The 142,180-nt window shown below is 45.5% G+C and overlaps 46 non-coding genes and 6 pseudogenes across 46 annotated transcripts; all 52 read right to left on the reverse strand.

Moving 5' to 3' along the window:
* Positions 1-648: 648 nt before the first annotated feature.
* Positions 649-839, reverse strand: LOC130337857 (U2 spliceosomal RNA). Its single transcript, XR_008878667.1, has one exon. It is a non-coding gene; the product is annotated as a U2 spliceosomal RNA (small nuclear RNA).
* Positions 840-2,926: 2,087 nt separating this feature from the next.
* On the reverse strand, positions 2,927-3,117 carry LOC130337858 (U2 spliceosomal RNA). Its single transcript, XR_008878668.1, has one exon. It is a non-coding gene; the product is annotated as a U2 spliceosomal RNA (small nuclear RNA).
* A 2,080-nt stretch (positions 3,118-5,197) lies between these two features.
* On the reverse strand, positions 5,198-5,388 carry LOC130337822 (U2 spliceosomal RNA). The gene has a single exon (XR_008878646.1). It is a non-coding gene; the product is annotated as a U2 spliceosomal RNA (small nuclear RNA).
* Positions 5,389-7,476: 2,088 nt separating this feature from the next.
* Positions 7,477-7,667, reverse strand: LOC130337859 (U2 spliceosomal RNA). Its single transcript, XR_008878669.1, has one exon. It is a non-coding gene; the product is annotated as a U2 spliceosomal RNA (small nuclear RNA).
* Positions 7,668-9,746: 2,079 nt separating this feature from the next.
* Positions 9,747-9,937, reverse strand: LOC130337823 (U2 spliceosomal RNA). The gene has a single exon (XR_008878647.1). It is a non-coding gene; the product is annotated as a U2 spliceosomal RNA (small nuclear RNA).
* Positions 9,938-12,025: 2,088 nt separating this feature from the next.
* LOC130337860 (U2 spliceosomal RNA) lies at positions 12,026-12,216 on the reverse strand. Its single transcript, XR_008878670.1, has one exon. It is a non-coding gene; the product is annotated as a U2 spliceosomal RNA (small nuclear RNA).
* A 2,086-nt stretch (positions 12,217-14,302) lies between these two features.
* On the reverse strand, positions 14,303-14,493 carry LOC130337862 (U2 spliceosomal RNA). Its single transcript, XR_008878672.1, has one exon. It is a non-coding gene; the product is annotated as a U2 spliceosomal RNA (small nuclear RNA).
* Positions 14,494-16,577: 2,084 nt separating this feature from the next.
* LOC130337816 (U2 spliceosomal RNA) lies at positions 16,578-16,768 on the reverse strand. Its single transcript, XR_008878641.1, has one exon. It is a non-coding gene; the product is annotated as a U2 spliceosomal RNA (small nuclear RNA).
* A 2,078-nt stretch (positions 16,769-18,846) lies between these two features.
* Positions 18,847-19,037, reverse strand: LOC130337863 (U2 spliceosomal RNA). The gene has a single exon (XR_008878673.1). It is a non-coding gene; the product is annotated as a U2 spliceosomal RNA (small nuclear RNA).
* A 2,076-nt stretch (positions 19,038-21,113) lies between these two features.
* LOC130337865 (U2 spliceosomal RNA) lies at positions 21,114-21,304 on the reverse strand. Its single transcript, XR_008878674.1, has one exon. It is a non-coding gene; the product is annotated as a U2 spliceosomal RNA (small nuclear RNA).
* Positions 21,305-23,379: 2,075 nt separating this feature from the next.
* On the reverse strand, positions 23,380-23,562 carry LOC130337836 (U2 spliceosomal RNA). Its single transcript, XR_008878657.1, has one exon. It is a non-coding gene; the product is annotated as a U2 spliceosomal RNA (small nuclear RNA).
* A 5,980-nt stretch (positions 23,563-29,542) lies between these two features.
* LOC130337840 (U2 spliceosomal RNA) lies at positions 29,543-29,732 on the reverse strand. The gene has a single exon (XR_008878661.1). It is a non-coding gene; the product is annotated as a U2 spliceosomal RNA (small nuclear RNA).
* A 696-nt stretch (positions 29,733-30,428) lies between these two features.
* On the reverse strand, positions 30,429-30,588 carry LOC130337848 (U2 spliceosomal RNA; annotated as a pseudogene).
* A 2,088-nt stretch (positions 30,589-32,676) lies between these two features.
* Positions 32,677-32,868, reverse strand: LOC130337826 (U2 spliceosomal RNA). The gene has a single exon (XR_008878650.1). It is a non-coding gene; the product is annotated as a U2 spliceosomal RNA (small nuclear RNA).
* A 2,095-nt stretch (positions 32,869-34,963) lies between these two features.
* LOC130337866 (U2 spliceosomal RNA) lies at positions 34,964-35,154 on the reverse strand. Its single transcript, XR_008878675.1, has one exon. It is a non-coding gene; the product is annotated as a U2 spliceosomal RNA (small nuclear RNA).
* A 2,074-nt stretch (positions 35,155-37,228) lies between these two features.
* LOC130337867 (U2 spliceosomal RNA) lies at positions 37,229-37,419 on the reverse strand. The gene has a single exon (XR_008878676.1). It is a non-coding gene; the product is annotated as a U2 spliceosomal RNA (small nuclear RNA).
* A 2,046-nt stretch (positions 37,420-39,465) lies between these two features.
* On the reverse strand, positions 39,466-39,656 carry LOC130337868 (U2 spliceosomal RNA). Its single transcript, XR_008878677.1, has one exon. It is a non-coding gene; the product is annotated as a U2 spliceosomal RNA (small nuclear RNA).
* A 2,090-nt stretch (positions 39,657-41,746) lies between these two features.
* On the reverse strand, positions 41,747-41,937 carry LOC130337869 (U2 spliceosomal RNA). Its single transcript, XR_008878678.1, has one exon. It is a non-coding gene; the product is annotated as a U2 spliceosomal RNA (small nuclear RNA).
* Positions 41,938-44,026: 2,089 nt separating this feature from the next.
* Positions 44,027-44,217, reverse strand: LOC130337819 (U2 spliceosomal RNA). Its single transcript, XR_008878644.1, has one exon. It is a non-coding gene; the product is annotated as a U2 spliceosomal RNA (small nuclear RNA).
* A 2,074-nt stretch (positions 44,218-46,291) lies between these two features.
* Positions 46,292-46,482, reverse strand: LOC130337870 (U2 spliceosomal RNA). Its single transcript, XR_008878679.1, has one exon. It is a non-coding gene; the product is annotated as a U2 spliceosomal RNA (small nuclear RNA).
* Positions 46,483-48,563: 2,081 nt separating this feature from the next.
* Positions 48,564-48,754, reverse strand: LOC130337828 (U2 spliceosomal RNA). Its single transcript, XR_008878652.1, has one exon. It is a non-coding gene; the product is annotated as a U2 spliceosomal RNA (small nuclear RNA).
* A 2,087-nt stretch (positions 48,755-50,841) lies between these two features.
* LOC130337821 (U2 spliceosomal RNA) lies at positions 50,842-51,032 on the reverse strand. Its single transcript, XR_008878645.1, has one exon. It is a non-coding gene; the product is annotated as a U2 spliceosomal RNA (small nuclear RNA).
* Positions 51,033-53,109: 2,077 nt separating this feature from the next.
* On the reverse strand, positions 53,110-53,300 carry LOC130337871 (U2 spliceosomal RNA). The gene has a single exon (XR_008878680.1). It is a non-coding gene; the product is annotated as a U2 spliceosomal RNA (small nuclear RNA).
* A 2,083-nt stretch (positions 53,301-55,383) lies between these two features.
* On the reverse strand, positions 55,384-55,574 carry LOC130337825 (U2 spliceosomal RNA). Its single transcript, XR_008878649.1, has one exon. It is a non-coding gene; the product is annotated as a U2 spliceosomal RNA (small nuclear RNA).
* A 2,080-nt stretch (positions 55,575-57,654) lies between these two features.
* LOC130337872 (U2 spliceosomal RNA) lies at positions 57,655-57,845 on the reverse strand. Its single transcript, XR_008878681.1, has one exon. It is a non-coding gene; the product is annotated as a U2 spliceosomal RNA (small nuclear RNA).
* A 2,094-nt stretch (positions 57,846-59,939) lies between these two features.
* Positions 59,940-60,130, reverse strand: LOC130337829 (U2 spliceosomal RNA). Its single transcript, XR_008878653.1, has one exon. It is a non-coding gene; the product is annotated as a U2 spliceosomal RNA (small nuclear RNA).
* Positions 60,131-62,210: 2,080 nt separating this feature from the next.
* LOC130337874 (U2 spliceosomal RNA) lies at positions 62,211-62,401 on the reverse strand. Its single transcript, XR_008878683.1, has one exon. It is a non-coding gene; the product is annotated as a U2 spliceosomal RNA (small nuclear RNA).
* A 2,088-nt stretch (positions 62,402-64,489) lies between these two features.
* On the reverse strand, positions 64,490-64,680 carry LOC130337876 (U2 spliceosomal RNA). The gene has a single exon (XR_008878684.1). It is a non-coding gene; the product is annotated as a U2 spliceosomal RNA (small nuclear RNA).
* A 2,089-nt stretch (positions 64,681-66,769) lies between these two features.
* Positions 66,770-66,960, reverse strand: LOC130337877 (U2 spliceosomal RNA). Its single transcript, XR_008878685.1, has one exon. It is a non-coding gene; the product is annotated as a U2 spliceosomal RNA (small nuclear RNA).
* A 2,084-nt stretch (positions 66,961-69,044) lies between these two features.
* LOC130337878 (U2 spliceosomal RNA) lies at positions 69,045-69,235 on the reverse strand. The gene has a single exon (XR_008878686.1). It is a non-coding gene; the product is annotated as a U2 spliceosomal RNA (small nuclear RNA).
* Positions 69,236-71,317: 2,082 nt separating this feature from the next.
* Positions 71,318-71,508, reverse strand: LOC130337879 (U2 spliceosomal RNA). The gene has a single exon (XR_008878687.1). It is a non-coding gene; the product is annotated as a U2 spliceosomal RNA (small nuclear RNA).
* Positions 71,509-73,594: 2,086 nt separating this feature from the next.
* On the reverse strand, positions 73,595-73,785 carry LOC130337880 (U2 spliceosomal RNA). The gene has a single exon (XR_008878688.1). It is a non-coding gene; the product is annotated as a U2 spliceosomal RNA (small nuclear RNA).
* A 2,085-nt stretch (positions 73,786-75,870) lies between these two features.
* LOC130337881 (U2 spliceosomal RNA) lies at positions 75,871-76,061 on the reverse strand. The gene has a single exon (XR_008878689.1). It is a non-coding gene; the product is annotated as a U2 spliceosomal RNA (small nuclear RNA).
* Positions 76,062-78,146: 2,085 nt separating this feature from the next.
* LOC130337882 (U2 spliceosomal RNA) lies at positions 78,147-78,337 on the reverse strand. Its single transcript, XR_008878690.1, has one exon. It is a non-coding gene; the product is annotated as a U2 spliceosomal RNA (small nuclear RNA).
* A 2,100-nt stretch (positions 78,338-80,437) lies between these two features.
* On the reverse strand, positions 80,438-80,628 carry LOC130337818 (U2 spliceosomal RNA). The gene has a single exon (XR_008878643.1). It is a non-coding gene; the product is annotated as a U2 spliceosomal RNA (small nuclear RNA).
* Positions 80,629-82,714: 2,086 nt separating this feature from the next.
* On the reverse strand, positions 82,715-82,905 carry LOC130337883 (U2 spliceosomal RNA). The gene has a single exon (XR_008878691.1). It is a non-coding gene; the product is annotated as a U2 spliceosomal RNA (small nuclear RNA).
* A 2,092-nt stretch (positions 82,906-84,997) lies between these two features.
* Positions 84,998-85,188, reverse strand: LOC130337884 (U2 spliceosomal RNA). Its single transcript, XR_008878692.1, has one exon. It is a non-coding gene; the product is annotated as a U2 spliceosomal RNA (small nuclear RNA).
* A 2,092-nt stretch (positions 85,189-87,280) lies between these two features.
* LOC130337887 (U2 spliceosomal RNA) lies at positions 87,281-87,471 on the reverse strand. The gene has a single exon (XR_008878694.1). It is a non-coding gene; the product is annotated as a U2 spliceosomal RNA (small nuclear RNA).
* Positions 87,472-89,565: 2,094 nt separating this feature from the next.
* LOC130337888 (U2 spliceosomal RNA) lies at positions 89,566-89,756 on the reverse strand. Its single transcript, XR_008878695.1, has one exon. It is a non-coding gene; the product is annotated as a U2 spliceosomal RNA (small nuclear RNA).
* A 2,106-nt stretch (positions 89,757-91,862) lies between these two features.
* Positions 91,863-92,064, reverse strand: LOC130337844 (U2 spliceosomal RNA; annotated as a pseudogene).
* A 7,184-nt stretch (positions 92,065-99,248) lies between these two features.
* On the reverse strand, positions 99,249-99,439 carry LOC130337889 (U2 spliceosomal RNA). The gene has a single exon (XR_008878696.1). It is a non-coding gene; the product is annotated as a U2 spliceosomal RNA (small nuclear RNA).
* A 2,079-nt stretch (positions 99,440-101,518) lies between these two features.
* On the reverse strand, positions 101,519-101,709 carry LOC130337890 (U2 spliceosomal RNA). Its single transcript, XR_008878697.1, has one exon. It is a non-coding gene; the product is annotated as a U2 spliceosomal RNA (small nuclear RNA).
* Positions 101,710-103,792: 2,083 nt separating this feature from the next.
* LOC130337891 (U2 spliceosomal RNA) lies at positions 103,793-103,983 on the reverse strand. Its single transcript, XR_008878698.1, has one exon. It is a non-coding gene; the product is annotated as a U2 spliceosomal RNA (small nuclear RNA).
* A 2,089-nt stretch (positions 103,984-106,072) lies between these two features.
* On the reverse strand, positions 106,073-106,263 carry LOC130337892 (U2 spliceosomal RNA). The gene has a single exon (XR_008878699.1). It is a non-coding gene; the product is annotated as a U2 spliceosomal RNA (small nuclear RNA).
* A 2,083-nt stretch (positions 106,264-108,346) lies between these two features.
* On the reverse strand, positions 108,347-108,527 carry LOC130337845 (U2 spliceosomal RNA; annotated as a pseudogene).
* A 6,900-nt stretch (positions 108,528-115,427) lies between these two features.
* On the reverse strand, positions 115,428-115,618 carry LOC130337893 (U2 spliceosomal RNA). Its single transcript, XR_008878700.1, has one exon. It is a non-coding gene; the product is annotated as a U2 spliceosomal RNA (small nuclear RNA).
* A 2,084-nt stretch (positions 115,619-117,702) lies between these two features.
* On the reverse strand, positions 117,703-117,899 carry LOC130337843 (U2 spliceosomal RNA). Its single transcript, XR_008878663.1, has one exon. It is a non-coding gene; the product is annotated as a U2 spliceosomal RNA (small nuclear RNA).
* Positions 117,900-118,593: 694 nt separating this feature from the next.
* Positions 118,594-118,753, reverse strand: LOC130337847 (U2 spliceosomal RNA; annotated as a pseudogene).
* Positions 118,754-120,842: 2,089 nt separating this feature from the next.
* Positions 120,843-121,023, reverse strand: LOC130337846 (U2 spliceosomal RNA; annotated as a pseudogene).
* Positions 121,024-127,932: 6,909 nt separating this feature from the next.
* LOC130337894 (U2 spliceosomal RNA) lies at positions 127,933-128,123 on the reverse strand. Its single transcript, XR_008878701.1, has one exon. It is a non-coding gene; the product is annotated as a U2 spliceosomal RNA (small nuclear RNA).
* Positions 128,124-130,208: 2,085 nt separating this feature from the next.
* LOC130337841 (U2 spliceosomal RNA) lies at positions 130,209-130,393 on the reverse strand. Its single transcript, XR_008878662.1, has one exon. It is a non-coding gene; the product is annotated as a U2 spliceosomal RNA (small nuclear RNA).
* Positions 130,394-139,157: 8,764 nt separating this feature from the next.
* On the reverse strand, positions 139,158-139,333 carry LOC130337830 (U2 spliceosomal RNA; annotated as a pseudogene).
* Between the last annotated feature and the right edge of the window lie 2,847 nt (positions 139,334-142,180).

Consider the following 142,180-nt stretch of genomic DNA (forward strand, 5'->3'; position numbering starts at 1 on the left):
CCTAACCCTCTGTACTTTGGTCTATATTGATGCGGGACATAGACAGCCAGCTGATGACCAATCCATTAGTGCAATGGATGGCTGGAAGCATTTGTCTTTGCCTTTGCAATACCACAGAAGCAATGCATGGTCAATGTACAGCAATGACACACCTGTGTGAACAGCCAGGAGACCCCCCCCCCCCCATGTTATGTTACATAGTTACATAGTTAGTACGGTCGAAAAAAGACATATGTCCATCAAGTTCAACCAGGGAATTAAGGGGTAGGGGTGTGGCGCGATATTGGGGAAGGGATGAGATTTTATATTTCTTCATAAGCATTAATCTTATTTTGTCAATTAGGAACATTCAGCACCCACCCGCTATCAAGGCAGCTGCCTATCATGTCATGCCCTACCTGCACAGGTGTGCTGGCTACTCAAATGATCCAATTAAGGAGGCCATTTAGTCAGCAGCAGCAGAAGTCCTGTGCCTGGACGCTCCAACAGCGGCCAGACACAAGCAGAAGCAGAAGCAGCAGAAGCAGCAGCAGCACCACCTTTTGTTTTTTGGCTGCAGCAGCAGCAAGGCCCACAGGGCTGGCTAGCTGGCTAGCCAGCAAGCAGGTAGCAATGAAAGTAGGAATCTTTCTTTTTAACCCTGTAAGGGGGTGGTGCACTGTACCCGAAGATACTGCCATATCGGGTCAATGCATAGGGCGACGGAAGCAAGCTTCGAAATCGGCCCCCGTTCTCAAAAATCCATTTAATATATGGTCCCCAGATAGGGGACGTATCAGATATTAAACTGATAAGAACAGATACTACACTTGATCTTAGCCAAAAGGCCGAGAAGCGATAACCGTGAAAGGGGCGGGCCCAACAAGGTGCCCTTCATGGGCACTATCACTGCTTGCTGTCAGGGAGGCTGCCAGACAATTTTCCATGCACACTCTGGGCTGGGGGGCAGTCAACCACCAGTACACACAGCAGAACCTAAACCCATACCATTATTGCTAAGCAGCAAGACAGGGGCCCATTGCACTCCCACGGGGCCTTTTTAAATGCAATCCATAACCCGGATTTGCCAGGAACCCTTCTTACTCCTCCTACTTGCATGTGACACTGGGCTTAGGATCTGCATAGGAAACACACACACAAGCACACACCTACCTTTGTTGCCTGCAGATGCCTCCTTGGCTGTCCCCAAACGGTATCAAACCAACACCCACGGGAAGCTGTAAGCATAGAGGACATGCCTGCACCCCATTGGACTTACCTGTGTGGGTTAAACCCGGGTTATTTGACAACCTATGGCGGTGATGGTTCTGCTCAGGCAGAGCAGTGCTGATGCTCCTCATAAAGCTGTCGCTGCTGTGAAGGTTCTAGGTGACATCACAAATCCCTATGGTTACATACACAACAAAGCTGGGTTGTTGTTGTTTACACTCTGCAAGGCCTGTGGAAGTGAGTGACATCATAGCACTGTAGTTCTGAGGGTTCTAGATGGATGCAACAATCTCCTGTTGCTTCTATGAAGGCCATAATAGACGACATCACCAAACAGCTCCATAGTCACATACACAGCAAAGGAGAGATGTTGTTTACACCTAGTGATGTCAGTGGTATTGAGTGACATCACAGCACAGTGCTAAGGCTCCTGGGCCTGGACACAGCAGCGGCTGCAATATCTCAACGGAGAATACGTTTATATATATGTGTGTGTGTGCGCGTATATATATATATATATATATATATATATATATATATATATTTCTCCGCCGAAATCACTTTTAAACCCATTTCCACCTTTTTTTCCCTTCTCTTCCTCTTACTTTTTTTTCACGTTTTTTTACGTTTTTCTCCTTTTCGCCTCTTTTCTGGGCGTATTATTCTTCTTTTTCTTCTTTTTTTTCGTCTAATGCATACCCCATCAGTGCAGCAATGCTTATTCAATACCGCCAGCAGATGGAGACACTGGGGGATAATTTTCTAAGGATTTATACTGATTTTTCCTGTCTGAATTTGTCGCACAGAAAGTTGCAGGCCAAATATGTGTGACATTTCTGCGACTTTAGCTTCTAGAGCATTTTTACAACATTATACATAGGTGCTGAATACATAAAAAGCGACTGTTCAGCGACAGACAAGTCGCATCGGCTGAAAGTAGGCCAGAATGTCAGTCCATGTTGGAGCAGGTTTAGATACAGTCTAAAGTATAGATCTCAAAGTCTGTGCACAGAATTTAGCAAGGGCCTCGCACCTTCTGATGCATCAGGTAGGTGCACAATAGCATAGCCTAACCCTCTGTACTTTGGTCTATATTGATGCGGGACATAGACAGCCAGCTGATGACCAATCCATTAGTGCAATGGATGGCTGGAAGCATTTGTCTTTGCCTTTGCAATACCACAGAAGCAATGCATGGTCAATGTACAGCAATGACACACCTGTGTGAACAGCCAGGAGACCCCCCCCCCCCCCATGTTATGTTACATAGTTACATAGTTAGTACGGTCGAAAAAAGACATATGTCCATCAAGTTCAACCAGGGAATTAAGGGGTAGGGGTGTGGCGCGATATTGTGGAAGGGATGAGATTTTATATTTCTTCATAAGCATTAATCTTATTTTGTCAATTAGGAACATTCAGCACCCACCCGCTATCAAGGCAGCTGCCTATCATGTCATGCCCTACCTGCACAGGTGTGCTGGCTACTCAAATGATCCAATTAAGGAGGCCATTTAGTCAGCAGCAGCAGAAGTCCTGTGCCTGGACGCTCCAACAGCGGCCAGACACAAGCAGAAGCAGAAGCAGCAGAAGCAGCAGCAGCACCACCTTTTGTTTTTTGGCTGCAGCAGCAGCAAGGCCCACAGGGCTGGCTAGCTGGCTAGCCAGCAAGCAGGTAGCAATGAAAGTAGGAATCTTTCTTTTTAACCCTGTAAGGGGGTGGTGCACTGTACCCGAAGATACTGCCATATCGGGTCAATGCATAGGGCGACGGAAGCAAGCTTCGAAATCGGCCCCCGTTCTCAAAAATCCATTTAATATATGGTCCCCAGATAGGGGACGTATCAGATATTAAACTGATAAGAACAGATACTACACTTGATCTTAGCCAAAAGGCCGAGAAGCGATAACCGTGAAAGGGGCGGGCCCAACAAGGTGCCCTTCATGGGCACTATCACTGCTTGCTGTCAGGGAGGCTGCCAGACAATTTTCCATGCACACTCTGGGCTGGGGGGCAGTCAACCACCAGTACACACAGCAGAACCTAAACCCATACCATTATTGCTAAGCAGCAAGACAGGGGCCCATTGCACTCCCACGGGGCCTTTTTAAATGCAATCCATAACCCGGATTTGCCAGGAACCCTTCTTACTCCTCCTACTTGCATGTGACACTGGGCTTAGGATCTGCATAGGAAACACACACACAAGCACACACCTACCTTTGTTGCCTGCAGATGCCTCCTTGGCTGTCCCCAAACGGTATCAAACCAACACCCACGGGAAGCTGTAAGCATAGAGGACATGCCTGCACCCCATTGGACTTACCTGTGTGGGTTAAACCCGGGTTATTTGACAACCTATGGCGGTGATGGTTCTGCTCAGGCAGAGCAGTGCTGATGCTCCTCATAAAGCTGTCGCTGCTGTGAAGGTTCTAGGTGACATCACAAATCCCTATGGTTACATACACAACAAAGCTGGGTTGTTGTTGTTTACACTCTGCAAGGCCTGTGGAAGTGAGTGACATCATAGCACTGTAGTTCTGAGGGTTCTAGATGGATGCAACAATCTCCTGTTGCTTCTATGAAGGCCATAATAGACGACATCACCAAACAGCTCCATAGTCACATACACAGCAAAGGAGAGATGTTGTTTACACCTAGTGATGTCAGTGGTATTGAGTGACATCACAGCACAGTGCTAAGGCTCCTGGGCCTGGACACAGCAGCGGCTGCAATATCTCAACGGAGAATACGTTTATATATATGTGTGTGTGTGCGCGTATATATATATATATATATATATATATATATTTCTCCGCCGAAATCACTTTTAAACCCATTTCCACCTTTTTTTCCCTTCTCTTCCTCTTACTTTTTTTTCACGTTTTTTTACGTTTTTCTCCTTTTCGCCTCTTTTCTGGGCGTATTATTCTTCTTTTTCTTCTTTTTTTTCGTCTAATGCATACCCCATCAGTGCAGCAATGCTTATTCAATACCGCCAGCAGATGGAGACACTGGGGGATAATTTTCTAAGGATTTATACTGATTTTTCCTGTCTGAATTTGTCACACAGAAAGTTGCAGGCCAAATATGTGTGACATTTCTGCGACTTTAGCTTCTAGAGCATTTTTACAACATTATACATAGGTGCTGAATACATAAAAAGCGACTGTTCAGCGACAGACAAGTCGCATCGGCTGAAAGTAGGCCAGAATGTCAGTCCATGTTGGAGCAGGTTTAGATACAGTCTAAAGTATAGATCTCAAAGTCTGTGCACAGAATTTAGCAAGGGCCTCGCACCTTCTGATGCATCAGGTAGGTGCACAATAGCATAGCCTAACCCTCTGTACTTTGGTCTATATTGATGCGGGACATAGACAGCCAGCTGATGACCAATCCATTAGTGCAATGGATGGCTGGAAGCATTTGTCTTTGCCTTTGCAATACCACAGAAGCAATGCATGGTCAATGTACAGCAATGACACACCTGTGTGAACAGCCAGGAGACCCCCCCCCCCCCCCCCATGTTATGTTACATAGTTACATAGTTAGTACGGTCGAAAAAAGACATATGTCCATCAAGTTCAACCAGGGAATTAAGGGGTAGGGGTGTGGCGCGATATTGTGGAAGGGATGAGATTTTATATTTCTTCATAAGCATTAATCTTATTTTGTCAATTAGGAACATTCAGCACCCACCCGCTATCAAGGCAGCTGCCTATCATGTCATGCCCTACCTGCACAGGTGTGCTGGCTACTCAAATGATCCAATTAAGGAGGCCATTTAGTCAGCAGCAGCAGAAGTCCTGTGCCTGGACGCTCCAACAGCGGCCAGACACAAGCAGAAGCAGAAGCAGCAGAAGCAGCAGCAGCACCACCTTTTGTTTTTTGGCTGCAGCAGCAGCAAGGCCCACAGGGCTGGCTAGCTGGCTAGCCAGCAAGCAGGTAGCAATGAAAGTAGGAATCTTTCTTTTTAACCCTGTAAGGGGGTGGTGCACTGTACCCGAAGATACTGCCATATCGGGTCAATGCATAGGGCGACGGAAGCAAGCTTCGAAATCGGCCCCCTTTCTCAAAAATCCATTTAATATATGGTTCCCAGATAGGGGACGTATCAGATATTAAACTGATAAGAACAGATACTACACTTGATCTTAGCCAAAAGGCCGAGAAGCGATAACCGTGAAAGGGGCGGGCCCAACAAGGTGCCCTTCATGGGCACTATCACTGCTTGCTGTCAGAAAGGCTGCCAGACAATTTTCCATGCACACTCTGGGCTGGGGGGCAGTCAACCACCAGTACACACAGCAGAACCTAAACCCATACCATTATTGCTAAGCAGCAAGACAGGGGCCCATTGCACTCCCACGGGGCCTTTTTAAATGCAATCCATAACCCGGATTTGCCAGGAACCCTTCTTACTCCTCCTACTTGCATGTGACACTGGGCTTAGGATCTGCATAGGAAACACACACACAAGCACACACCTACCTTTGTTGCCTGCAGATGCCTCCTTGGCTGTCCCCAAACGGTATCAAACCAACACCCACGGGAAGCTGTAAGCATAGAGGACATGCCTGCACCCCATTGGACTTACCTGTGTGGGTTAAACCCGGGTTATTTGACAACCTATGGCGGTGATGGTTCTGCTCAGGCAGAGCAGTGCTGATGCTCCTCATAAAGCTGTCGCTGCTGTGAAGGTTCTAGGTGACATCACAAATCCCTATGGTTACATACACAACAAAGCTGGGTTGTTGTTGTTTACACTCTGCAAGGCCTGTGGAAGTGAGTGACATCATAGCACTGTAGTTCTGAGGGTTCTAGATGGATGCAACAATCTCCTGTTGCTTCTATGAAGGCCATAATAGACGACATCACCAAACAGCTCCATAGTCACATACACAGCAAAGGAGAGATGTTGTTTACACCTAGTGATGTCAGTGGTATTGAGTGACATCACAGCACAGTGCTAAGGCTCCTGGGCCTGGACACAGCAGCGGCTGCAATATCTCAACGGAGAATACGTTTATATATATGTGTGTGTGTGCGCGTATATATATATATATATATATATATATATATATATATATATATTTCTCCGCCGAAATCACTTTTAAACCCATTTCCACCTTTTTTTCCCTTCTCTTCCTCTTACTTTTTTTTCACGTTTTTTTACGTTTTTCTCCTTTTCGCCTCTTTTCTGGGCGTATTATTCTTCTTTTTCTTCTTTTTTTTCGTCTAATGCATACCCCATCAGTGCAGCAATGCTTATTCAATACCGCCAGCAGATGGAGACACTGGGGGATAATTTTCTAAGGATTTATACTGATTTTTCCTGTCTGAATTTGTCGCACAGAAAGTTGCAGGCCAAATATGTGTGACATTTCTGCGACTTTAGCTTCTAGAGCATTTTTACAACATTATACATAGGTGCTGAATACATAAAAAGCGACTGTTCAGCGACAGACAAGTCGCATCGGCTGAAAGTAGGCCAGAATGTCAGTCCATGTTGGAGCAGGTTTAGATACAGTCTAAAGTATAGATCTCAAAGTCTGTGCACAGAATTTAGCAAGGGCCTCGCACCTTCTGATGCATCAGGTAGGTGCACAATAGCATAGCCTAACCCTCTGTACTTTGGTCTATATTGATGCGGGACATAGACAGCCAGCTGATGACCAATCCATTAGTGCAATGGATGGCTGGAAGCATTTGTCTTTGCCTTTGCAATACCACAGAAGCAATGCATGGTCAATGTACAGCAATGACACACCTGTGTGAACAGCCAGGAGACCCCCCCCCCCCCATGTTATGTTACATAGTTACATAGTTAGTACGGTCGAAAAAAGACATATGTCCATCAAGTTCAACCAGGGAATTAAGGGGTAGGGGTGTGGCGCGATATTGTGGAAGGGATGAGATTTTATATTTCTTCATAAGCATTAATCTTATTTTGTCAATTAGGAACATTCAGCACCCACCCGCTATCAAGGCAGCTGCCTATCATGTCATGCCCTACCTGCACAGGTGTGCTGGCTACTCAAATGATCCAATTAAGGAGGCCATTTAGTCAGCAGCAGCAGAAGTCCTGTGCCTGGACGCTCCAACAGCGGCCAGACACAAGCAGAAGCAGAAGCAGCAGAAGCAGCAGCAGCACCACCTTTTGTTTTTTGGCTGCAGCAGCAGCAAGGCCCACAGGGCTGGCTAGCTGGCTAGCCAGCAAGCAGGTAGCAATGAAAGTAGGAATCTTTCTTTTTAACCCTGTAAGGGGGTGGTGCACTGTACCCGAAGATACTGCCATATCGGGTCAATGCATAGGGCGACGGAAGCAAGCTTCGAAATCGGCCCCCGTTCTCAAAAATCCATTTAATATATGGTCCCCAGATAGGGGACGTATCAGATATTAAACTGATAAGAACAGATACTACACTTGATCTTAGCCAAAAGGCCGAGAAGCGATAACCGTGAAAGGGGCGGGCCCAACAAGGTGCCCTTCATGGGCACTATCACTGCTTGCTGTCAGGGAGGCTGCCAGACAATTTTCCATGCACACTCTGGGCTGGGGGGCAGTCAACCACCAGTACACACAGCAGAACCTAAACCCATACCATTATTGCTAAGCAGCAAGACAGGGGCCCATTGCACTCCCACGGGGCCTTTTTAAATGCAATCCATAACCCGGATTTGCCAGGAACCCTTCTTACTCCTCCTACTTGCATGTGACACTGGGCTTAGGATCTGCATAGGAAACACACACACAAGCACACACCTACCTTTGTTGCCTGCAGATGCCTCCTTGGCTGTCCCCAAACGGTATCAAACCAACACCCACGGGAAGCTGTAAGCATAGAGGACATGCCTGCACCCCATTGGACTTACCTGTGTGGGTTAAACCCGGGTTATTTGACAACCTATGGCGGTGATGGTTCTGCTCAGGCAGAGCAGTGCTGATGCTCCTCATAAAGCTGTCGCTGCTGTGAAGGTTCTAGGTGACATCACAAATCCCTATGGTTACATACACAACAAAGCTGGGTTGTTGTTGTTTACACTCTGCAAGGCCTGTGGAAGTGAGTGACATCATAGCACTGTAGTTCTGAGGGTTCTAGATGGATGCAACAATCTCCTGTTGCTTCTATGAAGGCCATAATAGACGACATCACCAAACAGCTCCATAGTCACATACACAGCAAAGGAGAGATGTTGTTTACACCTAGTGATGTCAGTGGTATTGAGTGACATCACAGCACAGTGCTAAGGCTCCTGGGCCTGGACACAGCAGCGGCTGCAATATCTCAACGGAGAATACGTTTATATATATGTGTGTGTGTGCGCGTATATATATATATATATATATATATATATATTTCTCCGCCGAAATCACTTTTAAACCCATTTCCACCTTTTTTTCCCTTCTCTTCCTCTTACTTTTTTTTCACGTTTTTTTACGTTTTTCTCCTTTTCGCCTCTTTTCTGGGCGTATTATTCTTCTTTTTCTTCTTTTTTTTCGTCTAATGCATACCCCATCAGTGCAGCAATGCTTATTCAATACCGCCAGCAGATGGAGACACTGGGGGATAATTTTCTAAGGATTTATACTGATTTTTCCTGTCTGAATTTGTCACACAGAAAGTTGCAGGCCAAATATGTGTGACATTTCTGCGACTTTAGCTTCTAGAGCATTTTTACAACATTATACATAGGTGCTGAATACATAAAAAGCGACTGTTCAGCGACAGACAAGTCGCATCGGCTGAAAGTAGGCCAGAATGTCAGTCCATGTTGGAGCAGGTTTAGATACAGTCTAAAGTATAGATCTCAAAGTCTGTGCACAGAATTTAGCAAGGGCCTCGCACCTTCTGATGCATCAGGTAGGTGCACAATAGCATAGCCTAACCCTCTGTACTTTGGTCTATATTGATGCGGGACATAGACAGCCAGCTGATGACCAATCCATTAGTGCAATGGATGGCTGGAAGCATTTGTCTTTGCCTTTGCAATACCACAGAAGCAATGCATGGTCAATGTACAGCAATGACACACCTGTGTGAACAGCCAGGAGACCCCCCCCCCCCCCCCATGTTATGTTACATAGTTACATAGTTAGTACGGTCGAAAAAAGACATATGTCCATCAAGTTCAACCAGGGAATTAAGGGGTAGGGGTGTGGCGCGATATTGTGGAAGGGATGAGATTTTATATTTCTTCATAAGCATTAATCTTATTTTGTCAATTAGGAACATTCAGCACCCACCCGCTATCAAGGCAGCTGCCTATCATGTCATGCCCTACCTGCACAGGTGTGCTGGCTACTCAAATGATCCAATTAAGGAGGCCATTTAGTCAGCAGCAGCAGAAGTCCTGTGCCTGGACGCTCCAACAGCGGCCAGACACAAGCAGAAGCAGAAGCAGCAGAAGCAGCAGCAGCACCACCTTTTGTTTTTTGGCTGCAGCAGCAGCAAGGCCCACAGGGCTGGCTAGCTGGCTAGCCAGCAAGCAGGTAGCAATGAAAGTAGGAATCTTTCTTTTTAACCCTGTAAGGGGGTGGTGCACTGTACCCGAAGATACTGCCATATCGGGTCAATGCATAGGGCGACGGAAGCAAGCTTCGAAATCGGCCCCCTTTCTCAAAAATCCATTTAATATATGGTTCCCAGATAGGGGACGTATCAGATATTAAACTGATAAGAACAGATACTACACTTGATCTTAGCCAAAAGGCCGAGAAGCGATAACCGTGAAAGGGGCGGGCCCAACAAGGTGCCCTTCATGGGCACTATCACTGCTTGCTGTCAGAAAGGCTGCCAGACAATTTTCCATGCACACTCTGGGCTGGGGGGCAGTCAACCACCAGTACACACAGCAGAACCTAAACCCATACCATTATTGCTAAGCAGCAAGACAGGGGCCCATTGCACTCCCACGGGGCCTTTTTAAATGCAATCCATAACCCGGATTTGCCAGGAACCCTTCTTACTCCTCCTACTTGCATGTGACACTGGGCTTAGGATCTGCATAGGAAACACACACACAAGCACACACCTACCTTTGTTGCCTGCAGATGCCTCCTTGGCTGTCCCCAAACGGTATCAAACCAACACCCACGGGAAGCTGTAAGCATAGAGGACATGCCTGCACCCCATTGGACTTACCTGTGTGGGTTAAACCCGGGTTATTTGACAACCTATGGCGGTGATGGTTCTGCTCAGGCAGAGCAGTGCTGATGCTCCTCATAAAGCTGTCGCTGCTGTGAAGGTTCTAGGTGACATCACAAATCCCTATGGTTACATACACAACAAAGCTGGGTTGTTGTTGTTTACACTCTGCAAGGCCTGTGGAAGTGAGTGACATCATAGCACTGTAGTTCTGAGGGTTCTAGATGGATGCAACAATCTCCTGTTGCTTCTATGAAGGCCATAATAGACGACATCACCAAACAGCTCCATAGTCACATACACAGCAAAGGAGAGATGTTGTTTACACCTAGTGATGTCAGTGGTATTGAGTGACATCACAGCACAGTGCTAAGGCTCCTGGGCCTGGACACAGCAGCGGCTGCAATATCTCAACGGAGAATACGTTTATATATATGTGTGTGTGTGCGCGTATATATATATATATATATATATATATATATATATTTCTCCGCCGAAATCACTTTTAAACCCATTTCCACCTTTTTTTCCCTTCTCTTCCTCTTACTTTTTTTTCACGTTTTTTTACGTTTTTCTCCTTTTCGCCTCTTTTCTGGGCGTATTATTCTTCTTTTTCTTCTTTTTTTTCGTCTAATGCATACCCCATCAGTGCAGCAATGCTTATTCAATACCGCCAGCAGATGGAGACACTGGGGGATAATTTTCTAAGGATTTATACTGATTTTTCCTGTCTGAATTTGTCGCACAGAAAGTTGCAGGCCAAATATGTGTGACATTTCTGCGACTTTAGCTTCTAGAGCATTTTTACAACATTATACATAGGTGCTGAATACATAAAAAGCGACTGTTCAGCGACAGACAAGTCGCATCGGCTGAAAGTAGGCCAGAATGTCAGTCCATGTTGGAGCAGGTTTAGATACAGTCTAAAGTATAGATCTCAAAGTCTGTGCACAGAATTTAGCAAGGGCCTCGCACCTTCTGATGCATCAGGTAGGTGCACAATAGCATAGCCTAACCCTCTGTACTTTGGTCTATATTGATGCGGGACATAGACAGCCAGCTGATGACCAATCCATTAGTGCAATGGATGGCTGGAAGCATTTGTCTTTGCCTTTGCAATACCACAGAAGCAATGCATGGTCAATGTACAGCAATGACACACCTGTGTGAACAGCCAGGAGACCCCCCCCCCCCCCCACCATGTTATGTTACATAGTTACATAGTTAGTACGGTCGAAAAAAGACATATGTCCATCAAGTTCAACCAGGGAATTAAGGGGTAGGGGTGTGGCGCGATATTGGGGAAGGGATGAGATTTTATATTTCTTCATAAGCATTAATCTTATTTTGTCAATTAGGAACATTCAGCACCCACCCGCTATCAAGGCAGCTGCCTATCATGTCATGCCCTACCTGCACAGGTGTGCTGGCTACTCAAATGATCCAATTAAGGAGGCCATTTAGTCAGCAGCAGCAGAAGTCCTGTGCCTGGACGCTCCAACAGCGGCCAGACACAAGCAGAAGCAGAAGCAGCAGAAGCAGCAGCAGCAGCACCACCTTTTGTTTTTTGGCTGCAGCAGCAGCAAGGCCCACAGGGCTGGCTAGCTGGCTAGCCAGCAAGCAGGTAGCAATGAAAGTAGGAATCTTTCTTTTTAACCCTGTAAGGGGGTGGTGCACTGTACCCGAAGATACTGCCATATCGGGTCAATGCATAGGGCGACGGAAGCAAGCTTCGAAATCGGCCCCCGTTCTCAAAAATCCATTTAATATATGGTCCCCAGATAGGGGACGTATCAGATATTAAACTGATAAGAACAGATACTACACTTGATCTTAGCCAAAAGGCCGAGAAGCGATAACCGTGAAAGGGGCGGGCCCAACAAGGTGCCCTTCATGGGCACTATCACTGCTTGCTGTCAGGGAGGCTGCCAGACAATTTTCCATGCACACTCTGGGCTGGGGGGCAGTCAACCACCAGTACACACAGCAGAACCTAAACCCATACCATTATTGCTAAGCAGCAAGACAGGGGCCCATTGCACTCCCACGGGGCCTTTTTAAATGCAATCCATAACCCGGATTTGCCAGGAACCCTTCTTACTCCTCCTACTTGCATGTGACACTGGGCTTAGGATCTGCATAGGAAACACACACACAAGCACACACCTACCTTTGTTGCCTGCAGATGCCTCCTTGGCTGTCCCCAAACGGTATCAAACCAACACCCACGGGAAGCTGTAAGCATAGAGGACATGCCTGCACCCCATTGGACTTACCTGTGTGGGTTAAACCCGGGTTATTTGACAACCTATGGCGGTGATGGTTCTGCTCAGGCAGAGCAGTGCTGATGCTCCTCATAAAGCTGTCGCTGCTGTGAAGGTTCTAGGTGACATCACAAATCCCTATGGTTACATACACAACAAAGCTGGGTTGTTGTTGTTTACACTCTGCAAGGCCTGTGGAAGTGAGTGACATCATAGCACTGTAGTTCTGAGGGTTCTAGATGGATGCAACAATCTCCTGTTGCTTCTATGAAGGCCATAATAGACGACATCACCAAACAGCTCCATAGTCACATACACAGCAAAGGAGAGATGTTGTTTACACCTAGTGATGTCAGTGGTATTGAGTGACATCACAGCACAGTGCTAAGGCTCCTGGGCCTGGACACAGCAGCGGCTGCAATATCTCAACGGAGAATATGTTTATATATATGTGTGTGTGTGCGCGTATATATATATATATATATATATATATATATATATATATATATATATTTCTCCGCCGAAATCACTTTTAAACCCATTTCCACCTTTTTTTCCCTTCTCTTCCTCTTACTTTTTTTTCACGTTTTTTTACGTTTTTCTCCTTTTCGCCTCTTTTCTGGGCGTATTATTCTTCTTTTTCTTCTTTTTTTTCGTCTAATGCATACCCCATCAGTGCAGCAATGCTTATTCAATACCGCCAGCAGATGGAGACACTGGGGGATAATTTTCTAAGGATTTATACTGATTTTTCCTGTCTGAATTTGTCGCACAGAAAGTTGCAGGCCAAATATGTGTGACATTTCTGCGACTTTAGCTTCTAGAGCATATTTACAACATTATACATAGGTGCTGAATACATAAAAAGCGACTGTTCAGCGACAGACAAGTCGCATCGGCTGAAAGTAGGCCAGAATGTCAGTCCATGTTGGAGCAGGTTTAGATACAGTCTAAAGTATAGATCTCAAAGTCTGTGCACAGAATTTAGCAAGGGCCTCGCACCTTCTGATGCATCAGGTAGGTGCACAATAGCATAGCCTAACCCTCTGTACTTTGGTCTATATTGATGCGGGACATAGACAGCCAGCTGATGACCAATCCATTAGTGCAATGGATGGCTGGAAGCATTTGTCTTTGCCTTTGCAATACCACAGAAGCAATGCATGGTCAATGTACAGCAATGACACACCTGTGTGAACAGCCAGGAGACCCCCCCCCCCCCCCATGTTATGTTACATAGTTACATAGTTAGTACGGTCGAAAAAAGACATATGTCCATCAAGTTCAACCAGGGAATTAAGGGGTAGGGGTGTGGCGCGATATTGGGGAAGGGATGAGATTTTATATTTCTTCATAAGCATTAATCTTATTTTGTCAATTAGGAACATTCAGCACCCACCCGCTATCAAGGCAGCTGCCTATCATGTCATGCCCTACCTGCACAGGTGTGCTGGCTACTCAAATGATCCAATTAAGGAGGCCATTTAGTCAGCAGCAGCAGAAGTCCTGTGCCTGGACGCTCCAACAGCGGCCAGACACAAGCAGAAGCAGAAGCAGCAGAAGCAGCAGCAGCACCACCTTTTGTTTTTTGGCTGCAGCAGCAGCAAGGCCCACAGGGCTGGCTAGCTAGCAAGCAGGTAGCAATGAAAGTAGGAATCTTTCTTTTTAACCCTGTAAGGGGGTGGTGCACTGTACCCGAAGATACTGCCATATCGGGTCAATGCATAGGGCGACGGAAGCAAGCTTCGAAATCGGCCCCCGTTCTCAAAAATCCATTTAATATATGGTCCCCAGATAGGGGACGTATCAGATATTAAACTGATAAGAACAGATACTACACTTGATCTTAGCCAAAAGGCCGAGAAGCGATAACCGTGAAAGGGGCGGGCCCAACAAGGTGCCCTTCATGGGCACTATCACTGCTTGCTGTCAGGGAGGCTGCCAGACAATTTTCCATGCACACTCTGGGCTGGGGGGCAGTCAACCACCAGTACACACAGCAGAACCTAAACCCATACCATTATTGCTAAGCAGCAAGACAGGGGCCCATTGCACTCCCACGGGGCCTTTTTAAATGCAATCCATAACCCGGATTTGCCAGGAACCCTTCTTACTCCTCCTACTTGCATGTGACACTGGGCTTAGGATCTGCATAGGAAACACACACACAAGCACACACCTACCTTTGTTGCCTGCAGATGCCTCCTTGGCTGTCCCCAAACGGTATCAAACCAACACCCACGGGAAGCTGTAAGCATAGAGGACATGCCTGCACCCCATTGGACTTACCTGTGTGGGTTAAACCCGGGTTATTTGACAACCTATGGCGGTGATGGTTCTGCTCAGGCAGAGCAGTGCTGATGCTCCTCATAAAGCTGTCGCTGCTGTGAAGGTTCTAGGTGACATCACAAATCCCTATGGTTACATACACAACAAAGCTGGGTTGTTGTTGTTTACACTCTGCAAGGCCTGTGGAAGTGAGTGACATCATAGCACTGTAGTTCTGAGGGTTCTAGATGGATGCAACAATCTCCTGTTGCTTCTATGAAGGCCATAATAGACGACATCACCAAACAGCTCCATAGTCACATACACAGCAAAGGAGAGATGTTGTTTACACCTAGTGATGTCAGTGGTATTGAGTGACATCACAGCACAGTGCTAAGGCTCCTGGGCCTGGACACAGCAGCGGCTGCAATATCTCAACGGAGAATATGTTTATATATATGTGTGTGTGTGCGCGTATATATATATATATATATATATATATATATATATTTCTCCGCCGAAATCACTTTTAAACCCATTTCCACCTTTTTTTCCCTTCTCTTCCTCTTACTTTTTTTTCACGTTTTTTTACGTTTTTCTCCTTTTCGCCTCTTTTCTGGGCGTATTATTCTTCTTTTTCTTCTTTTTTTTCGTCTAATGCATACCCCATCAGTGCAGCAATGCTTATTCAATACCGCCAGCAGATGGAGACACTGGGGGATAATTTTCTAAGGATTTATACTGATTTTTCCTGTCTGAATTTGTCGCACAGAAAGTTGCAGGCCAAATATGTGTGACATTTCTGCGACTTTAGCTTCTAGAGCATATTTACAACATTATACATAGGTGCTGAATACATAAAAAGCGACTGTTCAGCGACAGACAAGTCGCATCGGCTGAAAGTAGGCCAGAATGTCAGTCCATGTTGGAGCAGGTTTAGATACAGTCTAAAGTATAGATCTCAAAGTCTGTGCACAGAATTTAGCAAGGGCCTCGCACCTTCTGATGCATCAGGTAGGTGCACAATAGCATAGCCTAACCCTCTGTACTTTGGTCTATATTGATGCGGGACATAGACAGCCAGCTGATGACCAATCCATTAGTGCAATGGATGGCTGGAAGCATTTGTCTTTGCCTTTGCAATACCACAGAAGCAATGCATGGTCAATGTACAGCAATGACACACCTGTGTGAACAGCCAGGAGACCCCCCCCCCCCCCATGTTATGTTACATAGTTACATAGTTAGTACGGTCGAAAAAAGACATATGTCCATCAAGTTCAACCAGGGAATTAAGGGGTAGGGGTGTGGCGCGATATTGGGGAAGGGATGAGATTTTATATTTCTTCATAAGCATTAATCTTATTTTGTCAATTAGGAACATTCAGCACCCACCCGCTATCAAGGCAGCTGCCTATCATGTCATGCCCTACCTGCACAGGTGTGCTGGCTACTCAAATGATCCAATTAAGGAGGCCATTTAGTCAGCAGCAGCAGAAGTCCTGTGCCTGGACGCTCCAACAGCGGCCAGACACAAGCAGAAGCAGAAGCAGCAGAAGCAGCAGCAGCAGCACCACCTTTTGTTTTTTGGCTGCAGCAGCAGCAAGGCCCACAGGGCTGGCTAGCTGGCTAGCCAGCAAGCAGGTAGCAATGAAAGTAGGAATCTTTCTTTTTAACCCTGTAAGGGGGTGGTGCACTGTACCCGAAGATACTGCCATATCGGGTCAATGCATAGGGCGACGGAAGCAAGCTTCGAAATCGGCCCCCGTTCTCAAAAATCCATTTAATATATGGTCCCCAGATAGGGGACCTATCAGATATTAAACTGATAAGAACAGATACTACACTTGATCTTAGCCAAAAGGCCGAGAAGCGATAACCGTGAAAGGGGCGGGCCCAACAAGGTGCCCTTCATGGGCACTATCACTGCTTGCTGTCAGGGAGGCTGCCAGACAATTTTCCATGCACACTCTGGGCTGGGGGGCAGTCAACCACCAGTACACACAGCAGAACCTAAACCCATACCATTATTGCTAAGCAGCAAGACAGGGGCCCATTGCACTCCCACGGGGCCTTTTTAAATGCAATCCATAACCCGGATTTGCCAGGAACCCTTCTTACTCCTCCTACTTGCATGTGACACTGGGCTTAGGATCTGCATAGGAAACACACACACAAGCACACACCTACCTTTGTTGCCTGCAGATGCCTCCTTGGCTGTCCCCAAACGGTATCAAACCAACACCCACGGGAAGCTGTAAGCATAGAGGACATGCCTGCACCCCATTGGACTTACCTGTGTGGGTTAAACCCGGGTTATTTGACAACCTATGGCGGTGATGGTTCTGCTCAGGCAGAGCAGTGCTGATGCTCCTCATAAAGCTGTCGCTGCTGTGAAGGTTCTAGGTGACATCACAAATCCCTATGGTTACATACACAACAAAGCTGGGTTGTTGTTGTTTACACTCTGCAAGGCCTGTGGAAGTGAGTGACATCATAGCACTGTAGTTCTGAGGGTTCTAGATGGATGCAACAATCTCCTGTTGCTTCTATGAAGGCCATAATAGACGACATCACCAAACAGCTCCATAGTCACATACACAGCAAAGGAGAGATGTTGTTTACACCTAGTGATGTCAGTGGTATTGAGTGACATCACAGCACAGTGCTAAGGCTCCTGGGCCTGGACACAGCAGCGGCTGCAATATCTCAACGGAGAATACGTTTATATATATGTGTGTGTGTGCGCGTATATATATATATATATATATATATATATATATATATATTTCTCCGCCGAAATCACTTTTAAACCCATTTCCACCTTTTTTTCCCTTCTCTTCCTCTTACTTTTTTTTCACGTTTTTTTACGTTTTTCTCCTTTTCGCCTCTTTTCTGGGCGTATTATTCTTCTTTTTCTTCTTTTTTTTCGTCTAATGCATACCCCATCAGTGCAGCAATGCTTATTCAATACCGCCAGCAGATGGAGACACTGGGGGATAATTTTCTAAGGATTTATACTGATTTTTCCTGTCTGAATTTGTCGCACAGAAAGTTGCAGGCCAAATATGTGTGACATTTCTGCGACTTTAGCTTCTAGAGCATTTTTACAACATTATACATAGGTGCTGAATACATAAAAAGCGACTGTTCAGCGACAGACAAGTCGCATCGGCTGAAAGTAGGCCAGAATGTCAGTCCATGTTGGAGCAGGTTTAGATACAGTCTAAAGTATAGATCTCAAAGTCTGTGCACAGAATTTAGCAAGGGCCTCGCACCTTCTGATGCATCAGGTAGGTGCACAATAGCATAGCCTAACCCTCTGTACTTTGGTCTATATTGATGCGGGACATAGACAGCCAGCTGATGACCAATCCATTAGTGCAATGGATGGCTGGAAGCATTTGTCTTTGCCTTTGCAATACCACAGAAGCAATGCATGGTCAATGTACAGCAATGACACACCTGTGTGAACAGCCAGGAGACCCCCCCCCCCCCATGTTATGTTACATAGTTACATAGTTAGTACGGTCGAAAAAAGACATATGTCCATCAAGTTCAACCAGGGAATTAAGGGGTAGGGGTGTGGCACGATATTGGGGAAGGGATGAGATTTTATATTTCTTCATAAGCATTAATCTTATTTTGTCAATTAGGAACATTCAGCACCCACCCGCTATCAAGGCAGCTGCCTATCATGTCATGCCCTACCTGCACAGGTGTGCTGGCTACTCAAATGATCCAATTAAGGAGGCCATTTAGTCAGCAGCAGCAGAAGTCCTGTGCCTGGACGCTCCAACAGCGGCCAGACACAAGCAGAAGCAGCAGAAGCAGCAGCAGCACCACCTTTTGTTTTTTGGCTGCAGCAGCAGCAAGGCCCACAGGGCTGGCTAGCTGGCTAGCCAGCAAGCAGGTAGCAATGAAAGTAGGAATCTTTCTTTTTAACCCTGTAAGGGGGTGGTGCACTGTACCCGAAGATACTGCCATATCGGGTCAATGCATAGGGCGACGGAAGCAAGCTTCGAAATCGGCCCCCGTTCTCAAAAATCCATTTAATATATGGTCCCCAGATAGGGGACGTATCAGATATTAAACTGATAAGAACAGATACTACACTTGATCTTAGCCAAAAGGCCGAGAAGCGATAACCGTGAAAGGGGCGGGCCCAACAAGGTGCCCTTCATGGGCACTATCACTGCTTGCTGTCAGGGAGGCTGCCAGACAATTTTCCATGCACACTCTGGGCTGGGGGGCAGTCAACCACCAGTACACACAGCAGAACCTAAACCCATACCATTATTGCTAAGCAGCAAGACAGGGGCCCATTGCACTCCCACGGGGCCTTTTTAAATGCAATCCATAACCCGGATTTGCCAGGAACCCTTCTTACTCCTCCTACTTGCATGTGACACTGGGCTTAGGATCTGCATAGGAAACACACACACAAGCACACACCTACCTTTGTTGCCTGCAGATGCCTCCTTGGCTGTCCCCAAACGGTATCAAACCAACACCCACGGGAAGCTGTAAGCATAGAGGACATGCCTGCACCCCATTGGACTTACCTGTGTGGGTTAAACCCGGGTTATTTGACAACCTATGGCGGTGATGGTTCTGCTCAGGCAGAGCAGTGCTGATGCTCCTCATAAAGCTGTCGCTGCTGTGAAGGTTCTAGGTGACATCACAAATCCCTATGGTTACATACACAACAAAGCTGGGTTGTTGTTGTTTACACTCTGCAAGGCCTGTGGAAGTGAGTGACATCATAGCACTGTAGTTCTGAGGGTTCTAGATGGATGCAACAATCTCCTGTTGCTTCTATGAAGGCCATAATAGACGACATCACCAAACAGCTCCATAGTCACATACACAGCAAAGGAGAGATGTTGTTTACACCTAGTGATGTCAGTGGTATTGAGTGACATCACAGCACAGTGCTAAGGCTCCTGGGCCTGGACACAGCAGCGGCTGCAATATCTCAACGGAGAATACGTTTATATATATGTGTGTGTGTGCGCGTATATATATATATATATATATATATATATATATATATTTCTCCGCCGAAATCACTTTTAAACCCATTTCCACCTTTTTTTCCCTTCTCTTCCTCTTACTTTTTTTTCACGTTTTTTTACGTTTTTCTCCTTTTCGCCTCTTTTCTGGGCGTATTATTCTTCTTTTTCTTCTTTTTTTTCGTCTAATGCATACCCCATCAGTGCAGCAATGCTTATTCAATACCGCCAGCAGATGGAGACACTGGGGGATAATTTTCTAAGGATTTATACTGATTTTTCCTGTCTGAATTTGTCGCACAGAAAGTTGCAGGCCAAATATGTGTGACATTTCTGCGACTTTAGCTTCTAGAGCATTTTTACAACATTATACATAGGTGCTGAATACATAAAAAGCGACTGTTCAGCGACAGACAAGTCGCATCGGCTGAAAGTAGGCCAGAATGTCAGTCCATGTTGGAGCAGGTTTAGATACAGTCTAAAGTATAGATCTCAAAGTCTGTGCACAGAATTTAGCAAGGGCCTCGCACCTTCTGATGCATCAGGTAGGTGCACAATAGCATAGCCTAACCCTCTGTACTTTGGTCTATATTGATGCGGGACATAGACAGCCAGCTGATGACCAATCCATTAGTGCAATGGATGGCTGGAAGCATTTGTCTTTGCCTTTGCAATACCACAGAAGCAATGCATGGTCAATGTACAGCAATGACACACCTGTGTGAACAGCCAGGAGACCCCCCCCCCCCCCCCATGTTATGTTACATAGTTACATAGTTAGTACGGTCGAAAAAAGACATATGTCCATCAAGTTCAACCAGGGAATTAAGGGGTAGGGGTGTGGCGCGATATTGGGGAAGGGATGAGATTTTATATTTCTTCATAAGCATTAATCTTATTTTGTCAATTAGGAACATTCAGCACCCACCCGCTATCAAGGCAGCTGCCTATCATGTCATGTCCTACCTGCACAGGTGTGCTGGCTACTCAAATGATCCAATTAAGGAGGCCATTTAGTCAGCAGCAGCAGAAGTCCTGTGCCTGGACGCTCCAACAGCGGCCAGACACAAGCAGAAGCAGAAGCAGCAGCAGCACCACCTTTTGTTTTTTGGCTGCAGCAGCAGCAAGGCCCACAGGGCTGGCTAGCTGGCTAGCCAGCAAGCAGGTAGCAATGAAAGTAGGAATCTTTCTTTTTAACCCTGTAAGGGGGTGGTGCACTGTACCCGAAGATACTGCCATATCGGGTCAATGCATAGGGCGACGGAAGCAAGCTTCGAAATCGGCCCCCGTTCTCAAAAATCCATTTAATATATGGTCCCCAGATAGGGGACGTATCAGATATTAAACTGATAAGAACAGATACTACACTTGATCTTAGCCAAAAGGCCGAGAAGCGATAACCGTGAAAGGGGCGGGCCCAACAAGGTGCCCTTCATGGGCACTATCACTGCTTGCTGTCAGGGAGGCTGCCAGACAATTTTCCATGCACACTCTGGGCTGGGGGGCAGTCAACCACCAGTACACACAGCAGAACCTAAACCCATACCATTATTGCTAAGCAGCAAGACAGGGGCCCATTGCACTCCCACGGGGCCTTTTTAAATGCAATCCATAACCCGGATTTGCCAGGAACCCTTCTTACTCCTCCTACTTGCATGTGACACTGGGCTTAGGATCTGCATAGGAAACACACACACAAGCACACACCTACCTTTGTTGCCTGCAGATGCCTCCTTGGCTGTCCCCAAACGGTATCAAACCAACACCCACGGGAAGCTGTAAGCATAGAGGACATGCCTGCACCCCATTGGACTTACCTGTGTGGGTTAAACCCGGGTTATTTGACAACCTATGGCGGTGATGGTTCTGCTCAGGCAGAGCAGTGCTGATGCTCCTCATAAAGCTGTCGCTGCTGTGAAGGTTCTAGGTGACATCACAAATCCCTATGGTTACATACACAACAAAGCTGGGTTGTTGTTGTTTACACTCTGCAAGGCCTGTGGAAGTGAGTGACATCATAGCACTGTAGTTCTGAGGGTTCTAGATGGATGCAACAATCTCCTGTTGCTTCTATGAAGGCCATAATAGACGACATCACCAAACAGCTCCATAGTCACATACACAGCAAAGGAGAGATGTTGTTTACACCTAGTGATGTCAGTGGTATTGAGTGACATCACAGCACAGTGCTAAGGCTCCTGGGCCTGGACACAGCAGCGGCTGCAATATCTCAACGGAGAATACGTTTATATATATGTGTGTGTGTGCGCGTATATATATATATATATATATATATATATATATTTCTCCGCCGAAATCACTTTTAAACCCATTTCCACCTTTTTTTCCCTTCTCTTCCTCTTACTTTTTTTTCACGTTTTTTTACGTTTTTCTCCTTTTCGCCTCTTTTCTGGGCGTATTATTCTTCTTTTTCTTCTTTTTTTTCGTCTAATGCATACCCCATCAGTGCAGCAATGCTTATTCAATACCGCCAGCAGATGGAGACACTGGGGGATAATTTTCTAAGGATTTATACTGATTTTTCCTGTCTGAATTTGTCGCACAGAAAGTTGCAGGCCAAATATGTGTGACATTTCTGCGACTTTAGCTTCTAGAGCATTTTTACAACATTATACATAGGTGCTGAATACATAAAAAGCGACTGTTCAGCGACAGACAAGTCGCATCGGCTGAAAGTAGGCCAGAATGTCAGTCCATGTTGGAGCAGGTTTAGATACAGTCTAAAGTATAGATCTCAAAGTCTGTGCACAGAATTTAGCAAGGGCCTCGCACCTTCTGATGCATCAGGTAGGTGCACAATAGCATAGCCTAACCCTCTGTACTTTGGTCTATATTGATGCGGGACATAGACAGCCAGCTGATGACCAATCCATTAGTGCAATGGATGGCTGGAAGCATTTGTCTTTGCCTTTGCAATACCACAGAAGCAATGCATGGTCAATGTACAGCAATGACACACCTGTGTGAACAGCCAGGAGACCCCCCCCCCATGTTATGTTACATAGTTACATAGTTAGTACGGTCGAAAAAAGACATATGTCCATCAAGTTCAACCAGGGAATTAAGGGGTAGGGGTGTGGCGCGATATTGGGGAAGGGATGAGATTTTATATTTCTTCATAAGCATTAATCTTATTTTGTCAATTAGGAACATTCAGCACCCACCCGCTATCAAGGCAGCTGCCTATCATGTCATGCCCTACCTGCACAGGTGTGCTGGCTACTCAAATGATCCAATTAAGGAGGCCATTTAGTCAGCAGCAGCAGAAGTCCTGTGCCTGGACGCTCCAACAGCGGCCAGACACAAGCAGAAGCAGAAGCAGCAGAAGCAGCAGCAGCACCACCTTTTGTTTTTTGGCTGCAGCAGCAGCAAGGCCCACAGGGCTGGCTAGCTGGCTAGCCAGCAAGCAGGTAGCAATGAAAGTAGGAATCTTTCTTTTTAACCCTGTAAGGGGGTGGTGCACTGTACCCGAAGATACTGCCATATCGGGTCAATGCATAGGGCGACGGAAGCAAGCTTCGAAATCGGCCCCCGTTCTCAAAAATCCATTTAATATATGGTCCCCAGATAGGGGACGTATCAGATATTAAACTGATAAGAACAGATTTTTTTTTTTTTTTGATTGAAAGAGCTTTATTTTCCGTTCAGTCATTACAAGTCGTACAATAAATTACAGTCACACAAAGCATGATAGTACAATACACAGCAAAGGTTCCCTAAGCTATACATCGCACACCATGCTACTCTAACATTCAGCTCAATCCTGCAATATAAAGGCACAAGAGATCAAACAAAAACCAAATAATACAATCTGTGATCGGGGTAGGGGTGTGGGCGACTATGTGGGGGTAGGGAGGGGGGCGGATCACAGGGCCAAACTGTTGGGCTGTATCTTCAGGGAGACATGGGAGAAGGAGAGGGGTCTTCACTCCTCTTCTTCCTCATCAACGGCCGAGCTGTCCAAGATGGAATAGTCTCTAAGCAGGTTCTTGATGAACCTGCGGCAGTCCCGGACGGACATGTTTTCCCTGTTGATCACGAGGCGGTTCCTGGCAAGCCACACTGCGTCCTTAAAACAGTTCATAAGGCGCCAGGCCTCCTGGATGGCCTCCACGTCGTGGGTCCCAGGGAACAGGCCGTAAAGCACCGAATGGTACGATAGGCAGCTCCTGGGCACTGAGTCTCTGAGTTCCTGTTCTAGGGCGTCCAACAGACCCTGTGCAAAGGGGCACTGCCAAAACACGTGGAAAGATGTTTCCTCCACGTAGGGGCAACGGGGGCAGTACCGGGTCTTGCACAGGTTGCGGGCATGCATGAATGACCTGAGAGAGAGACCTCCCATGACGGCCATCCACGACAAGTCCTTGTGTCCATTGGTAAGCCGCTTTGAGGCCACATTGTTCCAAACTGTCTCTGCAGTGGCTGCGGGGAGTCCCGGAACCAGCTCGGTCGAGTCCTTAGCTCGGATGAGCTTGTGGATTGTCTTTGGCTTCCATAGGTCTGGTTTCAGTCCTTCCAGCTGGTGCTCCCTCACAAACCGGACAACATCCCCATAGAACCAGGGAGTGTTCCAGTTGTAAGGGATGGAGCTGTCCCACTTGTCCCAGCCCAGCTGTCTCCAGAGGGGCATGAGAAGCAAGCGAGACATGGACCTGCCCGCTGAGCCAGTCTTTTCTACAAGAGTCCGCTGCACCGTGACACATGCAAAGGAGGCCCTCAGCAGAGCGGGGATGTCGGGTATTCCCTTCCCACCCTTGCGGGGTTCCTTGTACATCACGGTCCTCTTGACTCTGTCCATTTTGCCCCAGACGAAGCCAAACACTGTCCGGGTGATGGCCTTGCAAACGGTGGTATGGGGAGGCCAGGCCTGTGCGGTATATTGGAGCACAGGCAAAACTTCACTCCGCAGGACAAGTGCCTTGCCTTCCATCGTGAGCTTTCTGGAGCTCCACAGTCCGATCTTCGAGTTTATCCTTCCTAGTCGGTCTTGCCAAGACTTAAGGGCCGCTCCTTCCTTCCCGAACCAGACTCCAAGAATTTGAATGAAGTCCGGCTTAATAGTAAAGGGGAAGGGGGCGGAAGAAGCCAGGTGCCACTCCCCGAAGAGCATGGCCTCCGACTTCCCGCAGTTGACTTTTGCCCCCGAAGCTCTGCCGAAGTCCTCGCAGGTCTGGACGAGTGCAGTCACCGAACGCTGGTCAGCGCAGAAGACGGTCACGTCGTCCATGTAGAGCGAGCACTTGACCTCGTGGCGATCTGGTCCTGGTGCGGTGATCCCTCTGATCTCTCCATTCTGCCGGATAGTCTCAGCGAAGAGCTCTATAACACAAACAAAAAGGAGAGGTGAAAGAGGGCAGCCTTGTCTAACCCCTGAAAGAATAGGAAAGGGGTCAGTCTTCCAGCCGTTCACCAACACCGTGCTGTAAATGTCAAAATACATAACGTTAACAAAAGAGCAAAACATCTTCCCCAGACCCAGCCTGCGCAAAACCCTGTCCATGAATGCGTGGGAGACACGGTCGAACGCCTTCTCCTGATCTAAGCTGACCAGGGCGGCGCGGCCCCCGCGGTCCTGGATGTAATGGACCGTGTCTCTCACAAGGGCAAGGCTGTCGGCAATCCTGCGGCCAGGAATGCTGCAGGTCTGGTCCGGATGGACGATCTGCCCCATGACAGGTTTCAGCCTGTTGGCCAGCACCTTGGCGAGGATCTTGTAGTCCACGTTCAGGAGAGAGATGGGACGCCAGTTTTTCAGGTCACATCTCTCCCCCTTCCGCTTATACAAGATCGTGATCATCCTTCCCTCAACGACGGAGGCATTCTGCCCCCCACCACCATCTCCTCGTACACCTCCAACAGGTCCGGACAGATCAGGTCACCCAGCGCTACGTAGAGCTCGGCCGGGAGACCGTCACTGCCCGGGGTCTTGCCGGGCTTAAAGGATTTAGCGGCAGAGAGCAGCTCCCCCACCGTCAAGGGATCGTCCATAGCCGCCGCACCTGCGGGATCAACAACGTTAGTGACAACCTGACAGGAACCTCTCGGCGGCTTCGGGGTCGGATGACTTGGGGGCGTAGAGGTTGCTGTAGAAGTCGTGGACGACCCCCATCACTTCCTCCTTGCCGCTCCTCATGTGTCCGGTCTCATCTCGTAGCTCAGTCAGGGGCGTGTGGCCAGCATGTAGCTTCCTGAAAAAGAAAGAGTTACATTTCTCACCCTTCTCCAGGTTCTCCACCTTGGAACGAAAGACGATTCGCTTGGATTCCTCCTCAAAGTGCCTTTTCAAGCTCTTTTTGGTCTCCTCCAGCTCCTCCCTGACGTCCCAGCCACACTGGAGCAGGTCCTGCAGGGACCGCAGCTCGCGCTGCAGTTTCCCTCAAGTCCCACTTCTTCGCACACGCCTGTTGTCTGCCTTTTGCCTGAAAGAAACAACGGAATTCGACTTTAACATATTCCCACCAATCGCTGATGCACTTGAACAGACATTTGTCATTTCGCCATACAAGGTAAGCATCCCTAAGTTCCTCCATGGCCTCCCTCTGCTCCAACAGGGCACAATTCAACTTCCAGGAGCCCGGGCCAGGTGGGAATCCATGGCCCAGAGTCCCCCGGAATCGAATGGCCCTGTGGTCAGAGAAGAAGCAGGGGACCATAGAGTACGACACCTTTCTGACTGCTCTCGAAGTGAAGATGAAGTCTATCCGAGAACGGAGCGAGCCATCGGGGCGGCTCCACGTATAGTTTACGGAGCCGTTCCCGATGGACCCGACAACGTCCTGCAAGGATGCCTCCGTCACCATCTCAATCAGCAGTTTAGACGTCACGTCCAGGTTGGCGGATGTGCCAGAACTGCACCCGTCCACCTCAATGGGGCAGTTGAAGTCACCACCCAACACTACTGCTCTAGTGGTGGCGAGTTCAGCCCGCAGGGCCTGGAGAACCTCCAGTCGGACATCCCTCTCAGGGGAGGCATACACGTTGATGAGCCGCACGGGCTCACCCGCCCATGGAACCGTCTGCGACAAGAAGTCTGCCACAGACGAGCTCCCGGACGGAATCAAGTGCAAAGTTACCTCCCCTGATCAGGATGGCCACCCCCGCAGGACCTATTGTCGCCCCCACCAGACCAGTAGGAAGGGCCGTGAGGCCAACTGCCTGGCCCAGATGGTTGTAAGACCTAGAAGCAGACAAAGCACATTCCTGCAACATGTAAACATCACACCTCTGGGAATCTAAGAACGTAAGAACAGTCTGAAATCTAAACCAAGCTCTAATACTCCTCACATTAATGCAGAAGATGTTGAGATCAGCCATGGGAATAAAAAGAGAGGTTAGTTCTGATACTAGTTACCAGTCTGGTCGGACGGGTCCTCTTCTCTGGCGCCTGTCGGCTCCTGTGGCTTCTCGTAGCGCCCTTCCAAGAACTCGTCGTAGACCGTGTTGGACGGAGTGTCCAGGATTTTCTTAACCTCTGGGTCCTGCAGCAGCTCCTCCATAGATTGAGCTTGGACTGGCTCTGCTTGGACCTGCTCCACTTGGGCCTGCTCCATCACCTCCTCTCCTTCTGAAGCCTCAAGGCTCTCGCAGACCTGCTCCATCTCCTCCTCCTCATCTGAAGCTTGAGGGGTTTCGCAGGTCTCGATTATCTTTCTTTTGTGGGACTCTTCTGATACGTTGTCCCTTCCTTTCCTCTTCCTCTGTATGGTACCTGGGGGAGGAAGCACAGGAAAGTCCTCCGAAGGGCGGGCACCAGCAGCTGGAGGGGGGTTAGGTGCTGCTGGGCCAGGAGAGAAAGGAGGCTGGGGTGGGGCGGGGGGCAGGAGAGAGTGCCCGGGCAGGGGAGGACGGGGCAGGGGTGGGCCGGGCAGGGGAGGACGGGGCAGGGGTGGGCCGGGCAGGGGGAGGACGGGGCAGGGGGTGGGCCGGGGTGGGGTACGGGGGGGCAGGGGTGGGCCGGGGGTGGGGTACGGGGGGCAGGGTGGGGCGGGATGGGGCAGGAGGGGCGGGGGTGAGACGGGATGGGGGCAGGAGGGGCAGGGGTGGGACGGGATGGGGCAGGAGGGGCAGGGGGTGGGACGGGATGGGGGCAGGGGTGGGACGGGATGGGGGCAGGAGATGGGGCGGGAGGGGCAGGAGATGGGGCGGGAGGGGCAGGGGGAGGGGGCGGGACGGGGCAGGGGGTGGTGGCTTTTCGCCTTCTTACCCTCCTTGGTCGGCTTGGCCATCCGTGGTGTTGGCTCCGGAGCTGGGGCTGGCTTCGGTGCTCTCGCTGCCACAGATGCCCATGTTCTCTTCCCTCTGGGGGCAGTCCTTGTAGCTGTGGGCTGCCAGTCCGCAGAGGTTGCAGGTCTTGCACTTGGGGCAGTCCTTGGTCGTGTGACCTGTCACACGGCAATACCTGCAGGCATCCTCCGTACAGTCCTTGCCCTCGTGGCCCATCTTGCCACATCTCCTGCAGGTCTGCGGCATGTCCGGGTAGAAGATAAGTCCTGTGGGAGTTGCCCAAGGAAAATGTCGTTGGCAGGTGCTGTAGTCCGTCTGGAGAAGCAGGGTTCTTTGTTGAGTCTGACGACCACAGACCACTTGCAGGTCCAGTATCCGAGTGAGTTCAGGATGCGGGTGGGCTCCCTCACCACGGTGCAGAAGCGCTTCAGGAAGGTCGAGATGTCCGTGCCTGGGGTGTGGTGGGTTCCGCATTGAAACCCGTCACCCGCCTCTCCTCTCTTTGAATAAGGCAGTTGCCCACAAAGCGAGAGAAAGGGGATTCGGGACTCGCCGCTTTCATCCCACCTCCCAGTATCTTCTACAGGTCCCAATGGTGGCAAAGGTGATGTAGAAGATTCCCGAAAAGAAGGTTGCTATTCCAGGGTGTCAGCCGTGGGGAAGCCTTGATCCGCCAGCATCTTCTTGCAGAACACGTCGTGGGACATGTCCGGCACCCTTCCGTCCACGGGCTTGAGCTTCAAGGCAACAGTCTGCCTCATCCAGGGCTCCAGGGTTGGAGCTTCCAGGTTAGGAATTCTGCCGCCCCTTCTGCCTTGCCGTGGTGGAGGTTGAAGCTTGCTGTGGTTGGGGCTGGACCTCCAGGCCTTGCCCTGCAGCCTCCTGGGTGGACTTGCTGGTTGAGGCCATGGCTTCTTCCAGCAGGCTCTTTTCCGCTTCCTTGCTTGCTTGTGGAGAGAGGCTTCGCAAAGTCTTCTTTCCCGGGTGGGAGGAGCTATGCAGATCCGGTCCCGGTGGGAGGAGCTATGCAAATCCTTCTCCAGAGGCAGCGAGTTTCTTCGAAAAGATTCTGCGCCGCCTTCCTCTTCGCCGCTGTTCCGGAATTCACCGCCGATTCCCTTCTTCCAGGTTCTTCGTCGGCTTCTTCCGGAGCTGCAGTCTTCAAGATCTTCTCCTTCTTCAGATGTTCCGAGGCAGGCAGGAGACGATCTTCAGGTGGTATGCTCTAGAGAAATGCGGTTCTAATAAGAACGAAAAGTACTGCAATCGTACTACGCAAAATCTCTACCACAATGCTTGGGAGTTCTTCAGACCGTAGCGATCATGGTATCTCCCCTGCCAGGTAAGCAGGTAGCAATGAAAGTAGGAATCTTTCTTTTTAACCCTGTAAGGGGGTGGTGCACTGTACCCGAAGATACTGCCATATCGGGTCAATGCATAGGGCGACGGAAGCAAGCTTCGAAATCGGCCCCCGTTCTCAAAAATCCATTTAATATATGGTCCCCAGATAGGGGACGTATCAGATATTAAACTGATAAGAACAGATTTTTTTTTTTTTTTTTTTTTTATATCTAAAGCCGAGGAACGTGCTTTCGATTCACCCAAAGTGCAAGAAAAAGTGCAACGTGTTACACTAAAAAAAAACGTGCACAAAGGATGCGGTCTATCGCAAGCCCTTCTCCGATAGGAGAGAGGCCCCCCAACAAACCTTACCCTTCGCCTCCGGACCAAAAGGTACCTGCGAGGTTCCAGGTTCGATGTCCCTTTTCGCCGAAGCTACTAGGGGACCACAAATGCTCCCGGCATCCCCCTTGGCGTTGGCCAAGGTATCTGCCCGCAGAGCCGATTACGGTAGGTACCCTGCCAAAGCAGGAGTACCCGGGGTGTTTGCAGGGAGGTGCGGAACCTAATGGCCACACACACCTCCCCCTAGACCGCCAGGAGGGACACCCAGAAGGGCTACCGCATCCTGACAAATCCTGTGAACACACAACACGCAAAAAGTGACACAGTGAGACAAAAAAGAAATAAATAAGTGAATGTGTGCAGATATACTGCCCGGACATCCGGCCGGATCTATAAAAATTTCTCTGATCCTAGCCAGAAGGCCGGGAATCAAGAGGTGAGTGCCACAAGGTGAAGAGATTATGGTGCCCGTGCTTCAACTCAGTGAGTCTATTCTCCCAGTGAGTTTCGGCACCTCGGGGTCCACCACTCCCCGAGGCACAAAAGTACCTCGGCTCTAGACCCTCTCAGCCTCATGGCGAGACCCGGAGGGAACAGGTCACATCGGGGCAGCCGTCGAGCTGATTCCTCAGAACCAGCCCCGGAAAGCCCTGGTACACCTGCATCCTCCATGCAGCACCCATCCCCACCAGCATGAAAACTGATAAGAACAGATACTACACTTGATCTTAGCCAAAAGGCCGAGAAGCGATAAACCGTGAAAGGGGCGGGCCCAACAAGGTGCCCTTCATGGGCACTATCACTGCTTGCTGTCAGGGAGGCTGCCAGACAATTTTCCATGCACACTCTGGGCTGGGGGGCAGTCAACCACCAGTACACACAGCAGAACCTAAACCCATACCATTATTGCTAAGCAGCAAGACAGGGGCCCATTGCACTCCCACGGGGCCTTTTTAAATGCAATCCATAACCCGGATTTGCCAGGAACCCTTCTTACTCCTCCTACTTGCATGTGACACTGGGCTTAGGATCTGCATAGGAAACACACACACAAGCACACACCTACCTTTGTTGCCTGCAGATGCCTCCTTGGCTGTCCCCAAACGGTATCAAACCAACACCCACGGGAAGCTGTAAGCATAGAGGACATGCCTGCACCCCATTGGACTTACCTGTGTGGGTTAAACCCGGGTTATTTGACAACCTATGGCGGTGATGGTTCTGCTCAGGCAGAGCAGTGCTGATGCTCCTCATAAAGCTGTCGCTGCTGTGAAGGGTTCTAGGTGACATCACAAATCCCTATGGTTACATACACAACAAAGCTGGGTTGTTGTTGTTTACACTCTGCAAGGCCTGTGGAAGTGAGTGACATCATAGCACTGTAGTTCTGAGGGTTCTAGATGGATGCAACAATCTCCTGTTGCTTCTATGAAGGCCATATAGACGACATCACCAAACAGCTCCCATAGTCACATACACAGCAAAGGAGAGATGTTGTTTACACCTAGTGATGTCAGTGGTATTGAGTGACATCACAGCACAGTGCTAAGGCTCCTGGGCCTGGACACAGCAGCGGCTGCAATATCTCAACGGAGAATACGTTTATATATATGTGTGTGTGTGCGCGTATATATATATATATATATATATATATATTATATTTCTCCGCCGAAATCACTTTTAAACCCATTTCCACCTTTTTTTCCCTTCTCTTCCTCTTACTTTTTTTTCACGTTTTTTTTACGTTTTTCTCCTTTTCGCCTCTTTTCTGGGCGTATTCTTCTTCCTTTTCTTCTTTTTTTTCGTCTAATGCATACCCCATCAGTGCAGCAATGCTTATTCAATACCGCCAGCAGATGGAGACACTGGGGGATAATTTTCTAAGGATTTATACTGATTTTTCCTGTCTGAATTTGTCGCACAGAAAGTTGCAGGCCAAATATGTGTGACATTTCTGCGACTTTAGCTTCTAGAGCATTTTTACAACATTATACATAGGTGCTGAATACATAAAAAGCGACTGTTCAGCGACAGACAAGTCGCATCGGCTGAAAGTAGGCCAGAATGTCAGTCCATGTTGGAGCAGGTTTAGATACAGTCTAAAGTATAGATCTCAAAGTCTGTGCACAGAATTTAGCAAGGGCCTCGCCACCTTCTGATGCATCAGGTAGGTGCACAATAGCATAGCCTAACCCTCTGTACTTTGGTCTATATTGATGCGGGACATAGACAGCCAGCTGATGACCAATCCATTAGTGCAATGGATGGCTGGAAGCATTTTGTCTTTGCCTTTGCAATACCACAGAAGCAATGCATGGTCAATGTACAGCAATGACACACCTGTGTGAACAGCCAGGAGACCCCCCCCCCCCCCATGTTATGTTACATAGTTACATAGTTAGTACGGTCGAAAAAAGACATATGTCCATCAAGTTCAACCAGGGAATTAAGGGGTAGGGGTGTGGCGCGATATTGGGGAAGGGATGAGATTTTATATTTCTTCATAAGCATTAATCTTATTTTGTCAATTAGGAACATTCAGCACCCACCCGCTATCAAGGCAGCTGCCTATCATGTCATGCCCTACCTGCACAGGTGTGCTGCTACTCAAATGATCCAATTAAGGAGGCCATTTAGTCAGCAGCAGCAGAAGTCCTGTGCCTGGACGCTCCAACAGCGGCCAGACCACAAGCAGAAGCAGAAGCAGCAGAAGCAGCAGCAGCAGCACCACCTTTTGTTTTTTGGCTGCAGCAGCAGCAAGGCCCACAGGGCTGGCTAGCTGGCTAGCCAGCAAGCAGGTAGCAATGAAAGTAGGAATCTTTCTTTTTAACCCTGTAAGGGGGTGGTGCACTGTACCCGAAGATACTGCCATATCGGGTCAATGCATAGGGCGACGGAAGCAAGCTTCGAAATCGGCCCCCGTTCTCAAAAATCCATTTAATATATGGTCCCCCAGATAGGGGACGTATCAGATATTAAACTGATAAGAACAGATACTACACTTGATCTTAGCCAAAAGGCCGAGAAGCGATAACCGTGAAAGGGGGCGGGCCCAACAAGGTGCCCTTCATGGGGCACTATCACTGCTTGCTGTCAGGGAGGCTGCCAGACAATTTTCATGCACACTCTGGGCTGGGGGGCAGTCAACCACCAGTACACACAGCAGAACCTAAACCCATACCATTATTGCTAAGCAGCAAGACAGGGGCCCATTGCACTCCCACGGGGCCTTTTTAAATGCAATCCATAACCCGGATTTGCCAAGGAAACCCTTCTTACTCCCTCCTACTTGCATGTGACACTGGGCTTAGGATCTGCATAGGAAACACACACACAAGCACACACCTACCTTTGTTGCCTGCAGATGCCTCCTTGGCTGTCCCCAAACGGTATCAAACCAACACCCACGGGAAGGCTGTAAGCATAGAGGACATGCCTGCACCCCATTGGACTTACCTGTGTGGGTTAAACCCGGGTTATTTGACAACCTATGGCGGTGATGGTTCTGCTCAGGCAGAGCTGTGCTGATGCTCCTCATAAAGCTGTCGCTGCTGTGAAGGTTCTAGGTGACATCACAAATCCCTATGGTTACATACACAACAAAGCTGGGTTGTTGTTGTTTACACTCTGCAAGGCCTGTGGAAGTGAGTGACCATCATAGCACTGTAGTTCTGAGGGTTCTAGATGGATGCAACAATCTCCTGTTGCTTCTATGAAGGCCATAATAGACGACATCACCAAACAGCTCCATAGTCACATACACAGCAAAGGAGAGATGTTGTTTACACCTAGTGATGTCAGTGGTATTGAGTGACATCACAGCACAGTGCTAAGGCTCCTGGGCCTGGACACAGCAGCGGCTGCAATATCTCAACGGAGAATACGTTTATATATATATGTGTTTGTGTGCGCGTATATATATATATATATATATATTATATATATATATATTCTCCGCCGAAATCACTTTTAAACCCATTTCCACCTTTTTTTCCCTTCTCTTCCTCTTACTTTTTTTTCACGTTTTTTTTACGTTTTTCTCCTTTTCACCTCTTTTCTGGGCGTATTATTCTTCTTTTTCTTCTTTTTTTTTCGTCTAATGCATACCCCATCAGTGCAGCAATGCTTATTCAATACCGCCAGCAGATGGAGACACTGGGGGATAGTTTTCTAAGGATTTATACTGATTTTTCCTGTCTGAATTTGTCGCACAGAAAGTTGCAGGCCAAATATGTGTGACATTTCTGCGACTTTTAGCTTCTAGAGCATTTTTACAACATTATACATAGGTGCTGAATACATAAAAAGCGACTGTTCAGCGACAGACAAGTCGCATACGGCTGAAAGTAGGCCAGAATGTCAGTCCATGTTGGAGCAGGTTTAGATACAGTCTAAAGTATAGATCTCAAAGTCTGTGCACAGAATTTAGCAAGGGCCTCGCACCTTCTGATGCATCAGGTAGGTGCACAATAGCATAGCCTAACCCTCTGTACTTTGGTCTATATTGATGCGGGACATAGACAGCCAGCTGATGACCAATCCATTAGTGCAAGGATGGCTGGAAGCATTTGTCTTTGCCTTTGCAATACCACAGAAGCAATGCATGGTCAATGTACAGCAATGACACACCTGTGTGAACAGCCAGGAGACCCCCCCCCCCCCCCATGTTATGTTACATAGTTACATAGTTAGTACGGTCGAAAAAAGACATATGTCCATCAAGTTCAACCAGGGAATTAAGGGGTAGGGGTGTGGCGCGATATTGGGGAAGGGATGAGATTTTATATTTCTTCATAAGCATTAATCTTATTTTGTCAATTAGGAACATTCAGCACCCACCCGCTATCAAGGCAGCTGCCTATCATGTCATGCCCTACCTGCACAGGTGTGCTGGCTACTCAAATGATCCAATTAAGGAGGCCATTTAGTCAGCAGCAGCAGAAGTCCTGTGCCTGGACGCTCCAACAGCGGCCAGACACAAGCAGAAGCAGAAGCAGCAGAAGCAGCAGCAGCACCACCTTTTGTTTTTTGGCTGCAGCAGCAGCAAGGCCCACAGGGCTGGCTAGCTGGCTAGCCAGCAAGCAGGTAGCAATGAAAGTAGGAATCTTTCTTTTTAACCCTGTAAGGGGGTGGTGCACTGTACCCGAAGATACTGCCATATCGGGTCAATGCATAGGGCGACGGAAGCAAGCTTCGAAATCGGCCCCCGTTCTCAAAAATCCATTTAATATATGGTCCCCAGATAGGGGACGTATCAGATATTAAACTGATAAGAACAGATACTACACTTGATCTTAGCCAAAAGGCCGAGAAGCGATAACCGTGAAAGGGGCGGGCCCAACAAGGTGCCCTTCATGGGCACTATCACTGCTTGCTGTCAGGGAGGCTGCCAGACAATTTTCCATGCACACTCTGGGCTGGGGGGCAGTCAACCACCAGTACACACAGCAGAACCTAAACCCATACCATTATTGCTAAGCAGCAAGACAGGGGCCCATTGCACTCCCACGGGGCCTTTTTAAATGCAATCCATAACCCGGATTTGCCAGGAACCCTTCTTACTCCTCCTACTTGCATGTGACACTGGGCTTAGGATCTGCATAGGAAGCACACACACAAGCACACACCTACCTTTGTTGCCTGCAGATGCCTCCTTGGCTGTCCCCAAACGGTATCAAACCAACACCCACGGGAAGCTGTAAGCATAGAGGACATGCCTGCACCCCATTGGACTTACCTGTGTGGGTTAAACCCGGGTTATTTGACAACCTATGGCGGTGATGGTTCTGCTCAGGCAGAGCAGTGCTGATGCTCCTCATAAAGCTGTCGCTGCTGTGAAGGTTCTAGGTGACATCACAAATCCCTATGGTTACATACACAACAAAGCTGGGTTGTTGTTGTTTACACTCTGCAAGGCCTGTGGAAGTGAGTGACATCATAGCACTGTAGTTCTGAGGGTTCTAGATGGATGCAACAATCTCCTGTTGCTTCTATGAAGGCCATAATAGACGACATCACCAAACAGCTCCATAGTCACATACACAGCAAAGGAGAGATGTTGTTTACACCTAGTGATGTCAGTGGTATTGAGTGACATCACAGCACAGTGCTAAGGCTCCTGGGCCTGGACACAGCAGCGGCTGCAATATCTCAACGGAGAATATGTTTATATATATATGTGTGTGTGTGCGCGTATATATATATATATATATATATATATATATATTTCTCCGCCGAAATCACTTTTAAACCCATTTCCACCTTTTTTTCCCTTCTCTTCCTCTTACTTTTTTTTCACGTTTTTTTACGTTTTTCTCCTTTTCGCCTCTTTTCTGGGCGTATTATTCTTCTTTTTCTTCTTTTTTTTCGTCTAATGCATACCCCATCAGTGCAGCAATGCTTATTCAATACCGCCAGCAGATGGAGACACTGGGGGATAATTTTCTAAGGATTTATACTGATTTTTCCTGTCTGAATTTGTCGCACAGAAAGTTGCAGGCCAAATATGTGTGACATTTCTGCGACTTTAGCTTCTAGAGCATTTTTACAACATTATACATAGGTGCTGAATACATAAAAAGCGACTGTTCAGCGACAGACAAGTCGCATCGGCTGAAAGTAGGCCAGAATGTCAGTCCATGTTGGAGCAGGTTTAGATACAGTCTAAAGTATAGATCTCAAAGTCTGTGCACAGAATTTAGCAAGGGCCTCGCACCTTCTGATGCATCAGGTAGGTGCACAATAGCATAGCCTAACCCTCTGTACTTTGGTCTATATTGATGCGGGACATAGACAGCCAGCTGATGACCAATCCATTAGTGCAATGGATGGCTGGAAGCATTTGTCTTTGCCTTTGCAATACCACAGAAGCAATGCATGGTCAATGTACAGCAATGACACACCTGTGTGAACAGCCAGGAGACCCCCCCCCCCCCCCCATGTTATGTTACATAGTTACATAGTTAGTACGGTCGAAAAAAGACATATGTCCATCAAGTTCAACCAGGGAATTAAGGGGTAGGGGTGTGGCGCGATATTGGGGAAGGGATGAGATTTTATATTTCTTCATAAGCATTAATCTTATTTTGTCAATTAGGAACATTCAGCACCCACCCGCTATCAAGGCAGCTGCCTATCATGTCATGTCCTACCTGCACAGGTGTGCTGGCTACTCAAATGATCCAATTAAGGAGGCCATTTAGTCAGCAGCAGCAGAAGTCCTGTGCCTGGACGCTCCAACAGCGGCCAGACACAAGCAGAAGCAGAAGCAGCAGCAGCACCACCTTTTGTTTTTTGGCTGCAGCAGCAGCAAGGCCCACAGGGCTGGCTAGCTGGCTAGCCAGCAAGCAGGTAGCAATGAAAGTAGGAATCTTTCTTTTTAACCCTGTAAGGGGGTGGTGCACTGTACCCGAAGATACTGCCATATCGGGTCAATGCATAGGGCGACGGAAGCAAGCTTCGAAATCGGCCCCCGTTCTCAAAAATCCATTTAATATATGGTCCCCAGATAGGGGACGTATCAGATATTAAACTGATAAGAACAGATACTACACTTGATCTTAGCCAAAAGGCCGAGAAGCGATAACCGTGAAAGGGGCGGGCCCAACAAGGTGCCCTTCATGGGCACTATCACTGCTTGCTGTCAGGGAGGCTGCCAGACAATTTTCCATGCACACTCTGGGCTGGGGGGCAGTCAACCACCAGTACACACAGCAGAACCTAAACCCATACCATTATTGCTAAGCAGCAAGACAGGGGCCCATTGCACTCCCACGGGGCCTTTTTAAATGCAATCCATAACCCGGATTTGCCAGGAACCCTTCTTACTCCTCCTACTTGCATGTGACACTGGGCTTAGGATCTGCATAGGAAACACACACACAAGCACACACCTACCTTTGTTGCCTGCAGATGCCTCCTTGGCTGTCCCCAAACGGTATCAAACCAACACCCACGGGAAGCTGTAAGCATAGAGGACATGCCTGCACCCCATTGGACTTACCTGTGTGGGTTAAACCCGGGTTATTTGACAACCTATGGCGGTGATGGTTCTGCTCAGGCAGAGCAGTGCTGATGCTCCTCATAAAGCTGTCGCTGCTGTGAAGGTTCTAGGTGACATCACAAATCCCTATGGTTACATACACAACAAAGCTGGGTTGTTGTTGTTTACACTCTGCAAGGCCTGTGGAAGTGAGTGACATCATAGCACTGTAGTTCTGAGGGTTCTAGATGGATGCAACAATCTCCTGTTGCTTCTATGAAGGCCATAATAGACGACATCACCAAACAGCTCCATAGTCACATACACAGCAAAGGAGAGATGTTGTTTACACCTAGTGATGTCAGTGGTATTGAGTGACATCACAGCACAGTGCTAAGGCTCCTGGGCCTGGACACAGCAGCGGCTGCAATATCTCAACGGAGAATACGTTTATATATATGTGTGTGTGTGCGCGTATATATATATATATATATATATATATATATATATATATATATTTCTCCGCCGAAATCACTTTTAAACCCATTTCCACCTTTTCTTCCCTTCTCTTCCTCTTACTTTTTTTTCACGTTTTTTTACGTTTTTCTCCTTTTCGCCTCTTTTCTGGGCGTATTATTCTTCTTTTTCTTCTTTTTTTTCGTCTAATGCATACCCCATCAGTGCAGCAATGCTTATTCAATACCGCCAGCAGATGGAGACACTGGGGGATAATTTTCTAAGGATTTATACTGATTTTTCCTGTCTGAATTTGTCGCACAGAAAGTTGCAGGCCAAATATGTGTGACATTTCTGCGACTTTAGCTTCTAGAGCATTTTTACAACATTATACATAGGTGCTGAATACATAAAAAGCGACTGTTCAGCGACAGACAAGTCGCATCGGCTGAAAGTAGGCCAGAATGTCAGTCCATGTTGGAGCAGGTTTAGATACAGTCTAAAGTATAGATCTCAAAGTCTGTGCACAGAATTTAGCAAGGGCCTCGCACCTTCTGATGCATCAGGTAGGTGCACAATAGCATAGCCTAACCCTCTGTACTTTGGTCTATATTGATGCGGGACATAGACAGCCAGCTGATGACCAATCCATTAGTGCAATGGATGGCTGGAAGCATTTGTCTTTGCCTTTGCAATACCACAGAAGCAATGCATGGTCAATGTACAGCAATGACACACCTGTGTGAACAGCCAGGAGACCCCCCCCCCCCCCCATGTTATGTTACATAGTTACATAGTTAGTACGGTCGAAAAAAGACATATGTCCATCAAGTTCAACCAGGGAATTAAGGGGTAGGGGTGTGGCGCGATATTGGGGAAGGGATGAGGAACATTCAGCACCCACCCGCTATCAAGGCAGCTGCCTATCATGTCATGCCCTACCTGCACAGGTGTGCTGGCTACTCAAATGATCCAATTAAGGAGGCCATTTAGTCAGCAGCAGCAGAAGTCCTGTGCCTGGACGCTCCAACAGCGGCCAGACACAAGCAGAAGCAGAAGCAGCAGAAGCAGCAGCAGCACCACCTTTTGTTTTTTGGCTGCAGCAGCAGCAAGGCCCACAGGGCTGGCTAGCTGGCTAGCCAGCAAGCAGGTAGCAATGAAAGTAGGAATCTTTCTTTTTAACCCTGTAAGGGGGTGGTGCACTGTACCCGAAGATACTGCCATATCGGGTCAATGCATAGGGCGACGGAAGCAAGCTTCGAAATCGGCCCCCGTTCTCAAAAATCCATTTAATATATGGTCCCCAGATAGGGGACGTATCAGATATTAAACTGATAAGAACAGATACTACACTTGATCTTAGCCAAAAGGCCGAGAAGCGATAACCGTGAAAGGGGCGGGCCCAACAAGGTGCCCTTCATGGGCACTATCACTGCTTGCTGTCAGGGAGGCTGCCAGACAATTTTCCATGCACACTCTGGGCTGGGGGGCAGTCAACCACCAGTACACACAGCAGAACCTAAACCCATACCATTATTGCTAAGCAGCAAGACAGGGGCCCATTGCACTCCCACGGGGCCTTTTTAAATGCAATCCATAACCCGGATTTGCCAGGAACCCTTCTTACTCCTCCTACTTGCATGTGACACTGGGCTTAGGATCTGCATAGGAAACACACACACAAGCACACACCTACCTTTGTTGCCTGCAGATGCCTCCTTGGCTGTCCCCAAACGGTATCAAACCAACACCCACGGGAAGCTGTAAGCATAGAGGACATGCCTGCACCCCATTGGACTTACCTGTGTGGGTTAAACCCGGGTTATTTGACAACCTATGGCGGTGATGGTTCTGCTCAGGCAGAGCAGTGCTGATGCTCCTCATAAAGCTGTCGCTGCTGTGAAGGTTCTAGGTGACATCACAAATCCCTATGGTTACATACACAACAAAGCTGGGTTGTTGTTGTTTACACTCTGCAAGGCCTGTGGAAGTGAGTGACATCATAGCACTGTAGTTCTGAGGGTTCTAGATGGATGCAACAATCTCCTGTTGCTTCTATGAAGGCCATAATAGACGACATCACCAAACAGCTCCATAGTCACATACACAGCAAAGGAGAGATGTTGTTTACACCTAGTGATGTCAGTGGTATTGAGTGACATCACAGCACAGTGCTAAGGCTCCTGGGCCTGGACACAGCAGCGGCTGCAATATCTCAACGGAGAATACGTTTATATATATGTGTGTGTGTGCGCGTATATATATATATATATATATATATATATATATATATATATATTTCTCCGCCGAAATCACTTTTAAACCCATTTCCACCTTTTTTTCCCTTCTCTTCCTCTTACTTTTTTTTCAAGTTTTTTTACGTTTTTCTCCTTTTCGCCTCTTTTCTGGGCGTATTATTCTTCTTTTTCTTCTTTTTTTTCGTCTAATGCATACCCCATCAGTGCAGCAATGCTTATTCAATACCGCCAGCAGATGGAGACACTGGGGGATAATTTTCTAAGGATTTATACTGATTTTTCCTGTCTGAATTTGTCGCACAGAAAGTTGCAGGCCAAATATGTGTGACATTTCTGCGACTTTAAATTCTAGAGCATTTTTACAACATTATACATAGGTGCTGAATACATAAAAAGCGACTGTTCAGCGACAGACAAGTCGCATCGGCTGAAAGTAGGCCAGAATGTCAGTCCATGTTGGAGCAGGTTTAGATACAGTCTAAAGTATAGATCTCAAAGTCTGTGCACAGAATTTAGCAAGGGCCTCGCACCTTCTGATGCATCAGGTAGGTGCACAATAGCATAGCCTAACCCTCTGTACTTTGGTCTATATTGATGCGGGACATAGACAGCCAGCTGATGACCAATCCATTAGTGCAATGGATGGCTGGAAGCATTTGTCTTTGCCTTTGCAATACCACAGAAGCAATGCATGGTCAATGTACAGCAATGACACACCTGTGTGAACAGCCAGGAGACCCCCCCCCCCCCCCATGTTATGTTACATAGTTACATAGTTAGTACGGTCGAAAAAAGACATATGTCCATCAAGTTCAACCAGGGAATTAAGGGGTAGGGGTGTGGCGCGATATTGGGGAAGGGATGAGATTTTATATTTCTTCATAAGCATTAATCTTATTTTGTCAATTAGGAACATTCAGCACCCACCCGCTATCAAGGCAGCTGCCTATCATGTCATGCCCTACCTGCACAGGTGTGCTGGCTACTCAAATGATCCAATTAAGGAGGCCATTTAGTCAGCAGCAGCAGAAGTCCTGTGCCTGGACGCTCCAACAGCGGCCAGACACAAGCAGAAGCAGAAGCAGCAGAAGCAGCAGCAGCACCACCTTTTGTTTTTTGGCTGCAGCAGCAGCAAGGCCCACAGGGCTGGCTAGCTGGCTAGCCAGCAAGCAGGTAGCAATGAAAGTAGGAATCTTTCTTTTTAACCCTGTAAGGGGGTGGTGCACTGTACCCGAAGATACTGCCATATCGGGTCAATGCATAGGGCGACGGAAGCAAGCTTCGAAATCGGCCCCCGTTCTCAAAAATCCATTTAATATATGGTCCCCAGATAGGGGACGTATCAGATATTAAACTGATAAGAACAGATACTACACTTGATCTTAGCCAAAAGGCCGAGAAGCGATAACCGTGAAAGGGGCGGGCCCAACAAGGTGCCCTTCATGGGCACTATCACTGCTTGCTGTCAGGGAGGCTGCCAGACAATTTTCCATGCACACTCTGGGCTGGGGGGCAGTCAACCACCAGTACACACAGCAGAACCTAAACCCATACCATTATTGCTAAGCAGCAAGACAGGGGCCCATTGCACTCCCACGGGGCCTTTTTAAATGCAATCCATAACCCGGATTTGCCAGGAACCCTTCTTACTCCTCCTACTTGCATGTGACACTGGGCTTAGGATCTGCATAGGAAACACACACACAAGCACACACCTACCTTTGTTGCCTGCAGATGCCTCCTTGGCTGTCCCCAAACGGTATCAAACCAACACCCACGGGAAGCTGTAAGCATAGAGGACATGCCTGCACCCCATTGGACTTACCTGTGTGGGTTAAACCCGGGTTATTTGACAACCTATGGCGGTGATGGTTCTGCTCAGGCAGAGCAGTGCTGATGCTCCTCATAAAGCTGTCGCTGCTGTGAAGGTTCTAGGTGACATCACAAATCCCTATGGTTACATACACAACAAAGCTGGGTTGTTGTTGTTTACACTCTGCAAGGCCTGTGGAAGTGAGTGACATCATAGCACTGTAGTTCTGAGGGTTCTAGATGGATGCAACAATCTCCTGTTGCTTCTATGAAGGCCATAATAGACGACATCACCAAACAGCTCCATAGTCACATACACAGCAAAGGAGAGATGTTGTTTACACCTAGTGATGTCAGTGGTATTGAGTGACATCACAGCACAGTGCTAAGGCTCCTGGGCCTGGACACAGCAGCGGCTGCAATATCTCAACGGAGAATACGTTTATATATATGTGTGTGTGTGCGCGTATATATATATATATATATATATATATATATATATATATATATTTCTCCGCCGAAATCACTTTTAAACCCATTTCCACCTTTTCTTCCCTTCTCTTCCTCTTACTTTTTTTTCACGTTTTTTTACGTTTTTCTCCTTTTCGCCTCTTTTCTGGGCGTATTATTCTTCTTTTTCTTCTTTTTTTTCGTCTAATGCATACCCCATCAGTGCAGCAATGCTTATTCAATACCGCCAGCAGATGGAGACACTGGGGGATAATTTTCTAAGGATTTATACTGATTTTTCCTGTCTGAATTTGTCGCACAGAAAGTTGCAGGCCAAATATGTGTGACATTTCTGCGACTTTAGCTTCTAGAGCATTTTTACAACATTATACATAGGTGCTGAATACATAAAAAGCGACTGTTCAGCGACAGACAAGTCGCATCGGCTGAAAGTAGGCCAGAATGTCAGTCCATGTTGGAGCAGGTTTAGATACAGTCTAAAGTATAGATCTCAAAGTCTGTGCACAGAATTTAGCAAGGGCCTCGCACCTTCTGATGCATCAGGTAGGTGCACAATAGCATAGCCTAACCCTCTGTACTTTGGTCTATATTGATGCGGGACATAGACAGCCAGCTGATGACCAATCCATTAGTGCAATGGATGGCTGGAAGCATTTGTCTTTGCCTTTGCAATACCACAGAAGCAATGCATGGTCAATGTACAGCAATGACACACCTGTGTGAACAGCCAGGAGACCCCCCCCCCCCCCATGTTATGTTACATAGTTACATAGTTAGTACGGTCGAAAAAAGACATATGTCCATCAAGTTCAACCAGGGAATTAAGGGGTAGGGGTGTGGCGCGATATTGGGGAAGGGATGAGATTTTATATTTCTTCATAAGCATTAATCTTATTTTGTCAATTAGGAACATTCAGCACCCACCCGCTATCAAGGCAGCTGCCTATCATGTCATGCCCTACCTGCACAGGTGTGCTGGCTACTCAAATGATCCAATTAAGGAGGCCATTTAGTCAGCAGCAGCAGAAGTCCTGTGCCTGGACGCTCCAACAGCGGCCAGACACAAGCAGAAGCAGAAGCAGCAGAAGCAGCAGCAGCACCACCTTTTGTTTTTTGGCTGCAGCAGCAGCAAGGCCCACAGGGCTGGCTAGCTGGCTAGCCAGCAAGCAGGTAGCAATGAAAGTAGGAATCTTTCTTTTTAACCCTGTAAGGGGGTGGTGCACTGTACCCGAAGATACTGCCATATCGGGTCAATGCATAGGGCGACGGAAACAAGCTTCGAAATCGGCCCCCGTTCTCAAAAATCCATTTAATATATGGTCCCCAGATAGGGGACGTATCAGATATTAAACTGATAAGAACAGATACTACACTTGATCTTAGCCAAAAGGCCGAGAAGCGATAACCGTGAAAGGGGCGGGCCCAACAAGGTGCCCTTCATGGGCACTATCACTGCTTGCTGTCAGGGAGGCTGCCAGACAATTTTCCATGCACACTCTGGGCTGGGGGGCAGTCAACCACCAGTACACACAGCAGAACCTAAACCCATACCATTATTGCTAAGCAGCAAGACAGGGGCCCATTGCACTCCCACGGGGCCTTTTTAAATGCAATCCATAACCCGGATTTGCCAGGAACCCTTCTTACTCCTCCTACTTGCATGTGACACTGGGCTTAGGATCTGCATAGGAAACACACACACAAGCACACACCTACCTTTGTTGCCTGCAGATGCCTCCTTGGCTGTCCCCAAACGGTATCAAACCAACACCCACGGGAAGCTGTAAGCATAGAGGACATGCCTGCACCCCATTGGACTTACCTGTGTGGGTTAAACCCGGGTTATTTGACAACCTATGGCGGTGATGGTTCTGCTCAGGCAGAGCAGTGCTGATGCTCCTCATAAAGCTGTCGCTGCTGTGAAGGTTCTAGGTGACATCACAAATCCCTATGGTTACATACACAACAAAGCTGGGTTGTTGTTGTTAACACTCTGCAAGGCCTGTGGAAGTGAGTGACATCATAGCACTGTAGTTCTGAGGGTTCTAGATGGATGCAACAATCTCCTGTTGCTTCTATGAAGGCCATAATAGACGACATCACCAAACAGCTCCATAGTCACATACACAGCAAAGGAGAGATGTTGTTTACACCTAGTGATGTCAGTGGTATTGAGTGACATCACAGCACAGTGCTAAGGCTCCTGGGCCTGGACACAGCAGCGGCTGCAATATCTCAACGGAGAATACGTTTATATATATGTGTGTGTGTGCGCATATATATATATATATATATATATATATATATATATATATTTCTCCGCCGAAATCACTTTTAAACCCATTTCCACCTTTTTTTCCCTTCTCTTCCTCTTACTTTTTTTTCACGTTTTTTTACGTTTTTCTCCTTTTCGCCTCTTTTCTGGGCGTATTATTCTTCTTTTTCTTCTTTTTTTTCGTCTAATGCATACCCCATCAGTGCAGCAATGCTTATTCAATACCGCCAGCAGATGGAGACACTGGGGGATAATTTTCTAAGGATTTATACTGATTTTTCCTGTCTGAATTTGTCGCACAGAAAGTTGCAGGCCAAATATGTGTGACATTTCTGCGACTTTAGCTTCTAGAGCATTTTTACAACATTATACATAGGTGCTGAATACATAAAAAGCGACTGTTCAGCGACAGACAAGTCGCATCGGCTGAAAGTAGGCCAGAATGTCAGTCCATGTTGGAGCAGGTTTAGATACAGTCTAAAGTATAGATCTCAAAGTCTGTGCACAGAATTTAGCAAGGGCCTCGCACCTTCTGATGCATCAGGTAGGTGCACAATAGCATAGCCTAACCCTCTGTACTTTGGTCTATATTGATGCGGGACATAGACAGCCAGCTGATGACCAATCCATTAGTGCAATGGATGGCTAGAAGCATTTGTCTTTGCCTTTGCAATACCACAGAAGCAATGCATGGTCAATGTACAGCAATGACACACCTGTGTGAACAGCCAGGAGACCCCCCCCCCCCATGTTATGTTACATAGTTACATAGTTAGTACGGTCGAAAAAAGACATATGTCCATCAAGTTCAACCAGGGAATTAAGGGGTAGGGGTGTGGCGCGATATTGGGGAAGGGATGAGATTTTATATTTCTTCATAAGCATTAATCTTATTTTGTCAATTAGGAACATTCAGCACCCACCCGCTATCAAGGCAGCTGCCTATCATGTCATGCCCTACCTGCACAGGTGTGCTGGCTACTCAAATGATCCAATTAAGGAGGCCATTTAGTCAGCAGCAGCAGAAGTCCTGTGCCTGGACGCTCCAACAGCGGCCAGACACAAGCAGAAGCAGAAGCAGCAGCAGCACCACCTTTTGTTTTTTGGCTGCAGCAGCAGCAAGGCCCACAGGGCTGGCTAGCTGGCTAGCCAGCAAGCAGGTAGCAATGAAAGTAGGAATCTTTCTTTTTAACCCTGTAAGGGGGTGGTGCACTGTACCCGAAGATACTGCCATATCGGGTCAATGCATAGGGCGACGGAAGCAAGCTTCGAAATCGGCCCCCGTTCTCAAAAATCCATTTAATATATGGTCCCCAGATAGGGGACGTATCAGATATTAAACTGATAAGAACAGATACTACACTTGATCTTAGCCAAAAGGCCGAGAAGCGATAACCGTGAAAGGGGCGGGCCCAACAAGGTGCCCTTCATGGGCACTATCACTGCTTGCTGTCAGGGAGGCTGCCAGACAATTTTCCATGCACACTCTGGGCTGGGGGGCAGTCAACCACCAGTACACACAGCAGAACCTAAACCCATACCATTATTGCTAAGCAGCAAGACAGGGGCCCATTGCACTCCCACGGGGCCTTTTTAAATGCAATCCATAACCCGGATTTGCCAGGAACCCTTCTTACTCCTCCTACTTGCATGTGACACTGGGCTTAGGATCTGCATAGGAAACACACACACAAGCACACACCTACCTTTGTTGCCTGCAGATGCCTCCTTGGCTGTCCCCAAACGGTATCAAACCAACACCCACGGGAAGCTGTAAGCATAGAGGACATGCCTGCACCCCATTGGACTTACCTGTGTGGGTTAAACCCGGGTTATTTGACAACCTATGGCGGTGATGGTTCTGCTCAGGCAGAGCAGTGCTGATGCTCCTCATAAAGCTGTCGCTGCTGTGAAGGTTCTAGGTGACATCACAAATCCCTATGGTTACATACACAACAAAGCTGGGTTGTTGTTGTTTACACTCTGCAAGGCCTGTGGAAGTGAGTGACATCATAGCACTGTAGTTCTGACGGTTCTAGATGGATGCAACAATCTCCTGTTGCTTCTATGAAGGCCATAATAGACGACATCACCAAACAGCTCCATAGTCACATACACAGCAAAGGAGAGATGTTGTTTACACCTAGTGATGTCAGTGGTATTGAGTGACATCACAGCACAGTGCTAAGGCTCCTGGGCCTGGACACAGCAGCGGCTGCAATATCTCAACGGAGAATACGTTTATATATATGTGTGTGTGTGCGCGTATATATATATATATATATATATATATATATATATATATATATTTCTCCGCCGAAATCACTTTTAAACCCATTTCCACCTTTTTTTCCCTTCTCTTCCTCTTACTTTTTTTTCACGTTTTTTTACGTTTTTCTCCTTTTCGCCTCTTTTCTGGGCGTATTATTCTTCTTTTTCTTCTTTTTTTTCGTCTAATGCATACCCCATCAGTGCAGCAATGCTTATTCAATACCGCCAGCAGATGGAGACACTGGGGGATAATTTTCTAAGGATTTATACTGATTTTTCCTGTCTGAATTTGTCGCACAGAAAGTTGCAGGCCAAATATGTGTGACATTTCTGCGACTTTAGCTTCTAGAGCATTTTTACAACATTATACATAGGTGCTGAATACATAAAAAGCGACTGTTCAGCGACAGACAAGTCGCATCGGCTGAAAGTAGGCCAGAATGTCAGTCCATGTTGGAGCAGGTTTAGATACAGTCTAAAGTATAGATCTCAAAGTCTGTGCACAGAATTTAGCAAGGGCCTCGCACCTTCTGATGCATCAGGTAGGTGCACAATAGCATAGCCTAACCCTCTGTACTTTGGTCTATATTGATGCGGGACATAGACAGCCAGCTGATGACCAATCCATTAGTGCAATGGATGCCTGGAAGCATTTGTCTTTGCCTTTGCAATACCACAGAAGCAATGCATGGTCAATGTACAGCAATGACACACCTGTGTGAACAGCCAGGAGACCCCCCCCCCCCCCATGTTATGTTACATAGTTAGTACGGTCGAAAAAAGACATATGTCCATCAAGTTCAACCAGGGAATTAAGGGGTAGGGGTGTGGCGCGATATTGGGGAAGGGATGAGATTTTATATTTCTTCATAAGCATTAATCTTATTTTGTCAATTAGGAACATTCAGCACCCACCCGCTATCAAGGCAGCTGCCTATCATGTCATGCCCTACCTGCACAGGTGTGCTGGCTACTCAAATGATCCAATTAAGGAGGCCATTTAGTCAGCAGCAGCAGAAGTCCTGTGCCTGGACGCTCCAACAGCGGCCAGACACAAGCAGAAGCAGAAGCAGCAGAAGCAGCAGCAGCACCACCTTTTGTTTTTTGGCTGCAGCAGCAGCAAGGCCCACAGGGCTGGCTAGCTGGCTAGCCAGCAAGCAGGTAGCAATGAAAGTAGGAATCTTTCTTTTTAACCCTGTAAGGGGGTGGTGCACTGTACCCGAAGATACTGCCATATCGGGTCAATGCATAGGGCGACGGAAGCAAGCTTCGAAATCGGCCCCCGTTCTCAAAAATCCATTTAATATATGGTCCCCAGATAGGGGACGTATCAGATATTAAACTGATAAGAATAGATACTACACTTGATCTTAGCCAAAAGGCCGAGAAGCGATAACCGTGAAAGGGGCGGGCCCAACAAGGTGCCCTTCATGGGCACTATCACTGCTTGCTGTCAGGGAGGCTGCCAGACAATTTTCCATGCACACTCTGGGCTGGGGGGCAGTCAACCACCAGTACACACAGCAGAACCTAAACCCATACCATTATTGCTAAGCAGCAAGACAGGGGCCCATTGCACTCCCACGGGGCCTTTTTAAATGCAATCCATAACCCGGATTTGCCAGGAACCCTTCTTACTCCTCCTACTTGCATGTGACACTGGGCTTAGGATCTGCATAGGAAACACACACACAAGCACACACCTACCTTTGTTGCCTGCAGATGCCTCCTTGGCTGTCCCCAAACGGTATCAAACCAACACCCACGGGAAGCTGTAAGCATAGAGGACATGCCTGCACCCCATTGGACTTACCTGTGTGGGTTAAACCCGGGTTATTTGACAACCTATGGCGGTGATGGTTCTGCTCAGGCAGAGCAGTGCTGATGCTCCTCATAAAGCTGTCGCTGCTGTGAAGGTTCTAGGTGACATCACAAATCCCTATGGTTACATACACAACAAAGCTGGGTTGTTGTTGTTTACACTCTGCAAGGCCTGTGGAAGTGAGTGACATCATAGCACTGTAGTTCTGAGGGTTCTAGATGGATGCAACAATCTCCTGTTGCTTCTATGAAGGCCATAATAGACGACATCACCAAACAGCTCCATAGTCACATACACAGCAAAGGAGAGATGTTGTTTACACCTAGTGATGTCAGTGGTATTGAGTGACATCACAGCACAGTGCTAAGGCTCCTGGGCCTGGACACAGCAGCGGCTGCAATATCTCAACGGAGAATACGTTTATATATATGTGTGTGTGTGCGCGTATATATATATATATATATATATATATATATATATATATTTCTCCGCCGAAATCACTTTTAAACCCATTTCCACCTTTTCTTCCCTTCTCTTCCTCTTACTTTTTTTTCACGTTTTTTTACGTTTTTCTCCTTTTCGCCTCTTTTCTGGGCGTATTATTCTTCTTTTTCTTCTTTTTTTTCGTCTAATGCATACCCCATCAGTGCAGCAATGCTTATTCAATACCGCCAGCAGATGGAGACACTGGGGGATAATTTTCTAAGGATTTATACTGATTTTTCCTGTCTGAATTTGTCGCACAGAAAGTTGCAGGCCAAATATGTGTGACATTTCTGCGACTTTAGCTTCTAGAGCATTTTTACAACATTATACATAGGTGCTGAATACATAAAAAGCGACTGTTCAGCGACAGACAAGTCGCATCGGCTGAAAGTAGGCCAGAATGTCAGTCCATGTTGGAGCAGGTTTTAGATACAGTCTAAAGTATAGATCTCAAAGTCTGTGCACAGAATTTAGCAAGGGCCTCGCACCTTCTGATGCATCAGGTAGGTGCACAATAGCATAGCCTAACCCTCTGTACTTTGGTCTATATTGATGCGGGACATAGACAGCCAGCTGATGACCAATCCATTAGTGCAATGGATGGCTGGAAGCATTTGTCTTTGCCTTTGCAATACCACAGAAGCAATGCATGGTCAATGTACAGCAATGACACACCTGTGTGAACAGCCAGGAGACCCCCCCCCCCCCCATGTTATGTTACATAGTTACATAGTTAGTACGGTCGAAAAAAGACATATGTCCATCAAGTTCAACCAGGGAATTAAGGGGTAGGGGTGTGGCGCGATATTGGGGAAGGGATGAGATTTTATATTTCTTCATAAGCATTAATCTTATTTTGTCAATTAGGAACATTCAGCACCCACCCGCTATCAAGGCAAGCTGCCTATCATGTCATGCCCTACCTGCACAGGTGTGCTGGCTACTCAAATGATCCAATTAAGGAGGCCATTTAGTCAGCAGCAGCAGAAGTCCTGTGCCTGGACGCTCCAACAGCGGCCAGACACAAGCAGAAGCAGAAGCAGCAGAAGCAGCAGCAGCACCACCTTTTGTTTTTTGGCTGCAGCAGCAGCAAGGCCCACAGGGCTGGCTAGCTGGCTAGCCAGCAAGCAGGTAGCAATGAAAGTAGGAATCTTTCTTTTTAACCCTGTAAGGGGGTGGTGCACTGTACCCGAAGATACTGCCATATCGGGTCAATGCATAGGGCGACGGAAACAAGCTTCGAAATCGGCCCCCGTTCTCAAAAATCCATTTAATATATGGTCCCCAGATAGGGGACGTATCAGATATTAAACTGATAAGAACAGATACTACACTTGATCTTAGCCAAAAGGCCGAGAAGCGATAACCGTGAAAGGGGCGGGCCCAACAAGGTGCCCTTCATGGGCACTATCACTGCTTGCTGTCAGGGAGGCTGCCAGACAATTTTCCATGCACACTCTGGGCTGGGGGGCAGTCAACCACCAGTACACACAGCAGAACCTAAACCCATACCATTATTGCTAAGCAGCAAGACAGGGGCCCATTGCACTCCCACGGGGCCTTTTTAAATGCAATCCATAACCCGGATTTGCCAGGAACCCTTCTTACTCCTCCTACTTGCATGTGACACTGGGCTTAGGATCTGCATAGGAAACACACACACAAGCACACACCTACCTTTGTTGCCTGCAGATGCCTCCTTGGCTGTCCCCAAACGGTATCAAACCAACACCCACGGGAAGCTGTAAGCATAGAGGACATGCCTGCACCCCATTGGACTTACCTGTGTGGGTTAAACCCGGGTTATTTGACAACCTATGGCGGTGATGGTTCTGCTCAGGCAGAGCAGTGCTGATGCTCCTCATAAAGCTGTCGCTGCTGTGAAGGTTCTAGGTGACATCACAAATCCCTATGGTTACATACACAACAAAGCTGGGTTGTTGTTGTTTACACTCTGCAAGGCCTGTGGAAGTGAGTGACATCATAGCACTGTAGTTCTGAGGGTTCTAGATGGATGCAACAATCTCCTGTTGCTTCTATGAAGGCCATAGACGACATCACCAAACAGCTCCATAGTCACATACACAGCAAAGGAGAGATGTTGTTTACACCTAGTGATGTCAGTGGTATTGAGTGACATCACAGCACAGTGCTAAGGCTCCTGGGCCTGGACACAGCAGCGGCTGCAATATCTCAACGGAGAATACGTTTATATATATGTGTGTGTGTGCGCATATATATATATATATATATATATATATATATATATATATATATATTTCTCCGCCGAAATCACTTTTAAACCCATTTCCACCTTTTTTTCCCTTCTCTTCCTCTTACTTTTTTTTCACGTTTTTTTACGTTTTTCTCCTTTTCGCCTCTTTTCTGGGCGTATTATTCTTCTTTTTCTTCTTTTTTTTCGTCTAATGCATACCCCATCAGTGCAGCAATGCTTATTCAATACCGCCAGCAGATGGAGACACTGGGGGATAATTTTCTAAGGATTTATACTGATTTTTCCTGTCTGAATTTGTCGCACAGAAAGTTGCAGGCCAAATATGTGTGACATTTCTGCGACTTTAGCTTCTAGAGCATTTTTACAACATTATACATAGGTGCTGAATACATAAAAAGCGACTGTTCAGCGACAGACAAGTCGCATCGGCTGAAAGTAGGCCAGAATGTCAGTCCATGTTGGAGCAGGTTTAGATACAGTCTAAAGTATAGATCTCAAAGTCTGTGCACAGAATTTAGCAAGGGCCTCGCACCTTCTGATGCATCAGGTAGGTGCACAATAGCATAGCCTAACCCTCTGTACTTTGGTCTATATTGATGCGGGACATAGACAGCCAGCTGATGACCAATCCATTAGTGCAATGGATGGCTAGAAGCATTTGTCTTTGCCTTTGCAATACCACAGAAGCAATGCATGGTCAATGTACAGCAATGACACACCTGTGTGAACAGCCAGGAGACCCCCCCCCCCCATGTTATGTTACATAGTTACATAGTTAGTACGGTCGAAAAAAGACATATGTCCATCAAGTTCAACCAGGGAATTAAGGGGTAGGGGTGTGGCGCGATATTGGGGAAGGGATGAGATTTTATATTTCTTCATAAGCATTAATCTTATTTTGTCAATTAGGAACATTCAGCACCCACCCGCTATCAAGGCAGCTGCCTATCATGTCATGCCCTACCTGCACAGGTGTGCTGGCTACTCAAATGATCCAATTAAGGAGGCCATTTAGTCAGCAGCAGCAGAAGTCCTGTGCCTGGACGCTCCAACAGCGGCCAGACACAAGCAGAAGCAGAAGCAGCAGCAGCACCACCTTTTGTTTTTTGGCTGCAGCAGCAGCAAGGCCCACAGGGCTGGCTAGCTGGCTAGCCAGCAAGCAGGTAGCAATGAAAGTAGGAATCTTTCTTTTTAACCCTGTAAGGGGGTGGTGCACTGTACCCGAAGATACTGCCATATCGGGTCAATGCATAGGGCGACGGAAGCAAGCTTCGAAATCGGCCCCCGTTCTCAAAAATCCATTTAATATATGGTCCCCAGATAGGGGACGTATCAGATATTAAACTGATAAGAACAGATACTACACTTGATCTTAGCCAAAAGGCCGAGAAGCGATAACCGTGAAAGGGGCGGGCCCAACAAGGTGCCCTTCATGGGCACTATCACTGCTTGCTGTCAGGGAGGCTGCCAGACAATTTTCCATGCACACTCTGGGCTGGGGGGCAGTCAACCACCAGTACACACAGCAGAACCTAAACCCATACCATTATTGCTAAGCAGCAAGACAGGGGCCCATTGCACTCCCACGGGGCCTTTTTAAATGCAATCCATAACCCGGATTTGCCAGGAACCCTTCTTACTCCTCCTACTTGCATGTGACACTGGGCTTAGGATCTGCATAGGAAACACACACACAAGCACACACCTACCTTTGTTGCCTGCAGATGCCTCCTTGGCTGTCCCCAAACGGTATCAAACCAACACCCACGGGAAGCTGTAAGCATAGAGGACATGCCTGCACCCCATTGGACTTACCTGTGTGGGTTAAACCCGGGTTATTTGACAACCTATGGCGGTGATGGTTCTGCTCAGGCAGAGCAGTGCTGATGCTCCTCATAAAGCTGTCGCTGCTGTGAAGGTTCTAGGTGACATCACAAATCCCTATGGTTACATACACAACAAAGCTGGGTTGTTGTTGTTTACACTCTGCAAGGCCTGTGGAAGTGAGTGACATCATAGCACTGTAGTTCTGACGGTTCTAGATGGATGCAACAATCTCCTGTTGCTTCTATGAAGGCCATAATAGACGACATCACCAAACAGCTCCATAGTCACATACACAGCAAAGGAGAGATGTTGTTTACACCTAGTGATGTCAGTGGTATTGAGTGACATCACAGCACAGTGCTAAGGCTCCTGGGCCTGGACACAGCAGCGGCTGCAATATCTCAACGGAGAATACGTTTATATATATGTGTGTGTGTGCGCGTATATATATATATATATATATATATATATATATATATATATATATATTTCTCCGCCGAAATCACTTTTAAACCCATTTCCACCTTTTTTTCCCTTCTCTTCCTCTTACTTTTTTTTCACGTTTTTTTACGTTTTTCTCCTTTTCGCCTCTTTTCTGGGCGTATTATTCTTCTTTTTCTTCTTTTTTTTCGTCTAATGCATACCCCATCAGTGCAGCAATGCTTATTCAATACCGCCAGCAGATGGAGACACTGGGGGATAATTTTCTAAGGATTTATACTGATTTTTCCTGTCTGAATTTGTCGCACAGAAAGTTGCAGGCCAAATATGTGTGACATTTCTGCGACTTTAGCTTCTAGAGCATTTTTACAACATTATACATAGGTGCTGAATACATAAAAAGCGACTGTTCAGCGACAGACAAGTCGCATCGGCTGAAAGTAGGCCAGAATGTCAGTCCATGTTGGAGCAGGTTTAGATACAGTCTAAAGTATAGATCTCAAAGTCTGTGCACAGAATTTAGCAAGGGCCTCGCACCTTCTGATGCATCAGGTAGGTGCACAATAGCATAGCCTAACCCTCTGTACTTTGGTCTATATTGATGCGGGACATAGACAGCCAGCTGATGACCAATCCATTAGTGCAATGGATGCCTGGAAGCATTTGTCTTTGCCTTTGCAATACCACAGAAGCAATGCATGGTCAATGTACAGCAATGACACACCTGTGTGAACAGCCAGGAGACCCCCCCCCCCCCCATGTTATGTTACATAGTTAGTGGTCGAAAAAAGACATATGTCCATCAAGTTCAACCAGGGAATTAAGGGGTAGGGGTGTGGCGCGATATTGGGGAAGGGATGAGATTTTATATTTCTTCATAAGCATTAATCTTATTTTGTCAATTAGGAACATTCAGCACCCACCCGCTATCAAGGCAGCTGCCTATCATGTCATGCCCTACCTGCACAGGTGTGCTGGCTACTCAAATGATCCAATTAAGGAGGCCATTTAGTCAGCAGCAGCAGAAGTCCTGTGCCTGGACGCTCCAACAGCGGCCAGACACAAGCAGAAGCAGAAGCAGCAGAAGCAGCAGCAGCACCACCTTTTGTTTTTTGGCTGCAGCAGCAGCAAGGCCCACAGGGCTGGCTAGCTGGCTAGCCAGCAAGCAGGTAGCAATGAAAGTAGGAATCTTTCTTTTTAACCCTGTAAGGGGGTGGTGCACTGTACCCGAAGATACTGCCATATCGGGTCAATGCATAGGGCGACGGAAGCAAGCTTCGAAATCGGCCCCCGTTCTCAAAAATTCATTTAATATATGGTCCCCAGATAGGGGACGTATCAGATATTAAACTGATAAGAATAGATACTACACTTGATCTTAGCCAAAAGGCCGAGAAGCGATAACCGTGAAAGGGGCGGGCCCAACAAGGTGCCCTTCATGGGCACTATCACTGCTTGCTGTCAGGGAGGCTGCCAGACAATTTTCCATGCACACTCTGGGCTGGGGGGCAGTCAACCACCAGTACACACAGCAGAACCTAAACCCATACCATTATTGCTAAGCAGCAAGACAGGGGCCCATTGCACTCCCACGGGGCCTTTTTAAATGCAATCCATAACCCGGATTTGCCAGGAACCCTTCTTACTCCTCCTACTTGCATGTGACACTGGGCTTAGGATCTGCATAGGAAACACACACACAAGCACACACCTACCTTTGTTGCCTGCAGATGCCTCCTTGGCTGTCCCCAAACGGTATCAAACCAACACCCACGGGAAGCTGTAAGCATAGAGGACATGCCTGCACCCCATTGGACTTACCTGTGTGGGTTAAACCCGGGTTATTTGACAACCTATGGCGGTGATGGTTCTGCTCAGGCAGAGCAGTGCTGATGCTCCTCATAAAGCTGTCGCTGCTGTGAAGGTTCTAGGTGACATCACAAATCCCTATGGTTACATACACAACAAAGCTGGGTTGTTGTTGTTTACACTCTGCAAGGCCTGTGGAAGTGAGTGACATCATAGCACTGTAGTTCTGAGGGTTCTAGATGGATGCAACAATCTCCTGTTGCTTCTATGAAGGCCATAATAGACGACATCACCAAACAGCTCCATAGTCACATACACAGCAAAGGAGAGATGTTGTTTACACCTAGTGATGTCAGTGGTATTGAGTGACATCACAGCACAGTGCTAAGGCTCCTGGGCCTGGACACAGCAGCGGCTGCAATATCTCAACGGAGAATACGTTTATATATATGTGTGTGTGTGCGCGTATATATATATATATATATATATATATATATATATATATATTTCTCCGCCGAAATCACTTTTAAACCCATTTCCACCTTTTTTTCCCTTCTCTTCCTCTTACTTTTTTTTCACGTTTTTTTACGTTTTTCTCCTTTTCGCCTCTTTTCTGGGCGTATTATTCTTCTTTTTCTTCTTTTTTTTCGTCTAATGCATACCCCATCAGTGCAGCAATGCTTATTCAATACCGCCAGCAGATGGAGACACTGGGGGATAATTTTCTAAGGATTTATACTGATTTTTCCTGTCTGAATTTGTCGCACAGAAAGTTGCAGGCCAAATATGTGTGACATTTCTGCGACTTTAGCTTCTAGAGCATTTTTACAACATTATACATAGGTGCTGAATACATAAAAAGCGACTGTTCAGCGACAGACAAGTCGCATCGGCTGAAAGTAGGCCAGAATGTCAGTCCATGTTGGAGCAGGTTTAGATACAGTCTAAAGTATAGATCTCAAAGTCTGTGCACAGAATTTAGCAAGGGCCTCGCACCTTCTGATGCATCAGGTAGGTGCACAATAGCATAGCCTAACCCTCTGTACTTTGGTCTATATTGATGCGGGACATAGACAGCCAGCTGATGACCAATCCATTAGTGCAATGGATGGCTGGAAGCATTTGTCTTTGCCTTTGCAATACCACAGAAGCAATGCATGGTCAATGTACAGCAATGACACACCTGTGTGAACAGCCAGGAGACCCCCCCCCCCCCCCATGTTATGTTACATAGTTAGTACGGTCGAAAAAAGACATATGTCCATCAAGTTCAACCAGGGAATTAAGGGGTAGGGGTGTGGCGCGATATTGGGGAAGGGATGAGATTTTATATTTCTTCATAAGCATTAATCTTATTTTGTCAATTAGGAACATTCAGCACCCACCCGCTATCAAGGCAGCTGCCTATCATGTCATGCCCTACCTGCACAGGTGTGCTGGCTACTCAAATGATCCAATTAAGGAGGCCATTTAGTCAGCAGCAGCAGAAGTCCTGTGCCTGGACGCTCCAACAGCGGCCAGACACAAGCAGAAGCAGAAGCAGCAGAAGCAGCAGCAGCACCACCTTTTGTTTTTTGGCTGCAGCAGCAGCAAGGCCCACAGGGCTGGCTAGCTGGCTAGCCAGCAAGCAGGTAGCAATGAAAGTAGGAATCTTTCTTTTTAACCCTGTAAGGGGGTGGTGCACTGTACCCGAAGATACTGCCATATCGGGTCAATGCATAGGGCGACGGAAGCAAGCTTCGAAATCGGCCCCCGTTCTCAAAAATCCATTTAATATATGGTCCCCAGATAGGGGACGTATCAGATATTAAACTGATAAGAACAGATACTACACTTGATCTTAGCCAAAAGGCCGAGAAGCGATAACCGTGAAAGGGGCGGGCCCAACAAGGTGCCCTTCATGGGCACTATCACTGCTTGCTGTCAGGGAGGCTGCCAGACAATTTTCCATGCACACTCTGGGCTGGGGGGCAGTCAACCACCAGTACACACAGCAGAACCTAAACCCATACCATTATTGCTAAGCAGCAAGACAGGGGCCCATTGCACTCCCACGGGGCCTTTTTAAATGCAATCCATAACCCGGATTTGCCAGGAACCCTTCTTACTCCTCCTACTTGCATGTGACACTGGGCTTAGGATCTGCATAGGAAACACACACACAAGCACACACCTACCTTTGTTGCCTGCAGATGCCTCCTTGGCTGTCCCCAAACGGTATCAAACCAACACCCACGGGAAGCTGTAAGCATAGAGGACATGCCTGCACCCCATTGGACTTACCTGTGTGGGTTAAACCCGGGTTATTTGACAACCTATGGCGGTGATGGTTCTGCTCAGGCAGAGCAGTGCTGATGCTCCTCATAAAGCTGTCGCTGCTGTGAAGGTTCTAGGTGACATCACAAATCCCTATGGTTACATACACAACAAAGCTGGGTTGTTGTTGTTTACACTCTGCAAGGCCTGTGGAAGTGAGTGACATCATAGCACTGTAGTTCTGAGGGTTCTAGATGGATGCAACAATCTCCTGTTGCTTCTATGAAGGCCATAATAGACGACATCACCAAACAGCTCCATAGTCACATACACAGCAAAGGAGAGATGTTGTTTACACCTAGTGATGTCAGTGGTATTGAGTGACATCACAGCACAGTGCTAAGGCTCCTGGGCCTGGACACAGCAGCGGCTGCAATATCTCAACGGAGAATACGTTTATATATATGTGTGTGTGTGCGCGTATATATATATATATATATATATATATATATATATATATATATATATATATATATTTCTCCGCCGAAATCACTTTTAAACCCATTTCCACCTTTTTTTCCCTTCTCTTCCTCTTACTTTTTTTTCACGTTTTTTTACGTTTTTCTCCTTTTCGCCTCTTTTCTGGGCGTATTATTCTTCTTTTTCTTCTTTTTTTTCGTCTAATGCATACCCCATCAGTGCAGCAATGCTTATTCAATACCGCCAGCAGATGGAGACACTGGGGGATAATTTTCTAAGGATTTATACTGATTTTTCCTGTCTGAATTTGTCGCACAGAAAGTTGCAGGCCAAATATGTGTGACATTTCTGCGACTTTAGCTTCTAGAGCATTTTTACAACATTATACATAGGTGCTGAATACATAAAAAGCGACTGTTCAGCGACAGACAAGTCGCATCGGCTGAAAGTAGGCCAGAATGTCAGTCCATGTTGGAGCAGGTTTAGATACAGTCTAAAGTATAGATCTCAAAGTCTGTGCACAGAATTTAGCAAGGGCCTCGCACCTTCTGATGCATCAGGTAGGTGCACAATAGCATAGCCTAACCCTCTGTACTTTGGTCTATATTGATGCGGGACATAGACAGCCAGCTGATGACCAATCCATTAGTGCAATGGATGCCTGGAAGCATTTGTCTTTGCCTTTGCAATACCACAGAAGCAATGCATGGTCAATGTACAGCAATGACACACCTGTGTGAACAGCCAGGAGACCCCCCCCCCCCCCCATGTTATGTTACATAGTTAGTACGGTCGAAAAAAGACATATGTCCATCAAGTTCAACCAGGGAATTAAGGGGTAGGGGTGTGGCACGATATTGGGGAAGGGATGAGATTTTATATTTCTTCATAAGCATTAATCTTATTTTGTCAATTAGGAACATTCAGCACCCACCCGCTATCAAGGCAGCTGCCTATCATGTCATGCCCTACCTGCACAGGTGTGCTGGCTACTCAAATGATCCAATTAAGGAGGCCATTTAGTCAGCAGCAGCAGAAGTCCTGTGCCTGGACGCTCCAACAGCGGCCAGACACAAGCAGAAGCAGAAGCAGCAGAAGCAGCAGCAGCACCACCTTTTGTTTTTTGGCTGCAGCAGCAGCAAGGCCCACAGGGCTGGCTAGCTGGCTAGCCAGCAAGCAGGTAGCAATGAAAGTAGGAATCTTTCTTTTTAACCCTGTAAGGGGGTGGTGCACTGTACCCGAAGATACTGCCATATCGGGTCAATGCATAGGGCGACGGAAGCAAGCTTCGAAATCGGCCCCCGTTCTCAAAAATCCATTTAATATATGGTCCCCAGATAGGGGACGTATCAGATATTAAACTGATAAGAATAGATACTACACTTGATCTTAGCCAAAAGGCCGAGAAGCGATAACCGTGAAAGGGGCGGGCCCAACAAGGTGCCCTTCATGGGCACTATCACTGCTTGCTGTCAGGGAGGCTGCCAGACAATTTTCCATGCACACTCTGGGCTGGGGGGCAGTCAACCACCAGTACACACAGCAGAACCTAAACCCATACCATTATTGCTAAGCAGCAAGACAGGGGCCCATTGCACTCCCACGGGGCCTTTTTAAATGCAATCCATAACCCGGATTTGCCAGGAACCCTTCTTACTCCTCCTACTTGCATGTGACACTGGGCTTAGGATCTGCATAGGAAACACACACACAAGCACACACCTACCTTTGTTGCCTGCAGATGCCTCCTTGGCTGTCCCCAAACGGTATCAAACCAACACCCACGGGAAGCTGTAAGCATAGAGGACATGCCTGCACCCCATTGGACTTACCTGTGTGGGTTAAACCCGGGTTATTTGACAACCTATGGCGGTGATGGTTCTGCTCAGGCAGAGCAGTGCTGATGCTCCTCATAAAGCTGTCGCTGCTGTGAAGGTTCTAGGTGACATCACAAATCCCTATGGTTACATACACAACAAAGCTGGGTTGTTGTTGTTTACACTCTGCAAGGCCTGTGGAAGTGAGTGACATCATAGCACTGTAGTTCTGAGGGTTCTAGATGGATGCAACAATCTCCTGTTGCTTCTATGAAGGCCATAATAGACGACATCACCAAACAGCTCCATAGTCACATACACAGCAAAGGAGAGATGTTGTTTACACCTAGTGATGTCAGTGGTATTGAGTGACATCACAGCACAGTGCTAAGGCTCCTGGGCCTGGACACAGCAGCGGCTGCAATATCTCAACGGAGAATACGTTTATATATATGTGTGTGTGTGCGCGTATATATATATATATATATATATATATATATATATATATATATTTCTCCGCCGAAATCACTTTTAAACCCATTTCCACCTTTTTTTCCCTTCTCTTCCTCTTACTTTTTTTTCACGTTTTTTTACGTTTTTCTCCTTTTCGCCTCTTTTCTGGGCGTATTATTCTTCTTTTTCTTCTTTTTTTTCGTCTAATGCATACCCCATCAGTGCAGCAATGCTTATTCAATACCGCCAGCAGATGGAGACACTGGGGGATAATTTTCTAAGGATTTATACTGATTTTTCCTGTCTGAATTTGTCGCACAGAAAGTTGCAGGCCAAATATGTGTGACATTTCTGCGACTTTAGCTTCTAGAGCATTTTTACAACATTATACATAGGTGCTGAATACATAAAAAGCGACTGTTCAGCGACAGACAAGTCGCATCGGCTGAAAGTAGGCCAGAATGTCAGTCCATGTTGGAGCAGGTTTAGATACAGTCTAAAGTATAGATCTCAAAGTCTGTGCACAGAATTTAGCAAGGGCCTCGCACCTTCTGATGCATCAGGTAGGTGCACAATAGCATAGCCTAACCCTCTGTACTTTGGTCTATATTGATGCGGGACATAGACAGCCAGCTGATGACCAATCCATTAGTGCAATGGATGGCTGGAAGCATTTGTCTTTGCCTTTGCAATACCACAGAAGCAATGCATGGTCAATGTACAGCAATGACACACCTGTGTGAACAGCCAGGAGACCCCCCCCCCCCCATGTTATGTTACATAGTTAGTACGGTCGAAAAAAGACATATGTCCATCAAGTTCAACCAGGGAATTAAGGGGTAGGGGTGTGGCGCGATATTGGGGAAGGGATGAGATTTTATATTTCTTCATAAGCATTAATCTTATTTTGTCAATTAGGAACATTCAGCACCCACCCGCTATCAAGGCAGCTGCCTATCATGTCATGCCCTACCTGCACAGGTGTGCTGGCTACTCAAATGATCCAATTAAGGAGGCCATTTAGTCAGCAGCAGCAGAAGTCCTGTGCCTGGACGCTCCAACAGCGGCCAGACACAAGCAGAAGCAGAAGCAGCAGAAGCAGCAGCAGCACCACCTTTTGTTTTTTGGCTGCAGCAGCAGCAAGGCCCACAGGGCTGGCTAGCTGGCTAGCCAGCAAGCAGGTAGCAATGAAAGTAGGAATCTTTCTTTTTAACCCTGTAAGGGGGTGGTGCACTGTACCCGAAGATACTGCCATATCGGGTCAATGCATAGGGCGACGGAAGCAAGCTTCGAAATCGGCCCCCGTTCTCAAAAATCCATTTAATATATGGTCCCCAGATAGGGGACGTATCAGATATTAAACTGATAAGAACAGATACTACACTTGATCTTAGCCAAAAGGCCGAGAAGCGATAACCGTGAAAGGGGCGGGCCCAACAAGGTGCCCTTCATGGGCACTATCACTGCTTGCTGTCAGGGAGGCTGCCAGACAATTTTCCATGCACACTCTGGGCTGGGGGGCAGTCAACCACCAGTACACACAGCAGAACCTAAACCCATACCATTATTGCTAAGCAGCAAGACAGGGGCCCATTGCACTCCCACGGGGCCTTTTTAAATGCAATCCATAACCCGGATTTGCCAGGAACCCTTCTTACTCCTCCTACTTGCATGTGACACTGGGCTTAGGATCTGCATAGGAAGCACACACACAAGCACACACCTACCTTTGTTGCCTGCAGATGCCTCCTTGGCTGTCCCCAAACGGTATCAAACCAACACCCACGGGAAGCTGTAAGCATAGAGGACATGCCTGCACCCCATTGGACTTACCTGTGTGGGTTAAACCCGGGTTATTTGACAACCTATGGCGGTGATGGTTCTGCTCAGGCAGAGCAGTGCTGATGCTCCTCATAAAGCTGTCGCTGCTGTGAAGGTTCTAGGTGACATCACAAATCCCTATGGTTACATACACAACAAAGCTGGGTTGTTGTTGTTTACACTCTGCAAGGCCTGTGGAAGTGAGTGACATCATAGCACTGTAGTTCTGAGGGTTCTAGATGGATGCAACAATCTCCTGTTGCTTCTATGAAGGCCATAATAGACGACATCACCAAACAGCTCCATAGTCACATACACAGCAAAGGAGAGATGTTGTTTACACCTAGTGATGTCAGTGGTATTGAGTGACATCACAGCACAGTGCTAAGGCTCCTGGGCCTGGACACAGCAGCGGCTGCAATATCTCAACGGAGAATACGTTTATATATATGTGTGTGTGTGCGCGTATATATATATATATATATATATATGTATATATATATATATATTTCTCCGCCGAAATCACTTTTAAACCCATTTCCACCTTTTTTTCCCTTCTCTTCCTCTTACTTTTTTTTCACGTTTTTTTACGTTTTTCTCCTTTTCGCCTCTTTTCTGGGCGTATTATTCTTCTTTTTCTTCTTTTTTTTCGTCTAATGCATACCCCATCAGTGCAGCAATGCTTATTCAATACCGCCAGCAGATGGAGACACTGGGGGATAATTTTCTAAGGATTTATACTGATTTTTCCTGTCTGAATTTGTCGCACAGAAAGTTGCAGGCCAAATATGTGTGACATTTCTGCGACTTTAGCTTCTAGAGCATTTTTACAACATTATACATAGGTGCTGAATACATAAAAAGCGACTGTTCAGCGACAGACAAGTCGCATCGGCTGAAAGTAGGCCAGAATGTCAGTCCATGTTGGAGCAGGTTTAGATACAGTCTAAAGTATAGATCTCAAAGTCTGTGCACAGAATTTAGCAAGGGCCTCGCACCTTCTGATGCATCAGGTAGGTGCACAATAGCATAGCCTAACCCTCTGTACTTTGGTCTATATTGATGCGGGACATAGACAGCCAGCTGATGACCAATCCATTAGTGCAATGGATGGCTGGAAGCATTTGTCTTTGCCTTTGCAATACCACAGAAGCAATGCATGGTCAATGTACAGCAATGACACACCTGTGTGAACAGCCAGGAGACCCCCCCCCCCCCATGTTATGTTACATAGTTACATAGTTAGTACGGTCGAAAAAAGACATATGTCCATCAAGTTCAACCAGGGAATTAAGGGGTAGGGGTGTGGCACGATATTGGGGAAGGGATGAGATTTTATATTTCTTCATAAGCATTAATCTTATTTTGTCAATTAGGAACATTCAGCACCCACCCGCTATCAAGGCAGCTGCCTATCATGTCATGCCCTACCTGCACAGGTGTGCTGGCTACTCAAATGATCCAATTAAGGAGGCCATTTAGTCAGCAGCAGCAGAAGTCCTGTGCCTGGACGCTCCAACAGCGGCCAGACACAAGCAGAAGCAGAAGCAGCAGAAGCAGCAGCAGCACCACCTTTTGTTTTTTGGCTGCAGCAGCAGCAAGGCCCACAGGGCTGGCTAGCTGGCTAGCCAGCAAGCAGGTAGCAATGAAAGTAGGAATCTTTCTTTTTAACCCTGTAAGGGGGTGGTGCACTGTACCCGAAGATACTGCCATATCGGGTCAATGCATAGGGCGACGGAAGCAAGCTTCGAAATCGGCCCCCGTTCTCAAAAATCCATTTAATATATGGTCCCCAGATAGGGGACGTATCAGATATTAAACTGATAAGAACAGATACTACACTTGATCTTAGCCAAAAGGCCGAGAAGCGATAACCGTGAAAGGGGCGGGCCCAACAAGGTGCCCTTCATGGGCACTATCACTGCTTGCTGTCAGGGAGGCTGCCAGACAATTTTCCATGCACACTCTGGGCTGGGGGGCAGTCAACCACCAGTACACACAGCAGAACCTAAACCCATACCATTATTGCTAAGCAGCAAGACAGGGGCCCATTGCACTCCCACGGGGCCTTTTTAAATGCAATCCATAACCCGGATTTGCCAGGAACCCTTCTTACTCCTCCTACTTGCATGTGACACTGGGCTTAGGATCTGCATAGGAAACACACACACAAGCACACACCTACCTTTGTTGCCTGCAGATGCCTCCTTGGCTGTCCCCAAACGGTATCAAACCAACACCCACGGGAAGCTGTAAGCATAGAGGACATGCCTGCACCCCATTGGACTTACCTGTGTGGGTTAAACCCGGGTTATTTGACAACCTATGGCGGTGATGGTTCTGCTCAGGCAGAGCAGTGCTGATGCTCCTCATAAAGCTGTCGCTGCTGTGAAGGTTCTAGGTGACATCACAAATCCCTATGGTTACATACACAACAAAGCTGGGTTGTTGTTGTTTACACTCTGCAAGGCCTGTGGAAGTGAGTGACATCATAGCACTGTAGTTCTGAGGGTTCTAGATGGATGCAACAATCTCCTGTTGCTTCTATGAAGGCCATAATAGACGACATCACCAAACAGCTCCATAGTCACATACACAGCAAAGGAGAGATGTTGTTTACACCTAGTGATGTCAGTGGTATTGAGTGACATCACAGCACAGTGCTAAGGCTCCTGGGCCTGGACACAGCAGCGGCTGCAATATCTCAACGGAGAATACGTTTATATATATGTGTGTGTGTGCGCGTATATATATATATATATATATATATATATATATATATATATTTCTCCGCCGAAATCACTTTTAAACCCATTTCCACCTTTTTTTCCCTTCTCTTCCTCTTACTTTTTTTTCACGTTTTTTTACGTTTTTCTCCTTTTCGCCTCTTTTCTGGGCGTATTATTCTTCTTTTTCTTCTTTTTTTTCGTCTAATGCATACCCCATCAGTGCAGCAATGCTTATTCAATACCGCCAGCAGATGGAGACACTGGGGGATAATTTTCTAAGGATTTATACTGATTTTTCCTGTCTGAATTTGTCGCACAGAAAGTTGCAGGCCAAATATGTGTGACATTTCTGCGACTTTAGCTTCTAGAGCATTTTTACAACATTATACATAGGTGCTGAATACATAAAAAGCGACTGTTCAGCGACAGACAAGTCGCATCGGCTGAAAGTAGGCCAGAATGTCAGTCCATGTTGGAGCAGGTTTAGATACAGTCTAAAGTATAGATCTCAAAGTCTGTGCACAGAATTTAGCAAGGGCCTCGCACCTTCTGATGCATCAGGTAGGTGCACAATAGCATAGCCTAACCCTCTGTACTTTGGTCTATATTGATGCGGGACATAGACAGCCAGCTGATGACCAATCCATTAGTGCAATGGATGGCTGGAAGCATTTGTCTTTGCCTTTGCAATACCACAGAAGCAATGCATGGTCAATGTACAGCAATGACACACCTGTGTGAACAGCCAGGAGACCCCCCCCCCCCCCCCATGTTATGTTACATAGTTACATAGTTAGTACGGTCGAAAAAAGACATATGTCCATCAAGTTCAACCAGGGAATTAAGGGGTAGGGGTGTGGCGCGATATTGGGGAAGGGATGAGATTTTATATTTCTTCATAAGCATTAATCTTATTTTGTCAATTAGGAACATTCAGCACCCACCCGCTATCAAGGCAGCTGCCTATCATGTCATGCCCTACCTGCACAGGTGTGCTGGCTACTCAAATGATCCAATTAAGGAGGCCATTTAGTCAGCAGCAGCAGAAGTCCTGTGCCTGGACGCTCCAACAGCGGCCAGACACAAGCAGAAGCAGAAGCAGCAGAAGCAGCAGCAGCACCACCTTTTGTTTTTTGGCTGCAGCAGCAGCAAGGCCCACAGGGCTGGCTAGCTGGCTAGCCAGCAAGCAGGTAGCAATGAAAGTAGGAATCTTTCTTTTTAACCCTGTAAGGGGGTGGTGCACTGTACCCGAAGATACTGCCATATCGGGTCAATGCATAGGGCGACGGAAGCAAGCTTCGAAATCGGCCCCCGTTCTCAAAAATCCATTTAATATATGGTCCCCAGATAGGGGACGTATCAGATATTAAACTGATAAGAACAGATACTACACTTGATCTTAGCCAAAAGGCCGAGAAGCGATAACCGTGAAAGGGGCGGGCCCAACAAGGTGCCCTTCATGGGCACTATCACTGCTTGCTGTCAGGGAGGCTGCCAGACAATTTTCCATGCACACTCTGGGCTGGGGGGCAGTCAACCACCAGTACACACAGCAGAACCTAAACCCATACCATTATTGCTAAGCAGCAAGACAGGGGCCCATTGCACTCCCACGGGCCTTTTTAAATGCAATCCATAACCCGGATTTGCCAGGAACCCTTCTTACTCCTCCTACTTGCATGTGACACTGGGCTTAGGATCTGCATAGGAAACACACACACAAGCACACACCTACCTTTGTTGCCTGCAGATGCCTCCTTGGCTGTCCCCAAACGGTATCAAACCAACACCCACGGGAAGCTGTAAGCATAGAGGACATGCCTGCACCCCATTGGACTTACCTGTGTGGGTTAAACCCGGGTTATTTGACAACCTATGGCGGTGATGGTTCTGCTCAGGCAGAGCAGTGCTGATGCTCCTCATAAAGCTGTCGCTGCTGTGAAGGTTCTAGGTGACATCACAAATCCCTATGGTTACATACACAACAAAGCTGGGTTGTTGTTGTTTACACTCTGCAAGGCCTGTGGAAGTGAGTGACATCATAGCACTGTAGTTCTGAGGGTTCTAGATGGATGCAACAATCTCCTGTTGCTTCTATGAAGGCCATAATAGACGACATCACCAAACAGCTCCATAGTCACATACACAGCAAAGGAGAGATGTTGTTTACACCTAGTGATGTCAGTGGTATTGAGTGACATCACAGCACAGTGCTAAGGCTCCTGGGCCTGGACACAGCAGCGGCTGCAATATCTCAACGGAGAATACGTTTATATATATGTGTGTGTGTGCGCGTATATATATATATATATATATATATATATATATATATATTTCTCCGCCGAAATCACTTTTAAACCCATTTCCACCTTTTTTTCCCTTCTCTTCCTCTTACTTTTTTTTCACGTTTTTTTACGTTTTTCTCCTTTTCGCCTCTTTTCTGGGCGTATTATTCTTCTTTTTCTTCTTTTTTTTCGTCTAATGCATACCCCATCAGTGCAGCAATGCTTATTCAATACCGCCAGCAGATGGAGACACTGGGGGATAATTTTCTAAGGATTTATACTGATTTTTCCTGTCTGAATTTGTCGCACAGAAAGTTGCAGGCCAAATATGTGTGACATTTCTGCGACTTTAGCTTCTAGAGCATTTTTACAACATTATACATAGGTGCTGAATACATAAAAAGCGACTGTTCAGCGACAGACAAGTCGCATCGGCTGAAAGTAGGCCAGAATGTCAGTCCATGTTGGAGCAGGTTTAGATACAGTCTAAAGTATAGATCTCAAAGTCTGTGCACAGAATTTAGCAAGGGCCTCGCACCTTCTGATGCATCAGGTAGGTGCACAATAGCATAGCCTAACCCTCTGTACTTTGGTCTATATTGATGCGGGACATAGACAGCCAGCTGATGACCAATCCATTAGTGCAATGGATGGCTGGAAGCATTTGTCTTTGCCTTTGCAATACCACAGAAGCAATGCATGGTCAATGTACAGCAATGACACACCTGTGTGAACAGCCAGGAGACCCCCCCCCCCCCCATGTTATGTTACATAGTTACATAGTTAGTACGGTCGAAAAAAGACATATGTCCATCAAGTTCAACCAGGGAATTAAGGGGTAGGGGTGTGGCGCGATATTGGGGAAGGGATGAGATTTTATATTTCTTCATAAGCATTAATCTTATTTTGTCAATTAGGAACATTCAGCACCCACCCGCTATCAAGGCAGCTGCCTATCATGTCATGCCCTACCTGCACAGGTGTGCTGGCTACTCAAATGATCCAATTAAGGAGGCCATTTAGTCAGCAGCAGCAGAAGTCCTGTGCCTGGACGCTCCAACAGCGGCCAGACACAAGCAGAAGCAGAAGCAGCAGAAGCAGCAGCAGCACCACCTTTTGTTTTTTGGCTGCAGCAGCAGCAAGGCCCACAGGGCTGGCTAGCTGGCTAGCCAGCAAGCAGGTAGCAATGAAAGTAGGAATCTTTCTTTTTAACCCTGTAAGGGGGTGGTGCACTGTACCCGAAGATACTGCCATATCGGGTCAATGCATAGGGCGACGGAAGCAAGCTTCGAAATCGGCCCCCGTTCTCAAAAATCCATTTAATATATGGTCCCCAGATAGGGGACGTATCAGATATTAAACTGATAAGAACAGATACTACACTTGATCTTAGCCAAAAGGCCGAGAAGCGATAACCGTGAAAGGGGCGGGCCCAACAAGGTGCCCTTCATGGGCACTATCACTGCTTGCTGTCAGGGAGGCTGCCAGACAATTTTCCATGCACACTCTGGGCTGGGGGGCAGTCAACCACCAGTACACACAGCAGAACCTAAACCCATACCATTATTGCTAAGCAGCAAGACAGGGGCCCATTGCACTCCCACGGGGCCTTTTTAAATGCAATCCATAACCCGGATTTGCCAGGAACCCTTCTTACTCCTCCTACTTGCATGTGACACTGGGCTTAGGATCTGCATAGGAAGCACACACACAAGCACACACCTACCTTTGTTGCCTGCAGATGCCTCCTTGGCTGTCCCCAAACGGTATCAAACCAACACCCACGGGAAGCTGTAAGCATAGAGGACATGCCTGCACCCCATTGGACTTACCTGTGTGGGTTAAACCCGGGTTATTTGACAACCTATGGCGGTGATGGTTCTGCTCAGGCAGAGCAGTGCTGATGCTCCTCATAAAGCTGTCGCTGCTGTGAAGGTTCTAGGTGACATCACAAATCCCTATGGTTACATACACAACAAAGCTGGGTTGTTGTTGTTTACACTCTGCAAGGCCTGTGGAAGTGAGTGACATCATAGCACTGTAGTTCTGAGGGTTCTAGATGGATGCAACAATCTCCTGTTGCTTCTATGAAGGCCATAATAGACGACATCACCAAACAGCTCCATAGTCACATACACAGCAAAGGAGAGATGTTGTTTACACCTAGTGATGTCAGTGGTATTGAGTGACATCACAGCACAGTGCTAAGGCTCCTGGGCCTGGACACAGCAGCGGCTGCAATATCTCAACGGAGAATATGTTTATATATATATGTGTGTGTGTGCGCGTATATATATATATATATATATATATATATATATATATATATTTCTCCGCCGAAATCACTTTTAAACCCATTTCCACCTTTTTTTCCCTTCTCTTCCTCTTACTTTTTTTTCACGTTTTTTTACGTTTTTCTCCTTTTCGCCTCTTTTCTGGGCGTATTATTCTTCTTTTTCTTCTTTTTTTTCGTCTAATGCATACCCCATCAGTGCAGCAATGCTTATTCAATACCGCCAGCAGATGGAGACACTGGGGGATAATTTTCTAAGGATTTATACTGATTTTTCCTGTCTGAATTTGTCGCACAGAAAGTTGCAGGCCAAATATGTGTGACATTTCTGCGACTTTAGCTTCTAGAGCATTTTTACAACATTATACATAGGTGCTGAATACATAAAAAGCGACTGTTCAGCGACAGACAAGTCGCATCGGCTGAAAGTAGGCCAGAATGTCAGTCCATGTTGGAGCAGGTTTAGATACAGTCTAAAGTATAGATCTCAAAGTCTGTGCACAGAATTTAGCAAGGGCCTCGCACCTTCTGATGCATCAGGTAGGTGCACAATAGCATAGCCTAACCCTCTGTACTTTGGTCTATATTGATGCGGGACATAGACAGCCAGCTGATGACCAATCCATTAGTGCAATGGATGGCTGGAAGCATTTGTCTTTGCCTTTGCAATACCACAGAAGCAATGCATGGTCAATGTACAGCAATGACACACCTGTGTGAACAGCCAGGAGACCCCCCCCCCCCCCCCATGTTATGTTACATAGTTACATAGTTAGTACGGTCGAAAAAAGACATATGTCCATCAAGTTCAACCAGGGAATTAAGGGGTAGGGGTGTGGCGCGATATTGGGGAAGGGATGAGATTTTATATTTCTTCATAAGCATTAATCTTATTTTGTCAATTAGGAACATTCAGCACCCACCCGCTATCAAGGCAGCTGCCTATCATGTCATGTCCTACCTGCACAGGTGTGCTGGCTACTCAAATGATCCAATTAAGGAGGCCATTTAGTCAGCAGCAGCAGAAGTCCTGTGCCTGGACGCTCCAACAGCGGCCAGACACAAGCAGAAGCAGAAGCAGCAGCAGCACCACCTTTTGTTTTTTGGCTGCAGCAGCAGCAAGGCCCACAGGGCTGGCTAGCTGGCTAGCCAGCAAGCAGGTAGCAATGAAAGTAGGAATCTTTCTTTTTAACCCTGTAAGGGGGTGGTGCACTGTACCCGAAGATACTGCCATATCGGGTCAATGCATAGGGCGACGGAAGCAAGCTTCGAAATCGGCCCCCGTTCTCAAAAATCCATTTAATATATGGTCCCCAGATAGGGGACGTATCAGATATTAAACTGATAAGAACAGATACTACACTTGATCTTAGCCAAAAGGCCGAGAAGCGATAACCGTGAAAGGGGCGGGCCCAACAAGGTGCCCTTCATGGGCACTATCACTGCTTGCTGTCAGGGAGGCTGCCAGACAATTTTCCATGCACACTCTGGGCTGGGGGGCAGTCAACCACCAGTACACACAGCAGAACCTAAACCCATACCATTATTGCTAAGCAGCAAGACAGGGGCCCATTGCACTCCCACGGGGCCTTTTTAAATGCAATCCATAACCCGGATTTGCCAGGAACCCTTCTTACTCCTCCTACTTGCATGTGACACTGGGCTTAGGATCTGCATAGGAAACACACACACAAGCACACACCTACCTTTGTTGCCTGCAGATGCCTCCTTGGCTGTCCCCAAACGGTATCAAACCAACACCCACGGGAAGCTGTAAGCATAGAGGACATGCCTGCACCCCATTGGACTTACCTGTGTGGGTTAAACCCGGGTTATTTGACAACCTATGGCGGTGATGGTTCTGCTCAGGCAGAGCAGTGCTGATGCTCCTCATAAAGCTGTCGCTGCTGTGAAGGTTCTAGGTGACATCACAAATCCCTATGGTTACATACACAACAAAGCTGGGTTGTTGTTGTTTACACTCTGCAAGGCCTGTGGAAGTGAGTGACATCATAGCACTGTAGTTCTGAGGGTTCTAGATGGATGCAACAATCTCCTGTTGCTTCTATGAAGGCCATAATAGACGACATCACCAAACAGCTCCATAGTCACATACACAGCAAAGGAGAGATGTTGTTTACACCTAGTGATGTCAGTGGTATTGAGTGACATCACAGCACAGTGCTAAGGCTCCTGGGCCTGGACACAGCAGCGGCTGCAATATCTCAACGGAGAATACGTTTATATATATGTGTGTGTGTGCGCGTATATATATATATATATATATATATATATATATATATATTTCTCCGCCGAAATCACTTTTAAACCCATTTCCACCTTTTTTTCCCTTCTCTTCCTCTTACTTTTTTTTCACGTTTTTTTACGTTTTTCTCCTTTTCGCCTCTTTTCTGGGCGTATTATTCTTCTTTTTCTTCTTTTTTTTCGTCTAATGCATACCCCATCAGTGCAGCAATGCTTATTCAATACCGCCAGCAGATGGAGACACTGGGGGATAATTTTCTAAGGATTTATACTGATTTTTCCTGTCTGAATTTGTCGCACAGAAAGTTGCAGGCCAAATATGTGTGACATTTCTGCGACTTTAGCTTCTAGAGCATTTTTACAACATTATACATAGGTGCTGAATACATAAAAAGCGACTGTTCAGCGACAGACAAGTCGCATCGGCTGAAAGTAGGCCAGAATGTCAGTCCATGTTGGAGCAGGTTTAGATACAGTCTAAAGTATAGATCTCAAAGTCTGTGCACAGAATTTAGCAAGGGCCTCGCACCTTCTGATGCATCAGGTAGGTGCACAATAGCATAGCCTAACCCTCTGTACTTTGGTCTATATTGATGCGGGACATAGACAGCCAGCTGATGACCAATCCATTAGTGCAATGGATGGCTGGAAGCATTTGTCTTTGCCTTTGCAATACCACAGAAGCAATGCATGGTCAATGTACAGCAATGACACACCTGTGTGAACAGCCAGGAGACCCCCCCCCCCCCCCATGTTATGTTACATAGTTACATAGTTAGTACGGTCGAAAAAAGACATATGTCCATCAAGTTCAACCAGGGAATTAAGGGGTAGGGGTGTGGCGCGATATTGGGGAAGGGATGAGATTTTATATTTCTTCATAAGCATTAATCTTATTTTGTCAATTAGGAACATTCAGCACCCACCCGCTATCAAGGCAGCTGCCTATCATGTCATGCCCTACCTGCACAGGTGTGCTGGCTACTCAAATGATCCAATTAAGGAGGCCATTTAGTCAGCAGCAGCAGAAGTCCTGTGCCTGGACGCTCCAACAGCGGCCAGACACAAGCAGAAGCAGAAGCAGCAGAAGCAGCAGCAGCACCACCTTTTGTTTTTTGGCTGCAGCAGCAGCAAGGCCCACAGGGCTGGCTAGCTGGCTAGCCAGCAAGCAGGTAGCAATGAAAGTAGGAATCTTTCTTTTTAACCCTGTAAGGGGGTGGTGCACTGTACCCGAAGATACTGCCATATCGGGTCAATGCATAGGGCGACGGAAGCAAGCTTCGAAATCGGCCCCCGTTCTCAAAAATCCATTTAATATATGGTCCCCAGATAGGGGACGTATCAGATATTAAACTGATAAGAACAGATACTACACTTGATCTTAGCCAAAAGGCCGAGAAGCGATAACCGTGAAAGGGGCGGGCCCAACAAGGTGCCCTTCATGGGCACTATCACTGCTTGCTGTCAGGGAGGCTGCCAGACAATTTTCCATGCACACTCTGGGCTGGGGGGCAGTCAACCACCAGTACACACAGCAGAACCTAAACCCATACCATTATTGCTAAGCAGCAAGACAGGGGCCCATTGCACTCCCACGGGGCCTTTTTAAATGCAATCCATAACCCGGATTTGCCAGGAACCCTTCTTACTCCTCCTACTTGCATGTGACACTGGGCTTAGGATCTGCATAGGAAGCACACACACAAGCACACACCTACCTTTGTTGCCTGCAGATGCCTCCTTGGCTGTCCCCAAACGGTATCAAACCAACACCCACGGGAAGCTGTAAGCATAGAGGACATGCCTGCACCCCATTGGACTTACCTGTGTGGGTTAAACCCGGGTTATTTGACAACCTATGGCGGTGATGGTTCTGCTCAGGCAGAGCAGTGCTGATGCTCCTCATAAAGCTGTCGCTGCTGTGAAGGTTCTAGGTGACATCACAAATCCCTATGGTTACATACACAACAAAGCTGGGTTGTTGTTGTTTACACTCTGCAAGGCCTGTGGAAGTGAGTGACATCATAGCACTGTAGTTCTGAGGGTTCTAGATGGATGCAACAATCTCCTGTTGCTTCTATGAAGGCCATAATAGACGACATCACCAAACAGCTCCATAGTCACATACACAGCAAAGGAGAGATGTTGTTTACACCTAGTGATGTCAGTGGTATTGAGTGACATCACAGCACAGTGCTAAGGCTCCTGGGCCTGGACACAGCAGCGGCTGCAATATCTCAACGGAGAATATGTTTATATATATATGTGTGTGTGTGCGCGTATATATATATATATATATATATATATATATATATATATATATATTTCTCCGCCGAAATCACTTTTAAACCCATTTCCACCTTTTTTTCCCTTCTCTTCCTCTTACTTTTTTTTCACGTTTTTTTACGTTTTTCTCCTTTTCGCCTCTTTTCTGGGCGTATTATTCTTCTTTTTCTTCTTTTTTTTCGTCTAATGCATACCCCATCAGTGCAGCAATGCTTATTCAATACCGCCAGCAGATGGAGACACTGGGGGATAATTTTCTAAGGATTTATACTGATTTTTCCTGTCTGAATTTGTCGCACAGAAAGTTGCAGGCCAAATATGTGTGACATTTCTGCGACTTTAGCTTCTAGAGCATTTTTACAACATTATACATAGGTGCTGAATACATAAAAAGCGACTGTTCAGCGACAGACAAGTCGCATCGGCTGAAAGTAGGCCAGAATGTCAGTCCATGTTGGAGCAGGTTTAGATACAGTCTAAAGTATAGATCTCAAAGTCTGTGCACAGAATTTAGCAAGGGCCTCGCACCTTCTGATGCATCAGGTAGGTGCACAATAGCATAGCCTAACCCTCTGTACTTTGGTCTATATTGATGCGGGACATAGACAGCCAGCTGATGACCAATCCATTAGTGCAATGGATGGCTGGAAGCATTTGTCTTTGCCTTTGCAATACCACAGAAGCAATGCATGGTCAATGTACAGCAATGACACACCTGTGTGAACAGCCAGGAGACCCCCCCCCCCCCCCATGTTATGTTACATAGTTACATAGTTAGTACGGTCGAAAAAAGACATATGTCCATCAAGTTCAACCAGGGAATTAAGGGGTAGGGGTGTGGCGCGATATTGGGGAAGGGATGAGATTTTATATTTCTTCATAAGCATTAATCTTATTTTGTCAATTAGGAACATTCAGCACCCACCCGCTATCAAGGCAGCTGCCTATCATGTCATGTCCTACCTGCACAGGTGTGCTGGCTACTCAAATGATCCAATTAAGGAGGCCATTTAGTCAGCAGCAGCAGAAGTCCTGTGCCTGGACGCTCCAACAGCGGCCAGACACAAGCAGAAGCAGAAGCAGCAGCAGCACCACCTTTTGTTTTTTGGCTGCAGCAGCAGCAAGGCCCACAGGGCTGGCTAGCTGGCTAGCCAGCAAGCAGGTAGCAATGAAAGTAGGAATCTTTCTTTTTAACCCTGTAAGGGGGTGGTGCACTGTACCCGAAGATACTGCCATATCGGGTCAATGCATAGGGCGACGGAAGCAAGCTTCGAAATCGGCCCCCGTTCTCAAAAATCCATTTAATATATGGTCCCCAGATAGGGGACGTATCAGATATTAAACTGATAAGAACAGATACTACACTTGATCTTAGCCAAAAGGCCGAGAAGCGATAACCGTGAAAGGGGCGGGCCCAACAAGGTGCCCTTCATGGGCACTATCACTGCTTGCTGTCAGGGAGGCTGCCAGACAATTTTCCATGCACACTCTGGGCTGGGGGGCAGTCAACCACCAGTACACACAGCAGAACCTAAACCCATACCATTATTGCTAAGCAGCAAGACAGGGGCCCATTGCACTCCCACGGGGCCTTTTTAAATGCAATCCATAACCCGGATTTGCCAGGAACCCTTCTTACTCCTCCTACTTGCATGTGACACTGGGCTTAGGATCTGCATAGGAAACACACACACAAGCACACACCTACCTTTGTTGCCTGCAGATGCCTCCTTGGCTGTCCCCAAACGGTATCAAACCAACACCCACGGGAAGCTGTAAGCATAGAGGACATGCCTGCACCCCATTGGACTTACCTGTGTGGGTTAAACCCGGGTTATTTGACAACCTATGGCGGTGATGGTTCTGCTCAGGCAGAGCAGTGCTGATGCTCCTCATAAAGCTGTCGCTGCTGTGAAGGTTCTAGGTGACATCACAAATCCCTATGGTTACATACACAACAAAGCTGGGTTGTTGTTGTTTACACTCTGCAAGGCCTGTGGAAGTGAGTGACATCATAGCACTGTAGTTCTGAGGGTTCTAGATGGATGCAACAATCTCCTGTTGCTTCTATGAAGGCCATAATAGACGACATCACCAAACAGCTCCATAGTCACATACACAGCAAAGGAGAGATGTTGTTTACACCTAGTGATGTCAGTGGTATTGAGTGACATCACAGCACAGTGCTAAGGCTCCTGGGCCTGGACACAGCAGCGGCTGCAATATCTCAACGGAGAATACGTTTATATATATGTGTGTGTGTGCGCGTATATATATATATATATATATATATATATATATATATATTTCTCCGCCGAAATCACTTTTAAACCCATTTCCACCTTTTTTTCCCTTCTCTTCCTCTTACTTTTTTTTCAAGTTTTTTTACGTTTTTCTCCTTTTCGCCTCTTTTCTGGGCGTATTATTCTTCTTTTTCTTCTTTTTTTTCGTCTAATGCATACCCCATCAGTGCAGCAATGCTTATTCAATACCGCCAGCAGATGGAGACACTGGGGGATAATTTTCTAAGGATTTATACTGATTTTTCCTGTCTGAATTTGTCGCACAGAAAGTTGCAGGCCAAATATGTGTGACATTTCTGCGACTTTAGCTTCTAGAGCATTTTTACAACATTATACATAGGTGCTGAATACATAAAAAGCGACTGTTCAGCGACAGACAAGTCGCATCGGCTGAAAGTAGGCCAGAATGTCAGTCCATGTTGGAGCAGGTTTAGATACAGTCTAAAGTATAGATCTCAAAGTCTGTGCACAGAATTTAGCAAGGGCCTCGCACCTTCTGATGCATCAGGTAGGTGCACAATAGCATAGCCTAACCCTCTGTACTTTGGTCTATATTGATGCGGGACATAGACAGCCAGCTGATGACCAATCCATTAGTGCAATGGATGGCTGGAAGCATTTGTCTTTGCCTTTGCAATACCACAGAAGCAATGCATGGTCAATGTACAGCAATGACACACCTGTGTGAACAGCCAGGAGACCCCCCCCCCCCCCATGTTATGTTACATAGTTACATAGTTAGTACGGTCGAAAAAAGACATATGTCCATCAAGTTCAACCAGGGAATTAAGGGGTAGGGGTGTGGCGCGATATTGGGGAAGGGATGAGATTTTATATTTCTTCATAAGCATTAATCTTATTTTGTCAATTAGGAACATTCAGCACCCACCCGCTATCAAGGCAGCTGCCTATCATGTCATGCCCTACCTGCACAGGTGTGCTGGCTACTCAAATGATCCAATTAAGGAGGCCATTTAGTCAGCAGCAGCAGAAGTCCTGTGCCTGGACGCTCCAACAGCGGCCAGACACAAGCAGAAGCAGAAGCAGCAGAAGCAGCAGCAGCACCACCTTTTGTTTTTTGGCTGCAGCAGCAGCAAGGCCCACAGGGCTGGCTAGCTGGCTAGCCAGCAAGCAGGTAGCAATGAAAGTAGGAATCTTTCTTTTTAACCCTGTAAGGGGGTGGTGCACTGTACCCGAAGATACTGCCATATCGGGTCAATGCATAGGGCGACGGAAGCAAGCTTCGAAATCGGCCCCCGTTCTCAAAAATCCATTTAATATATGGTCCCCAGATAGGGGACGTATCAGATATTAAACTGATAAGAACAGATACTACACTTGATCTTAGCCAAAAGGCCGAGAAGCGATAACCGTGAAAGGGGCGGGCCCAACAAGGTGCCCTTCATGGGCACTATCACTGCTTGCTGTCAGGGAGGCTGCCAGACAATTTTCCATGCACACTCTGGGCTGGGGGGCAGTCAACCACCAGTACACACAGCAGAACCTAAACCCATACCATTATTGCTAAGCAGCAAGACAGGGGCCCATTGCACTCCCACAGGGCCTTTTTAAATGCAATCCATAACCCGGATTTGCCAGGAACCCTTCTTACTCCTCCTACTTGCATGTGACACTGGGCTTAGGATCTGCATAGGAAACACACACACAAGCACACACCTACCTTTGTTGCCTGCAGATGCCTCCTTGGCTGTCCCCAAACGGTATCAAACCAACACCCACGGGAAGCTGTAAGCATAGAGGACATGCCTGCACCCCATTGGACTTACCTGTGTGGGTTAAACCCGGGTTATTTGACAACCTATGGCGGTGATGGTTCTGCTCAGGCAGAGCAGTGCTGATGCTCCTCATAAAGCTGTCGCTGCTGTGAAGGTTCTAGGTGACATCACAAATCCCTATGGTTACATACACAACAAAGCTGGGTTGTTGTTGTTTACACTCTGCAAGGCCTGTGGAAGTGAGTGACATCATAGCACTGTAGTTCTGAGGGTTCTAGATGGATGCAACAATCTCCTGTTGCTTCTATGAAGGCCATAATAGACGACATCACCAAACAGCTCCATAGTCACATACACAGCAAAGGAGAGATGTTGTTTACACCTAGTGATGTCAGTGGTATTGAGTGACATCACAGCACAGTGCTAAGGCTCCTGGGCCTGGACACAGCAGCGGCTGCAATATCTCAACGGAGAATACGTTTATATATATGTGTGTGTGTGCGCGTATATATATATATATATATATATATATATATATATATATATATATATATATATTTCTCCGCCGAAATCACTTTTAAACCCATTTCCACCTTTTTTTCCCTTCTCTTCCTCTTACTTTTTTTTCACGTTTTTTTACGTTTTTCTTCTTTTCGCCTCTTTTCTGGGCGTATTATTCTTCTTTTTCTTCTTTTTTTTCGTCTAATGCATACCCCATCAGTGCAGCAATGCTTATTCAATACCGCCAGCAGATGGAGACACTGGGGGATAATTTTCTAAGGATTTATACTGATTTTTCCTGTCTGAATTTGTCGCACAGAAAGTTGCAGGCCAAATATGTGTGACATTTCTGCGACTTTAGCTTCTAGAGCATTTTTACAACATTATACATAGGTGCTGAATACATAAAAAGCGACTGTTCAGCGACAGACAAGTCGCATCGGCTGAAAGTAGGCCAGAATGTCAGTCCATGTTGGAGCAGGTTTAGATACAGTCTAAAGTATAGATCTCAAAGTCTGTGCACAGAATTTAGCAAGGGCCTCGCACCTTCTGATGCATCAGGTAGGTGCACAATAGCATAGCCTAACCCTCTGTACTTTGGTCTATATTGATGCGGGACATAGACAGCCAGCTGATGACCAATCCATTAGTGCAATGGATGGCTGGAAGCATTTGTCTTTGCCTTTGCAATACCACAGAAGCAATGCATGGTCAATGTACAGCAATGACACACCTGTGTGAACAGCCAGGAGACCCCCCCCCCCCCCCATGTTATGTTACATAGTTACATAGTTAGTACGGTCGAAAAAAGACATATGTCCATCAAGTTCAACCAGGGAATTAAGGGGTAGGGGTGTGGCACGATATTGGGGAAGGGATGAGATTTTATATTTCTTCATAAGCATTAATCTTATTTTGTCAATTAGGAACATTCAGCACCCACCCGCTATCAAGGCAGCTGCCTATCATGTCATGCCCTACCTGCACAGGTGTGCTGGCTACTCAAATGATCCAATTAAGGAGGCCATTTAGTCAGCAGCAGCAGAAGTCCTGTGCCTGGACGCTCCAACAGCGGCCAGACACAAGCAGAAGCAGAAGCAGCAGAAGCAGCAGCAGCACCACCTTTTGTTTTTTGGCTGCAGCAGCAGCAAGGCCCACAGGGCTGGCTAGCTGGCTAGCCAGCAAGCAGGTAGCAATGAAAGTAGGAATCTTTCTTTTTAACCCTGTAAGGGGGTGGTGCACTGTACCCGAAGATACTGCCATATCGGGTCAATGCATAGGGCGACGGAAGCAAGCTTTGAAATCGGCCCCCGTTCTCAAAAATCCATTTAATATATGGTCCCCAGATAGGGGACGTATCAGATATTAAACTGATAAGAACAGATACTACACTTGATCTTAGCCAAAAGGCCGAGAAGCGATAACCGTGAAAGGGGCGGGCCCAACAAGGTGCCCTTCATGGGCACTATCACTGCTTGCTGTCAGGGAGGCTGCCAGACAATTTTCCATGCACACTCTGGGCTGGGGGGCAGTCAACCACCAGTACACACAGCAGAACCTAAACCCATACCATTATTGCTAAGCAGCAAGACAGGGGGGCCCATTGCACTCCCACGGCCTTTTTAAATGCAATCCATAACCCGGATTTGCCAGGAACCCTTCTTACTCCTCCTACTTGCATGTGACACTGGGCTTAGGATCTGCATAGGAAACACACACACAAGCACACACCTACCTTTGTTGCCTGCAGATGCCTCCTTGGCTGTCCCCAAACGGTATCAAACCAACACCCACGGGAAGCTGTAAGCATAGAGGACATGCCTGCACCCCATTGGACTTACCTGTGTGGGTTAAACCCGGGTTATTTGACAACCTATGGCGGTGATGGTTCTGCTCAGGCAGAGCAGTGCTGATGCTCCTCATAAAGCTGTCGCTGCTGTGAAGGTTCTAGGTGACATCACAAATCCCTATGGTTACATACACAACAAAGCTGGGTTGTTGTTGTTTACACTCTGCAAGGCCTGTGGAAGTGAGTGACATCATAGCACTGTAGTTCTGAGGGTTCTAGATGGATGCAACAATCTCCTGTTGCTTCTATGAAGGCCATAATAGACGACATCACCAAACAGCTCCATAGTCACATACACAGCAAAGGAGAGATGTTGTTTACACCTAGTGATGTCAGTGGTATTGAGTGACATCACAGCACAGTGCTAAGGCTCCTGGGCCTGGACACAGCAGCGGCTGCAATATCTCAACGGAGAATACGTTTATATATATGTGTGTGTGTGCGCGTATATATATATATATATATATATATATATATATATATATATTTCTCCGCCGAAATCACTTTTAAACCCATTTCCACCTTTTTTTCCCTTCTCTTCCTCTTACTTTTTTTTCACGTTTTTTTACGTTTTTCTCCTTTTCGCCTCTTTTCTGGGCGTATTATTCTTCTTTTTCTTCTTTTTTTTCGTCTAATGCATACCCCATCAGTGCAGCAATGCTTATTCAATACCGCCAGCAGATGGAGACACTGGGGGATAATTTTCTAAGGATTTATACTGATTTTTCCTGTCTGAATTTGTCGCACAGAAAGTTGCAGGCCAAATATGTGTGACATTTCTGCGACTTTAGCTTCTAGAGCATTTTTACAACATTATACATAGGTGCTGAATACATAAAAAGCGACTGTTCAGCGACAGACAAGTCGCATCGGCTGAAAGTAGGCCAGAATGTCAGTCCATGTTGGAGCAGGTTTAGATACAGTCTAAAGTATAGATCTCAAAGTCTGTGCACAGAATTTAGCAAGGGCCTCGCACCTTCTGATGCATCAGGTAGGTGCACAATAGCATAGCCTAACCCTCTGTACTTTGGTCTATATTGATGCGGGACATAGACAGCCAGCTGATGACCAATCCATTAGTGCAATGGATGGCTGGAAGCATTTGTCTTTGCCTTTGCAATACCACAGAAGCAATGCATGGTCAATGTACAGCAATGACACACCTGTGTGAACAGCCAGGAGACCCCCCCCCCCCCATGTTATGTTACATAGTTACATAGTTAGTACGGTCGAAAAAAGACATATGTCCATCAAGTTCAACCAGGGAATTAAGGGGTAGGGGTGTGGCGCGATATTGGGGAAGGGATGAGATTTTATATTTCTTCATAAGCATTAATCTTATTTTGTCAATTAGGAACATTCAGCACCCACCCGCTATCAAGGCAGCTGCCTATCATGTCATGCCCTACCTGCACAGGTGTGCTGGCTACTCAAATGATCCAATTAAGGAGGCCATTTAGTCAGCAGCAGCAGAAGTCCTGTGCCTGGACGCTCCAACAGCGGCCAGACACAAGCAGAAGCAGAAGCAGCAGAAGCAGCAGCAGCACCACCTTTTGTTTTTTGGCTGCAGCAGCAGCAAAGCCCACAGGGCTGGCTAGCTGGCTAGCCAGCAAGCAGGTAGCAATGAAAGTAGGAATCTTTCTTTTTAACCCTGTAAGGGGGTGGTGCACTGTACCCGAAGATACTGCCATATCGGGTCAATGCATAGGGCGACGGAAGCAAGCTTCGAAATCGGCCCCCGTTCTCAAAAATCCATTTAATATATGGTCCCCAGATAGGGGACGTATCAGATATTAAACTGATAAGAACAGATACTACACTTGATCTTAGCCAAAAGGCCGAGAAGCGATAACCGTGAAAGGGGCGGGCCCAACAAGGTGCCCTTCATGGGCACTATCACTGCTTGCTGTCAGGGAGGCTGCCAGACAATTTTCCATGCACACTCTGGGCTGGGGGGCAGTCAACCACCAGTACACACAGCAGAACCTAAACCCATACCATTATTGCTAAGCAGCAAGACAGGGGCCCATTGCACTCCCACGGGGCCTTTTTAAATGCAATCCATAACCCGGATTTGCCAGGAACCCTTCTTACTCCTCCTACTTGCATGTGACACTGGGCTTAGGATCTGCATAGGAAACACACACACAAGCACACACCTACCTTTGTTGCCTGCAGATGCCTCCTTGGCTGTCCCCAAACGGTATCAAACCAACACCCACGGGAAGCTGTAAGCATAGAGGACATGCCTGCACCCCATTGGACTTACCTGTGTGGGTTAAACCCGGGTTATTTGACAACCTATGGCGGTGATAGTTCTGCTCAGGCAGAGCAGTGCTGATGCTCCTCATAAAGCTGTCGCTGCTGTGAAGGTTCTAGGTGACATCACAAATCCCTATGGTTACATACACAACAAAGCTGGGTTGTTGTTGTTTACACTCTGCAAGGCCTGTGGAAGTGAGTGACATCATAGCACTGTAGTTCTGAGGGTTCTAGATGGATGCAACAATCTCCTGTTGCTTCTATGAAGGCCATAATAGACGACATCACCAAACAGCTCCATAGTCACATACACAGCAAAGGAGAGATGTTGTTTACACCTAGTGATGTCAGTGGTATTGAGTGACATCACAGCAAAGTGCTAAGGCTCCTGGGCCTGGACACAGCAGCGGCTGCAATATCTCAACGGAGAATACGTTTATATATATGTGTGTGTGTGCGCGTATATATATATATATATATATATATATATATATATATATATATATATTTCTCCGCCGAAATCACTTTTAAACCCATTTCCACCTTTTTTTCCCTTCTCTTCCTCTTACTTTTTTTTCACGTTTTTTTACGTTTTTCTCCTTTTCGCCTCTTTTCTGGGCGTATTATTCTTCTTTTTCTTCTTTTTTTTCGTCTAATGCATACCCCATCAGTGCAGCAATGCTTATTCAATACCGCCAGCAGATGGAGACACTGGGGGATAATTCTCTAAGGATTTATACTGATTTTTCCTGTCTGAATTTGTCGCACAGAAAGTTGCAGGCCAAATATGTGTGACATTTCTGCGACTTTAGCTTCTAGAGCATTTTTACAACATTATACATAGGTGCTGAATACATAAAAAGCGACTGTTCAGCGACAGACAAGTCGCATCGGCTGAAAGTAGGCCAGAATGTCAGTCCATGTTGGAGCAGGTTTAGATACAGTCTAAAGTATAGATCTCAAAGTCTGTGCACAGAATTTAGCAAGGGCCTCGCACCTTCTGATGCATCAGGTAGGTGCACAATAGCATAGCCTAACCCTCTGTACTTTGGTCTATATTGATGCGGGACATAGACAGCCAGCTGATGACCAATCCATTAGTGCAATGGATGGCTGGAAGCATTTGTCTTTGCCTTTGCAATACCACAGAAGCAATGCATGGTCAATGTACAGCAATGACACACCTGTGTGAACAGCCAGGAGACCCCCCCCCCCCCATGTTATGTTACATAGTTACATAGTTAGTACGGTCGAAAAAAGACATATGTCCATCAAGTTCAACCAGGGAATTAAGGGGTAGGGGTGTGGCGCGATATTGGGGAAGGGATGAGATTTTATATTTCTTCATAAGCATTAATCTTATTTTGTCAATTAGGAACATTCAGCACCCACCCGCTATCAAGGCAGCTGCCTATCATGTCATGCCCTACCTGCACAGGTGTGCTGGCTACTCAAATGATCCAATTAAGGAGGCCATTTAGTCAGCAGCAGCAGAAGTCCTGTGCCTGGACGCTCCAACAGCGGCCAGACACAAGCAGAAGCAGAAGCAGCAGAAGCAGCAGCAGCACCACCTTTTGTTTTTTGGCTGCAGCAGCAGCAAGGCCCACAGGGCTGGCTAGCTGGCTAGCCAGCAAGCAGGTAGCAATGAAAGTAGGAATCTTTCTTTTTAACCCTGTAAGGGGGTGGTGCACTGTACCCGAAGATACTGCCATATCGGGTCAATGCATAGGGCGACGGAAGCAAGCTTCGAAATCGGCCCCCGTTCTCAAAAATCCATTTAATATATGGTCCCCAGATAGGGGACGTATCAGATATTAAACTGATAAGAACAGATACTACACTTGATCTTAGCCAAAAGGCCGAGAAGCGATAACCGTGAAAGGGGCGGGCCCAACAAGGTGCCCTTCATGGGCACTATCACTGCTTGCTGTCAGGGAGGCTGCCAGACAATTTTCCATGCACACTCTGGGCTGGGGGGCAGTCAACCACCAGTACACACAGCAGAACCTAAACCCATACCATTATTGCTAAGCAGCAAGACAGGGGCCCATTGCACTCCCACGGGGCCTTTTTAAATGCAATCCATAACCCGGATTTGCCAGGAACCCTTCTTACTCCTCCTACTTGCATGTGACACTGGGCTTAGGATCTGCATAGGAAACACACACACAAGCACACACCTACCTTTGTTGCCTGCAGATGCCTCCTTGGCTGTCCCCAAACGGTATCAAACCAACACCCACGGGAAGCTGTAAGCATAGAGGACATGCCTGCACCCCATTGGACTTACCTGTGTGGGTTAAACCCGGGTTATTTGACAACCTATGGCGGTGATAGTTCTGCTCAGGCAGAGCAGTGCTGATGCTCCTCATAAAGCTGTCGCTGCTGTGAAGGTTCTAGGTGACATCACAAATCCCTATGGTTACATACACAACAAAGCTGGGTTGTTGTTGTTTACACTCTGCAAGGCCTGTGGAAGTGAGTGACATCATAGCACTGTAGTTCTGAGGGTTCTAGATGGATGCAACAATCTCCTGTTGCTTCTATGAAGGCCATAATAGACGACATCACCAAACAGCTCCATAGTCACATACACAGCAAAGGAGAGATGTTGTTTACACCTAGTGATGTCAGTGGTATTGAGTGACATCACAGCACAGTGCTAAGGCTCCTGGGCCTGGACACAGCAGCGGCTGCAATATCTCAACGGAGAATACGTTTATATATATGTGTGTGTGTGCGCGTATATATATATATATATATATATATATATATATATATATATATATTTCTCCGCCGAAATCACTTTTAAACCCATTTCCACCTTTTTTTCCCTTCTCTTCCTCTTACTTTTTTTTCAAGTTTTTTTACGTTTTTCTCCTTTTCGCCTCTTTTCTGGGCGTATTATTCTTCTTTTTCTTCTTTTTTTTCGTCTAATGCATACCCCATCAGTGCAGCAATGCTTATTCAATACCGCCAGCAGATGGAGACACTGGGGGATAATTTTCTAAGGATTTATACTGATTTTTCCTGTCTGAATTTGTCGCACAGAAAGTTGCAGGCCAAATATGTGTGACATTTCTGCGACTTTAGCTTCTAGAGCATTTTTACAACATTATACATAGGTGCTGAATACATAAAAAGCGACTGTTCAGCGACAGACAAGTCGCATCGGCTGAAAGTAGGCCAGAATGTCAGTCCATGTTGGAGCAGGTTTAGATACAGTCTAAAGTATAGATCTCAAAGTCTGTGCACAGAATTTAGCAAGGGCCTCGCACCTTCTGATGCATCAGGTAGGTGCACAATAGCATAGCCTAACCCTCTGTACTTTGGTCTATATTGATGCGGGACATAGACAGCCAGCTGATGACCAATCCATTAGTGCAATGGATGGCTGGAAGCATTTGTCTTTGCCTTTGCAATACCACAGAAGCAATGCATGGTCAATGTACAGCAATGACACACCTGTGTGAACAGCCAGGAGACCCCCCCCCCCCCCCATGTTATGTTACATAATTACATAGTTAGTACGGTCGAAAAAAGACATATGTCCATCAAGTTCAACCAGGGAATTAAGGGGTAGGGGTGTGGCGCGATATTGGGGAAGGGATGAGATTTTATATTTCTTCATAAGCATTAATCTTATTTTGTCAATTAGGAACATTCAGCACCCACCCGCTATCAAGGCAGCTGCCTATCATGTCATGCCCTACCTGCACAGGTGTGCTGGCTACTCAAATGATCCAATTAAGGAGGCCATTTAGTCAGCAGCAGCAGAAGTCCTGTGCCTGGACGCTCCAACAGCGGCCAGACACAAGCAGAAGCAGAAGCAGCAGAAGCAGCAGCAGCACCACCTTTTGTTTTTTGGCTGCAGCAGCAGCAAGGCCCACAGGGCTGGCTAGCTGGCTAGCCAGCAAGCAGGTAGCAATGAAAGTAGGAATCTTTCTTTTTAACCCTGTAAGGGGGTGGTGCACTGTACCCGAAGATACTGCCATATCGGGTCAATGCATAGGGCGACGGAAGCAAGCTTCGAAATCGGCCCCCGTTCTCAAAAATCCATTTAATATATGGTCCCCAGATAGGGGACGTATCAGATATTAAACTGATAAGAACAGATACTACACTTGATCTTAGCCAAAAGGCCGAGAAGCGATAACCGTGAAAGGGGCGGGCCCAACAAGGTGCCCTTCATGGGCACTATCACTGCTTGCTGTCAGGGAGTCTGCCAGACAATTTTCCATGCACACTCTGGGCTGGGGGGCAGTCAACCACCAGTACACACAGCAGAACCTAAACCCATACCATTATTGCTAAGCAGCAAGACAGGGGCCCATTGCACTCCCACGGGGCCTTTTTAAATGCAATCCATAACCCGGATTTGCCAGGAACCCTTCTTACTCCTCCTACTTGCATGTGACACTGGGCTTAGGATCTGCATAGGAAACACACACACAAGCACACACCTACCTTTGTTGCCTGCAGATGCCTCCTTGGCTGTCCCCAAACGGTATCAAACCAACACCCACGGGAAGCTGTAAGCATAGAGGACATGCCTGCACCCCATTGGACTTACCTGTGTGGGTTAAACCCGGGTTATTTGACAACCTATGGCGGTGATGGTTCTGCTCAGGCAGAGCAGTGCTGATGCTCCTCATAAAGCTGTCGCTGCTGTGAAGGTTCTAGGTGACATCACAAATCCCTATGGTTACATACACAACAAAGCTGGGTTGTTGTTGTTTACACTCTGCAAGGCCTGTGGAAGTGAGTGACATCATAGCACTGTAGTTCTGAGGGTTCTAGATGGATGCAACAATCTCCTGTTGCTTCTATGAAGGCCATAATAGACGACATCACCAAACAGCTCCATAGTCACATACACAGCAAAGGAGAGATGTTGTTTACACCTAGTGATGTCAGTGGTATTGAGTGACATCACAGCACAGTGCTAAGGCTCCTGGGCCTGGACACAGCAGCGGCTGCAATATCTCAACGGAGAATACGTTTATATATATGTGTGTGTGTGCGCGTATATATATATATATATATATATATATATATATATATATATATATATTTCTCCGCCGAAATCACTTTTAAACCCATTTCCACCTTTTTTTCCCTTCTCTTCCTCTTACTTTTTTTTCACGTTTTTTTACGTTTTTCTCCTTTTCGCCTCTTTTCTGGGCGTATTATTCTTCTTTTTCTTCTTTTTTTTCGTCTAATGCATACCCCATCAGTGCAGCAATGCTTATTCAATACCGCCAGCAGATGGAGACACTGGGGGATAATTTTCTAAGGATTTATACTGATTTTTCCTGTCTGAATTTGTCGCACAGAAAGTTGCAGGCCAAATATGTGTGACATTTCTGCGACTTTAGCTTCTAGAGCATTTTTACAACATTATACATAGGTGCTGAATACATAAAAAGCGACTGTTCAGCGGCAGACAAGTCGCATCGGCTGAAAGTAGGCCAGAATGTCAGTCCATGTTGGAGCAGGTTTAGATACAGTCTAAAGTATAGATCTCAAAGTCTGTGCACAGAATTTAGCAAGGGCCTCGCACCTTCTGATGCATCAGGTAGGTGCACAATAGCATAGCCCAACCCTCTGTACTTTGGTCTATATTGATGCGGGACATAGACAGCCAGCTGATGACCAATCCATTAGTGCAATGGATGGCTGGAAGCATTTGTCTTTGCCTTTGCAATACCACAGAAGCAATGCATGGTCAATGTACAGCAATGACACACCTGTGTGAACAGCCAGGAGACCCCCCCCCCCCCCCATGTTATGTTACATAGTTACATAGTTAGTACGGTCGAAAAAAGACATATGTCCATCAAGTTCAACCAGGGAATTAAGGGGTAGGGGTGTGGCGCGATATTGGGGAAGGGATGAGATTTTATATTTCTTCATAAGCATTAATCTTATTTTGTCAATTAGGAACATTCAGCACCCACCCGCTATCAAGGCAGCTGCCTATCATGTCATGCCCTACCTGCACAGGTGTGCTGGCTACTCAAATGATCCAATTAAGGAGGCCATTTAGTCAGCAGCAGCAGAAGTCCTGTGCCTGGACGCTCCAACAGCGGCCAGACACAAGCAGAAGCAGAAGCAGCAGAAGCAGCAGCAGCACCACCTTTTGTTTTTTGGCTGCAGCAGCAGCAAGGCCCACAGGGCTGGCTAGCTGGCTAGCCAGCAAGCAGGTAGCAATGAAAGTAGGAATCTTTCTTTTTAACCCTGTAAGGGGGTGGTGCACTGTACCCGAAGATACTGCCATATCGGGTCAATGCATAGGGCGACGGAAGCAAGCTTCGAAATCGGCCCCCGTTCTCAAAAATCCATTTAATATATGGTCCCCAGATAGGGGACGTATCAGATATTAAACTGATAAGAACAGATACTACACTTGATCTTAGCCAAAAGGCCGAGAAGCGATAACCGTGAAAGGGGCGGGCCCAACAAGGTGCCCTTCATGGGCACTATCACTGCTTGCTGTCAGGGAGGCTGCCAGACAATTTTCCATGCACACTCTGGGCTGGGGGGCAGTCAACCACCAGTACACACAGCAGAACCTAAACCCATACCATTATTGCTAAGCAGCAAGACAGGGGCCCATTGCACTCCCACGGGGCCTTTTTAAATGCAATCCATAACCCGGATTTGCCAGGAACCCTTCTTACTCCTCCTACTTGCATGTGACACTGGGCTTAGGATCTGCATAGGAAACACACACACAAGCACACACCTACCTTTGTTGCCTGCAGATGCCTCCTTGGCTGTCCCCAAACGGTATCAAACCAACACCCACGGGAAGCTGTAAGCATAGAGGACATGCCTGCACCCCATTGGACTTACCTGTGTGGGTTAAACCCGGGTTATTTGACAACCTAACCTATGGCGGTGATGGTTCTGCTCAGGCAGAGCAGTGCTGATGCTCCTCATAAAGCTGTCGCTGCTGTGAAGGTTCTAGGTGACATCACAAATCCCTATGGTTACATACACAACAAAGCTGGGTTGTTGTTGTTTACACTCTGCAAGGCCTGTGGAAGTGAGTGACATCATAGCACTGTAGTTCTGAGGGTTCTAGATGGATGCAACAATCTCCTGTTGCTTCTATGAAGGCCATAATAGACGACATCACCAAACAGCTCCATAGTCACATACACAGCAAAGGAGAGATGTTGTTTACACCTAGTGATGTCAGTGGTATTGAGTGACATCACAGCACAGTGCTAAGGCTCCTGGGCCTGGACACAGCAGCGGCTGCAATATCTCAACGGAGAATACGTTTATATATATGTGTGTGTGTGCGCGTATATATATATATATATATATATATATATATATATATATATATATATATATATATTCTCCGCCGAAATCACTTTTAAACCCATTTCCACCTTTTTTTCCCTTCTCTTCCTCTTACTTTTTTTTCACGTTTTTTTACGTTTTTCTCCTTTTCGCCTCTTTTCTGGGCGTATTATTCTTCTTTTTCTTCTTTTTTTTCGTCTAATGCATACCCCATCAGTGCAGCAATGCTTATTCAATACCGCCAGCAGATGGAGACACTGGGGGATAATTTTCTAAGGATTTATACTGATTTTTCCTGTCTGAATTTGTCGCACAGAAAGTTGCAGGCCAAATATGTGTGACATTTCTGCGACTTTAGCTTCTAGAGCATTTTTACAACATTATACATAGGTGCTGAATACATAAAAAGCGACTGTTCAGCGACAGACAAGTCGCATCGGCTGAAAGTAGGCCAGAATGTCAGTCCATGTTGGAGCAGGTTTAGATACAGTCTAAAGTATAGATCTCAAAGTCTGTGCACAGAATTTAGCAAGGGCCTCGCACCTTCTGATGCATCAGGTAGGTGCACAATAGCATAGCCTAACCCTCTGTACTTTGGTCTATATTGATGCGGGACATAGACAGCCAGCTGATGACCAATCCATTAGTGCAATGGATGGCTGGAAGCATTTGTCTTTGCCTTTGCAATACCACAGAAGCAATGCATGGTCAATGTACAGCAATGACACACCTGTGTGAACAGCCAGGAGACCCCCCCCCCCCCCCATGTTATGTTACATAGTTACATAGTTAGTACGGTCGAAAAAAGACATATGTCCATCAAGTTCAACCAGGGAATTAAGGGGTAGGGGTGTGGCGCGATATTGGGGAAGGGATGAGATTTTATATTTCTTCATAAGCATTAATCTTATTTTGTCAATTAGGAACATTCAGCACCCACCCGCTATCAAGGCAGCTGCCTATCATGTCATGCCCTACCTGCACAGGTGTGCTGGCTACTCAAATGATCCAATTAAGGAGGCCATTTAGTCAGCAGCAGCAGAAGTCCTGTGCCTGGACGCTCCAACAGCGGCCAGACACAAGCAGAAGCAGAAGCAGCAGAAGCAGCAGCAGCACCACCTTTTGTTTTTTGGCTGCAGCAGCAGCAAGGCCCACAGGGCTGGCTAGCTGGCTAGCCAGCAAGCAGGTAGCAATGAAAGTAGGAATCTTTCTTTTTAACCCTGTAAGGGGGTGGTGCACTGTACCCGAAGATACTGCCATATCGGGTCAATGCATAGGGCGACGGAAGCAAGCTTCGAAATCGGCCCCCGTTCTCAAAAATCCATTTAATATATGGTCCCCAGATAGGGGACGTATCAGATATTAAACTGATAAGAACAGATTTTTTTTTTTTTTTTTTTTTTTTTTTTTTTTCCTCAGTTACAGACTATTGTTTGGACGATCATCAGGTCACCTACCAAGACTCGTCACTTAAAACAATATCTGAAAAAACATCATACGGAAAAAACTAACTAAGGGAACCGAGTGCCAAGAAAAAGTGACCAAACAACAAAACAAAAAAACATGTCAAAAACAATCACAGAAATTGGTCAAAAACTTACAGCTTTCTCCTTTACGTACTTCTTATAAATTTTTCCATCGTGTATGCATCCAGATTTTCTCCGCTTCTTCTTCACCAATTCTCTTTTTGTCCAGTAGAAAGATAGTAAAAATCCTTCCTAAAAACAATCTTTTCAATTCCCTCGGAGAAATAACAACATTTTTAAAAACAAGCAAATTGCGTGAGTCCCATAAAACCTCTTTAAAAACAGAAAAAAGAATCCAATTAGTACGTGTATCTTCCTTTTTACTAAGATCTTGACCAATAAAAACTTTCTCAAAAGAAAAACTGTTATATCCAGTGAGTTGGATTAAAAACTTCTTTAAAAACATAAAAAATTCTTTTGCATAAAAACAGTCCCAATAAAGGTGCACTAAGTCTTCTCTACCTCCACAACCCTCTCTTGGGCATCTGTCACTTATTCTCAAACCTCTTCCATTTAAAAAAGATTGGGTTGGGAGGCAGCCATGAAAGGACATCCAACTAACGTCTTTTTGTCTGTTTGATAGTCCAATAACTTTAAAAAACTTCCAAATCTTCACAGACTGAGCATTAGTGCAGAATGGTACTTCATATAATCTCTCATTTTTCCTTATTTCTTGTTCTATTTTCTTTTTATCAGGTTCACCTAAAGAGCTCAAACCAAATTGATCATTGAAAGACCTGAGGAGCACATAGAAGGTAGGTATCACATGTGCTATGGGTCTCCTCAAATCCCTCTCACACCAGCCCCATTTGGAAAACAACCATCCTGCAAGGTATTTACTCATGTCTGCCGCCCTATTATTGCACTGTATCAATTTAAAAATTAAAAGAAAATAGTGCACCTTTAAAAACAGATCAATGTTTGGAAAGTTATATCCGCCCAAATTCATACTCTTCATCACTTCTTCTCTTCTCATTTTCTCCATCTTAGACCCCCAGAAGAACACAAAAAGCTTCCTTGTGACTCTCCTAGTCCATAACTTCCCTGGAGGAAGCACCATAGCCGTATACAAGAGAAGCGGTAGGATTACAGACTTAATGATAAGAACTTTCCCTTTAAGTGACAAGTTCCTTAACCTCCAGAAGGATAGCTTCTTCTCAATTTTACTGTCCAAAGTCTCATAACTTTTCTTTCCTTTGAGGTCTTTATCAAATATCACTCCTAGCACTTCAATGTCTTCTTTTTCCTTAACACCATCCACTACTATATTCTCTTGGTTCCCAAAACTGCATAATTGGCACTTCCCCCAGTTCACATTCATCCCAGCCACACAACAAAAAATCCTCACATGCAAATTTACTCTGTTGAGATCTGCTTGGGATGTACAAGTAAAAACCACATCGTCCATATAACTTAAAACCTTTAACTTACTACCATCACTACCTGGAATAAAAACACCACTCACACATTTATCTTTCTGCACATTCTTCAACAGGCCCTCTATAACGCATATAAACAGAATTGGGGAGAGTGGGCATCCCTGTCTGACTCCAGACAAGACATTAAAAGCAGGCCCCACATGCCCATTTACTAAAATCTGACTTGTCACCCCATGATAAAAACTCATAATAACAGATAATAACTTTTCTGGAATACCTAAGTGTTTTAAAGCAATGAACATAAAATCATGTGCAACCTTATCATAAGCCTTTTCGAAATCTATGGACTCAACAAACAGTGCATTCTTGTTAAAGTTACTGTAATAAATAGAGTCTCTTAAAAGCAATAAATTATCTGTTATTTTTCTTTTCGGTACTGCACAAACTTGGTATTCTCCCACAAGGTGGTCCACTACATCACTCAGTCTATTAGCCACAATCTTAGCAATTATCTTGTAGTCACAATTTAATAAAGTTATAGGTCTCCAATTTTTAAGATCTCTGCCATCACCTTTTTTATGAATTAATGTTATGACCCCTTTCTTCATAGATTCAGCTAAAACACCTGAGTTAAAAACATATTGCACCACCCGTGTAAACTCTTTACTTAAAATATTCCAGAACGCGGAATAAAACTCAGCGGGGAGACCATCACAGCCTGGTGTCTTCCCTTTGGCCATCTTATCCAGGGCCTGCTTGATCTCCCCTTCACTAACATCATCAATCAAAAAATCTACTTTTTCAACAGGAACATTATTCTCCAAAATATTACAATAATCATTCATCTCCGTCTCACTGGCTCTGCTCTTATTACTAAAGAGTGTCTCATAAAATCTGCCAATCTCCTTCACCATCTCCACTCCAAAAACTTCCCCCGTAGGGGTAAAAACAGATTTAAAAACACCTTTAGCATTAAAACATTTTTTAAAGAAATACCGTGTACACTGCTCATTTTCTTCTAGGTGCTGCACTTTAGACTTATATACAATATTCCTTCCCTTTTCCAACAACCTTTTTTTCATCTCCCCCTTCACCTTAACAATCTCATCCTCCACCTCCACACCAACACGTTTAAACTTATAGAGAGTCTCTAACCGGGATACAAGCCTTTCATCACTCCTCCTCTTCTCTTGTGCTCTCTTTATGCAAAACATCTTAAAGAAATTAGAAAACTCTCCTTTAGCCCATTCCCACCACACTAAGACATTACTAAAATCAGGTTGTTTAGAAACACAGGATAAAAACACATGATTAAAACCAGCCATTACTTCCTCATCTTCCAATAGACTTACATTTAATTTCCAGAGCCCCCTCCCAAAATGAAGGGACTCTGTGACACTTATCTCAGCCGACACCATCTTGTGGTCTGAGAAAGTTGACATCATTTGATTGCACCGGACCACCTTAATCCCATCAGAGACCAGGATGTAATCGATCCGGGATTTACAGCGGCCACTATCTGATATGTACGTATATCTTTCATCAGTGCTAACCATCAGTCCAACATCAGTAAAATGCAAGTCTTGAATAATTTGATTTAAAACATTGGAAGTAATATCAGTTCTAACCTCAGCAGAGCTCTCACGATCATTGACGGATCTAATGCAGTTAAAATCGCCAACAATAATAGTATCTTCACGACCAGGGATAAAAAACTTAAGGGACTCTAAAAAAGACAAACGTGCTTGTTTTTCTGCTGGAGCATACACATTAAAAATTCTCATCCTCTGGCCCAAAACCTCAAAAATTAAAACCATACAACGACCAGGTACTAAAGTTTGGCAATTTAAAACTTTAGTGTCCCTGTTTCGCAATAAAATCCCAACACCTTCATTTTTGTTTTCTGCACATGTGGACCAGAAGGACTGCCCACACTTCCACTCATTTGCATAAGGTGCTGACTTTATTGCACACTCCTGTAAACATATCACATCACTTCTAACATTCTCAAGAATATCAAAAATTGCAGCTCTCCTAATTTCAGACTCAATACTTCTTACATTAATAGTTGTTACAACCAAAGTCATAATAACTAGGAAAAGAAAACCAAATGCTTTAAAATCCATCTTAACTTAGAAATTAACATTTTGGCCTTCAACTTTCCTATGTAAACTTGCAAAACAATCAGGCGACCCTATGTTAGAGTCCCTGTCTATTTCATTATCACTACAAAGAACAAGGGCTTCCTGATCCTCAGACCAGCTCCCTGTCTTACACCTTTTATTCACAACCTGCACATCCTCATCTTCCTCCTCCTCTTCTTCCTTACTGCGAGAAACTCTCTGACCAGGTGTTAGAGATCTCTGAGATGACCCAACAACTTCCATTCCCTCCTCCTCCCCCACAATTGGGTTTGGACATTCAATATCATCCATAGCCTCTTCACTAGAAAGAACATCACCATACACTGTCTCAATTTTCTCCACCACTTTCACTTTTTTTGCTTTTTTCTTTTTCACCAAGGTAAATTCACCTCCCACACCTGTCTCCTCACCAGTCACAGCAGTGGAAACACCCTCCTCCCCTGACCTCTCCTGAGTGCTAATGTGCTCCACTATCACAGAACTTTCCTCAGCCACCTGTGCCACATTAACACTCACACTCACACTCTCACCAACTCCAGGAACAAACCTCCCTCCCCCTTTTTCTCTTTGTTCTCCTCTATTCCCAGCTGCATCAGCATAACTTCTCTTCTTTTTATACCACATATCACAGCCTCTTGCCAAATGTTCCTCACTTCCACAGATATCACATGTCTTCTTCTCTGTACAAATACTTGCTTCATGACCAGTTTTCCCACAATTTCTGCAACATTCTCCTTTCTCAGGGCAATAATCCTGCACATGGCCATAGGCATGGCACTTTCTACAATATTGCAACTGGCCTTCATAAAAGCAGAAACCTCTCTCTCCTCCGATAGAAAACACCTGTGGTATGCTCTTCCTTCCATCTTGCATTCCTTCATCTTTTTTAAATTTTACAATAAACTTTCTCTTACAATTAAAGTACCCAAACTTGTTCTTAAGTCTTCCTATAAATTTCACTTCCTCGCAATACCGGAACAAAAAGTTTGTAACCATTTCATCAGAAACCTTAAGATTATACATGTGGACAATTACTACCTTTGTTGTATTCATAAATAACGGTTCCACTTTAATCTTCTTCATTATAGCAGGCTCACTTTTCCTCTTCATTTCTTCAAGATCCATATAGACTCTCTGGCAAATCTCAGAACCACAAAAAGTAATATCATAAATTCCTTGCCTAGGAAAATCCTGTATAGCCAATACATTCCATACCTGTAGGTAATCAAGCTTGCGAAGAATCTCCACAACGATTTGGTCAAGTCCGATCGTCCCCCGGTGCTCGCCAGGAACGTAGATCCGCACCGTGTCCTCAAGTCCACGCGCCTTCTCGCTCATTTTTGCAGGTAAAACCCACGATCGCGGCTCAGCAACAATCCAGGGCCCCCCGTAAAGAGGGCCCCGATCACCACTCCTTTCAACCCAAACCACGCACAGAAATCCACACGTGATCTTAGCCAAAAGGCCGAGAAGCGATAACCGTGAAAGGGGCGGGCCCAACAAGGTGCCCTTCATGGGCACTATCACTGCTTGCTGTCAGGGAGGCTGCCAGACAATTTTCCATGCACACTCTGGGCTGGGGGGCAGTCAACCACCAGTACACACAGCAGAACCTAAACCCATACCATTATTGCTAAGCAGCAAGACAGGGGCCCATTGCACTCCCACGGGGCCTTTTTAAATGCAATCCATAACCCGGATTTGCCAGGAACCCTTCTTACTCCTCCTACTTGCATGTGACACTGGGCTTAGGATCTGCATAGGAAACACACACACAAGCACACACCTACCTTTGTTGCCTGCAGATGCCTCCTTGGCTGTCCCCAAACGGTATCAAACCAACACCCACGGGAAGCTGTAAGCATAGAGGACATGCCTGCACCCCATTGGACTTACCTGTGTGGGTTAAACCCGGGTTATTTGACAACCTATGGCGGTGATGGTTCTGCTCAGGCAGAGCAGTGCTGATGCTCCTCATAAAGCTGTCGCTGCTGTGAAGGTTCTAGGTGACATCACAAATCCCTATGGTTACATACACAACAAAGCTGGGTTGTTGTTGTTTACACTCTGCAAGGCCTGTGGAAGTGAGTGACATCATAGCACTGTAGTTCTGAGGGTTCTAGATGGATGCAACAATCTCCTGTTGCTTCTATGAAGGCCATAATAGACGACATCACCAAACAGCTCCATAGTCACATACACAGCAAAGGAGAGATGTTGTTTACACCTAGTGATGTCAGTGGTATTGAGTGACATCACAGCACAGTGCTAAGGCTCCTGGGCCTGGACACAGCAGCGGCTGCAATATCTCAACGGAGAATACGTTTATATATATGTGTGTGTGTGCGCGTATATATATATATATATATATATATATATATATATATATATTTCTCCGCCGAAATCACTTTTAAACCCATTTCCACCTTTTTTTCCCTTCTCTTCCTCTTACTTTTTTTTCACGTTTTTTTACGTTTTTCTCCTTTTCGCCTCTTTTCTGGGCGTATTATTCTTCTTTTTCTTCTTTTTTTTCGTCTAATGCATACCCCATCAGTGCAGCAATGCTTATTCAATACCGCCAGCAGATGGAGACACTGGGGGATAATTTTCTAAGGATTTATACTGATTTTTCCTGTCTGAATTTGTCGCACAGAAAGTTGCAGGCCAAATATGTGTGACATTTCTGCGACTTTAGCTTCTAGAGCATTTTTACAACATTATACATAGGTGCTGAATACATAAAAAGCGACTGTTCAGCGACAGACAAGTCGCATCGGCTGAAAGTAGGCCAGAATGTCAGTCCATGTTGGAGCAGGTTTAGATACAGTCTAAAGTATAGATCTCAAAGTCTGTGCACAGAATTTAGCAAGGGCCTCGCACCTTCTGATGCATCAGGTAGGTGCACAATAGCATAGCCTAACCCTCTGTACTTTGGTCTATATTGATGCGGGACATAGACAGCCAGCTGATGACCAATCCATTAGTGCAATGGATGGCTGGAAGCATTTGTCTTTGCCTTTGCAATACCACAGAAGCAATGCATGGTCAATGTACAGCAATGACACACCTGTGTGAACAGCCAGGAGACACCCCCCCCCCCCCATGTTATGTTACATAGTTACATAGTTAGTACGGTCGAAAAAAGACATATGTCCATCAAGTTCAACCAGGGAATTAAGGGGTAGGGGTGTGGCGCGATATTGGGGAAGGGATGAGATTTTATATTTCTTCATAAGCATTAATCTTATTTTGTCAATTAGGAACATTCAGCACCCACCCGCTATCAAGGCAGCTGCCTATCATGTCATGCCCTACCTGCACAGGTGTGCTGGCTACTCAAATGATCCAATTAAGGAGGCCATTTAGTCAGCAGCAGCAGAAGTCCTGTGCCTGGACGCTCCAACAGCGGCCAGACACAAGCAGAAGCAGAAGCAGCAGAAGCAGCAGCAGCACCACCTTTTGTTTTTTGGCTGCAGCAGCAGCAAGGCCCACAGGGCTGGCTAGCTGGCTAGCCAGCAAGCAGGTAGCAATGAAAGTAGGAATCTTTCTTTTTAACCCTGTAAGGGGGTGGTGCACTGTACCCGAAGATACTGCCATATCGGGTCAATGCATAGGGCGACGGAAGCAAGCTTCGAAATCGGCCCCCGTTCTCAAAAATCCATTTAATATATGGTCCCCAGATAGGGGACGTATCAGATATTAAACTGATAAGAACAGATACTACACTTGATCTTAGCCAAAAGGCCGAGAAGCGATAACCGTGAAAGGGGCGGGCCCAACAAGGTGCCCTTCATGGGCACTATCACTGCTTGCTGTCAGGGAGGCTGCCAGACAATTTTCCATGCACACTCTGGGCTGGGGGGCAGTCAACCACCAGTACACACAGCAGAACCTAAACCCATACCATTATTGCTAAGCAGCAAGACAGGGGCCCATTGCACTCCCACGGGGCCTTTTTAAATGCAATCCATAACCCGGATTTGCCAGGAACCCTTCTTACTCCTCCTACTTGCATGTGACACTGGGCTTAGGATCTGCATAGGAAACACACACACAAGCACACACCTACCTTTGTTGCCTGCAGATGCCTCCTTGGCTGTCCCCAAACGGTATCAAACCAACACCCACGGGAAGCTGTAAGCATAGAGGACATGCCTGCACCCCATTGGACTTACCTGTGTGGGTTAAACCCGGGTTATTTGACAACCTATGGCGGTGATGGTTCTGCTCAGGCAGAGCAGTGCTGATGCTCCTCATAAAGCTGTCGCTGCTGTGAAGGTTCTAGGTGACATCACAAATCCCTATGGTTACATACACAACAAAGCTGGGTTGTTGTTGTTTACACTCTGCAAGGCCTGTGGAAGTGAGTGACATCATAGCACTGTAGTTCTGAGGGTTCTAGATGGATGCAACAATCTCCTGTTGCTTCTATGAAGGCCATAATAGACGACATCACCAAACAGCTCCATAGTCACATACACAGCAAAGGAGAGATGTTGTTTACACCTAGTGATGTCAGTGGTATTGAGTGACATCACAGCACAGTGCTAAGGCTCCTGGGCCTGGACACAGCAGCGGCTGCAATATCTCAACGGAGAATACGTTTATATATATGTGTGTGTGTGCGCGTATATATATATATATATATATATATATATATATTTCTCCGCCGAAATCACTTTTAAACCCATTTCCACCTTTTTTTCCCTTCTCTTCCTCTTACTTTTTTTTCACGTTTTTTTACGTTTTTCTCCTTTTCGCCTCTTTTCTGGGCGTATTATTCTTCTTTTTCTTCTTTTTTTTCGTCTAATGCATACCCCATCAGTGCAGCAATGCTTATTCAATACCGCCAGCAGATGGAGACACTGGGGGATAATTTTCTAAGGATTTATACTGATTTTTCCTGTCTGAATTTGTCGCACAGAAAGTTGCAGGCCAAATATGTGTGACATTTCTGCGACTTTAGCTTCTAGAGCATTTTTACAACATTATACATAGGTGCTGAATACATAAAAAGCGACTGTTCAGCGACAGACAAGTCGCATCGGCTGAAAGTAGGCCAGAATGTCAGTCCATGTTGGAGCAGGTTTAGATACAGTCTAAAGTATAGATCTCAAAGTCTGTGCACAGAATTTAGCAAGGGCCTCGCACCTTCTGATGCATCAGGTAGGTGCACAATAGCATAGCCTAACCCTCTGTACTTTGGTCTATATTGATGCGGGACATAGACAGCCAGCTGATGACCAATCCATTAGTGCAATGGATGGCTGGAAGCATTTGTCTTTGCCTTTGCAATACCACAGAAGCAATGCATGGTCAATGTACAGCAATGACACACCTGTGTGAACAGCCAGGAGACCCCCCCCCCCCCCATGTTATGTTACATAGTTACATAGTTAGTACGGTCGAAAAAAGACATATGTCCATCAAGTTCAACCAGGGAATTAAGGGGTAGGGGTGTGGCGCGATATTGGGGAAGGGATGAGATTTTATATTTCTTCATAAGCATTAATCTTATTTTGTCAATTAGGAACATTCAGCACCCACCCGCTATCAAGGCAGCTGCCTATCATGTCATGCCCTACCTGCACAGGTGTGCTGGCTACTCAAATGATCCAATTAAGGAGGCCATTTAGTCAGCAGCAGCAGAAGTCCTGTGCCTGGACGCTCCAACAGCGGCCAGACACAAGCAGAAGCAGAAGCAGCAGAAGCAGCAGCAGCACCACCTTTTGTTTTTTGGCTGCAGCAGCAGCAAGGCCCACAGGGCTGGCTAGCTGGCTAGCCAGCAAGCAGGTAGCAATGAAAGTAGGAATCTTTCTTTTTAACCCTGTAAGGGGGTGGTGCACTGTACCCGAAGATACTGCCATATCGGGTCAATGCATAGGGCGACGGAAGCAAGCTTCGAAATCGGCCCCCGTTCTCAAAAATCCATTTAATATATGGTCCCCAGATAGGGGACGTATCAGATATTAAACTGATAAGAACAGATACTACACTTGATCTTAGCCAAAAGGCCGAGAAGCGATAACCGTGAAAGGGGCGGGCCCAACAAGGTGCCCTTCATGGGCACTATCACTGCTTGCTGTCAGGGAGGCTGCCAGACAATTTTCCATGCACACTCTGGGCTGGGGGGCAGTCAACCACCAGTACACACAGCAGAACCTAAACCCATACCATTATTGCTAAGCAGCAAGACAGGGGCCCATTGCACTCCCACGGGGCCTTTTTAAATGCAATCCATAACCCGGATTTGCCAGGAACCCTTCTTACTCCTCCTACTTGCATGTGACACTGGGCTTAGGATCTGCATAGGAAACACACACACAAGCACACACCTACCTTTGTTGCCTGCAGATGCCTCCTTGGCTGTCCCCAAACGGTATCAAACCAACACCCACGGGAAGCTGTAAGCATAGAGGACATGCCTGCACCCCATTGGACTTACCTGTGTGGGTTAAACCCGGGTTATTTGACAACCTATGGCGGTGATGGTTCTGCTCAGGCAGAGCAGTGCTGATGCTCCTCATAAAGCTGTCGCTGCTGTGAAGGTTCTAGGTGACATCACAAATCCCTATGGTTACATACACAACAAAGCTGGGTTGTTGTTGTTTACACTCTGCAAGGCCTGTGGAAGTGAGTGACATCATAGCACTGTAGTTCTGAGGGTTCTAGATGGATGCAACAATCTCCTGTTGCTTCTATGAAGGCCATAATAGACGACATCACCAAACAGCTCCATAGTCACATACACAGCAAAGGAGAGATGTTGTTTACACCTAGTGATGTCAGTGGTATTGAGTGACATCACAGCACAGTGCTAAGGCTCCTGGGCCTGGACACAGCAGCGGCTGCAATATCTCAACGGAGAATACGTTTATATATATGTGTGTGTGTGTGCGCGTATATATATATATATATATATATATATATATATATATATATATTTCTCCGCCGAAATCACTTTTAAACCCATTTCCACCTTTTTTTCCCTTCTCTTCCTCTTACTTTTTTTTCACGTTTTTTTTACGTTTTTCTCCTTTTCGCCTCTTTTCTGGGCGTATTATTCTTCTTTTTCTTCTTTTTTTTCGTCTAATGCATACCCCATCAGTGCAGCAATGCTTATTCAATACCGCCAGCAGATGGAGACACTGGGGGATAATTTTCTAAGGATTTATACTGATTTTTCCTGTCTGAATTTGTCGCACAGAAAGTTGCAGGCCAAATATGTGTGACATTTCTGCGACTTTAGCTTCTAGAGCATTTTTACAACATTATACATAGGTGCTGAATACATAAAAAGCGACTGTTCAGCGACAGACAAGTCGCATCGGCTGAAAGTAGGCCAGAATGTCAGTCCATGTTGGAGCAGGTTTAGATACAGTCTAAAGTATAGATCTCAAAGTCTGTGCACAGAATTTAGCAAGGGCCTCGCACCTTCTGATGCATCAGGTAGGTGCACAATAGCATAGCCTAACCCTCTGTACTTTGGTCTATATTGATGCGGGACATAGACAGCCAGCTGATGACCAATCCATTAGTGCAATGGATGGCTGGAAGCATTTGTCTTTGCCTTTGCAATACCACAGAAGCAATGCATGGTCAATGTACAGCAATGACACACCTGTGTGAACAGCCAGGAGACCCCCCCCCCCCCATGTTATGTTACATAGTTACATAGTTAGTACGGTCGAAAAAAGACATATGTCCATCAAGTTCAACCAGGGAATTAAGGGGTAGGGGTGTGGCGCGATATTGGGGAAGGGATGAGATTTTATATTTCTTCATAAGCATTAATCTTATTTTGTCAATTAGGAACATTCAGCACCCACCCGCTATCAAGGCAGCTGCCTATCATGTCATGCCCTACCTGCACAGGTGTGCTGGCTACTCAAATGATCCAATTAAGCAGGCCATTTAGTCAGCAGCAGCAGAAGTCCTGTGCCTGGACGCTCCAACAGCGGCCAGACACAAGCAGAAGCAGAAGCAGCAGAAGCAGCAGCAGCACCACCTTTTGTTTTTTGGCTGCAGCAGCAGCAAGGCCCACAGGGCTGGCTAGCCAGCAAGCAGGTAGCAATGAAAGTAGGAATCTTTCTTTTTAACCCTGTAAGGGGGTGGTGCACTGTACCCGAAGATACTGCCATATCGGGTCAATGCATAGGGCGACGGAAGCAAGCTTCGAAATCGGCCCCCGTTCTCAAAAATCCATTTAATATATGGTCCCCAGATAGGGGACGTATCAGATATTAAACTGATAAGAACAGATACTACACTTGATCTTAGCCAAAAGGCCGAGAAGCGATAACCGTGAAAGGGGCGGGCCCAACAAGGTGCCCTTCATGGGCACTATCACTGCTTGCTGTCAGGGAGGCTGCCAGACAATTTTCCATGCACACTCTGGGCTGGGGGGCAGTCAACCACCAGTACACACAGCAGAACCTAAACCCATACCATTATTGCTAAGCAGCAAGACAGGGGCCCATTGCACTCCCACGGGGCCTTTTTAAATGCAATCCATAACCCGGATTTGCCAGGAACCCTTCTTACTCCTCCTACTTGCATGTGACACTGGGCTTAGGATCTGCATAGGAAACACACACACAAGCACACACCTACCTTTGTTGCCTGCAGATGCCTCCTTGGCTGTCCCCAAACGGTATCAAACCAACACCCACGGGAAGCTGTAAGCATAGAGGACATGCCTGCACCCCATTGGACTTACCTGTGTGGGTTAAACCCGGGTTATTTGACAACCTATGGCGGTGATGGTTCTGCTCAGGCAGAGCAGTGCTGATGCTCCTCATAAAGCTGTCGCTGCTGTGAAGGTTCTAGGTGACATCACAAATCCCTATGGTTACATACACAACAAAGCTGGGTTGTTGTTGTTTACACTCTGCAAGGCCTGTGGAAGTGAGTGACATCATAGCACTGTAGTTCTGAGGGTTCTAGATGGATGCAACAATCTCCTGTTGCTTCTATGAAGGCCATAATAGACGACATCACCAAACAGCTCCATAGTCACATACACAGCAAAGGAGAGATGTTGTTTACACCTAGTGATGTCAGTGGTATTGAGTGACATCACAGCACAGTGCTAAGGCTCCTGGGCCTGGACACAGCAGCGGCTGCAATATCTCAACGGAGAATACGTTTATATATATGTGTGTGTGTGCGCGTATATATATATATATATATATATATATATATATATATATTTCTCTGCCGAAATCACTTTTAAACCCATTTCCACCTTTTTTTCCCTTCTCTTCCTCTTACTTTTTTTTCACGTTTTTTTACGTTTTTCTACGTTTTTCTCCTTTTCGCCTCTTTTCTGGGCGTATTATTCTTCTTTTTCTTCTTTTTTTTCGTCTAATGCATACCCCATCAGTGCAGCAATGCTTATTCAATACCGCCAGCAGATGGAGACACTGGGGGATAATTTTCTAAGGATTTATACTGATTTTTCCTGTCTGAATTTGTCGCACAGAAAGTTGCAGGCCAAATATGTGTGACATTTCTGCGACTTTAGCTTCTAGAGCATTTTTACAACATTATACATAGGTGCTGAATACATAAAAAGCGACTGTTCAGCGACAGACAAGTCGCATCGGCTGAAAGTAGGCCAGAATGTCAGTCCATGTTGGAGCAGGTTTAGATACAGTCTAAAGTATAGATCTCAAAGTCTGTGCACAGAATTTAGCAAGGGCCTCGCACCTTCTGATGCATCAGGTAGGTGCACAATAGCATAGCCTAACCCTCTGTACTTTGGTCTATATTGATGCGGGACATAGACAGCCAGCTGATGACCAATCCATTAGTGCAATGGATGGCTGGAAGCATTTGTCTTTGCCTTTGCAATACCACAGAAGCAATGCATGGTCAATGTACAGCAATGACACACCTGTGTGAACAGCCAGGAGACCCCCCCCCCCCCCCCATGTTATGTTACATAGTTACATAGTTAGTACGGTCGAAAAAAGACATATGTCCATCAAGTTCAACCAGGGAATTAAGGGGTAGGGGTGTGGCGCGATATTGGGGAAGGGATGAGATTTTATATTTCTTCATAAGCATTAATCTTATTTTGTCAATTAGGAACATTCAGCACCCACCCGCTATCAAGGCAGCTGCCTATCATGTCATGCCCTACCTGCACAGGTGTGCTGGCTACTCAAATGATCCAATTAAGGAGGCCATTTAGTCAGCAGCAGCAGAAGTCCTGTGCCTGGACGCTCCAACAGCGGCCAGACACAAGCAGAAGCAGAAGCAGCAGAAGCAGCAGCAGCACCACCTTTTGTTTTTTGGCTGCAGCAGCAGCAAGGCCCACAGGGCTGGCTAGCCAGCAAGCAGGTAGCAATGAAAGTAGGAATCTTTCTTTTTAACCCTGTAAGGGGGTGGTGCACTGTACCCGAAGATACTGCCATATCGGGTCAATGCATAGGGCGACGGAAGCAAGCTTCGAAATCGGCCCCCGTTCTCAAAAATCCATTTAATATATGGTCCCCAGATAGGGGACGTATCAGATATTAAACTGATAAGAACAGATACTACACTTGATCTTAGCCAAAAGGCCGAGAAGCGATAACCGTGAAAGGGGCGGGCCCAACAAGGTGCCCTTCATGGGCACTATCACTGCTTGCTGTCAGGGAGGCTGCCAGACAATTTTCCATGCACACTCTGGGCTGGGGGGCAGTCAACCACCAGTACACACAGCAGAACCTAAACCCATACCATTATTGCTAAGCAGCAAGACAGGGGCCCATTGCACTCCCACGGGGCCTTTTTAAATGCAATCCATAACCCGGATTTGCCAGGAACCCTTCTTACTCCTCCTACTTGCATGTGACACTGGGCTTAGGATCTGCATAGGAAACACACACACAAGCACACACCTACCTTTGTTGCCTGCAGATGCCTCCTTGGCTGTCCCCAAACGGTATCAAACCAACACCCACGGGAAGCTGTAAGCATAGAGGACATGCCTGCACCCCATTGGACTTACCTGTGTGGGTTAAACCCGGGTTATTTGACAACCTATGGCGGTGATGGTTCTGCTCAGGCAGAGCAGTGCTGATGCTCCTCATAAAGCTGTCGCTGCTGTGAAGGTTCTAGGTGACATCACAAATCCCTATGGTTACATACACAACAAAGCTGGGTTGTTGTTGTTTACACTCTGCAAGGCCTGTGGAAGTGAGTGACATCATAGCACTGTAGTTCTGAGGGTTCTAGATGGATGCAACAATCTCCTGTTGCTTCTATGAAGGCCATAATAGACGACATCACCAAACAGCTCCATAGTCACATACACAGCAAAGGAGAGATGTTGTTTACACCTAGTGATGTCAGTGGTATTGAGTGACATCACAGCACAGTGCTAAGGCTCCTGGGCCTGGACACAGCAGCGGCTGCAATATCTCAACGGAGAATACGTTTATATATATGTGTGTGTGTGCGCGTATATATATATATATATATATATATATATATATATATTTCTCTGCCGAAATCACTTTTAAACCCATTTCCACCTTTTTTTCCCTTCTCTTCCTCTTACTTTTTTTTCACGTTTTTTTACGTTTTTCTCCTTTTCGCCTCTTTTCTGGGCGTATTATTCTTCTTTTTCTTCTTTTTTTTCGTCTAATGCATACCCCATCAGTGCAGCAATGCTTATTCAATACCGCCAGCAGATGGAGACACTGGGGGATAATTTTCTAAGGATTTATACTGATTTTTCCTGTCTGAATTTGTCGCACAGAAAGTTGCAGGCCAAATATGTGTGACATTTCTGCGACTTTAGCTTCTAGAGCATTTTTACAACATTATACATAGGTGCTGAATACATAAAAAGCGACTGTTCAGCGACAGACAAGTCGCATCGGCTGAAAGTAGGCCAGAATGTCAGTCCATGTTGGAGCAGGTTTAGATACAGTCTAAAGTATAGATCTCAAAGTCTGTGCACAGAATTTAGCAAGGGCCTCGCACCTTCTGATGCATCAGGTAGGTGCACAATAGCATAGCCTAACCCTCTGTACTTTGGTCTATATTGATGCGGGACATAGACAGCCAGCTGATGACCAATCCATTAGTGCAATGGATGGCTGGAAGCATTTGTCTTTGCCTTTGCAATACCACAGAAGCAATGCATGGTCAATGTACAGCAATGACACACCTGTGTGAACAGCCAGGAGACCCCCCCCCCCCCCATGTTATGTTACATAGTTACATAGTTAGTACGGTCGAAAAAAGACATATGTCCATCAAGTTCAACCAGGGAATTAAGGGGTAGGGGTGTGGCGCGATATTGGGGAAGGGATGAGATTTTATATTTCTTCATAAGCATTAATCTTATTTTGTCAATTTGGAACATTCAGCACCCACCCGCTATCAAGGCAGCTGCCTATCATGTCATGCCCTACCTGCACAGGTGTGCTGGCTACTCAAATGATCCAATTAAGGAGGCCATTTAGTCAGCAGCAGCAGAAGTCCTGTGCCTGGACGCTCCAACAGCGGCCAGACACAAGCAGAAGCAGAAGCAGCAGAAGCAGCAGCAGCACCACCTTTTGTTTTTTGGCTGCAGCAGCAGCAAGGCCCACAGGGCTGGCTAGCTGGCTAGCCAGCAAGCAGGTAGCAATGAAAGTAGGAATCTTTCTTTTTAACCCTGTAAGGGGGTGGTGCACTGTACCCGAAGATACTGCCATATCGGGTCAATGCATAGGGCGACGGAAGCAAGCTTCGAAATCGGCCCCCGTTCTCAAAAATCCATTTAATATATGGTCCCCAGATAGGGGACGTATCAGATATTAAACTGATAAGAACAGATTTTTTTTTTTTTTTTTTTTTAAACCTTCAGGTTTGGACATTAAAACATCAAAATCCAACTCCATACTTCGTCACTTAGACTTTCTGAAGTAAAGTCCAACTCATCATTAGGTCTTTCTTTTTATTTTCAATTTCAAACAAACATAAATACCATCACCAATTACAAACTTACAAGATATCTCCATTTCAAAAACTTCCATATCCCCTCAGCATCCTTATCCCCCAAATTCTTCCTATCACACAAATAAACAACATATAACCTATCTAGAATCATCTTAATACAACCCTCCACCGACACGTTTTTTCTTTTGAATACACATAAATTCCTAACATCCCAAAGTACTTCTTTAATAATGGCAAGCAACACAAAAAAAACCCTTTCCTTATCTCTCCCTACCATACTAAGTCCAAACATAACCACATCATACGACATATACCTTATACCAGTCAATTCTTTAAACAGCAATCTCATCCCTTTCCACACACCTTGCGCCATTTCACAATTCCAAAATACATGCATCACACTCTCAATCCCATCACACTCATCTCTTGGACACCTCTCATACCTTCCAATCCCTCTATTTCTTTGAAATTCTCTTACCGGTAACGCACCATGCAAACTCTGCCATACTATCTCACGTTGTCTATTTGTTACTCCAACAGTCATTATACTCTTCCACACTCTCCCCACATCTACAGCTCTCACCATATTAATTGAACATTCAACTTCGTCTTTTTTAATGTACCCAATCATACTCTTTTTACTCACAAACACTTCTGGACCCACACCAATCAACCTATAATTCTCCAAAAATTTCACCACATATACATACCAACTAGGACACACAAAAGCATAAGGCACTCTCAAATCTCTTTCCAACCAACCCAATTTACATAACACACTGCCACCCAAATATCTCACCATACATGCACAACTCTTTTCACCTCCCATCATTCTTTTCAAAGCAAAAACAATATTCACACCCAGATACACATCAACATTCGGAAAGTCCATTCCTCCATTTTTACCATCTTTCATTACAATCTCTCTCTTAACTCTTTCCATCTTTGTACCCCACAAAAACACAAATAACATTCTTTTCACCTTTCGCAAAACCATATAACTTGGCGGAAACACAACAGCAACATATAACAGTATTGGCAAAATCACACTCTTCACTATCATAACCTTACCAACCATTGACAACTCTCTCAATCTCCAAAAATTCAATTTCTTTTGCACTCTCTTCCCCACATCCTCCCAACTATTTCTACCATCCAACCGTTCATCCATCTTCACCCCCAACACCTGAATAGGCCCTTCCACCCCTTCCATACCAACATCCTCACTCTGAGTCACACCACCAAAACATTTATATTCACTCTTTCCCCAATTGACCTTAAAACCAGACGCACCACAAAACAGACTTACCAATAACTTGGATCTTCTTACAGCCGCAACAGATTCACTTACCACACATACATCATCCATATAAGCCAACACTTTAACCTCTTTACCACGACCCCCCGGAACTCTCACACCTCTCACACATTTATCCTTACGCAATAATTCTAATAATGGTTCCATAGCACAAATAAAAGCAATAGGTGACAAGGGACATCCCTGTCTCACCCCTGAACATACTTTAATCTCCTCAGTCATCCATCCATTAATCAGAATCTTACTATACACTTCCTTATACAACATTCTCACAATATTCACAAAATCACCTGGAAACCCCATTTTAACTAGCACCTTAAACAAAAACCCATGCGACAAACGGTCAAAAGCTTTTTCAAAATCAATTGACAACACACGAACCACCTGCTTTCTACACATACCATCCCACAATATATCTCTCAACAAACACAAATTCTCACTAATTCTTCTTCCTGGCACACCACACACTTGCTCCTCCCCAATCACTTGCTCTATCACGTCCCTCATTCTATTTGTAATCAGCTTTGCAAATATTTTATAATCCACATTCAACAAAGTTATCGGCCTCCAATTCCTTACATCATTCACATCCCCTTTCTTATAAATCAAAACCACTATCCCACTCTTCATACTTTCCACCAATCTTCCATTAGCCCACATATACTTAAAGATACTCTCCATATCATCCTTCAGTACATCCCACAATTTCACATAAAACTCAGCCGGCAACCCATCCTCTCCAGGAGTCTTATTTTTAGCCATACTATCAACCGTCCTTTTAATTTCTTCCATTCCAATCTCTCTCATTAAACTCTCATACTCATTACAATCTACCTTCTTATCAATCACTTCCAGCACTTCCTCAGCCAAACCCCTATCACACTGTTTGACTGCATATAAGTCCTCATAAAACTCTTTCACCACATTCAGTACAGCTTTGCCTCTCACCAAACCACCATCCTTATCATACACACTCACTAAATCATCCTTTCTCCCAATCACTTTCTTAAAAAAATATCTTGAACACTTTTCATCCTTCTCCAATTTGTCCACTTTTGCTCGGTACATTAACTCTTTTCCTCTTTCATTCAACCAATCCTTTATATCTCTTTTCACAGCATCAATCTTACCATCCACTCTCCATCCCTTCTTTTTCAACTTAATGAGAAACCCCAACCTTTTATTCAGCCATTCATACTTCTTTCTTTCCCTAGCTTTCCTTTTATAACCTTCCCTCTTGAAAAAAACCTTAGTTCTTTCTTTAACCCACTCCCACCAACACAATAAATCCAAAAATTCTTTTTTCTTCTCACACCATAACTTATACTTCTTAATATACCTATCATATACCTCCTTTTCATCCAACAGTTTCACATTAAGCTTCCAGTAACCCCTCCCACTTATGCAAATCTCATCCAACACCAAACCACAACTCACACGCTCATGATCAGAATAAATCACTCTCTCTTGCTTATACCACATACATCCTATCATTTTGGACACAAAACACATATCTAATCTTGACTCACTCCTTCCACTCTCAGCATGATATGTTGCTAACACAGGATTCACACCACACACTTCAACCACATCTCTTAACTTGAAATCACTCACCATACTCTTAAGCATATTTCCAGAAACATCCGCATCCCTCCCAATCTCACAGTTGAAATCACCTACTAACAACACTGGTTCCTTCCCAGACAAAAACCCCTTAATTATTTCAAACAAACCCACCCTCTCCTCCTTATTCACAGGTGCATAAACATTAATTAACTTAAACTTAAACCCATGTAACCCAACCTCCACCAACACACACCTTCCTTCCCTTAACACCATTTGACTACAAACTTTAAACTTATTATTCCTAAACAAAACCCCAACTCCATCATTTCTATTTACATTAGAGCAAGACCACACTGCTGGTCCATATCTCCACTCCTCCTTTTTTGGAGGAAAATCCAATCCACATTCCTGTAGACAAATTATGTCATTATTAGTTCCTGCCAATTCCTCCAGAATGGCCGCTCTTCTATTCTTATTTTTAAAGACTCTAACATTTGACAAACTAACCGAAAAAGACATATCAAATCAAATAACAACCCATAGGAAGAAAAAACCTAGAAGAGAGTTAATGAACTTTACGGCTCAGTGTCGAGGGAGAAGTTTCTTCTCCAATGCATTTATCCATTTCACCCTCAGATATTGCGGCAAAACGATTACTCGTCTCCACCACCGTCTGCTCCATCTTTTCACCACTGGCACCTCTCGCCGCCTTCCGTGGGGGACGAAAAAGATCTTCCTCTCTCTCTTTAGCACTTTCCTCTTCTGAATTCGACCATTCAACTTTTTGAGTGCCAGACACCTGAGGACTAGGCACCTCTTCAATTCTCACCTCCTCCTCCATCTCCTCTTCAATCTCCTCCTGCACCTTCTCTTCCACCACCGTTGCTTTCTCAATAATGCTAGCAATCACACTCTTTTCTGCCATGTCTGCCTTTGCCTTTTCCCTTTTTTTAATTGCCAAATCTTTTCTGGCCTCTTTCTCCTTCTCCCTCTTAGCCACCTCCGGACAATTTCTATACACATGTCCAACAAGGCCACAAAGATCACAAGTTCTGGGCTGTGGACAAGCTCCCGCCTCATGCCCTGGCATTTTACAATTTCGGCACTTCTTATTACCTGGACAAGCCTCTTTAACATGTCCAAACAGCAAACAATCACGGCAAAACAATGGCTGGCCATAATAATAGACATAACCCCGGTTTCCAGCGATTGAAAAATTGGCCGGTGGGTGTTTCACTCCACCAATGCTCCCAGGATCCAGCTTCAGTTTTACAAAGAACTTCCATGTGCCATTAAACACACCCAAACTACTAGTTTGCTTCACTCCCCCTTGGACACTTTCACAGTAGATACTTAGAAAGTTCTTAATCATATCCGGGTCTAAGAACGGATTGTACATATGTACAAACAGAGTCTTCACTCCCATCTCAAACAGAGGAAAAAACTTTACATTTTCCAAGACAGGGTTACTGGCATTTCTTTTCAAACATTCATAGAAGTTCTGGCAATCAGCTTCATAGATGAAGGACACATCATATATTCCTTGCTTCCTATTCTCTTGCACACAGAACAAACTATCCATGCCAAAACCGCCCAATTTCTCCACAAGTTCATGTCCAATGTACTCAATCCGATTCTTACCCCGGTCAGAAGTTTCCACCACAAAACGTACAGTCTTCTCAATCGCAGGGAGGTATTCCTTTCCAGCCATTGTTCTTCTCTTGTCTGTCGATTCCACAGTAAGATCACCACTCCGGATTCCTGCTCAGCAGAACACCCGCACCCCTGACCCAGACCAAGTTTACACTTGATCTTAGCCAAAAGGCCGAGAAGCGATAACCGTGAAAGGGGCGGGCCCAACAAGGTGCCCTTCATGGGCACTATCACTGCTTGCTGTCAGGGAGGCTGCCAGACAATTTTCCATGCACACTCTGGGCTGGGGGGCAGTCAACCACCAGTACACACAGCAGAACCTAAACCCATACCATTATTGCTAAGCAGCAAGACAGGGGCCCATTGCACTCCCACGGGGCCTTTTTAAATGCAATCCATAACCCGGATTTGCCAGGAACCCTTCTTACTCCTCCTACTTGCATGTGACACTGGGCTTAGGATCTGCATAGGAAACACACACACAAGCACACACCTACCTTTGTTGCCTGCAGATGCCTCCTTGGCTGTCCCCAAACGGTATCAAACCAACACCCACGGGAAGCTGTAAGCATAGAGGACATGCCTGCACCCCATTGGACTTACCTGTGTGGGTTAAACCCGGGTTATTTGACAACCTATGGCGGTGATGGTTCTGCTCAGGCAGAGCAGTGCTGATGCTCCTCATAAAGCTGTCGCTGCTGTGAAGGTTCTAGGTGACATCACAAATCCCTATGGTTACATACACAACAAAGCTGGGTTGTTGTTGTTTACACTCTGCAAGGCCTGTGGAAGTGAGTGACATCATAGCACTGTAGTTCTGAGGGTTCTAGATGGATGCAACAATCTCCTGTTGCTTCTATGAAGGCCATAATAGACGACATCACCAAACAGCTCCATAGTCACATACACAGCAAAGGAGAGATGTTGTTTACACCTAGTGATGTCAGTGGTATTGAGTGACATCACAGCACAGTGCTAAGGCTCCTGGGCCTGGACACAGCAGCGGCTGCAATATCTCAACGGAGAATACGTTTATATATATGTGTGTGTGTGCGCGTATATATATATATATATATATATATATATATATATATATATATATATTTCTCCGCCGAAATCACTTTTAAACCCATTTCCACCTTTTTTTCCCTTCTCTTCCTCTTACTTTTTTTTCACGTTTTTTTACGTTTTTCTCCTTTTCGCCTCTTTTCTGGGCGTATTATTCTTCTTTTTCTTCTTTTTTTTCGTCTAATGCATACCCCATCAGTGCAGCAATGCTTATTCAATACCGCCAGCAGATGGAGACACTGGGGGATAATTTTCTAAGGATTTATACTGATTTTTCCTGTCTGAATTTGTCGCACAGAAAGTTGCAGGCCAAATATGTGTGACATTTCTGCGACTTTAGCTTCTAGAGCATTTTTACAACATTATACATAGGTGCTGAATACATAAAAAGCGACTGTTCAGCGACAGACAAGTCGCATCGGCTGAAAGTAGGCCAGAATGTCAGTCCATGTTGGAGCAGGTTTAGATACAGTCTAAAGTATAGATCTCAAAGTCTGTGCACAGAATTTAGCAAGGGCCTCGCACCTTCTGATGCATCAGGTAGGTGCACAATAGCATAGCCTAACCCTCTGTACTTTGGTCTATATTGATGCGGGACATAGACAGCCAGCTGATGACCAATCCATTAGTGCAATGGATGGCTGGAAGCATTTGTCTTTGCCTTTGCAATACCACAGAAGCAATGCATGGTCAATGTACAGCAATGACACACCTGTGTGAACAGCCAGGAGACCCCCCCCCCCCCATGTTATGTTACATAGTTACATAGTTAGTACGGTCGAAAAAAGACATATGTCCATCAAGTTCAACCAGGGAATTAAGGGGTAGGGGTGTGGCGCGATATTGGGGAAGGGATGAGATTTTATATTTCTTCATAAGCATTAATCTTATTTTGTCAATTAGGAACATTCAGCACCCACCCGCTATCAAGGCAGCTGCCTATCATGTCATGCCCTACCTGCACAGGTGTGCTGGCTACTCAAATGATCCAATTAAGCAGGCCATTTAGTCAGCAGCAGCAGAAGTCCTGTGCCTGGACGCTCCAACAGCGGCCAGACACAAGCAGAAGCAGAAGCAGCAGAAGCAGCAGCAGCACCACCTTTTGTTTTTTGGCTGCAGCAGCAGCAAGGCCCACAGGGCTGGCTAGCCAGCAAGCAGGTAGCAATGAAAGTAGGAATCTTTCTTTTTAACCCTGTAAGGGGGTGGTGCACTGTACCCGAAGATACTGCCATATCGGGTCAATGCATAGGGCGACGGAAGCAAGCTTCGAAATCGGCCCCCGTTCTCAAAAATCCATTTAATATATGGTCCCCAGATAGGGGACGTATCAGATATTAAACTGATAAGAACAGATACTACACTTGATCTTAGCCAAAAGGCCGAGAAGCGATAACCGTGAAAGGGGCGGGCCCAACAAGGTGCCCTTCATGGGCACTATCACTGCTTGCTGTCAGGGAGGCTGCCAGACAATTTTCCATGCACACTCTGGGCTGGGGGGCAGTCAACCACCAGTACACACAGCAGAACCTAAACCCATACCATTATTGCTAAGCAGCAAGACAGGGGCCCATTGCACTCCCACGGGGCCTTTTTAAATGCAATCCATAACCCGGATTTGCCAGGAACCCTTCTTACTCCTCCTACTTGCATGTGACACTGGGCTTAGGATCTGCATAGGAAACACACACACAAGCACACACCTACCTTTGTTGCCTGCAGATGCCTCCTTGGCTGTCCCCAAACGGTATCAAACCAACACCCACGGGAAGCTGTAAGCATAGAGGACATGCCTGCACCCCATTGGACTTACCTGTGTGGGTTAAACCCGGGTTATTTGACAACCTATGGCGGTGATGGTTCTGCTCAGGCAGAGCAGTGCTGATGCTCCTCATAAAGCTGTCGCTGCTGTGAAGGTTCTAGGTGACATCACAAATCCCTATGGTTACATACACAACAAAGCTGGGTTGTTGTTGTTTACACTCTGCAAGGCCTGTGGAAGTGAGTGACATCATAGCACTGTAGTTCTGAGGGTTCTAGATGGATGCAACAATCTCCTGTTGCTTCTATGAAGGCCATAATAGACGACATCACCAAACAGCTCCATAGTCACATACACAGCAAAGGAGAGATGTTGTTTACACCTAGTGATGTCAGTGGTATTGAGTGACATCACAGCACAGTGCTAAGGCTCCTGGGCCTGGACACAGCAGCGGCTGCAATATCTCAACGGAGAATACGTTTATATATATGTGTGTGTGTGCGCGTATATATATATATATATATATATATATATATATATTTCTCTGCCGAAATCACTTTTAAACCCATTTCCACCTTTTTTTCCCTTCTCTTCCTCTTACTTTTTTTTCACGTTTTTTTACGTTTTTCTACGTTTTTCTCCTTTTCGCCTCTTTTCTGGGCGTATTATTCTTCTTTTTCTTCTTTTTTTTCGTCTAATGCATACCCCATCAGTGCAGCAATGCTTATTCAATACCGCCAGCAGATGGAGACACTGGGGGATAATTTTCTAAGGATTTATACTGATTTTTCCTGTCTGAATTTGTCGCACAGAAAGTTGCAGGCCAAATATGTGTGACATTTCTGCGACTTTAGCTTCTAGAGCATTTTTACAACATTATACATAGGTGCTGAATACATAAAAAGCGACTGTTCAGCGACAGACAAGTCGCATCGGCTGAAAGTAGGCCAGAATGTCAGTCCATGTTGGAGCAGGTTTAGATACAGTCTAAAGTATAGATCTCAAAGTCTGTGCACAGAATTTAGCAAGGGCCTCGCACCTTCTGATGCATCAGGTAGGTGCACAATAGCATAGCCTAACCCTCTGTACTTTGGTCTATATTGATGCGGGACATAGACAGCCAGCTGATGACCAATCCATTAGTGCAATGGATGGCTGGAAGCATTTGTCTTTGCCTTTGCAATACCACAGAAGCAATGCATGGTCAATGTACAGCAATGACACACCTGTGTGAACAGCCAGGAGACCCCCCCCCCCCCCCATGTTATGTTACATAGTTACATAGTTAGTACGGTCGAAAAAAGACATATGTCCATCAAGTTCAACCAGGGAATTAAGGGGTAGGGGTGTGGCGCGATATTGGGGAAGGGATGAGATTTTATATTTCTTCATAAGCATTAATCTTATTTTGTCAATTAGGAACATTCAGCACCCACCCGCTATCAAGGCAGCTGCCTATCATGTCATGCCCTACCTGCACAGGTGTGCTGGCTACTCAAATGATCCAATTAAGGAGGCCATTTAGTCAGCAGCAGCAGAAGTCCTGTGCCTGGACGCTCCAACAGCGGCCAGACACAAGCAGAAGCAGAAGCAGCAGAAGCAGCAGCAGCACCACCTTTTGTTTTTTGGCTGCAGCAGCAGCAAGGCCCACAGGGCTGGCTAGCCAGCAAGCAGGTAGCAATGAAAGTAGGAATCTTTCTTTTTAACCCTGTAAGGGGGTGGTGCACTGTACCCGAAGATACTGCCATATCGGGTCAATGCATAGGGCGACGGAAGCAAGCTTCGAAATCGGCCCCCGTTCTCAAAAATCCATTTAATATATGGTCCCCAGATAGGGGACGTATCAGATATTAAACTGATAAGAACAGATTTTTTTTTTTTTTTTTTTTTTTTTTTTTTTATCTAAAGCCGAGGAACGTGCTTTCGATTCACCCAAAGTGCAAGAAAAAGTGCAAACGTGTTACACTAAAAAAAACGTGCACAAAGGATGCGGTCTATCGCAAGCCCTTCTCCGATAGGAGAGAGGCCCCCCAACAAACCTTACCCTTCGCCTCCGGACCAAAAGGTACCTGCGAGGTTCCAGGTTCGATGTCCCTTTTCGCCGAAGCTACTAGGGGACCACAAATGCTCCCGGCATCCCCCTTGGCGTTAGCCAAGGTATCTGCCCGCAGAGCCGATTACGGTAGGTACCCTGCCAAAGCAGGAGTACCCGGGGTGTTTGCAGGGAGGTGCGGAACCTAATGGCCACACACACCTCCCCTAGACCGCCAGGAGGGACACCCAGAAGGGCTACCGCATCCTGACAAATCCTGTGAACACACAACACGCAAAAAGTGACACAGTGAGACAAAAAATAAATAAATAAGTGAATGTGTGCAGATATACTGCCCGGACATCCGGCCGGATCTATAAAAATTTCTCTGATCCTAGCCAGAAGGCCGGGAATCAAGAGGTGAGTGCCACAAGGTGAAGAGATTATGGTGCCCGTGCTTCAACTCAGTGAGTCTATTCTCCCAGTGAGTTTCGGCACCTCGGGGTCACCACTCCCCGAGGCACAAAAGTACCTCGGCTCTAGACCCTCTCAGCCTCATGGCGAGACCCGAAGGGAACAGGTCACATCGGGGCAGCCGTCGAGCTGATTCCTCAGAACCAGCCCCGGAAAGCCCTGGTACACCTGCATCCTCCATGCAGCACCCATCCCCACCAGCATGAAAACTGATAAGAACAGATACTACACTTGATCTTAGCCAAAAGGCCGAGAAGCGATAACCGTGAAAGGGGCGGGCCCAACAAGGTGCCCTTCATGGGCACTATCACTGCTTGCTGTCAGGGAGGCTGCCAGACAATTTTCCATGCACACTCTGGGCTGGGGGGCAGTCAACCACCAGTACACACAGCAGAACCTAAACCCATACCATTATTGCTAAGCAGCAAGACAGGGGCCCATTGCACTCCCACGGGGCCTTTTTAAATGCAATCCATAACCCGGATTTGCCAGGAACCCTTCTTACTCCTCCTACTTGCATGTGACACTGGGCTTAGGATCTGCATAGGAAACACACACACAAGCACACACCTACCTTTGTTGCCTGCAGATGCCTCCTTGGCTGTCCCCAAACGGTATCAAACCAACACCCACGGGAAGCTGTAAGCATAGAGGACATGCCTGCACCCCATTGGACTTACCTGTGTGGGTTAAACCCGGGTTATTTGACAACCTATGGCGGTGATGGTTCTGCTCAGGCAGAGCAGTGCTGATGCTCCTCATAAAGCTGTCGCTGCTGTGAAGGTTCTAGGTGACATCACAAATCCCTATGGTTACATACACAACAAAGCTGGGTTGTTGTTGTTTACACTCTGCAAGGCCTGTGGAAGTGAGTGACATCATAGCACTGTAGTTCTGAGGGTTCTAGATGGATGCAACAATCTCCTGTTGCTTCTATGAAGGCCATAATAGACGACATCACCAAACAGCTCCATAGTCACATACACAGCAAAGGAGAGATGTTGTTTACACCTAGTGATGTCAGTGGTATTGAGTGACATCACAGCACAGTGCTAAGGCTCCTGGGCCTGGACACAGCAGCGGCTGCAATATCTCAACGGAGAATACGTTTATATATATGTGTGTGTGTGCGCGTATATATATATATATATATATATATATATATATTTCTCTGCCGAAATCACTTTTAAACCCATTTCCACCTTTTTTTCCCTTCTCTTCCTCTTACTTTTTTTTCACGTTTTTTTACGTTTTTCTACGTTTTTCTCCTTTTCGCCTCTTTTCTGGGCGTATTATTCTTCTTTTTCTTCTTTTTTTTCGTCTAATGCATACCCCATCAGTGCAGCAATGCTTATTCAATACCGCCAGCAGATGGAGACACTGGGGGATAATTTTCTAAGGATTTATACTGATTTTTCCTGTCTGAATTTGTCGCACAGAAAGTTGCAGGCCAAATATGTGTGACATTTCTGCGACTTTAGCTTCTAGAGCATTTTTACAACATTATACATAGGTGCTGAATACATAAAAAGCGACTGTTCAGCGACAGACAAGTCGCATCGGCTGAAAGTAGGCCAGAATGTCAGTCCATGTTGGAGCAGGTTTAGATACAGTCTAAAGTATAGATCTCAAAGTCTGTGCACAGAATTTAGCAAGGGCCTCGCACCTTCTGATGCATCAGGTAGGTGCACAATAGCATAGCCTAACCCTCTGTACTTTGGTCTATATTGATGCGGGACATAGACAGCCAGCTGATGACCAATCCATTAGTGCAATGGATGGCTGGAAGCATTTGTCTTTGCCTTTGCAATACCACAGAAGCAATGCATGGTCAATGTACAGCAATGACACACCTGTGTGAACAGCCAGGAGACCCCCCCCCCCCCCATGTTATGTTACATAGTTACATAGTTAGTACGGTCGAAAAAAGACATATGTCCATCAAGTTCAACCAGGGAATTAAGGGGTAGGGGTGTGGCGCGATATTGGGGAAGGGATGAGATTTTATATTTCTTCATAAGCATTAATCTTATTTTGTCAATTTGGAACATTCAGCACCCACCCGCTATCAAGGCAGCTGCCTATCATGTCATGCCCTACCTGCACAGGTGTGCTGGCTACTCAAATGATCCAATTAAGGAGGCCATTTAGTCAGCAGCAGCAGAAGTCCTGTGCCTGGACGCTCCAACAGCGGCCAGACACAAGCAGAAGCAGAAGCAGCAGAAGCAGCAGCAGCACCACCTTTTGTTTTTTGGCTGCAGCAGCAGCAAGGCCCACAGGGCTGGCTAGCTGGCTAGCCAGCAAGCAGGTAGCAATGAAAGTAGGAATCTTTCTTTTTAACCCTGTAAGGGGGTGGTGCACTGTACCCGAAGATACTGCCATATCGGGTCAATGCATAGGGCGACGGAAGCAAGCTTCGAAATCGGCCCCCGTTCTCAAAAATCCATTTAATATATGGTCCCCAGATAGGGGACGTATCAGATATTAAACTGATAAGAACAGATTTTTTTTTTTTTTTTTTTTTAAACCTTCAGGTTTGGACATTAAAACATCAAAATCCAACTCCATACTTCGTCACTTAGACTTTCTGAAGTAAAGTCCAACTCATCATTAGGTCTTTCTTTTTATTTTCAATTTCAAACAAACATAAATACCATCACCAATTACAAACTTACAAGATATCTCCATTTCAAAAACTTCCATATCCCCTCAGCATCCTTATCCCCCAAATTCTTCCTATCACACAAATAAACAACATATAACCTATCTAGAATCATCTTAATACAACCCTCCACCGACACGTTTTTTCTTTTGAATACACATAAATTCCTAACATCCCAAAGTACTTCTTTAATAATGGCAAGCAACACAAAAAAAACCCTTTCCTTATCTCTCCCTACCATACTAAGTCCAAACATAACCACATCATACGACATATACCTTATACCAGTCAATTCTTTAAACAGCAATCTCATCCCTTTCCACACACCTTGCGCCATTTCACAATTCCAAAATACATGCATCACACTCTCAATCCCATCACACTCATCTCTTGGACACCTCTCATACCTTCCAATCCCTCTATTTCTTTGAAATTCTCTTACCGGTAACGCACCATGCAAACTCTGCCATACTATCTCACGTTGTCTATTTGTTACTCCAACAGTCATTATACTCTTCCACACTCTCCCCACATCTACAGCTCTCACCATATTAATTGAACATTCAACTTCGTCTTTTTTAATGTACCCAATCATACTCTTTTTACTCACAAACACTTCTGGACCCACACCAATCAACCTATAATTCTCCAAAAATTTCACCACATATACATACCAACTAGGACACACAAAAGCATAAGGCACTCTCAAATCTCTTTCCAACCAACCCAATTTACATAACACAATGCCACCCAAATATCTCACCATACATGCACAACTCTTTTCACCTCCCATCATTCTTTTCAAAGCAAAAACAATATTCACACCCAGATACACATCAACATTCGGAAAGTCCATTCCTCCATTTTTACCATCTTTCATTACAATCTCTCTCTTAACTCTTTCCATCTTTGTACCCCACAAAAACACAAATAACATTCTTTTCACCTTTCGCAAAACCATATAACTTGGCGGAAACACAACAGCAACATATAACAGTATTGGCAAAATCACACTCTTCACTATCATAACCTTACCAACCATTGACAACTCTCTCAATCTCCAAAAATTCAATTTCTTTTGCACTCTCTTCCCCACATCCTCCCAACTATTTCTACCATCCAACCGTTCATCCATCTTCACCCCCAATACCTGAATAGGCCCTTCCACCCCTTCCATACCAACATCCTCACTCTGAGTCACACCACCAAAACATTTATATTCACTCTTTCCCCAATTGACCTTAAAACCAGACGCACCACAAAACAGACTTACCAATAACTTGGATCTTCTTACAGCCGCAACAGATTCACTTACCACACATACATCATCCATATAAGCCAACACTTTAACCTCTTTACCACGACCCCCCGGAACTCTCACACCTCTCACACATTTATCCTTACGCAATAATTCTAATAATGGTTCCATAGCACAAATAAAAGCAATAGGTGACAAGGGACATCCCTGTCTCACCCCTGAACATACTTTAATCTCCTCAGTCATCCATCCATTAATCAGAATCTTACTATACACTTCCTTATACAACATTCTCACAATATTCACAAAATCACCTGGAAACCCCATTTTAACTAGCACCTTAAACAAAAACCCATGCGACAAACGGTCAAAAGCTTTTTCAAAATCAATTGACAACACACGAACCACCTGCTTTCTACACATACCATCCCACAATATATCTCTCAACAAACACAAATTCTCACTAATTCTTCTTCCTGGCACACCACACACTTGCTCCTCCCCAATCACTTGCTCTATCACGTCCCTCATTCTATTTGTAATCAGCTTTGCAAATATTTTATAATCCACATTCAACAAAGTTATCGGCCTCCAATTCCTTACATCATTCACATCCCCTTTCTTATAAATCAAAACCACTATCCCACTCTTCATACTTTCCACCAATCTTCCATTAGCCCACATATACTTAAAGATACTCTCCATATCATCCTTCAGTACATCCCACAATTTCACATAAAACTCAGCCGGCAACCCATCCTCTCCAGGAGTCTTATTTTTAGCCATACTATCAACCGTCCTTTTAATTTCTTCCATTCCAATCTCTCTCATTAAACTCTCATACTCATTACAATCTACCTTCTTATCAATCACTTCCAGCACTTCCTCAGCCAAACCCCTATCACACTGTTTGACTGCATATAAGTCCTCATAAAACTCTTTCACCACATTCAGTACAGCTTTGCCTCTCACCAAACCACCATCCTTATCATACACACTCACTAAATCATCCTTTCTCCCAATCACTTTCTTAAAAAAATATCTTGAACACTTTTCATCCTTCTCCAATTTGTCCACTTTTGCTCGGTACATTAACTCTTTTCCTCTTTCATTCAACCAATCCTTTATATCTCTTTTCACAGCATCAATCTTACCATCCACTCTCCATCCCTTCTTTTTCAACTTAATGAGAAACCCCAACCTTTTATTCAGCCATTCATACTTCTTTCTTTCCCTAGCTTTCCTTTTATAACCTTCCCTCTTGAAAAAAACCTTAGTTCTTTCTTTAACCCACTCCCACCAACACAATAAATCCAAAAATTCTTTTTTCTTCTCACACCATAACTTATACTTCTTAATATACCTATCATATACCTCCTTTTCATCCAACAGTTTCACATTAAGCTTCCAGTAACCCCTCCCACTTATGCAAATCTCATCCAACACCAAACCACAACTCACACGCTCATGATCAGAATAAATCACTCTCTCTTGCTTATACCACATACATCCTATCATTTTGGACACAAAACACATATCTAATCTTGACTCACTCCTTCCACTCTCAGCATGATATGTTGCTAACACAGGATTCACACCACACACTTCAACCACATCTCTTAACTTGAAATCACTCACCATACTCTTAAGCATATTTCCAGAAACATCCGCATCCCTCCCAATCTCACAGTTGAAATCACCTACTAACAACACTGGTTCCTTCCCAGACAAAAACCCCTTAATTATTTCAAACAAACCCACCCTCTCCTCCTTATTCACAGGTGCATAAACATTAATTAACTTAAACTTAAACCCATGTAACCCAACCTCCACCAACACACACCTTCCTTCCCTTAACACCATTTGACTACAAACTTTAAACTTATTATTCCTAAACAAAACCCCAACTCCATCATTTCTATTTACATTAGAGCAAGACCACACTGCTGGTCCATATCTCCACTCCTCCTTTTTTGGAGGAAAATCCAATCCACATTCCTGTAGACAAATTATGTCATTATTAGTTCCTGCCAATTCCTCCAGAATGGCCGCTCTTCTATTCTTATTTTTAAAGACTCTAACATTTGACAAACTAACCGAAAAAGACATATCAAATCAAATAACAACCCATAGGAAGAAAAAACCTAGAAGAGAGTTAATGAACTTTACGGCTCAGTGTCGAGGGAGAAGTTTCTTCTCCAATGCATTTATCCATTTCACCCTCAGATATTGCGGCAAAACGATTACTCGTCTCCACCACCGTCTGCTCCATCTTTTCACCACTGGCACCTCTCGCCGCCTTCCGTGGGGGACGAAAAAGATCTTCCTCTCTCTCTTTAGCACTTTCCTCTTCTGAATTCGACCATTCAACTTTTTGAGTGCCAGACACCTGAGGACTAGGCACCTCTTCAATTCTCACCTCCTCCTCCATCTCCTCTTCAATCTCCTCCTGCACCTTCTCTTCCACCACCGTTGCTTTCTCAATAATGCTAGCAATCACACTCTTTTCTGCCATGTCTGCCTTTGCCTTTTCCCTTTTTTTAATTGCCAAATCTTTTCTGGCCTCTTTCTCCTTCTCCCTCTTAGCCACCTCCGGACAATTTCTATACACATGTCCAACAAGGCCACAAAGATCACAAGTTCTGGGCTGTGGACAAGCTCCCGCCTCATGCCCTGGCATTTTACAATTTCGGCACTTCTTATTACCTGGACAAGCCTCTTTAACATGTCCAAACAGCAAACAATCACGGCAAAACAATGGCTGGCCATAATAATAGACATAACCCCGGTTTCCAGCGATTGAAAAATTGGCCGGTGGGTGTTTCACTCCACCAATGCTCCCAGGATCCAGCTTCAGTTTTACAAAGAACTTCCATGTGCCATTAAACACACCCAAACTACTAGTTTGCTTCACTCCCCCTTGGACACTTTCACAGTAGATACTTAGAAAGTTCTTAATCATATCCGGGTCTAAGAACGGATTGTACATATGTACAAACAGAGTCTTCACTCCCATCTCAAACAGAGGAAAAAACTTTACATTTTCCAAGACAGGGTTACTGGCATTTCTTTTCAAACATTCATAGAAGTTCTGGCAATCAGCTTCATAGATGAAGGACACATCATATATTCCTTGCTTCCTATTCTCTTGCACACAGAACAAACTATCCATGCCAAAACCGCCCAATTTCTCCACAAGTTCATGTCCAATGTACTCAATCCGATTCTTACCCCGGTCAGAAGTTTCCACCACAAAACGTACAGTCTTCTCAATCGCAGGGAGGTATTCCTTTCCAGCCATTGTTCTTCTCTTGTCTGTCGATTCCACAGTAAGATCACCACTCCGGATTCCTGCTCAGCAGAACACCCGCACCCCTGACCCAGACCAAGTTTACACTTGATCTTAGCCAAAAGGCCGAGAAGCGATAACCGTGAAAGGGGCGGGCCCAACAAGGTGCCCTTCATGGGCACTATCACTGCTTGCTGTCAGGGAGGCTGCCAGACAATTTTCCATGCACACTCTGGGCTGGGGGGCAGTCAACCACCAGTACACACAGCAGAACCTAAACCCATACCATTATTGCTAAGCAGCAAGACAGGGGCCCATTGCACTCCCACGGGGCCTTTTTAAATGCAATCCATAACCCGGATTTGCCAGGAACCCTTCTTACTCCTCCTACTTGCATGTGACACTGGGCTTAGGATCTGCATAGGAAACACACACACAAGCACACACCTACCTTTGTTGCCTGCAGATGCCTCCTTGGCTGTCCCCAAACGGTATCAAACCAACACCCACGGGAAGCTGTAAGCATAGAGGACATGCCTGCACCCCATTGGACTTACCTGTGTGGGTTAAACCCGGGTTATTTGACAACCTATGGCGGTGATGGTTCTGCTCAGGCAGAGCAGTGCTGATGCTCCTCATAAAGCTGTCGCTGCTGTGAAGGTTCTAGGTGACATCACAAATCCCTATGGTTACATACACAACAAAGCTGGGTTGTTGTTGTTTACACTCTGCAAGGCCTGTGGAAGTGAGTGACATCATAGCACTGTAGTTCTGAGGGTTCTAGATGGATGCAACAATCTCCTGTTGCTTCTATGAAGGCCATAATAGACGACATCACCAAACAGCTCCATAGTCACATACACAGCAAAGGAGAGATGTTGTTTACACCTAGTGATGTCAGTGGTATTGAGTGACATCACAGCACAGTGCTAAGGCTCCTGGGCCTGGACACAGCAGCGGCTGCAATATCTCAACGGAGAATACGTTTATATATATGTGTGTGTGTGCGCGTATATATATATATATATATATATATATATATATATATATATATATATATTTCTCCGCCGAAATCACTTTTAAACCCATTTCCACCTTTTTTTCCCTTCTCTTCCTCTTACTTTTTTTTCACGTTTTTTTACGTTTTTCTCCTTTTCGCCTCTTTTCTGGGCGTATTATTCTTCTTTTTCTTCTTTTTTTTCGTCTAATGCATACCCCATCAGTGCAGCAATGCTTATTCAATACCGCCAGCAGATGGAGACACTGGGGGATAATTTTCTAAGGATTTATACTGATTTTTCCTGTCTGAATTTGTCGCACAGAAAGTTGCAGGCCAAATATGTGTGACATTTCTGCGACTTTAGCTTCTAGAGCATTTTTACAACATTATACATAGGTGCTGAATACATAAAAAGCGACTGTTCAGCGACAGACAAGTCGCATCGGCTGAAAGTAGGCCAGAATGTCAGTCCATGTTGGAGCAGGTTTAGATACAGTCTAAAGTATAGATCTCAAAGTCTGTGCACAGAATTTAGCAAGGGCCTCGCACCTTCTGATGCATCAGGTAGGTGCACAATAGCATAGCCTAACCCTCTGTACTTTGGTCTATATTGATGCGGGACATAGACAGCCAGCTGATGACCAATCCATTAGTGCAATGGATGGCTGGAAGCATTTGTCTTTGCCTTTGCAATACCACAGAAGCAATGCATGGTCAATGTACAGCAATGACACACCTGTGTGAACAGCCAGGAGACCCCCCCCCCCCCCCCCCCCATGTTATGTTACATAGTTACATAGTTAGTACGGTCGAAAAAAGACATATGTCCATCAAGTTCAACCAGGGAATTAAGGGGTAGGGGTGTGGCGCGATATTGGGGAAGGGATGAGATTTTATATTTCTTCATAAGCATTAATCTTATTTTGTCAATTAGGAACATTCAGCACCCACCCGCTATCAAGGCAGCTGCCTATCATGTCATGCCCTACCTGCACAGGTGTGCTGGCTACTCAAATGATCCAATTAAGGAGGCCATTTAGTCAGCAGCAGCAGAAGTCCTGTGCCTGGACGCTCCAACAGCGGCCAGACACAAGCAGAAGCAGAAGCAGCAGAAGCAGCAGCAGCACCACCTTTTGTTTTTTGGCTGCAGCAGCAGCAAGGCCCACAGGGCTGGCTAGCCAGCAAGCAGGTAGCAATGAAAGTAGGAATCTTTCTTTTTAACCCTGTAAGGGGGTGGTGCACTGTACCCGAAGATACTGCCATATCGGGTCAATGCATAGGGCGACGGAAGCAAGCTTCGAAATCGGCCCCCGTTCTCAAAAATCCATTTAATATATGGTCCCCAGATAGGGGACGTATCAGATATTAAACTGATAAGAACAGATACTACACTTGATCTTAGCCAAAAGGCCGAGAAGCGATAACCGTGAAAGGGGCGGGCCCAACAAGGTGCCCTTCATGGGCACTATCACTGCTTGCTGTCAGGGAGGCTGCCAGACAATTTTCCATGCACACTCTGGGCTGGGGGGCAGTCAACCACCAGTACACACAGCAGAACCTAAACCCATACCATTATTGCTAAGCAGCAAGACAGGGGCCCATTGCACTCCCACGGGGCCTTTTTAAATGCAATCCATAACCCGGATTTGCCAGGAACCCTTCTTACTCCTCCTACTTGCATGTGACACTGGGCTTAGGATCTGCATAGGAAACACACACACAAGCACACACCTACCTTTGTTGCCTGCAGATGCCTCCTTGGCTGTCCCCAAACGGTATCAAACCAACACCCACGGGAAGCTGTAAGCATAGAGGACATGCCTGCACCCCATTGGACTTACCTGTGTGGGTTAAACCCGGGTTATTTGACAACCTATGGCGGTGATGGTTCTGCTCAGGCAGAGCAGTGCTGATGCTCCTCATAAAGCTGTCGCTGCTGTGAAGGTTCTAGGTGACATCACAAATCCCTATGGTTACATACACAACAAAGCTGGGTTGTTGTTGTTTACACTCTGCAAGGCCTGTGGAAGTGAGTGACATCATAGCACTGTAGTTCTGAGGGTTCTAGATGGATGCAACAATCTCCTGTTGCTTCTATGAAGGCCATAATAGACGACATCACCAAACAGCTCCATAGTCACATACACAGCAAAGGAGAGATGTTGTTTACACCTAGTGATGTCAGTGGTATTGAGTGACATCACAGCACAGTGCTAAGGCTCCTGGGCCTGGACACAGCAGCGGCTGCAATATCTCAACGGAGAATACGTTTATATATATGTGTGTGTGTGCGCGTATATATATATATATATATATATATATATATATATATATTTCTCCGCCGAAATCACTTTTAAACCCATTTCCACCTTTTTTTCCCTTCTCTTCCTCTTACTTTTTTTTCACGTTTTTTTACGTTTTTCTCCTTTTCGCCTCTTTTCTGGGCGTATTATTCTTCTTTTTCTTCTTTTTTTTCGTCTAATGCATACCCCATCAGTGCAGCAATGCTTATTCAATACCGCCAGCAGATGGAGACACTGGGGGATAATTTTCTAAGGATTTATACTGATTTTTCCTGTCTGAATTTGTCGCACAGAAAGTTGCAGGCCAAATATGTGTGACATTTCTGCGACTTTAGCTTCTAGAGCATTTTTACAACATTATACATAGGTGCTGAATACATAAAAAGCGACTGTTCAGCGACAGACAAGTCGCATCGGCTGAAAGTAGGCCAGAATGTCAGTCCATGTTGGAGCAGGTTTAGATACAGTCTAAAGTATAGATCTCAAAGTCTGTGCACAGAATTTAGCAAGGGCCTCGCACCTTCTGATGCATCAGGTAGGTGCACAATAGCATACCCTAACCCTCTGTACTTTGGTCTATATTGATGCGGGACATAGACAGCCAGCTGATGACCAATCCATTAGTGCAATGGATGGCTGGAAGCATTTGTCTTTGCCTTTGCAATACCACAGAAGCAATGCATGGTCAATGTACAGCAATGACACACCTGTGTGAACAGCCAGGAGACCCCCCCCCCCCCCATGTTATGTTACATAGTTACATAGTTAGTACGGTCGAAAAAAGACATATGTCCATCAAGTTCAACCAGGGAATTAAGGGGTAGGGGTGTGGCGCGATATTGGGGAAGGGATGAGATTTTATATTTCTTCATAAGCATTAATCTTATTTTGTCAATTAGGAACATTCAGCACCTACCCGCTATCAAGGCAGCTGCCTATCATGTCATGCCCTACCTGCACAGGTGTGCTGGCTACTCAAATGATCCAATTAAGGAGGCCATTTAGTCAGCAGCAGCAGAAGTCCTGTGCCTGGACGCTCCAACAGCGGCCAGACACAAGCAGAAGCAGAAGCAGCAGAAGCAGCAGCAGCACCACCTTTTGTTTTTTGGCTGCAGCAGCAGCAAGGCCCACAGGGCTGGCTAGCTGGCTAGCCAGCAAGCAGGTAGCAATGAAAGTAGGAATCTTTCTTTTTAACCCTGTAAGGGGGTGGTGCACTGTACCCGAAGATACTGCCATATCGGGTCAATGCATAGGGCGACGGAAGCAAGCTTCGAAATCGGCCCCCGTTCTCAAAAATCCATTTAATATATGGTCCCCAGATAGGGGACGTATCAGATATTAAACTGATAAGAACAGATTTTTTTTTTTAGTTAACCCTCAGAACTCCATCGGAGCTCTAAGATCTTATTTGAGCTTGATTTTTTGTTCATCATCAGGAAAACCCGTTTTTCTTTATTTCTTTATCTCTTTTTTTTTTTTTTTTTTTAAACAATAAAAGAAACCATATTTAAAACATAAAAAAATTATCAAACCAAAACTAACCATACTATAATTCTATAATTTCTTAAAGAAAAATTACCCAAATGTCATTCCTCTTCTCCATGCAAAGACCATCAAGAAGTCTAAGAAACCACAAGTTATAGATCCACTCAGCATCTCACTTTTGGCTGGAATCGCCAGCCACGCTGGAACCTTGTATGTTTCCACAAATCTATCTATATCTGCGTGAAAGGAACAATAGACTTTATCCCTTGCTTCATTGACTTTGATTCCCAATCTTTCTTTCAGATTTCCCAAATCCTCGTCAAAGGCTTTTTTTTCTTTTTTTGACACACTCTTGAAGACAACATCAAGAGAGCCTCCATACTCTACCGATACATATTCTTCTTCATTTTCTTTCCTTTTCTTCTCCTCCATCACTTTCCTGGTTGGAGTTTCCTCCTCTTCAGGTTCTTCCCTCACATCAGTTTCCTCCTCCCTACTTCGTTTCATAACCTCCTTTTTCTTCTTCTTCTTCTTAGGACACATTACTGCCAGGTGTCCCTCATCACCACATAGATGACACTTTTTCTTCACCTTACATGCTTCTGGCTCATGGCCTTCTTCTTGGCATTTATAGCACCAAACAATATCACAAAAATCTTTCCTATGGCCATACCTTTTACACTTTCGACAAAAGTCGTCCATGCCTGAAAAGAACAGGTCCCCATTTACTGGGCCAATCTTAAAACGCCCTGGGGGATAAATTAGCTTTCCATCAGGTGTTTTCTGAAACTTCACTTGAAATTTCCACTTTGTCGTCCAAAGTCCATATTGATTATAGATCTTGCCTTTTGGCTTCACCTCCTCACAGAATCTAGAAAGGAACAGAACAATCTCTTCTTCTGTGATATACGGACTGTACATCCTCACAGTTATAAGTCTTTCCCGAGTCGGGAAATGGGGAGTAATCTCTACCCCTCCCAACTTAGGGTGCGACTTCCACAGCAATGCTTTATTGCAGAACACACCATAGTCCTCCTCCGAAACCAGAACCACATCATAGACTCCATTTCTTGGAAATTCCAGCATCGATAATATCTGGTCCTTCCTCAGCTCAAAAAACTGGAACAAAATCTCCTCCACCACGAAGAATAAACCTCTCTCCTTCTTTCCAGCATCCAAAAGAGTAATTCGGACTCCATTTCGTAGTCTGGCGTAGCTAGGTACACCTCCAGCAGGCTCTCCTTTCTTGCCAGCCTCCTCCATCGCAGAAAAAAAAACCTCCCCTACTGCAGGCAGGTAGGTAGGTAGGTGGTGATCGCTCCTCGTTGCCCGGGGACTAAGCCGCCACCCTGATGTCAGCAAGGGGGTTTAGTCCCACCATATAGATGGGACGATCCCCCAGGGAAAAGGAGCGGGTACCCCGGGCTCCTTCCAGCCAGATCAAGCAAGCATATTTTTTTTTTTTTTTTTTTTATTGAAAAGGAAATATACAATACATAACCAAGTAAATCATTCACAAAATTACATATTCATCTGAAAACACATGAATAACACATATTTGACATATACAATATATACAGGAAGCATGTCTTTACATGTACATATAACAAAAAGCTTTCCCTTCATGACTTTCCCTCAGAAAAAATAAATTGCAGCGGATTCTGTCCCTCCAACTGTCCCTTCATATCAAGATATAATCTGTAAGAAAAGAAAAAGAAAGACAAATAAGAATACAATCATAACCAGTGCTTCCATTTTTTGTGTTTCCAGATCCCCTCTGCATCATCAGAACCATAGTTTTTCCTATCACATAATACGTAAAGGTAAATTTTACCACGGATCATGCCCAGACACTCCTTCACACTTACTTCAGTTTGATTGAAAATCCTAATATTCCTTACATCCCACAGAACCTCTTTTACACAATTTACTATGAACCATAACACTCTTGCCTTCTCTCTCTCCACTGCACACAAACCAAACATCATCATATTAAAGGATAAGATTTCAATTCCAGTAAGATTTTTAATTAGACCAGACATTTTTCTCCACACAGACTTCGCATAACCACACTCCCACAACACATGTACATAATTCTCACATCCACCGCAACCATCCCTGGGACACACTTCACTGTCTACCAATCTCCTTCTCCTCTGAAATTCCCTTGTTGGCAGACACCCATGAGCTAACATCCAAGACAAGTCCTTTTGTTTATTTGTCAGTTCCTTGTGACTGACATTTTTCCACACTACCTTACAATCCTTCTCAGACAGACCTCCCACACATTCCACTGTTTCTCTCTGCTCCAACACTTTCATCACCTTCTTACTATCATTCCATTCAGTCACACATTCCAGATTATTTTTCCTGACACACCGCCCTATTCTCTGATAGAACCAAGGAACCTCAAAACTTACAGGTACCCTTAAGTCCCTTTTCATTAGCTTATATTTCAACAACACATTACCAGCCAAATACCTTACCATGCACCCAAACACACATTCCTTCTTACTTACAGCGAGACAAAAACTGACATACTTCACAGCCAGGAAAACTTCCACATTCATCATTCCTTTCCCACCATGCATTCTGCTTTTCACCACCTTCCCACGACTCAATTTCTCCATCCTTGAATTCCATAAGAAAACAAAGATCTGCCTGATAATTCTTGCCAGACACCTATCCGGTGGAGGAAACACATAATTAACATAAAGCAAAATAGGAATTATAACAGCTTTAATAACCAGAATCCTTCCCTCAATCGATAAAGTCCTTAAAGACCAGAAGTTTATTTTATTCCCCACCCTCCCCAAAACCCTCTCCCAACTTTCTTTCCCATACAAATCATTATCAAACACCACCCCAAGCACTTCCACACCCCCCTCTCTCACAGGCCACTCGCACAACCCACTCTCTCCCCACCCCTCAAAAAATTTACAACCACTCTTCCCAACATTAAGCTTAAACCCACTCATTAAACAGAAACACTCAATCAATAACTTAGCACGCCTTACCCCTGCCATTGACTTACATACAACAGTAACATCATCCATGTAACCAATCACTCGCATATCCTTCCCATGACTACCAGGTATTTCTATACCCCGCATCACCTTATCTCTCCTAATCATCCCCAACAAAGGCTCAATCATACAAATAAAAAGAATTGGCGACAGGGGACACCCCTGCCGCACTCCAGATTTTATACTCACCTCCCTACTCAGAAAACCATTGACCTGAATCTTACTATAAATGTCCCTATACAAACATTCAATCCACTTCACCATTCTGTCCGGCACATTCATCCTCCTCAAAACCCTAAACAATAAATCATGCACCACCCTATCATACGCTTTTTCAAAATCCACCGTAACAACAGCCACACCTTGCTTCCTAGTTTTACAGTCCCACAATACATCCCTCAGACCTAACAGACATTCAGAAATCCTACGATCAGGCACTGCACACATTTGCTCCTCACCTACCATACAATCAATCACATCCTTTAACCTATTCGCAATAACTTTAGCAATAATTTTGTAATCACAATTCAAGAGCGCTATAGGCCTCCAATTTTTAAGATCCCTCTTATCCCCTTTTTTAAACAATAACACAGTCACACTCTCACTCATACTTTTAGATAACTTCCCTCTCCTAAGTACTTCCTTACACACCTCCCATACATAATCCCCTAACATATCCCAAAACACAAGATAAAATTCCACAGGCAAACCATCACTCCCTGCCACCTTTCCTTTCTTCATCCCATTCACAGCATCCTCCACCTCACTCTTCCTCACATCCTCTTCCATAAAGAACCCATCAATTTCATCCAAACGCTTATCCACATATCCCAAACATTCCTCCTCTAGAGTCACGTCCCGCTCCTTCTCCGTGAATAAATCAGAATAAAACTTCCACACTTCCTCTAACACCTCATCCTTACCAAAGACCTCTACCCCATCATTCTTAAAAACACTCATCATCTCAGTTTTTTTACTGAATGCCTTTTTAAAGAAAAATTTGCTACATTTCTCATCCTTCTCTTTCACTTCAACCCTAGCCTGTGCAATAATCTTCCTTCCATTCCTCTCCAGACACTCATTCACACTTCCACGAGCTTCCTCAATCTCCTTCTCAACACTCATCCCCAAACGCCTCAATTCATACAAATACTCTAACCTTCTTTGCCATCTCTCATACTCTTCTCTATCTTTCCTCCCTTTCTCACACCCTTTTTTAATAAAAAACCTTTTAGTCTCTAACTTCACCCACTCCCACCACTCAACCACACTATAAAATGCATCCTTCCTCAACACCCATCCATCAAAACGCTCCCTATATTCTTGTAATACACATTCATTATCCAATAAAGACACATTCAACTTCCAAACACCCTTTCCATACTCACTTACACCACCACCTTTTACCACACACTCAATCCAGGCATGATCCGTGAACGGTAACCTCCTCCGTCTGAAATTAGAAACAGACATTAGTTTTGAGACAAAAATGAAATCAATACGCGAACTTGTATTGTTAGAAAAATATGTATAACCGATAGTACCATCATTATGGGCAACAAAGGAATCCTTTAACCCAAATAAATTTACAATCTCTTTAAGCTGCTTACTAGTACTGTCTAAACCAGACCCACCACCCACCGTAGTACTACTCCTATCCCCCTCTGTTATTATACAATTGAAATCCCCTATAAGGAACACATCATCCCTCCCACTCAAAAAGAAATATAATTTCTCAAACACCTCCCCTCTTTCCTTCCTCCCAGTTGGAGCATAAACATTAATTACTTTATATGTGAAACCCCTGAAAATAAAATGCACTAATAATACCCTACCCGGAACAATATGGACAACTTTTTTAACAACAAACTCATTACTTTTGAACAAAATCCCCACCCCCGAATTACGTTCCATTGAACCAGACCATACCGATTGCCCATAAGGCCAGGAGATATTTGGCTCCCCATCCAAGCAGCACTCCTGGAGACCTAAAACATCAAAAGAATATCCAGAAAGTAAATCAAAAATGGCGGATCTCCTTTCTAAAGATCTAATACTGCGGACATTTAGAGAACCAATTGTTAAACTCATTCAAACATTTGAAGGAAAAAAAGGAAATACAAAATCAAGCATTATCAAAAGGAGGCCTAGCCTTTCCCCGACCTCTACCCTTATTTTTTGCCTCCCCTTCCTTAAACTTAAGAGTCTTTGTCAATTTTTTGACTGAACATTCCTCCAAATAACCTGTGCCCAGGGAGGATAAAGAGGAGTCAGAATCAATCTGACATGACGACCCTCCACCTGCCTCCTCCCTTCCCGGGCTAGGAAAGTCCTCAATCCTTTGACTCTGAGGAGTCGGACAGTCATCCTCCGATTCTTCCACCGGCATCTTTCTCTTCAAGGATTCTTTGTCCACAGTCATCTCCTCTGGGGGATCAGAGGCCTCCGAAACAGATGCCCCCGAAACAGATTCCGCCTTCTCCCCCTCTGCCACCAAAGCATCCGGAACAGACCTAGAAATGGAAGGAAAAACAGGGGCAGACTCTGCTTCACTGGTCAGCACGCTAACCTCTGCATCGCCTGCCCTGGCAGCATTGGAGTCCTCAGGAACTGTCCCACCTCGAAGAGCCATTGCATATGATCGGGGTGCCCCGGACTGGTAAGTGGGGCAACTCCTAGCCAGGTGATCCGAAGAACCACAGAAATGACACTTGCGTTTCTCGGGACAGTCTGCAGTGCGGTGATCAGGCTTGTGGCAGTTCCTGCAAACTTGCCCGGTTGTACAGTTCTCTCTGGTATGACCAAAGCAAAAACAGTCCCGGCAAAAACTTGGCATCCCCGGGTAGTGCAGAAACCCCCTGTTGTTCCCTATCGCAAAGTTCTGCGGGGGGTGACAAAAACCTTCAGCACCACCCTCGGGGGCAGGCCTAAACTCCACCCAAAAACGTCTCATGCCTGTGAAAGTCCCCAGGATGTTATTTTTCCTCTCCGCACCAGAAACAGACACACAATACCTTCTTAGAAAGGTCTGGATCTCCTCATCCCGCACAAAAGGGTTGTACATATGCACTACCACTGGAACTTTCTTAGGCCGAGCCTCGCAGGAAATGAATCGGATCCCTTGTAGGTCAGGGTGAGAAGCATTCTCCTTACTCCGGTAGAGACAGGTACGGAGATCATCCAGGTTGTAGAAGGTCACGTCAAAGAATCCTTGGCTGGGAAAGACCTGGACACAGAAGATGGAAGCATGCGGCATCCTCAGCACTCCCTCCACGACCTTCTGCTGGACATGCAAAATCCCGTAGGCACTCCTCTTTTCCTCCTCGATAAACAGCCGTACTGTATTAGGAGCGTTCGGCGCATTAGCCATCCTCTCCGGCAGACCCGTCCTCCGATGATCACCTTCCCGTTATCCTGGGACTAAGCCCTCTCCCCAATAGCAGCAGGTGGGTGAAGCCCAGGCAATAAACCTGGGCGATCCCACAAGGCCGAGGAGAGGGGTACCCGAATACCTTAGGGCAAGACACTTGATCTTAGCCAAAAGGCCGAGAAGCGATAACCGTGAAAGGGGCGGGCCCAACAAGGTCCCCTTCATGGGCACTATCACTGCTTGCTGTCAGGGAGGCTGCCAGACAATTTTCCATGCACACTCTGGGCTGGGGGGCAGTCAACCACCAGTACACACAGCAGAACCTAAACCCATACCATTATTGCTAAGCAGCAAGACAGGGGCCCATTGCACTCCCACGGGGCCTTTTTAAATGCAATCCATAACCCGGATTTGCCAGGAACCCTTCTTACTCCTCCTACTTGCATGTGACACTGGGCTTAGGATCTGCATAGGAAACACACACACAAGCACACACCTACCTTTGTTGCCTGCAGATGCCTCCTTGGCTGTCCCCAAACGGTATCAAACCAACACCCACGGGAAGCTGTAAGCATAGAGGACATGCCTGCACCCCATTGGACTTACCTGTGTGGGTTAAACCCGGGTTATTTGACAACCTATGGCGGTGATGGTTCTGCTCAGGCAGAGCAGTGCTGATGCTCCTCATAAAGCTGTCGCTGCTGTGAAGGTTCTAGGTGACATCACAAATCCCTATGGTTACATACACAACAAAGCTGGGTTGTTGTTGTTTACACTCTGCAAGGCCTGTGGAAGTGAGTGACATCATAGCACTGTAGTTCTGAGGGTTCTAGATGGATGCAACAATCTCCTGTTGCTTCTATGAAGGCCATAATAGATGACATCACCAAACAGCTCCATAGTCACATACACAGCAAAGGAGAGATGTTGTTTACACCTAGTGATGTCAGTGGTATTGAGTGAAATCACAGCACAGTGCTAAGGCTCCTGGGCCTGGACACAGCAGCGGCTGCAATATCTCAACGGAGAATACGTTTATATATATGTGTGTGTGTGCGCGTATATATATATATATATATATATATATATATATATATATATTTCTCCGCCGAAATCACTTTTAAACCCATTTCCACCTTTTTTTCCCTTCTCTTCCTCTTACTTTTTTTTCAAGTTTTTTTACGTTTTTCTCCTTTTCGCCTCTTTTCTGGGCGTATTATTCTTCTTTTTCTTCTTTTTTTTCGTCTAATGCATACCCCATCAGTGCAGCAATGCTTATTCAATACCGCCAGCAGATGGAGACACTGGGGGATAATTTTCTAAGGATTTATACTGATTTTTCCTGTCTGAATTTGTCGCACAGAAAGTTGCAGGCCAAATATGTGTGACATTTCTGCGACTTTAGCTTCTAGAGCATTTTTACAACATTATACATAGGTGCTGAATACATAAAAAGCGACTGTTCAGCGGCAGACAAGTCGCATCGGCTGAAAGTAGGCCAGAATGTCAGTCCATGTTGGAGCAGGTTTAGATACAGTCTAAAGTATAGATCTCAAAGTCTGTGCACAGAATTTAGCAAGGGCCTCGCACCTTCTGATGCATCAGGTAGGTGCACAATAGCATAGCCTAACCCTCTGTACTTTGGTCTATATTGATGCGGGACATAGACAGCCAGCTGATGACCAATCCATTAGTGCAATGGATGGCTGGAAGCATTTGTCTTTGCCTTTGCAATACCACAGAAGCAATGCATGGTCAATGTACAGCAATGACACACCTGTGTGAACAGCCAGGAGACCCCCCCCCCCCATGTTATGTTACATAGTTACATAGTTAGTACGGTCGAAAAAAGACATATGTCCATCAAGTTCAACCAGGGAATTAAGGGGTAGGGGTGTGGCGCGATATTGGGGAAGGGATGAGATTTTATATTTCTTCATAAGCATTAATCTTATTTTGTCAATTAGGAACATTCAGCACCCACCCGCTATCAAGGCAGCTGCCTATCATGTCATGCCCTACCTGCACAGGTGTGCTGGCTACTCAAATGATCCAATTACGGAGGCCATTTAGTCAGCAGCAGCAGAAGTCCTGTGCCTGGACGCTCCAACAGCGGCCAGACACAAGCAGAAGCAGAAGCAGCAGAAGCAGCAGCAGCACCACCTTTTGTTTTTTGGCTGCAGCAGCAGCAAGGCCCACAGGGCTGGCTAGCTGGCTAGCCAGCAAGCAGGTAGCAATGAAAGTAGGAATCTTTCTTTTTAACCCTGTAAGGGGGTGGTGCACTGTACCCGAAGATACTGCCATATCGGGTCAATGCATAGGGCGACGGAAGCAAGCTTCGAAATCAGCCCCCGTTCTCAAAAATCCATTTAATATATGGTCCCCAGATAGGGGACGTATCAGATATTAAACTGATAAGAACAGATTTTTTACTTTTAGATATAATATTCTTAGACTAAAAGACCTTACGCAGTCCAGATTACACTTAGTCTGCTAAAAGCATATTCCACAGATGTAGATTCCAAAGACTTTTAGCCACTTTGTGACCTAATCTTTTTTTATCCAATAAATAGAAAACATACATCTCACTAAGAGCTAGGCGAACACAATTTTTAGAGGTAATAGTGTCTCTTTTAAAAAGAAGAATATTCCTCGTCTTCCATAGTGCAATTTTAATACAATTTATACTAATCCACAAAACCCGAGACTTCTCCACAGATAAAACATTATAAAATCCATATAAAATAACTTCATGATTTAAAAAATTAAGATCAGAAATGAATTTTAGTAAGGGTCCTATCAAATGCCATATCTCTTGGGCGTAAAAACAGTTCCAAAAAAGGTGTAAAACTGTTTCCTCACTAGGACACCCCATTCTCGGGCACTTTGCACTACGACACAATCCTCTTCTGTGTTGGAATTCTCTGGTAGGCAAACATTGATGTGCTATCTGCCAGGCCAGATCTTTTAAGTCATTAGATAAGAATCCCATATTCACCATCCTCCAAACTCTTAGAGATTTCTCAGTGGAATAATTAGATATTAAGCAAATCTGTTCTATCTTCCTGATTTCAGGAACTAATTTTCGTGCATTACTACAAATTTCTTGACTAAAATTAGCAATGCCATAAATACGAATAATCTTTTCTAAAACCACATAGTGCGCTGGGGGAATAAATAAGATTGGGGACGTTAAAGGTAAGGTTATCCACTTTCTTTTTCTAAAAATGTGACCTGCAGCATATTTTAAAAAATAAGACCAATAACAGTTTCTTTGCAAGCCATTAAAACACATAGAAAAAAAGTGAACATATAAAAACCTTTTTAAATCAGGCACATCCTTACCCCCCAATTTCTTTGTCTTCATCATTACATCTCTCCTGAGTTTATCCATTTTAGACCCCCATAAAAAATGAAAGCAAATCTTGTTTAAAAACTTTAAGGTGCGTTCACTCGGTGGGAAAACCAAGCTTAAATAAAGCATGATAGGTAGCAACAAAGCTTTCATTATCAGTACTTTTCCTTCTATTGTTAATTTCCTCATTTTCCAAAAACTTATTTTCTTTTGCACTTTCTCTTTGACGATGGACCAGCTTTCCTCTCCATTATTTTCATTGTCAAAGATGACACCCAAGATTTTGATTTTATCATATTGCACATTCACCTCCGTATTGCCCCAATTCCCTATTGCAAAGCAATCACATTTATTTTTATTTAATTTGAAGCCAGAGCCCTCACAAAAAAATTCTGTCTGTCTGATAGCACGTTTCAGGGATGGTTCATCTGAACATAGAATATTAACATCATCCATGTATGCTATCGTCTTTACGCTCTGTCCTCCACTTCCAGGGATTGGCACTCCTCTAATGAGCTTATCTTTTCTCAAAACATTCAACAGAGGTTCTATTGCACATATGAAAAGAATGGGTGATAGGGGGCACCCCTGTTTCACCCCAGACTGTAAACATACCTCTTGGGATAAAAAACCGTTAATTAAAATACGACTAAAACAGTTTTTATATAAAAGTGCAATTTTTCCAACAATAAAATCAGGAAAATTCATTTTCTTTAAAACCAACCATAAAAAATCATGAGAAACACGGTCATAAGCCTTTTGAAAATCCAAGGATAAAATTGCCAATTTCTGATCACATTGTTTCTGATACCATAAAACATCTTTTACAAGGTTTAGATGATCACTTATTTTCCTTCCAGGTACTCCGCATACTTGGTCACTGTGTATAACCTTAGCAATTACCTGCTTGAGCCTATTTGCTAAAATTTTTGCTAAAACCTTATAGTCTGTATTTAGCAGGGTAATAGGCCTCCAATTTTCTAATTTAGAGATGTCTCCTTTTTTAAAAATCAGAGTAACAACACCATCTCTCCAGGACGCAGGTAAAATCTCAGATTTAAAAGCACAGTTAAAAATACCTAAAAGATCATCTTTTAAAATGGACCAAAAACACAGATAAAATTCAACTGGCAACCCATCCGAACCAGGTGTTTTACCATTTAAAAAACTCTTAAAAGTGCTTAAAAGTTCAGGTAAAAAGATTTCATCACAAAGGCTCTCTTGGTCAGTTTTGTCAAGTTTTGAATCCAAGGTATCTAAAACATCATTAGTAAAGGAAATATCAATATCTTTTTTATTAAAAAGCTCCTGATAAAATACTTGTGCTTCTCGCAACATCTCTTCATTAGTTATCTTCCCTTCTATTACAGATATCATTTCTTTCTTTCCCACCACCTTCTTAAAAAAGAATCTCGAACACTTTTCATCATTCTCCAGACATTGCACCTTGCTGTTAAAAATCATTTCTTTTCCTTTTTGACTAATGGCATTTTTTATTTCATTCTTTGTCTGAGCAATAACATCATCCATCTCAAGCCCGGCTTGCTTTAGTTTATAATATGTTTGGATTTTAGTGTTTAACATTTTAAACCATAACTTTTTCTCCTTAGCCTTTTGGATGCCCACACGGATAAAAAACAGTTTGGTCCACTTTTTAACATCCTCCCACCAATCCAAAATATTTTTATATTGGGATTGACGCAATCTCCATTTGTTATAAGCAGCAATAAAATCATTTTTTGTTTTCATGTCCTCTAATAAAGTAGTGTTGAGCTTCCAAACGCCTTTGCCTTTCTCTAGGCCAGGTAAAGTGACATGTGCATATAATAACTTATGATCAGAGAAAATATTCGATAAAAGAGAAACATCAACTAGATTAAAACTTTCCGATAAAAAAATAAAATCAATCCTGGATTTGCAGACATTATTTTCCCATGTGT

This window comes from Hyla sarda, unplaced genomic scaffold (assembly GCF_029499605.1).
Source record: "Hyla sarda isolate aHylSar1 unplaced genomic scaffold, aHylSar1.hap1 scaffold_508, whole genome shotgun sequence".
NCBI classification, from domain to species: domain Eukaryota; kingdom Metazoa; phylum Chordata; class Amphibia; order Anura; family Hylidae; genus Hyla; species Hyla sarda.